General features: G+C 37.2%; 12 protein-coding genes across 22 annotated transcripts in view; 7 read left to right on the plus strand and 5 right to left on the minus strand.

The window, feature by feature from the left end:
* Positions 1–4,492: 4,492 nt before the first annotated feature.
* Positions 4,493–12,685, minus strand: gls2b (glutaminase 2b (liver, mitochondrial)). Of its 4 annotated transcripts, XM_081385479.1 has the most exons (18): positions 12,333–12,685; positions 12,113–12,212; positions 11,438–11,559; positions 11,191–11,320; positions 11,037–11,116; positions 10,803–10,966; positions 9,466–9,524; positions 9,040–9,072; positions 6,671–6,729; positions 6,523–6,589; positions 6,381–6,431; positions 6,115–6,291; positions 5,683–5,814; positions 5,491–5,583; positions 5,303–5,364; positions 5,129–5,205; positions 4,968–5,031; positions 4,493–4,888 (listed from the first exon to the last, which is right to left on the minus strand). In XM_081385479.1, exons 1-18 carry the CDS (start codon positions 12,500–12,502, stop codon positions 4,792–4,794), a joined length of 1,737 nt encoding a protein of 578 aa, XP_081241605.1. In that variant the 5' UTR covers positions 12,503–12,685; the 3' UTR covers positions 4,493–4,791. The 4 variants fall into 4 exon arrangements, with proteins under 4 accessions (XP_081241605.1, XP_081241606.1, XP_081241607.1 ...); XM_081385480.1 differs by lacking the exon at positions 12,113–12,212 and having other exon boundaries at positions 11,438–11,521; positions 12,333–12,649; XM_081385481.1 differs by lacking the exon at positions 12,333–12,685 and having other exon boundaries at positions 11,438–11,521; positions 12,113–12,226.
* Positions 12,686–13,301: 616 nt separating this feature from the next.
* Positions 13,302–15,583, minus strand: rdh5 (retinol dehydrogenase 5 (11-cis/9-cis)). Its single transcript, XM_081385635.1, has 5 exons — positions 15,520–15,583; positions 15,105–15,430; positions 14,774–15,032; positions 14,104–14,267; positions 13,302–14,024 (listed from the first exon to the last, which is right to left on the minus strand). The coding sequence occupies exons 1-5, from the start codon at positions 15,534–15,536 to the stop codon at positions 13,804–13,806; spliced, it is 987 nt and encodes a 328-aa protein (XP_081241761.1). The 5' UTR covers positions 15,537–15,583; the 3' UTR covers positions 13,302–13,803.
* A 2,533-nt stretch (positions 15,584–18,116) lies between these two features.
* Positions 18,117–22,826, minus strand: bloc1s1 (biogenesis of lysosomal organelles complex-1, subunit 1). The gene is made up of 4 exons (XM_081384325.1): positions 22,639–22,826; positions 22,043–22,115; positions 18,556–18,688; positions 18,117–18,447 (listed from the first exon to the last, which is right to left on the minus strand). The coding sequence occupies exons 1-4, from the start codon at positions 22,697–22,699 to the stop codon at positions 18,337–18,339; spliced, it is 378 nt and encodes a 125-aa protein (XP_081240451.1). The 5' UTR covers positions 22,700–22,826; the 3' UTR covers positions 18,117–18,336.
* Positions 22,827–23,216: 390 nt separating this feature from the next.
* tbc1d20 (TBC1 domain family, member 20) lies at positions 23,217–32,154 on the plus strand. 2 transcript variants are annotated; one of them, XM_081383757.1, is made up of 10 exons: positions 23,217–23,595; positions 25,119–25,304; positions 25,386–25,466; positions 25,557–25,743; positions 27,045–27,146; positions 27,322–27,463; positions 28,774–28,946; positions 29,021–29,333; positions 29,442–29,518; positions 31,606–32,154. In XM_081383757.1, exons 1-8 carry the CDS (start codon positions 23,538–23,540, stop codon positions 29,280–29,282), a joined length of 1,191 nt encoding a protein of 396 aa, XP_081239883.1. In that variant the 5' UTR covers positions 23,217–23,537; the 3' UTR covers positions 29,283–29,333; positions 29,442–29,518; positions 31,606–32,154. The 2 variants fall into 2 exon arrangements, with proteins under 2 accessions (XP_081239883.1, XP_081239882.1); XM_081383756.1 differs by having other exon boundaries at positions 29,021–29,518.
* Positions 32,155–32,521: 367 nt separating this feature from the next.
* rbck1 (RanBP-type and C3HC4-type zinc finger containing 1) lies at positions 32,522–41,360 on the minus strand. 2 transcript variants are annotated; one of them, XM_081385536.1, is made up of 13 exons: positions 41,164–41,360; positions 39,615–39,667; positions 39,382–39,526; positions 39,195–39,291; positions 38,914–39,112; positions 38,737–38,834; positions 37,418–37,594; positions 36,530–36,690; positions 36,333–36,444; positions 36,068–36,247; positions 35,887–35,985; positions 33,433–33,576; positions 32,522–33,346 (listed from the first exon to the last, which is right to left on the minus strand). In XM_081385536.1, exons 2-13 carry the CDS (start codon positions 39,649–39,651, stop codon positions 33,266–33,268), a joined length of 1,530 nt encoding a protein of 509 aa, XP_081241662.1. In that variant the 5' UTR covers positions 39,652–39,667; positions 41,164–41,360; the 3' UTR covers positions 32,522–33,265. The 2 variants fall into 2 exon arrangements, with proteins under 2 accessions (XP_081241662.1, XP_081241663.1); XM_081385537.1 differs by having other exon boundaries at positions 41,168–41,281.
* Positions 41,361–41,571: 211 nt separating this feature from the next.
* rpp14 (ribonuclease P/MRP 14 subunit) lies at positions 41,572–44,574 on the plus strand. 2 transcript variants are annotated; one of them, XM_081385541.1, is made up of 7 exons: positions 41,572–41,818; positions 42,213–42,323; positions 42,433–42,517; positions 43,038–43,114; positions 43,366–43,444; positions 43,768–43,840; positions 43,959–44,574. In XM_081385541.1, exons 2-6 carry the CDS (start codon positions 42,250–42,252, stop codon positions 43,837–43,839), a joined length of 387 nt encoding a protein of 128 aa, XP_081241667.1. In that variant the 5' UTR covers positions 41,572–41,818; positions 42,213–42,249; the 3' UTR covers position 43,840; positions 43,959–44,574. The 2 variants fall into 2 exon arrangements, with proteins under 2 accessions (XP_081241667.1, XP_081241668.1); XM_081385542.1 differs by having other exon boundaries at positions 41,722–41,818; positions 43,932–44,534.
* LOC308702151 (hydroxyacyl-thioester dehydratase type 2, mitochondrial-like) lies at positions 43,910–44,371 on the plus strand (the record flags this gene model as incomplete). The annotated part of the gene is made up of 1 exon (XM_081384818.1): positions 43,910–44,371. One exon carries the CDS (start codon positions 43,910–43,912, stop codon positions 44,369–44,371), a length of 462 nt encoding a protein of 153 aa, XP_081240944.1.
* A 523-nt stretch (positions 44,575–45,097) lies between the features above and the next one.
* On the plus strand, positions 45,098–64,345 carry pxk (PX domain containing serine/threonine kinase). Of its 2 annotated transcripts, XM_081385539.1 has the most exons (19): positions 45,288–45,610; positions 47,037–47,087; positions 47,174–47,221; positions 47,353–47,539; positions 47,626–47,703; positions 48,595–48,668; positions 48,947–49,021; positions 51,442–51,546; positions 51,651–51,752; positions 52,249–52,410; positions 52,676–52,793; positions 57,599–57,677; positions 58,017–58,065; positions 59,069–59,146; positions 59,390–59,476; positions 59,580–59,643; positions 61,384–61,440; positions 61,905–61,932; positions 62,787–64,345. In XM_081385539.1, the coding sequence occupies exons 1-18, from the start codon at positions 45,497–45,499 to the stop codon at positions 61,919–61,921; spliced, it is 1,545 nt and encodes a 514-aa protein (XP_081241665.1). In that variant the 5' UTR covers positions 45,288–45,496; the 3' UTR covers positions 61,922–61,932; positions 62,787–64,345. The 2 variants fall into 2 exon arrangements, with proteins under 2 accessions (XP_081241664.1, XP_081241665.1); XM_081385538.1 differs by lacking the exon at positions 61,905–61,932 and having other exon boundaries at positions 45,098–45,610; positions 62,787–64,343.
* A 756-nt stretch (positions 64,346–65,101) lies between these two features.
* On the plus strand, positions 65,102–70,663 carry pdhb (pyruvate dehydrogenase E1 subunit beta). The gene is made up of 10 exons (XM_081384509.1): positions 65,102–65,293; positions 65,392–65,451; positions 67,210–67,317; positions 67,844–67,906; positions 67,995–68,030; positions 68,110–68,395; positions 68,476–68,586; positions 69,473–69,564; positions 69,752–69,893; positions 70,196–70,663. The coding sequence occupies exons 1-10, from the start codon at positions 65,258–65,260 to the stop codon at positions 70,339–70,341; spliced, it is 1,080 nt and encodes a 359-aa protein (XP_081240635.1). The 5' UTR covers positions 65,102–65,257; the 3' UTR covers positions 70,342–70,663.
* Positions 70,664–70,852: 189 nt separating this feature from the next.
* kctd6a (potassium channel tetramerization domain containing 6a) lies at positions 70,853–76,420 on the plus strand. 2 transcript variants are annotated; one of them, XM_081384512.1, is made up of 3 exons: positions 70,853–71,220; positions 71,555–71,661; positions 74,742–76,420. In XM_081384512.1, the coding sequence occupies exons 2-3, from the start codon at positions 71,635–71,637 to the stop codon at positions 75,426–75,428; spliced, it is 714 nt and encodes a 237-aa protein (XP_081240638.1). In that variant the 5' UTR covers positions 70,853–71,220; positions 71,555–71,634; the 3' UTR covers positions 75,429–76,420. The 2 variants fall into 2 exon arrangements, with proteins under 2 accessions (XP_081240638.1, XP_081240639.1); XM_081384513.1 differs by having other exon boundaries at positions 70,902–71,220; positions 71,584–71,661; positions 74,742–76,226.
* Positions 76,421–87,341: 10,921 nt separating this feature from the next.
* Positions 87,342–113,271, plus strand: ccdc71 (coiled-coil domain containing 71). 3 transcript variants are annotated; one of them, XR_014031545.1, is made up of 4 exons: positions 87,350–87,422; positions 110,549–111,546; positions 112,595–112,719; positions 112,826–113,253. XR_014031545.1 is itself a non-coding variant. In XM_081384511.1 (3 exons), the coding sequence occupies exons 2-3, from the start codon at positions 110,590–110,592 to the stop codon at positions 112,862–112,864; spliced, it is 996 nt and encodes a 331-aa protein (XP_081240637.1). In that variant the 5' UTR covers positions 87,342–87,422; positions 110,549–110,589; the 3' UTR covers positions 112,865–113,271. The 3 variants fall into 3 exon arrangements, 2 of the variants coding, with proteins under 2 accessions (XP_081240637.1, XP_081240636.1); XM_081384511.1 differs by lacking the exon at positions 112,595–112,719 and having other exon boundaries at positions 87,342–87,422; positions 112,826–113,271; XM_081384510.1 differs by lacking the exons at positions 112,595–112,719; positions 112,826–113,253 and having other exon boundaries at positions 87,348–87,422; positions 110,549–112,455.
* A 5,461-nt stretch (positions 113,272–118,732) lies between these two features.
* Positions 118,733–140,849, minus strand: part of stab1 (stabilin 1) — a 36,406-nt gene continuing 14,289 nt past the window's right edge. The window contains exons 25-69 of the mRNA XM_081384670.1: positions 139,504–139,659; positions 139,067–139,162; positions 138,846–138,941; positions 138,456–138,503; positions 138,196–138,323; positions 137,992–138,100; positions 137,826–137,903; positions 136,878–136,979; positions 136,659–136,763; positions 136,451–136,585; positions 136,241–136,369; positions 136,114–136,167; positions 135,890–136,003; positions 134,795–134,990; positions 134,591–134,686; positions 134,451–134,496; positions 134,288–134,367; positions 134,049–134,174; positions 133,616–133,689; positions 133,117–133,188; positions 132,911–133,030; positions 132,761–132,808; positions 132,596–132,676; positions 132,128–132,283; positions 131,576–131,707; positions 131,419–131,478; positions 131,135–131,311; positions 130,874–130,960; positions 130,443–130,589; positions 130,148–130,204; positions 129,664–129,850; positions 129,442–129,591; positions 128,814–128,918; positions 127,574–127,681; positions 125,748–125,941; positions 125,517–125,661; positions 125,093–125,226; positions 123,673–123,838; positions 123,472–123,578; positions 122,231–122,350; positions 121,934–122,083; positions 121,733–121,846; positions 120,369–120,515; positions 119,934–120,041; positions 118,733–119,816 (exon numbers count right to left, since the gene is read on the minus strand). Of these exons, the coding sequence (XP_081240796.1) occupies positions 119,778–119,816; positions 119,934–120,041; positions 120,369–120,515; positions 121,733–121,846; positions 121,934–122,083; positions 122,231–122,350; positions 123,472–123,578; positions 123,673–123,838; positions 125,093–125,226; positions 125,517–125,661; positions 125,748–125,941; positions 127,574–127,681; positions 128,814–128,918; positions 129,442–129,591; positions 129,664–129,850; positions 130,148–130,204; positions 130,443–130,589; positions 130,874–130,960; positions 131,135–131,311; positions 131,419–131,478; positions 131,576–131,707; positions 132,128–132,283; positions 132,596–132,676; positions 132,761–132,808; positions 132,911–133,030; positions 133,117–133,188; positions 133,616–133,689; positions 134,049–134,174; positions 134,288–134,367; positions 134,451–134,496; positions 134,591–134,686; positions 134,795–134,990; positions 135,890–136,003; positions 136,114–136,167; positions 136,241–136,369; positions 136,451–136,585; positions 136,659–136,763; positions 136,878–136,979; positions 137,826–137,903; positions 137,992–138,100; positions 138,196–138,323; positions 138,456–138,503; positions 138,846–138,941; positions 139,067–139,162; positions 139,504–139,659 (5,079 nt within the window). The 3' untranslated portion in view covers positions 118,733–119,777. The remainder of the gene's footprint in view (positions 119,817–119,933; positions 120,042–120,368; positions 120,516–121,732; positions 121,847–121,933; positions 122,084–122,230; positions 122,351–123,471; positions 123,579–123,672; positions 123,839–125,092; positions 125,227–125,516; positions 125,662–125,747; positions 125,942–127,573; positions 127,682–128,813; positions 128,919–129,441; positions 129,592–129,663; positions 129,851–130,147; positions 130,205–130,442; positions 130,590–130,873; positions 130,961–131,134; positions 131,312–131,418; positions 131,479–131,575; positions 131,708–132,127; positions 132,284–132,595; positions 132,677–132,760; positions 132,809–132,910; positions 133,031–133,116; positions 133,189–133,615; positions 133,690–134,048; positions 134,175–134,287; positions 134,368–134,450; positions 134,497–134,590; positions 134,687–134,794; positions 134,991–135,889; positions 136,004–136,113; positions 136,168–136,240; positions 136,370–136,450; positions 136,586–136,658; positions 136,764–136,877; positions 136,980–137,825; positions 137,904–137,991; positions 138,101–138,195; positions 138,324–138,455; positions 138,504–138,845; positions 138,942–139,066; positions 139,163–139,503; positions 139,660–140,849) is intronic.

The following is a 140,849-nucleotide window of genomic DNA, read 5'->3' on the forward strand; positions in this document are numbered from 1 at the left end:
AACTAAGGCAAATTATACTTTGTTCTCAAATTGTTAATGTTAACAACATCAGCATTGCGTGACTACATTTAATTCCCTTCCGATATTATCCTTGTTTTTTCATGGGCCCGGTTGCAGTCTCTTTTTTTCTGTAGCCACTCCGAAGTTCAAACAAAGTCTTTTGCATTTTACAACGAGTGAATCTCCAGTTGTCACTGGTGATTTTCGTTTGAATCTTTCTGGATCCGCCATCAAATTGATAAGTTTAATTATATAAGTGCTGTGAAAAAAGGCTATAAATCACCACCTCCAACATCCTCACACGCAATAAATCCAACTAGCCGAGACTCCTTCTTTATGTGTACAGATGTGACATGCTTGAATTTCCCGCAGAAATCCACCAGTACCACTAAAATTAAAAACATTATTACAAGTTTATCGTTTTGAATCGAGCTAAGGCAAGCAGATAGATTTGATCACTGGCTGGTTATGTACTTGCTCAATTTATTTGGGATAATTTTTATCCCCAAAAAAGTTACGGACTGCAGCTTTAAAGATAGATATGGGCCTTGCTTGGAAGACGGTCAAGTGTGTGAAGTTTGTTTGTGGTCACACAAGTTCCTTCGCCCTGTTTCAGTCATCTAGAAATAGTTTTACACCTCCACAAAACAAGAAAATAATTAAACCAAGGGTGATATAAACATCTGATATGAAGCAGACACTTGTCACAGGACGGAGGAATCAAAAACGGCAGGCAGAGGTGAGGTGATTTTAATGAAAATAAACAATCATAACATAAGTCAGGAACAAAATAACACTGAGAAAAACAAAGAAAACACAGGGAACTGGAGATACCTGTATGACATCAAACAATGACCGACAGAGAACCCGAGAAAACAAGGCCTATTTAAACAGAGGGGTAAACAAGCTTAACAAGGGAAAATGACACACCTGTAACTAACAGACTAATAAAAACTACAAAACTACAACCTGGCCACAGGAAACAGGACACAAGAAAGAACACAGAAACTAGACACAAAGAAACTACAACATAAAAGTCCCACAGAGCACAAGACACAGAAGCAGATCTGACAACAGTTGAAACATAATGCAATAATCAAAAGGCAATCAAACATGATATAAATGATAATGGAAATGAAAAATTATATCACACTAAATTATATAAAAAATGGGTATTAAATGCAAAATAAAATATCAATAATTGTTTTGTATTTTCCAATTCATTTAATATCTTTTAATTTAGTACATATGTTAAAAAATCTTTAAAGCATATTTTAATCAACATAGACAGTAACATTGAATCTCTTGTATGAAGTTTCTCTGATGTTGCTGATGATAGATATAGTTTATAAAGTCCGGTGAGTTCAGTTCTGATGTTTCTGATGGTCAGAGATCCAGTGTGACTGTCCATCTGGAGTCTGTATTTGAATTTCACATTACTGTTATGAATATTAATGATCTGAGTGATGATCAGTGACTGGTGTCAGATCTGAAGACGGTAGATGATCTCTGTGTATTCTGACATGCTTTTCTGATCTAAAACACACACACATGGAGATTTTCAGTGTTTTTGACATTAATATATGATATTTCATCAGGTGACATTTCACACTGATATGTTTTCTATTCTATAATAAGCATAAGTTTCATTTTAGAACTATAAAAATTTTCAACATTCAATTTAGGCTCTAAGTTGTAAAACTAATTTGCATACAAATAGGGTTTTTTGTCTGGTCAGTTAATAATATAGTGATACTTGCCCTCTGGTTTTTCTCGGTTGCATTTCTTGCAGCAACAGTGAAACACACACACAGAAATGAACAGCAGAAGCGCACAAACTACTGTTATAATGAATATCAAATGAAATGAAGTCGGTTCTGTAATAAAGAAAGAGAAAATGGTCAATCCTTTCAGTCAGACTTCATACAGAATGAACTGCACATTTATAAAGAAAATATGTTGAAAATGTTGCTGCTGCCGTACCTTCACATGTGTGACAGAGTTAACTGATATCCAGATGTGTGGTCTGGTTTCTGATGGGATTGTTGATCACACAGCTGTAAGTGTTTTTATCCTGATATTCCACCTCCAGAGGTAGAGAGAGACTGATGCTGAGATCAGACACACTGATGCTGGACAATACACTGATTCCTGCGTACCAGGAGAGAGTCACATCACTCACATTCAACACTGAACACACCAGTGAACATCTGGACTCTGATGAACGTTCAGATGATGAACAGTTTGAAGAGTTACTGGTGATGATGGGAATGGCAAGAGGAGCTGGAAAACAAAAATAATATTAGTTAACCATAAATGTCAATAACCATTAATGTAAATGATCTGTAATTAAACTAATGAATACTAATAACTATTAGGAAGTGGACACATTTTGTTTTAAATGTCTTCAGTAAAGTTTAATGTGATCAGATGGTAAGTCTGTGTACAGATGTACATTAATAATATGAAACACTTCAATTTACTCACCATAGACAGTAACACTGAATCTCTTGTATGAAATTCCTCTGATGTTGCTGATGATCTGTAGTTTATAAAGTCCAGTGTGTTCAGTTCTGATGTTTCTGATGGTCAGAGATCCAGTTTGACTGTCCATCTGGAGTCTGTCTCTAACTGTTACATTACTGTCATACATATAGATGTTCTGTCTGTGGATTTCAGCAATACGAGTCTCTTGAGGTCCAAACATCCACAGTATCATATCATCTCTCTGTACTTGAACATCAGTGTTTAGAGTGACAGAATCTCCCTCAGTCACTGACACTGACTTCACTTCATCTGTACCCACCTGCACACCTGAAACGCATTTAATTATATATTTGGCTGAACCCACAGATCTGGAAGTTAACCATTAAAAAATTTATATTGAGCATATTTACAGTTTAACAGTTTAGCGCATTGATATGACAGGATATGGTTTCTTTCAATGTCTGTTTCTACTGTTCATTGTTGGCCCATTAACTTCGCTATAATGATCTGACAAGTTTTATTCAGTGATTTAATGTTAACCAGTATGCAATAATAAAAGGAATATATTACAAATAATTAAAGTTAATATTAAAAAAATTGACAACTTCTAAAAAGATTCATAAATCTCACAAAAAAAAAAACATTAAGAAAAAGACGAATCAAATAAATAAGTAGCAATACACATCTTACCTTCCACACAAATGAAGAGCAAGATTAAACAGCTCATGTGTGCGAGCATCTTAGAAAAGTGACTGTTCCTGTGGTTTAGCTCACAAACAGAGCATGTGCTGAAGATTCAGCTAATGGCCGCTCAAACTGTGATGAGGAAGTAGCAGAGTGACCAAAATGGACTTCAGTTCCTTTCTGAAGTCCAAAACATATTGGTTTTTAGCATCTTCTTGGTTGTTTAAATAGAGTTTAAACACATAGTACAACATGTTTACATGTCCATGTCATCAGGTTACTGATGCTCTTTTTTAAACATCTTTTTCTCATAGTCTGAGAGATTAATATATATTTTAATCATAATTATAAAAAGGTTGTTAAATAAATGCTATAGGTTATTTGACACACCAAAAATTATAAAAATGGCATCAGATGTATTTGTGTTGCTAACACAACAACATCATTAGCATTGTGGACAGAAGAAGATTCTCGAGAGGTTTGTAATATGCGCAAAGGCAGAAGAACATCTCCAGCATTCATTGTGGTTACAGCTCATATCTTCCACCCACAAGAACACTTCCCACTTCATGCAAACAATGTTAGTGACCTCTAAGCTCTGTCTATAGTACTTAAATATGATCCACTGATTTCTTTACTGTATATCTTTGTCTTTACTTTTTTTTCTTCTTCTAATTTTACTGACACAAATCTGTTTGTGTGTAAAAAAAGATTTGTTCAGTGATTTGTTTAGTGTCACTTTCTGCAGGTCATAATATCGTTACACCAGTAGATGGCAGTAAGCCAGTGCAATGGCTTTTTACCAGTTTCTTTACCAGGGTGTTGATAAGATAGTATTGGAATATAGTAAAAACGTATGCTTTTTGTTTTGACACGTCTCTGGAAGCCACAACTTCCGTCTAATCTCTGAGGCAGAAGCATGTGAATGTGCTGTAGTGCAAGTTTCAGGCACACGTAATATGTCTAGATTGAATCAGATCAGTCTTGGTGCACTAAATCCGGCAGATTAACTATATGTGGTGTTGTCGCCCTAAAGCCAGGGTGTTGCTATTCAATTACTAAGGTGTTCAAGTGGTTTTTGACATGTTTTTGTTCGGTCGCTAGAATGTTCTGGATAATTGCTGGGTTATAGAGTTGCAGCCTAACTTGTATTTTACAAAATTTGCAAGTTGTCGCGTTGCGAGTTTTATAGCGAGTGGATTCATTTCTTCTGAAATGTATACATTTAACATTTAAGGGAACATATACTTGTTGGTTAATTTATTTGAAAAAAAATTGCAAAAACCATGACAAAAAAAAAAGAAAGATGCTACAAAATGTAAAGATGTGTAAATATGATCATCTGTATGGTTGCTTTTGTTTATTCACAAACACTGTACATTGTGCATTAGTACATTACCACATTAAACATGTATACAACACAAATTATGTACAAAAAAACATATTTACAAATATAAAACAGAGTGAGGTTTTTTTTATCTCTGTAAATAGACAATTTCCATAATGTGCCCTTGTTTTGTGCAATTTCTGATGACATGATCTATTTTAGGCTATAGTCCTTAAGGTTGTAACATTCACACCCTGCAGATCTGAAGATTTGATTGATGACTTCGGTCTTCTTCAGCCTGGACTGCAGCTCTGCTCATATTCCTGCAGGATCTTCACCACATCATTGTGGCCGAACTGCATGGCGTCATCCCGAGGAATATTCCCCCACCTGAATTAGAGATATGAGGTTAATTATGACCAAAGGGATGGAGCTGAAGGTAAACGTATAAAGAAACAGGGATCTGTACCGGTCTTTCACAAAAGGGTTGACTTTACAGGCCTGCGTCAGAAATATCACAACATCCACATGACCTAAAACAGAACAGACACAAGCCACATTGATTTTACAATTAAATAAACTGTATTTGGCACTAAAAGATGCTTTAATGTTCACAGAAAATGATTCTACCTTCTGCAGCAGCGACGTGGAGAGGTGTGCGAGAGTCATAGTCCTTTAACTCCATATTCATGGATGACAGGGAAAACCTGATGGAGGAAAAGAGAGTCTAGTACTGTAAGTAATCTACATATCACTAGCACTCCTTGAGGCAAAGCAAAGACATTGTGAACTGAATAAAATGACCTTCTCAGAGCTGAGACATCTCCACTGTGTGCTGCAAACATCAGATTCACCACCGACTTGTTCTACAACACAGATTCGATGCATTCATTACTGGAACTAATAAGCTGACAAAATTTTTTTTGGTGTTTAATGTTGTAGTTTAGTTCATGTGGTTGGTGTGAAAGCTGTTTTTCAAGTGTAAGGTTTACCCTGTCGTCACCAGACTGTCTGCGAGGGTCTTGCTTCTTCAAAAAGTGCCTCAGATTGTCGTAGTTGTGGAAGTTGAACAAAGACACTAGTTCCTAAATACAGAAGGGTTACAAAATTAGTTATTTATACTAAATTTATGGTCTGGAATTAAAAACAGGGTGATAAACCAACAGGACGATGACAGAAAACACCTGACAGAAGTGGATTCCACGGACGCTGTTTCCGATTTTGTCCACTGGGGGCGACCAGCACATGATGCCCATCACGTTCGGCACCACCAGAAGAACTGCGCCCGACACACCAGACTTAGCAGGTAATCCAACCTGACACGTATCAAAAACTTTAGATATACAAAGATGGTGCACTCATATTACTTATGAATGGGAGAAAGTGCAACTGGCAATATGGCAGAATAAGTCCCGTCTTAGAAATAAAAGAGCCGTTTTTGAGATTTCAGGATTCCCCCATTCAAATACATAGGACTTGGTCTTGGACGACCGAAATAGCTGCCCGGAGGTGTTGCAAATATGGCCGCAGAGTGAACAGACTTTGCATGTATTGAGATGTAAGCAAGCAAGTGTTACTACGACTAAAAAATTCTGACTAGGTATAAATGTACTCACATGGAAAGCGAACTGTCCCGAGTAGTCGTACATCCCGCAGGAGTACATGAGGCTGAGCGTGTTTCGCACGGCTTCTGTGCTCAAAACTCTCTCTCCTGTGATTGGACAGATGCCTCCGTTAGCCAGTGTGGCGGCCATCACACTGCCGGACTCACACGTTACCTCTATGGAGCACAACTGTGAGGGACAGAGAGGAAATTCAGTCGGGACTGTCAGTGATGATATAATTTAACTGATTAAAACAGGTGAAGAATCACCTGACCAACCTGGAAATAAAAGTCCAATGCGTCAATCATATCCGCCCCATCCGGAAAACACTGTAAAGAAGGACATCACAGTTGTAATTGAAAACATCAACAACATCCTGCTAGTTTGCTTATATAAAACAGTGTTCGCTGAAGTACAAACCTTTTTTTCTTTAAGGTAGTATCCTATTGCGTAGTTTCTGTCTCCTGTCTCCTTCTCTGACTGGAATCTGTCCAAACGAAAATCAAACGTAAGTCAATAACAAATTTGCGTGCGAAACAAGTGTAAAACGCCAAAGCGAAAGACATACGTTGCGTTGCTGAAGCCCACATACTCCCTGCCTGTCATTTTCTTCACAAACTCCATCACCTGTGAAGGAAATGCAACAAAAATGATTTTCTTTGTAGAGACGCTATTAGCAAACAGCCAAATAAAGAGTCTAGAATCACATCTGCTCCATTTTTGGGATAAAGGCATTTTCTATATCCAAAAAGGAATATATTCGAGCTTTTTCATAAAAAGAAAACCTACTGTATGACTTTATAATACAGCTGAAAAGTTGTACGCACTACTTTTGGTGCTTTGGAGATTAATAGCCAAATAAACATTGTTCCATTTAAACCCTCTGGGCTTCTTCATAATTGGGTCACACTTAGCTTCCTCCCGCCCGAAAACGGGCGAAGCCTTAAAATTGTACTTAACTTTGTCCTAGGATAACCAATCAAATATTGTTTTGTTCTATAATGTTTTCTGATTATTATATAGAATTTTTAGAAATTTTTATGATACTTTGCATGAATTATGTAATTTTTATGAGCTATTTTTTCCATTAGAATTAATATATATATTTTTATTTTATTTATTTTATTTTATTTTTCAATAAATGCAACATTTCACATCAAATTAGAGTGCAGGCCTAAAAAAAAAATATTTCAAGTGAGAAGAGCGCCACCTAGTGGCTTCAAAATTTATTAATTTGTGCCATGTCCTATAACCGCCTATAGGCGGCCTATAGCTTTTTTATTTATTTATTTGATTTATTCCCATTCGGAAAGAAAACAATTTATTACTAATCAACCACTGAATGGAACAACACAAATTATATATCATTTTTAAAGCTTAGAATCTCAGCTTTTTAATGCATCTAATTAAATGTATTAATTCCTAACGAGTGCTGAGTAATCCCTCTAAAACCGAGTGTACCGCCAGCAGGCGCCACCTAGCTGCGAAAATATTTATTACCATATTTTTCAAAAATCTTGCCTTGATAAACACAAAGTTGATGTCATTTGAAAGCTTAGAGTCTGAACTTTACAGTGAATGTATCCACTTTGAAAAACTCTTAAGTATTGCTGAGTTATTTGCTGATACATAGAATTTCTCTTTTTTTCATAATCTATAAAATAATGTACTGCAATGTGTCAAAAACATCATACAGCTCATGAAACATTCTCAGATAATTGAAAATGGCACTTCATTTTTTACAGCATATTATTACAATTAAAATGAGCCCAAAATTAACATAATCTATTGCTTTTATGACAAGATATTCTTCATGGAGAAAAAATTGCCCATGAGGGGGTGTCAAAGACTGTACAAAAAGGCTATCTCTTTTCAAAATGCTGTAATTTTTGATTCCTTTATCCAAAAATTATTATTTTTTTATCCAGATGCAGCTAACATGCAGGGGGACTTCACTAAAAAAGAATTTTCCTCCTACCTTATTTCCTTCCTGAGTTATTCCATGACAAATATGAAAGATATGCAAAATCATAATAAAAATGATATATATATATTGTCTTTTATCCACCGTTTCTTGGCGGGACAATGTCCAAATGTAATGTAATTTATATTTTCAAAAAATTTAAAAAGAGTTCTTTCAAACGATACCTACCTTTTGACTCTCCTTGCTATAGTTTTGGAGTTATTATGATTATATAATTTTTATATAGTTTGGGGCAAAATTTGCTGTTTCAGTCTTACCAGTTCATTTCTCTGTGTGTGTGTGTGTGTGTGTGTGTGTGTGTGTTTGTGTATGTGGGGGGGGGGGTTGTCTTATTTGCACTCTTGATGTTCTAGAGTGTCACCCCTTCATTGCTGTACACTTTTTTTCAGCACAGTGGCTGATCTGTAGCTTGTACCACCAAAAGTTTCTCTGAGTTTTCCTATTTTTTCGTATTTCCCATTCATTTCCTATGTCGCCCGTTTTCGGGCGGGAGGAAGCTAAGTGTGACTTTTTTTTTTACGACCCTTTAACATATCAGAATCATCTCCTTGATTTTTTTGTGTGTTCATATAGGTAATAAAAGAAAAGTCACCAAGTTTCACCCCCATCCGATGAAGCAAAAAAATTAAACAATTCGAAACGTTCAAGTTTTCGCCCGTTTTCGGGCGAAGAAGCCCAGAGGGTTAAGGTAGGGTAGGCAATTTGTTTTATAAAACACATTTTGTTATACAGCTTGAAACGCTCTTCACATCCTGAAAGCAATCAATAATAGAAGTATGTCTAAATATTAAAACATGTACATACATCTTCTGTGAAAGTTTTAGGACCAAACTAATTTTCGTCCAATCATTGCATTCGGCCCGAATGCAATGATAGGATCTCCTACCTGTCTGTCAGCGTATGTATTTTCATGTTTTAAATGAAATTTGAAATGCCAGCATCCAACAACTTACATAGTCAAACTTCTCCGCTTTGTTGACGCCTGGCTGGAGAGAAGGAGAAGAGGAACAGTAAATTTTACCAACGTGAGGCTTTTGCACATTTCTAGCTTGTAATGGAGAACCTAGGAAGCACAGATCACATACATTTGGTCTAAAGGGCACTTTAAATAGCCTGGATTCAGTCCAGACCAGTAATAGTCCTGCTTCAGGCACCACAAAACAACACATGTAGCAGATGCACCGCGTCTGTCCACACAGATCTGGAATTCTGGGTCAAAGGTCTGTAAGCTCAAATGAATTATGGCCTGGCACGCATGTCAGTGTATATCAGTGTTTGTTTTGGAGTTGCAAGTGAGTTGACTATCAGACAAGTAAATAGTGCAAACACAAACCTACTTGACACTAAACTCCACAGTGAAAGTGCAGGTTGATGTTTACCTTGATAAGTGAACTGATGACAATCGCTCCAGCGTTGACCATGGGATTGTGAGGTTTATCTAAGAACAGAAAACCAGCATCAGCTCACAGATTAATTTAATTGAATATGAATTTATGGTTACACTTTAATTTTAAGGTTTCTGTATTAAAGTGTAATTATTCATAAAAGTACTAAGTAAAATGAATTAAGTACATGCACTTACTATAGGGTTAGGGTGTGTTTTAGATTAGTTACATATAATTAAGCACAATTTATAGTAATTACTATAGTAACTACATGCAACAAATACACTGTAAAATAAAGTGTTACCAAATTTATTTATTTGATTTCTCTAGAAGCACAGAAACAAAATGCTTCAATAAGAATGTTTTGCCTTATAAGTTATTCTGCTCTCCATTTACTCTCATTGCTGTCTAGCAGAAACATGATATTAAAGAAATCTCATTCGTTAGTTCTTTCTTATGGAGAGTGTTGGGTAAATTACTCTAAAAATGTAAAGTGTTGCACTTTACAATAAGGTTTCATTTGTTAACATTAGTAAATGTATTATCCAACGTGAACTAACAATGAGCAATACATTTGTTACAGTATTTATTAATCTTTTTTAATGTTGGTTAATAAAAATACAGTCATTGTTTGTTGATGTTAGTTCATAGTGCAATAACTAATGTTAACAAATACAACTTTTGATTTTAATAATGTATTAGCAAATATTGAAATTAACATTAATATTAATAAATGCCGTAGAAGTATTGTTTATTCTTAGTTCATGTTAACTACTGAAACCTTTATGTAAAGTGTTACAAAATAATGAATTACTAGCTACTAATTACATCTTTGAAAGTGTAATTAGATTACTTTACTTAGATTACTAAAAGTATTGCTTGCTTATTACTAATTACTTTCTAAATCCTACTGTATATCAGCCTCGATCAGTTGACCAATACAAGAATAGACATGAAACTGCTCTTTTAATTCTTTCAAATAAATAATCTAAAATTGCGTATATTATTCTTGAACTGATCAAAATATTTAAGGGGAGAAGGTCACATTAAAACATTTTAACATTAGACATTAAATTTTTATGTTAAATCCACTATTGTTTCATATAAAATTGTTTGTATTTAATGCAATTACATCAGAAGCAACTGTGATCAAATTAAAAACTAATTAAGAGTAACCCTTATTTTACAGTAAATTACAGTAATTGTAATGCATTACACCCAACACTCCTCTATTTTCTGTAGCCTATATGTGTATATCCATTGCATTTTGCTCGACATCAAGAACATCTGTAGGTTGTTTATATGATAATCTATGACATTTCCTCACCCACCGTCTTCGTCCAGAGAGAGTTTGTTGAATTTGAATCCGCTGGGCTCCTTCCCCACGTAGTGGTGCACTTTCTCCGTGCCGTGCTCGTGTACAGCGATGGCGTATTCCAGCGGCTTCACACACGACTGCAAGCAGAACGGCACCTTTGTGTCTCCCATTGAGTGCCTGAAATTCAAAGAGTTGATTTGTCCTAACTTCATATTACAGAAAAGTTGAGGGAGCTTTTTCTATTTACCTTTGGCCATCCACTGTGCAGAGAGAGACGCCCCAAAGATCAGGACTAAACTTGGTGAGATGGGGAATGTATTTTGTAACCTGAAAAAGATTCTAAGTGAGTCCAACTATACAAATAAATGAGGAAAAATTATTTAGAAAAATACAGTTCTTACATGTCCATCATGTTGCAGTTTTGATGTGTGGTAAATATGATTGATGATGCCAACAAATGCCTCAAATTCAGGAATGATAAACTTCCCTCTGAAAGCGAGACTCAGCAGAACGATGTTTCCACCTGCACACCTATCACAATGTTGGAAATGTTAGAAACTAGAACTTCGTCTGGATAAATATTCCTCTTTATGCAGGAAATTCGCATATATTTTTTGCCTGACTTTGCCGGACAGAAAATGTACTCACTTTCGAAACAGCTCACGGTCCATCATGACTTCACCGGCTGATTCCCGGATAGCTTCACGAATCTTTTCCATGCAGTCGCGCAATCTGGGGTCAGAGGTCAGAAGGCCGGTATTTTTCACTGCCTGTCAGATGGGGAAAATACTGTTCTATCCTTGAATTTGTCGTGCAAACTTTAATTAAACAGTAATGTTTATAAAGATGACTCTAATTATACAATAATCAAACAGGTTTCAACTTATAAAAGTATGTGATTGTGCTTGACTTAAAACATTAAGTTTAGTTAACTTAAGTTTAGTTAGATATTTAAGACTTATCTAATACAAAGTTCATCAAATGTCATTTAAACTGAAGGTACTGGGGGTGTTTACTGACCTTGTGTATAAATTATTACACAACCCATCACAGCAGTACCACAAAGTCTAGATAATCGTGTCTTCGTGTGTGAGTTTTACCTCAGCCCTCCCATGACCGAATCATATTTCAGAGGGAACATGCACTGTAAGGGTGTTGGTGGTAATTGAGCCCATAACATGCTACTGAGTCAATGTGTGGGGCAACTCCCAGCTGTTGCCCTTATACAGTGATGTTCAGTTTGCAGACTTTAACAACTGCTACTGCAAAAAAGTCTATCTGTATTGTATATGATTCAGTGTGTATGTAAATTAAAGAACTTACAGCAATGAAATTAGATACAGGAACTTTCTCCGCTCCTTCAGTTATAGTGTAGAAAAGCATGTCCTCCAGTCCAGAGAATATACTTTTATTGGTCACATTTCTGCTTTAATTAAATAAGATTAAGCCTCCACACACTTACACCAAACAATTAGCTTAGTTTTCTATTTTTTAATCAGACATTTGATAATAGTAATTTTTATTCATTATAAAAGTGACTCACGTTTTCGATTCCACGGATGCAGGTGCTGTAAATTCGCGGGCTGCGTGAAAAGTTAAATTGAACGACCTCCTCGCCACATTCTGACACGCTGAGCTGCTTTTTGCCACGTCTTTCGCCAGTAAGCCAATAACTCCAACATTAGGCAGTCGTAGGGTCCTTAAAGAGATCATTTTCCTGTATCGCGTAAGAAAGAAATCTAAAAATTGAAGCGTAAATAGGGGAAATCAAACTAGTCCTTGTCGCAAATAACGGTCTCCAGAGTCGCGTGCGGCTGGTTTGTTTTGAGTCGCGTCAACAGGTGCTCGTGGAATCCGGTGAGCGCCAGAACCAGTTTATCAACACTGGCGTCCCCTAAAAGTTCACCGTCACGGATAACATTCACTCTTAAATCATCGAGGGGCGAAGTGAGCTCATGTCATGATACTGAGACAGCACTTTTTGAGATGTTTATAAGCGTAGATTAATGTAGGCTATTAATATTTAGCTTCAAATGATCTAACGTTCGTTACTGAGGTGGAAAAAATAAGCTCCGTGACTTTAAATCGTCTACTGACAACTGTTACCCCTGTAGAAAAGATAGCAGGGCATTAAATAATATAAATGTATAAGATATGAAGTAAATGTAGCCTATTTAAAGTTTTTTTTATATAATCGCAACCTAGAAGAACGATGACGTGAACCTTATGAATGTTATCGCGCTCGACGTTTGAGAATTTTAGCCCAACAAGAAACGCTTCAGGGATAACAGTTTAATGATTTATTCGACATGTGGTGAACTGTTTAATGAATAATAAATGTTCATGGCTTTAAATTGTCTCCACTCACCTGTGAGTAGCCTATGTATAGGAGATCATTTCTAACCAAATGAAGAAAAACACCTAGCCTAACTAGAACCAGCAAACCATGCTGATTTAAGCTGTCCTTTCTGGGAAGAAAGTGGTGGACAGATGACAATACACAGAAAATATTAGTATAACATTTATTAAATTATGTTTACAGTTGTGAACTAGGCCTATTCCATTAAAATATCCACAATTTGGCAAGTTAAGCAAACCAGTAGGCTTATCTCTGACAGTTTCATCCAAATATAATGCCCAAAGTCAGAGGCACTCTAGCAACACATCTACGGTAACTTAGATGACCAACAGGCACAAATTGGTGATGCATTTTCAAGGCAAGTTCAGGCAAATGTCACTTAAGAACATGCCACTGAGAAATAAGATAAATGGCTTGGTGTGGAAATACTACTACAAGTCAAAAGTTTGGAATAATTAATATTTATTACACTTTTGATTTGAGAAAATAAAAATGTAATTATTCCAAACTTTTGACCGGCAGTGTATATGCTTTGTATAATTGTTCATAAATATACAAAATTAGACCCCAAAATAGAGCGTCTTCCAGTGTATCAGAAGGGAACCAAAGGTAAGAGTTAAAAGTATCTAGCCTAAAATTACCTCACACTCCAAATCTAGACACTTTTTGCTGGCTTTGGCATCACCAGCTTCAGCGCAATATCTACAAAGCAAGCGGGCATATAAGACAAGGGGATCCACAGGAACTTGGCATCCCAGCCTGCACTGTAGCGTGTCCTTGGGTGGGCGGCCAGCAGGGCATGTTCCATACAGCTGGTCACTTTACTGAGGTCAGTGTCGCATATGGTGTTCATGATCAGCCTCTGGATATTGATGTCTGGAGAGACAAAGAGTGTCTAAATGGACTATGTTTGAAGAAATGGAGAAAATGGTAATCGTTGGCATAGATAACATACATTTATCCAAGTATTTGTCTCCATAACTCTCTTTCACTTCAGGGGACAGTCGGTCCCAGAGGCGATGAAGTTCCCTTTCGATGGGCTCCAAGCTGGTCACCTGCGTCTTGAAGAAACCAGGTTCGATGATGCACACTTTGACCCCAAAATTCTGGATGTCCCTCCTGAAATGGCATGAAAAAAAGTTTCCTGAAGGTAGTGGTGACGTCAAAGGTCGAAACCAACACATAAACAATTTGTTGGGTTTCACTGGCTATGGTTCCATCCAAAGGTGCAAATTTAGCTTATGCACAAAAAAAATAACGCATAAAACTTTTGTGATTAAAGTACCATTTCATGTGTTCAAGAGAACAAAACCAGCGCAAAATATCTTTAAGGAAAACCCCATTGTACCCAACCATTTCGATGACAGACATAGGCTCAGGCATTTCAGAATGGCCAAACCAACATTTGAGATGCTGTGTAATAAAATGGCCCACTGTCAGGGATTTATTCAGTAAACATGTTTCCATTGTAGTTTATGTGCAGGTCTTCTTATCAGCTAAACAATGTCCCACCTCAGTTGAGCATAGAATGCACATCTCGGCTTTTCCATCTAGAATTTTTTTGGTGATATCCCAAAATTTGCACTAAAATATGTGGATAAAACATTGCTTTTAAAGTGTGATACCTGAGACAGTCAGAGAAGCTCTCCACCGCGAACTTCGAGATGCAATAACCACCGCCATTAGCTGCCACTCTACCCAACACTGACGCCACGTTCACCACTCTTCCACGGGCCTTTTTCACAAGAGGGAAGAAGTTCATGGTCATCTCGATCACGCCAGTCATGTTGACTTTGAGCGTGCTTTCAAAGTCTTCGATTTTCATCCACTCAGATGGTCCCATTGGAAGAGCACGTCCGGCGTTGTTCACCAAACCCCAAAGTCCTGGAAAGTTAAGAACAAAGATGTTAAACTTGTTTCTAAAACCTTTATTTCATAGTCTTACCTGAAACACACCTTTATCTCCAACTTCTTTTTTGGTCCAATCCACAGCGTTCTGAATGCTGGCCGTGCTGGTCACGTCCAAGATGCAGGTCTTCAGGAAAGGTCCCGTCGCCCTCTTCAGATCATCCGCGCCCTTTTCCGTGAGACACCCGGCTAGGACGCGGAAACCACGTTTGTCCAGGCGTTTACACAGTAGGTGTCCGAAACCAGAGTCACAACCGGTCACAAAGACGTGCTTCTCTGAGACCTTGGAAATCTCAAGGTTGTCCCGGTAGAACCACACCAGAACCCACAGCACCACAAACGCACTCAAGCAGCACGTCCACGAACAATCGGTACTGCAAACACACGAGTATAAAAATTCTTTCTAGTTCTGTTGGTTTATTTGCTTGTGTTTTGATGGTAGTGTAATCAGACACGTTCTTACCTCAAGAACTCAAACATCGTTTTTGCCTCCTGAGTGATTCTGTGAAGATGTTTTGTAAACAATTGCTTTTTGGGAGAATGCCAGTGACGTAAAAGACAAAAAACACAATAGTGCAGGTGTAATTAGTGCAGGAAGCGTCAGGGTGCAATTCCTTTAATCACCACAAATGGCACCATAATCCAGATAACATACAGTTTAAAAAGCTTTTGTGAACTTAACATATGGGAACTTCTCAAGTATTCTACGTTTCTACAATGTTCTGAATATTTTATTAATATCAAATATGGCTAATTTGTAGAAATCGTCATCACATCCACATCCTCTTCTATCAACTACAGTTGATTTGGTTGCTTCTATAAAGCGTAAAACCATCAATCAATCAATATAAATCTGGTAAAATGTTTGTACAAATCAGTTTGAGCTGATTAACTACTACAAAAAAATGCATTCTGTTAATTCATCCAACATAACAACTCATAAATAGTTAGACTTGTGTGCTAAAATGACGTAACTTGGTTTTGGAGGCTTATTGAACATTATTGACTCGTGACACAACATGTTTTTCAGAGCACATGAGAAATCTTGAGCTAAGGCTCTTATGAAACAAAGGAAGACTTTGGAATCAACGTAGAGGTTTAGAGAATGCTGAGATCGGTTGTGTATAAAAAATGGAAAATCCAGCAACACAGAAGCACTTTAAGCTTCTCACAATGTAAAACCTATTAGCTTCAAGGACTAATTAGCAAAGAGAAAGGCTGAGGATTCATCTATGTGCCATGACACAACCAAGAGGACAAAACCAACCATAGAGAAGACTTAAGCTTATATACACATGTACGCTATTAATTATCAAACAAACAGGGCTTTTATCAAAGGCAGTTTATAAATGTTCCTTCTGATATTTTACAATTATTGATCAGATGATAATGACATGAAATTACTAAACTACTAAAATACTAAAACTTCTAAACCAATCATACCATAGTCCAAATAAATGTGAAACTGAAGTCCCATATAGAAGTAACAGCTTTTCATAAATCATGACATTATATAATTACTCTAATTAGCCTGATTAATAATTCAAAATGAATTGTTCTTTAGTAAAAATGTTTAGTCTGTAATTTTAAGCGAATCTGAAGCCAATAACTTTGCTTTTCCTCTAAACGAATACTTAATTCACTCTGTGAAAAATTATTGTGATTATTCATCACAACTTATGATATAATGTAGAATAAGAATTAAGAAATGTTGTTTCAACTTAAAAAAATATGTGTCTGTGCTTGACTTAAAATATTAAGTTTAGTTAACTTTAGTTTAGTTAGATATGCAAGTTATCTCAAATTTTAAGTTGTTGCAGCAAAATATTTTACAGTGCACATTTAAATAAATGCTAAAACACATTTGATTGTTAAAAACATCAACTGAAGAAACAAATAAGTAACTCTGCTATCAGTTAAAGTAATCAATAATCAGACTTACCTTTTCCCTTCTTGGCTCTGGAGCTGCAGGTCCTGAACACGTATGGTGAGTGATCTGAAGTGGGTCTGCGAATGAGATTTATCCCTAAAGCTAATCCTCTAAGACAGGGCCACAATTTCTAATCTCCAATCTCAGAGTATTGCTGTTTGGCCATTTTTGTGTGCTTGTGTAAATGTGATCCCTAAATAGCTGGGAGGAACTTTTAAGGAGAATCATGCCAATTCTAACTATATTTAGGTTGATCGAATTACTTTTTGGGTGGTTGACAGGAAATTTCAAGCATTGACAGGAGCGTCCAATGATGTGACATTGAGACATTTTTGTCTGCAACAGATTTAAAATATTTCTATTTTTGGTCAAATTATTAGAGATGATGTGTTTATGACCTCATATCAGTTAAAGGGATAGTTCACCCAAAAAATGAAAACTCTGTCATCAAACCTGTATGAGTTTCTTTCTTCCGTTGAACCCAAAGAAAGATATTTTGAAGAATGTTAGTAACCAAACAGTTGCTGGTCCCCATTGACTTCCATGTTATGGGGGGAAAATACTATGGAAGTCAATGGGGCCCCATCAACTTTGCAGTTACTGACATTCTTCAAACTATCTTCCTTTGTGTTCAACAGAAGAAAGAAATTCATACAGGTTTGGAACTTTTACTTTATATGCCTAAAAAAAAAAAAATCACAGTAAAAATTTATTTTAAGCCTCGACACAATCGGAAACTCAAGTGGAATATGGCATGTTGTGGACTTAAAACAGCCACTTTGTTTTACGTTTTACTTTTCTCCTTACATAAATAAAGTTAATCCTATGAGGCTGAGAGACCTTATTGTAGAAATGTGGATTATGTAGAATCACACTGCATGCCCCACTTAAAAAGGGAAAAAACGTGAAATCCCACAAAACGTGTAAAATCTATTTTAGCTCCCTGTTACGTCTATAAAAGAACGGGCAAGTTTGTAATCCTAAATTATACGTTGGTTACTGAGGCTGAATGGAAAACACTTGCCTAATGTTTGGAGTGAAAAGCAAGGAAGCGAATCTTAACAGGTGAATCCCAGAACTTGTGAGGATAAAATGTGACCTTAAACGCAATAACATGCTCCAACGCAGTTATAGCACAACAGGTATTTGTTTTTATTACGCAAGCACATTGATAATATATAAAACGAAAATAAAAAATGAACCAAATTCTAAATAAACAGGTATTCCAGCAGTTCTTTACTAGAATAAATGAGACACAAATGTCTCAAACAACAGTGTCCAAGTTTCTCCAACAGTTGGAGGAAAAGCCTTTGAGTTTCAGTCCATTTTGGGCCACCGGAGTCCATCCGCTCATGAGGACGCGGGCTGAGCCGGGCCTTTATGCACGTACTCCAGAGCTGTCGCGATCGTCCGCATGTCCATCTCGATACTTCTCGCCCAGTTCTCCACGTCTCCGATTTCCTGTAAAAGAGTAATCGGTCATGAAACCTGCAAATTTCACTTCAGAGAAACTGACTGCAACACTAAATTGTGAAAAACAAGAATCGCTATAGAAAAAAGCTGGTGTACTTTTAAGGCCTGGTTGAAGTTCTCCACCATGCTGATCCACTGGGCCGTCTGCTTGGAGAACTGACTGGCCTGAACCTGCAGCGTCTTCACCTCATGGTCCAGCTTGCGCTGATTGACGTAGGCCTGCGCCACCCTGAGCAGAGATTCTGAGATATTACAATGTCTTAAAATTCGTGCACACATTTACCGTTGTTTGACGAAAATCTGCAGGCGAAATCCAGTCACTTGCGCGATCGGAAGTTTCAACAGAAATCGGCACGCTCATATATAAACGCTAGATGTCTTACGGCGGAGTCACTTCCGGCATCACCGTTCGGCCATCTTGTCACAGTGAAGCTGTGAATTAAGGTGAGTGATCAGCACGCACACAAATCCTCTTATCTCGCTGAAATCTTGACGGATTTACAAACGGTTTGGTTTCGTACAAACGCTATTAACGTGGCTATAATTCCGAATGCTTGAACATGTATGTTATAATTATTCATATGTATGTAGTGTATGTATGCAGTGTCATAACTACATCTCTGACGTTTATAACAAACCAAACCATTTGAAAATCAGTAGAAAATTGAGCAAGTTATGGTTATTTAAAAGTACATGCACCATTAAACGAGTGAGCGAGCTGTCTGTGGCAAGATGGCCGCCACATGCGGACGTCGACCTCCATTGACCAGCAGCGCGTACGAGACATCTAGCGTTTATATATGATATTTATGGGCGCGCTGACCAACAGAAAGCTGATTGGTTTGAAAGCCACTTCTGTGTGAGCCGTGCTTCATACATCTCTACCCTTGTTACACGAAAGATTTATTTTGTGAATTTTTTTTTTTTTTTTGGTGAAGTCTTAATTACAATAATTACGACTTGCAAAAAGTGTTCAGTCTTCATAGAACTCATAATTACAACTGAGCTCTGACTTGTACCACTCGAACGCTGCAGATTCAATTGATAATGTTGCCATAAAAATGCATAATTTTATGAGTCTGAGAATGTGAACCATAGATAAATATACATAGGAAAATACATAGTTCACTCTCCCGCCGGAACTACACTCTCGTGTGGCCGTTACCAGAAGCTAGTGAATATAGTTCATAAAGTTATAAATATGGATATTTTTATTACAAAAACGCATTGCTTCAGAAGGCCTTTATTAACCCCCTTGAGCAATATGGAATACTTTTATGATGGATGGATGCCCTTTTGGGGCTTCAAAATCTGTTACCATTCACTCCCATTATAAAGCTGAAAAGAGCCAGGATATTTTTTAACATAACTCCAATTGTGTTTGGCTTAAATAAGAAAATCACATACACCTAGGATGGCTTGAGGGTGAGTAAATTCATTTTTGGGTGAAGTAACCCTTGAAGGAGAGGCGGTATTAACATTAAGTGACATGGCATCTGACGCACAGAAGCCAATGGCACATGTCACTATGCGTATTGGCACATCCGGTGGCACATCCGGTCTTCATTGGCATGTGCCATTGGATAGTGGCATGTGTCACTGACATTATTGGCATGTGCCAGTGGTGGATAGTGGCATGTGTCACTGCACTGATATCGCAACACACTGACACTGACATGTCACCTGACTGACACCGAGTCGCGGAACATGTCACCGTGTTGCGACACCTCCAGTAGTGACTAAAAGATTAATTAAACACCTATAGCCTACTGACGTAATTGTGGCACAAAATCCTAAATAATTAGTCTAATTTTGTGATTTTTAAAATATCAATTAAACGAATTAAAGTGCATTAAGATTTTTTCAAACGTGTTATTTGTGTCACGTCTTTATTTGATTGGTATGTGCCACTGAATGTTTTGTAATACCAGAGCTACTTTATGATGTTTATCTCGCAAAGTCACAAACTGCCCATTCTAGGAAAGACACGAAAAAAAATCTATCATGGGTTACTACGAATACAGTCGCGTCCGTTACTGTAAACCTTTATTTTTGCGTGATGCTGCACAGACGCACGCCAGTAGGTGTCAGTATAAGTGAGTGTAACACTGGCCAGCGCAAGATTCTTATCTGTGTCTTTAATATTTCAAGTCCTTCCAAAAAGTGTAAAAAACTAGCTATATTCTCTATTTAGGCTATACAAGTGCAAAAAACAGCTCAGTGCATTTTGAAAATTCAACAAACAGGACCTACCTTAACATTATGGAATTATTCAATAAATAAAATAATTTGTGTTGTACAAATTAACTGTGCATATGTTACATAATCTACATTATACTCTGGCAGACAGCTGCAGGTGTCACTACTGGAGGTGCCACAAGATAAAGAGACATGTCAGTTTTAGTGACACAGGCCAACTGGCATGTAGGCTACCACCAGTGGATATTGGCATGTGTCACTAAAACGTGAGATGTGCCAATGGATTGCGTCATATGCCACTTGCATAACAATTTGCTTTATGCTGTCAAAAAATATGATTTATAATATCGCTAAGTTAATGTGTAGCCTGCATACATAATTCGATACAATTATTTTTGAAATATTAGCCTAAAGCCACAGATGCGCTGGCCAGTGTTACACTCACTTATACTGACACCTACTGGCGTGCGTCTGTGCAGCATCACGCAAAAATAAAGGTTTACAGTAACGGACGCGACTGTATTCGTAGTAACCCATGATAGATTTTTTTCGTGTCTTTCCTAGAATGGGCAGTTTGTGACTTTGCGAGATAAACATCGTAAAGTAGCTCTGGTATTACAAAACATACAGTGACACATACTGTACCAATCAAATAAAGACGTGACACAAATAACACGTTTGAAAAAATATTAATGCACTTTAATTCGTTTAATTGATATTTTAAAAATCACAAAATTAGGCTATTTATTTAGGATTTTGTGCCACAATTACGTCAGTAGGCTATAGGTGTTTAATTAATCTTTTAGTCACTACTGGAGGTGTCGCAACACGGTGACATGTTCCGCGACTCGGTGTCAGTCAGGTGACATGTCAGTGTCAGTGTGTTGCGATATCAGTGCAGTGACACATGCAACTATCCACCACTGGCACATGCCAATAATGTCAGTGACACATGCCACTATCCAATGGCACATGCCAATGAAGACCGGATGTGCCACCGGATGTGCCAATACGCATAGTGACATGTGCCATTGGCTTCTGTGCGTCAGATGCCATGTCACTTAATGTTAAAACTGCTACTGCCTTGAAGAGAAGTTACCGCCATCTTGCAAGTGATGTGAACTTGCCTGACGTCGTAAACATGAGTTCCCACCTCGTGACTTCCCACGACAACGCACCAATACATGTTTTATGAAGTCGGCTGTTGCGAGAACAATGCTCTGTTGCATCCAACCGTGCGGTTTTAAGCTGCTTTTGCACAGTTTCGTCATAACGTCATCAGCACAAAGTCTTGGATTATGACAGCAGTGATCACATGAACTGACGGTATTATCCTGTGCATTAAATAACTCCTTTACAAACATATAAAATGTATCGGACTCACCCCACATTTAGATGATCCACCAGGGCTTCCGTTAAACATGTTGCAGCTGTTATGGCCTCTCGTCTTCGTCTCTCTGTACAGTATACAAGTGGTTTTATCACTTGACCAAGTACTGCATGACACACTTAACGTATAGGTTTTTTTTTTAAACAAAGTGATAGTTTTTTATTTTATCAAAGTTTTATTATGAATTTCTTTATTTTACAACACTTGTTTCTGTAACAATTTAGCAGCTAGGCCTATTTATTTTTGTGTAATTATTTCTGGATTGTTTTGACGTATTTTAATGCAATTTAAATCAATTAAAAGTGTTTAAATCTACAGTTATTAAATAAAATTAAACTTGCATTTTTTTCCATAAATTATAATCCATTCATGATAGTATAAATAAGGATTCAAATAAAAGCACATTTTAGCGACTAGATGAATGCAAGATAGAATTTACGGATCAAGTGAACATTAACTGTCAATTAGCTCCATCTTTTCTTAAATACATTACAATAAAACAGACAAGTAACGTTATACGTTTGAGTTATACCAAAGGGCCTGTAAACTAAAGCTAACGTTAGTCGGTAGAGATCTACAGAAGCACATACCTTGCAACTCTTTCCTTTCGTTTTGTTTCGTTTGGTGTTCTTTTAATAAGCGGGAGAGCATTTTGGCTATTTAATGTGATAGAAAACGAAAAATGTTGATTGGATAAAGTTAATTTTCTCTCAATGTTTTGGCAATCACTGGACTCACATGACAGATAGCTCTGAATGAAAACATACGGAAAGCGCGGATGGTCAAAAATGCTTGAGAGTATTTTAAAACGACATTTCAAAATAAACGTTTCGCTAAACTTTTTTTCGTTTTTAATCATAGATCTAACAAACTGACCAATTAGCGTTGACTATTCTTGAATGAGTGATAAAAATGTCCATTTTTTAGATTTAAATCATGAAATGTGTACATCAATTCATTTTATTTTTTTAATGAACATGTATTTCCATGCGTGTTAGAGCCAGTTTCAGCCAGTTAGGACAAAAATAAAGAAAACCCTTTTACAGTCTACAAGAAAAACCAATCGAAAAAATGTTTGTTTTTTTATTTTATTATCTTGGACTTTAATTTTGAATGGTTGCTAGGACCCCGCCTTTTGCCAATAAAACTACAACTCCCATAATCCTTCACTCACACGTAAACATTAACCCAGATGATACTACAGCTGGAGCTTCTGAAGCGATTCACATCATGAAATGACACAAAAGAGACTCCGAGGTCCCGGTCGGTTCGGCGGAACGCACTGATTTAAAACCCTTGACATGAGTAAAAAAGACCGGAGAGACACATGCTTTTCATTTGACATGCGTTTACACAGCTAACGAGATGATGTGGCCTGTAGGTTAGCTGTCAAGCTAAAGGAAAAGCCCATCAGCTGTTCGCATTGCATTGAAATAAAATGATGTAGCTGGACTTGAACCCGAGGAAAGGGACAGACATTAGCGACAGGATGAAGAAGTCACGCAGTGTCGGAGCTTCTTCCTCGCTCAATGGACTCGGAAAACAAGGTGTGTTTTATAGAAGTGTGTTCATTTATGACATGGTGGGACTTACTTCTTTAACTGTCGATAAAAGATGAATGCTCGTTTCAATATTACAGTTTTTACTAAAATTTTAGAGGTTTGTATTTACGTTACGAGATAGAAAATATAGGAATTTGGAAATGGATTATCTATCTATCTATCTATCTATCTATCTATCTATCTATCTACTATCTATCTATCATACTGTCTATCTATCTATGTATTTATCTATCAACCATACTGTCGACCTATCATACTGTCACTCTATCTATCTATCTATCTATCTATCTATCTATCTATCTATCACACTGTCAATCTATCTATCTATCTATCTAACATACTATCTATCTATCTATCTATCTATCATACTGTCGACCTATCTATCTATCTATCTATCTATCTATCTATCTATCTATATCACACTGTCAATCTATCCATCTATCTATCTAACATACTATCTATCTTTCTATCTATCTATCTATCTATCTATCTTTCTATCTACCATACTATCTATCTATCTATCTATCTATCTATCTATCTATCTATCTATCTATCTATCTACATACTGCCTATCTATAATACTGTCGCTCTCTTATCTATCTATCTATCACACTGTCAATCTCCATCTATCCATCTATCTATCTAACATACTGTTGCTCTATCTATCTATCTATCTATCTATCTATCTATCTATCTATCTATCTATCTATCTATCTATCTATCTATCTATCATACTGTCTATCTATAGAGATGGATCAATACATAAATATGTTATGTAAATTATACATGTGTATTTGTCTGATAGATATATGAATATTTAGAGTATATATATATATATATATATATATATATATATATATATATATATATATATATATATATTCACTAGTCAACGTTTGAAGTGGATCAGAAAAGTTCACGGTATTGAACTCTGAATTTCTAAATTCATGTATAACTTTGATGAAAGGTTTTGATCCACTTCAAATGTTGACTACTGTATAAAATAAAATATCATTTACTTTGGGTGTGTTAATAATTTATTTCTGCCACATAGCCGAATCCTTTAAATTCATCTAATTGTTTTTCTGTGGGAGTGTCCTGTGACTTATCTTTTGTATTTACAGATCTTGTGCTCATTTCATATTAAGTACCCATTCATAACATTATTGAAATATTTTCAGATTATATTATTCATCATACCCAAACATGTGGCATAATAGATTATGCACTCTAAAAATCTGTTTCACAAAAGCAGACTGCTTCATATGTTTGGGACGTGAGTGTATTTTGTGAGCCAGACTAAAATAGTTCAAAAAAGCCTTTCAGTCTTACTGTCCCTCTGGGGAATGGCTGTTGTGTCAAAAAGACTTGCGCAAAAGAAGGAGAAAGGGCAAAGATCTTAGTCAACTTGTTCATTTTCAGTAAACTCTTGTGCTGAAGCACAATAAGACAGAGCTGAGGGAGGTAGCGCAGTATTCAGCCGCTGACTCCAGTCTTCATGTCTGCAGATGGCGAGTCCCGACGGAAGAGGAAGATGGCGGAGATCACGCAGGCCCTGAACATGACGCCCGTGGACGTGCCCGCCCTGAGGCGCATGGCCATCAGCGAAGGAGGTCTTCTGACCGATGAGATCCGCCGGCAGGTGTGGCCCAGGCTGCTCAACGTGTCTGTAGACAACATAGCTGAGCAACTAGGTAAGACCGATCACTTGGGACATCCGAGGGAATTCACTTTCCGAAAGTCTCGCAGATGTAAATCAAGTTTTCATTCTTCAGAGACGGTGGATCGAGACAACAACAAGGACTTCAACCAAGTGCTTCTGGACGTCCAGAGATCCCTCAGACGCTTCCCTCCAGGTGAGCTGAAGGGACCGGCGCTGCTTCTTCTGAATCTGGAGCTGGTCTCTGTTCATGTCTTAACTGCTTTAATGTGTTTAATGGACGCAGGGATGCCAGACGAGCAGCGGGAGGGACTTCAGGAGGAGCTGACTGATATTATTCTGCGGGTGCTCGTGAAAAACCCTCAGCTGCACTATTATCAGGGTTACCATGACATCGTGGTGACCTTCCTGCTGGTGCTCGGGGAACGACTCGCCACTGCCCTGGTGGAGAAACTCTCCACTCACCATCTCAGGTGGGCATATATATAAAATATATAATATATATAATATATATATACACATATATAGATAGATAGATAGATATAAATATAGATATATACAGATATATATATATATAGATAGATAGATAGATAGATAGATAGATAGATAGATATATATAGATATAGATATATACAGATATAGATAGATATATATAGATATAGATATATACAGATATAGATAGATAGATATAAATATAGATATATACAGATATAGATAGATAGATAGATAGATAGATATAGATATATTTAGATAGATAGATATAAATATAGATAGATAGATAGATAGATAGATAGATAGATAGATAGATAGATAGATAGATAGATAGATAGATAAAAAATTGCCAATTGTTTTGCATTCTGACATTGTTCAATATAATTAAGTGCAATTCCCTCTAACAAAAATGTCATTTTCTAAAATTTAATAAGAAAATATTATTATTTATTCTTAAATATTGTCTACATATTTTTGTTATATGTAATTTAAATATATGAATTATTATTTAAATGTTACATTAAATATTCTATATAACAATCTTTATTAATTAAATATTATTAAGTGCAATTTCCTCCAACAAAAAAATCTCATTCTCATCACTAATGTAAAAATATATCATCATCATTATTATTATTAAATAAGTGAATTATATTCATTATTATTTAAATTTTAAAATATTGATTTTTACTTTTTATTTCGGGTAAAGATAATCGAGCTCAATTCCCTCCTACAAAAAAAAAAAATCTCATTCTCAGTGAGAAGCATATTAATATTATTATTTAAACTTTCAAATATTAATATACATCTTTTATTTATACATTTCTTGAATGTCCCCTAATTTGTGCTGAAAATAAAGGGAACAAAATATTACCTCAGTTGCTGTATTATAGTAAGGTAAAACATCTTCTTAAAACAACTTTTTTGGGTAACACTTTACAATAAGGTTCATTAGTTAACATTAGTAAATGTATTAACTAACATGAACTAACAATAAGCAATACATTTGCTACAGTATTTATTAATCTTTGTTAATGTTAGCTAATACAAATATGATTGTTCATGTTAGTTCACAGTGCATTAACTAATGTTAACAAATACAACCTTTGATTTTAATAATGTCAAAATTAGCATTAGCAAAGATTAATAAATACTGTAGAAGTATTGTTCATTCTTAGTTCATGTTAACTGAAGTAGTTAACTAATGAAACCTGATTGTAAAGTGTTTTTTTTTTTTTTTTGTCTAAATAGATATTTTTCATGCATCTAACTTGCATTTCAGGGACTTTATGGACCCCACTATGGACAACACCAAACACATCTTGAACTACCTGATGCCCATCATCGAGAGAGTGAACCCTGAAGTGTACGACTTCATGCAGCAGTGAGTATACGCCCCTTTTTGTTTGCTTTTTATGTTTGCTTTGTATGTTTGTGCTGAAGCACAATGGTCTGATTGATCCTGTTTGGTCATCATTATGTACCATGTGAAAGAATGATGAGCGATGTTCTTTATTCACATGAGTAGTTTGAGATAAGCATCTTTATTTTCTCAACAGAGCTGAAGTGGGCACGATTTTCGCCCTCAGCTGGCTCATCACATGGTTCGGACACGTGCTGTCAGATTTCCGCCATGTGGTCCGGTTGTACGATTTCTTCCTGGCCTGCCATCCCCTTATGCCTATATACTTTGCTGCTGTGGTACGTTTGCGTTTGTTTGACTCTTTGTCATCCTCAAAACCCTCTTCTGAGTCTCTGGTTTCTGATATTCAGCAGAAATGGGTCAGCAGTTTCACTGCCACCGCATTAGCAGCTATTTTTAGGCCGTGTTGTTGAGTCTGAATAAATAATTGACACATTCTCTCATGTCGTGATGAACAATAAAGTACTGTGTTCCGAAATCTGCATGGAGTTTTGATGTATGGTGACTAAATACTAATAGACTATAGAGCAGTTTTAAAAAGAAAAAAATATATTTTGCATAAAAGAAATGAAGCCTATTCTTAGGACCATTAAGATTTTGTGCATTGTGACATTAATTTTATTATTATTATTTAGTTTTCCACCTAATTGTTAGCAGCCTACTGTAATGTAAAAAAAGTTAAATTAATTTTCTTTAATGTAAAGGGCAGGAAATTCTCATCATTACCATAACATTAACAAGATATTATTAAAAAAAAAAATGAAATCATTGTAAATAGCATAATGCAAAATAAAATCATTGTTATTTAATATTTAAAAAATCTCATTGTGATTACGTAAAATAAAATGGAATATTATTTAGTATTTAAAAAAATAAAGTATTACCATAATACACAAATATCTCATTGTCATTACCATGCCATACAGTTGGATATTAATTTATATATATTTTTTAAATCTAAGTCATTACCATAATGCAATTAGATATTATTTAATAATAAAAAAAGATTATTACCATAATGCAAAAAAAATCATTGTCATTACCGTGCCATACAATTAGATATTTAACAAAAAAAAATCCAATAGTCATTACCATAATGCAATTTTATATTATGTAATATTTTGAAAAACATAAAAAATGCAAAAATGTCATTGCCATAACGTTACATAAAATGGGATATTATTTAATATATAAAAATGTCATTATTATAATAAAAAGAAATCTAATTGTCATTATCATAATGCAGAAAAAAAAAACTATTAATGTTCTCATTAATGTAACAGATACAAAACATAAATGAACATAGTCATTACCATGATGAAAAAAATCACATATTGTATTGTATTGTATTTAATATAGTAAAAATCTTATTTTTATTATCGTAATAAAAAAAAGATTATTTTTAAACATTTTCTAGTTAATTTTTAAAATACATTTTTAGAGTATATTAATACTACCATTAAAACCCAGGCTGTAAGATTCAATAGAAATCCAAACACACAACAGCAAAGAAATTCTATCACATTCATTGGTCGTCCTTGTATCCTGTGTAAATCTACTGGTATCCAGCGTTGTTTTCTTCCTGCAGATCGTGCTGCATCGAGAGGAGGAGGTGCTGGACTGCGAGTGTGACATGGCCATGATGCACCATCTCCTGTCCCGAATCCCACAGGACCTGCCGTACGAGACTCTGATCAGCCGCGCGGGAGATCTGTTCGTTCAGTTCCCTCCGTCTGAGCTGGCCAGAGAGCGCAGTCAGCAGTGAGTCTATCAGCCTTGCTCTGAAGGGGTTTCACACAGCAACAAATTTCTCACAAACCATTCTCTCTGTCCAGAACCGCCGTCTCCACCTTCAAAGACTTTGAGCTGGCGTCGACGCAGCAGCGCCCGGACACGGTTCTCCGGCAGAGACGGATGGAGCAGCAGAAGCGCACGCTGGAGGCCCAGCGCAGCACCGTAGCGGTCGTGCAAACCACGGGACGCCGCTTCATGAGGCTAGCGGTCATGGGTTTGACTGTGGCGTTGGGGGCCGCAGCTTTAGCCGTGGTAAACTCTGCCCTGGAATGGGCTCCTAAGCTAGACTTACTCTTCCCGTGAAGAAGCCAATCGACAGCACACAATAACAGCGTCTCAATTTGAGGACTGAATGTTTGTTATTTCGCCTTTTTTTTTTTTAAGTATTTATATACGAGTCAGACTAATGAATAAAATATTGTGCGTATGGTTATTCTAATTAAACAAGTTTTTTTTCCCTAGAGTCTGAAATGAAAGGAAAATGTTTCCTGGATCCACAAGAACGTCAATCATTGTGTCGAGATAAATGTACAGTAGAGGTATGTACACTCCACGGCTCATTCATGAAACACGATCTGTGCACATTTTTGTGTAAATCATCTGTAGACGTGTTCTTTTTACATAATGCTTTTACCAATCATTTAAATTCATGCGCATAAACAAAGTACATTGTTCATAAAACAATCTTTATGTGAATTGTCAAATTAAATTCAAACAATTTTGTAATTAGTTTTTCTTTTTCAAAATTCGTATACATTGTTCGTAAAACAATTTTTATGTCAATTGTAACATTGAATTGAAAATATGCAATACGAATGCAATAATTTAGTCATAATAGTTTGTTTTTGTTTAAAAAATGTTTATACATTTGAAATTCATCTAAAACAACCAAAATGTACATTGATTGTCAAGCTATTTTTACTTAAATTCATTCAATTCAATGCGGAAATTTACACACAGTAAGAATACTTTGACAAACAATGTACATTTTTGTTTTTGTGCATGAATTTAAACTAGGGCTGTCAAAAGATTAATCGCGATTAATCGCATTAAAAAATAAAAGTTTGTTTTTACATAATACATGTGTGTACGGTGTATAATTATTTTCTATATATAAATACACACACATGCATATATATATTTAAGAAAATGTGTTATTTATATATAAAATATTTATATATGATATAAATTATATATAATATAAATATATATATACACAGTATATACATGCAAATATTTCTTAAATATATACATGCATGTGTGTGTATTTATATATAGAAAATAATTATACACCGTACACACACATGTATTATGTAAAAACAAACTTTTATTTTTGATGCGATTAATCGCGATTAATCTTTTGACAGCCCTAATTTAAACTCAATCATTATGTAGATGGTTATGTAAATTGTTGCATTCGCTTAAATGCGACAACTTTTTCAAAACTAAAACTTTTACGTGCAATATACATGTTTTACATTTACAAAACAAAAACTCACTTAAACTATCATTACATTGTTGAATTCAATTCAATGTGACAATTTATATAAAAACATTGTTTTACGAACAATGTACATGAACTTTTAGAACAAAAGTAAACCGTGATTGCTAAATTGTAGCATTCAATTCAATGTGAAAATTTACATAAGGAAGATTTAACGAGCTATGTACATGACTAACGTAATTTTATGACATTCATGTACCTTGCTTGTAATACAATTTGTATGTAAACTATGACTGAATTGAATGTAACAATTTAGTAATCATAGTTTTTGTTTTAAAATTCATGCACAAAATTATATGCATGTATACATATGTTTTTACGTAAATTTTCAGACTAAATTCACTGCAATAATTTACTTAAGAATTATGTTATGAACTATGTACATAGTAGTTTAAGGGAGTTTTTGTTTTGAAATGAATGCACAAAAAAGCATTCATGTACATTGTTCGTAAATACATTTTTACGTCAATTTTCACTAAATTTAATGCAACAGTTTATGTAAAAATGCTTTTATGAACCGTGTACATAACGATAGTTTAAGAGATTTCTTTTGTTTTGAAATTCATCAGCAAAAACATTCACATTTGTCAAACTATTTTTCTATAAAATGTCAAAGTGAACCGAATACGAGAGTCTACGCAATTATGCTTTTATGAATGTTGTATGTAAAGTCCTTTGTAAAACCATCCATTTTGCGGCAATTTACATTTTGCTTTTACAAGCAATGTATGTAAAGTTTTTGTTCTGAAATTCATGTACAGAAACAACATTCAAACAAAAACGGTTGATATACATTGTTTGTAAAGTCATTCTTATGTAAATTTACCTAAAAATGACATTACAAATTATCTATGCAGAAATTTGCTTTACTTGTGTTTCATGATTGAGCTGCTATGTGTTTTATTTAAATATATATATATATATCTATTGAGACCAAAATATTTTAGAGCCCCTGTTCATAGAATTAGAAATTTATTTGGTACAGGGCCCCTTATTGGAAAGAATCAAATTAGTTTTGAGTAAGTAAAATCTTAGTTAAGAAGCAATTATAAAACAGCAGTGAATGAAGAGTCATTTTATTATGTTCACCATGTCTATGTTCATTTTTTCACTACGTTTCAGTTTTTTCTTCTCCAAATCACCTTAATTGCAGTATTTTTTTTTTGGGGATAAGTGCTAATCTTGGTACATAACGTACATTTTTCATGAATCTCAGAGCTGGAATTGAAACCACTTGTAAGTATCTTCGGCTGATCAACAAACTTGAGATATTCTGGAGTGTGTAAATGATGAACGTGAAATACTTAAAGTAGTTTCTGTAATTTAACTCCAGGTTAGTGTTGAATCATGGCACATTTGTTATTTTTATTGTTTAAATGCTGTTCACAACTGCTCGTTTCCACTTAACAACATCTAAGCTTAGAGTAACATCCAAGTGGATATTTTCCATTATTCTTATATTGCTGAATCATGATTTATTAAAATAACATGCTGCCATCCACACAATACTACTGTTTATGACTACATAATCACTGCTTTGATTTTGCATTAATTTTGCACTAAAGAACATGCTTCTTTCTTATTCGTTTGCACTTTGAGAGATTGTTATAAGTTGTCTCTGGTTCGCTGAAGTTAATGTCTCACATTTGACCATGTTGCTTAATATGTTTCAATAAAAAGAAAAGTAAAACGATCTGTGTAGAAGAGATTTGTTCATTTGGATAAATTCAACATATTAAAGGCACACTATGCAGTTTCCGTTTTTGTCAAACAGTGACCCCTTGAGTCGCTGTGAAGTACTTGTATTTAACGTTACTGTCGTAAATTCGTTTCTCGTTTTCTTTTCCTTGACTCTTCCGACCATGCTTTCTTCGTTGACCCCCCCCCCCCCCCCACTGCTTTGCTTTGGGATGATTCACCCTACTACGAGTTCGTTTACCATCGAAATGACTTTGAAGCTGTTATATTAATGTACAAATCTTGCATAGTGTGCCTTTTAAGGAGATCAAAAAATCATTTTAATTGGCTCAATTTTTTTGTATACCAGCTTTATTGAATCTATTGTAAACAAAAGAACAGAATGATAATGCTTCGACATGTTTAAAAAAATAAAAATAGGAATACGAGGAAAAACCTGGATTCTGAAAATTATATTATAATTTTTAATTATGATATATCAATAATTATGACAATTGGGTTTTTTTCTTTTTTATAAATATATAATTTGATTACAATCCACTCCATTTTATGCATTTGTTGTGAATTTGAGTTGATCTTCAATGTGTCGTTTTTTTTTTTTCTTTAACAGTTTGATTTATTCCTTCATCATGCCATATTGCATGTTATACTACGATTTTACAACAAAACATCTTTGGATTATAAACAAAAAATCACCTCAAACAAAAATCAAGATACAACAATAATAAGTCTTTTCTCTTACAATAGCATTGCACAAAGTCCCAGAGCATCAAGTCGCCAGAAAATAGTAGTGATTAAAGACAGTTTAAAGCATTTTTAAAAATGTCACTTTTTTCATCCTATAAAAGCTCAGATACATTTAATTTTGTAAACACGTTCTGAATCTTTAGTCTTGGAACATATCGTTGAATCTGATTGATGTGTCAGTGATATGACTAGAGAGAGTGAACGTTTTAAAGGTACAACCACAACTGTGGGGCATTAACCTCACCTGGATTATTTTAAGGAGTTTCGTAAGTGTTGTGTTACTGTAGCGCAGGTTTTTGCTTGTTGAAGAAGCAGCGTTCAGATATGCCGCCAGTGTTCAGTGGCAGTTCTGGCACTGCGGATGGCAGAGGACTCCGTTGGCTCGACATCTGCAACCACCCGATGTGTCTCCGGTACCCTGAGGAGTCAGAACCAGGTCTAGGTTAACTATATCTGATGCTTGTGAATCACTGAACGAATGAATCATGTAGTTTGGTGTCAGACCTTTGGTCCCCATCGGGCTTGTTTAGTCACCCAGCAGATCTCGGTCTTACACATCAGACAACAGATCCAGTCACAGCCGTCTTTCTTCTGGACGATCACCTGACATTTAGGACAGTTCATCGCCTCGCCGTTCTTCAGGAGTTGCTGGAATGGAAACCGGTTGACAGGTAATGAACATTTTAACGTTAATTCTTTGAAACATGCAGCACAACCAATGTAATCCAATTCCAGAACAAATAAACTATAAATCGGCTCTTTTCAGTGAATCAAACACATTCAGCACAACAAATTTAATCTGATTCCTAAACAAATTCTTATGAAATGGTTTTTTTCAGTGAATCAAATGCATACAGTGCATGGGGCAGTGGTGGCCTGATGGTTAGAGAGTCAGACTGGTAACCCAAAGGTTGCAGGTTTGATTCTCAATACCAGCAGGAAATGACTGAAGTGCACTTGAGCGAGGCACCTAACCCCCAATCGCTCCCCGCCACAGTAAAATGGCTGCCCACTGCTCCAGGTTTGTGTCCACGGTTTGCTGTGTGTGTGTGTGTGTGTGTGTGTGTGTGTGTGTGTGTGTGTGTGTGTGTGTGTGTGTGTGTGTGTGTGTGTGTGTGTGTGTGTGTTCACATATCACTTTCACGCACAGTGGCCCTCATTTATCAATCTTGCGTAGAAACGGGCGTATATATTGGCGTAAGATTATGCTTACACTCCTCTCATCGCCTGATTTATGAAGCTGTGCGTACCTTTGAAATTCTGGTGTACGCAATACCTGCCCTTGATAAATGCCGCGGCTGAAAACGATCGTCATTAGAATAACACGCCCCTATATATTCAAGTCTCCGCTCCCCCCACGCCCTCATTTTACGCCATGGACACACGGAAGACGGCAAATTAAAGAGAAACTTCTTTGAGAAAGAGAAAGCGAAACCAGGGAAGTGGAAAGAAACAAAATTGATTTCTAGATTTTTATTATTAATGACGCTTATTGTTATTTAGAAGAAGAATGTCGTTATTATTATTTGTATTATTATTATTATTTAAAATAAGAAGAATGGCATTTTTATTATTTTGTCAGTCTGAATTATTTTTTTGGTCATTGAAAGCCTTTCATTTCTAAACCCAGTCCGTGCATACCTGCCGGGCCTAACCCTGGCCTAACCATCGTTTCAAAGAATAGTACAACGGCGAGCGCGTCGAGTATAAACGCCTCGTTCGTTTGGGGAGGTGCGCGCGCAGTCTGCGGAGACTCGCGCTGCGGAGCCAGGCGAAAGTATAAACAAAACGTCAGGTAAAGCGCACAGGCTCGCAACTTAAGGAATACATATGCCTACAAATCAAATGCTTTGGTAAAGTCACACAAATTAAACATTGAAGTCCATGTTGCACAAAAATAAACACTTAATTTTATAATTACTATGTTGCTGTTTTTTTACAGTGGGTCATAATATATTATATCTTTTAGTTTGTCAGTGCGTTTTGTGGTGTTAGGAATTGTTTTTCTGCGCATTCCCGCACTCAAAACGTGCGTACACCACCTCCTGAGCAGGTGTAGGATTTGAGCGTGCCGTACGCCAAAGTCCATATTGATAAATCTCAAAGTCACCGTGGTTTTGGGTGTACGCCCGGTGTACGCTGGAAATTTGGTGTACGCACTTTTGATAAATGAGGGCCAGTGTGACCAGTGTAGTCTGATTCCTAATGGCTCTTATGAATCTGCACTTTTTGTAAATCAAACACTGATTGTGCTGAATGTGTGATTCACTAAAAAGAGACGATTCATTAGAGTCATTTGTTCAGGAATCAGACTACATTGGTCACACTGTGTGTGTTTGATTCACTGAAAAGAGATTATTTATAAGAGTCACTCATTCAGGAATCAAACATTGGCTTTTTTAAGAGAATCAAACACTTGCAGCTTGACCAATGTTGAGTCCCAAACAAATTACTCTTATGAATCTGCACTTTTTAGTGAATCAAACACATATAGCGCAACCAATGCAGTCTAATTTCAATTTATTATTAATAGATAATTATTGTACATTTATTTATGTCAGAAAAAAGCCTAAATTAAATCTGTTCATCATATAAAGCGATCATGTCTCTTCAGAAAAATTTGGACTAAACCACTCTATTCATATAGATACGTTTTACGATCTCTTTATGAACTTTTTGAAGAATCAAATTGTCATTTGCGTAGCTGTCAGTGGAGGGACAGAAAGCTCTCAGATGTAATCAAAAAGATCTTCATTTGTGTTCCGAAGATGAACAAAAGTCTTACGGGTTTGGATAGACATGAGGGTGAGGAATTAATAACTGAATTTTCATTTTTGGGCAGACTATCCCTATAAGGAAATTCTTAACGATTCCCATCCCTAGTGGGCGCTGTTTCAATAACTTAAATAGCATCAAATATTAACAAAAACAGTTTGAAACAAATGAGTTTCCACCCACATCCAGCATCTGCGTGGTCTGCCGGGCTGCGTCGTCATTCTGCGCTCGTATCCGCAGGTCGTCCTGATACTGCTGGCAGTTCATTCCCTTGTGAATTGCCTTGGAAAAAACACACAGTCTTTTAGGTCACCGTAACATGCACCTAAAAACTGGACGTGAACTAAACAAACGTGATATTCACCTTGCAGAGGAGGCAGTTAGTCTCATGACAGATGTCACACGTGAATTCGTTGACGTCATCTTCGAAGATGCACCAGCCGGCGCAGTCGGGCGTTTTGCAGTGGTAACTGTTCTCACTGCGCGACTCTGCGATGTTCAGCCTCAGTTCCAGAAACTTCTGGTACTCGTCCTGAGAGAGAAGCTGGTGGGAAACAGTAGGGTTTGGTGTGTTTATCAAGTGAACTGCAATAAGTCAAGGTTCAATGATACTGCATTTATGATCTTACTGATTTGATTTCTCGATCTTGAAGTATGCAGTTACAGGAATAAGCGTCGTCTCTATATGGACACGCCACCTCGGCATCCGTGCAGTTCAGGACGGTTTCCTTCAGACACTCCCTGTAGGATAAACAGAAGCTGTATTTTAGACTATGTTTCAGTGGTACTTCCTGTTTACAGTAACAATTGAACAGTCTTAAATGACCTGCAGAAGCTATGCAGGCACTCTCTCAGCACGGCGCCCTCTCCTGGCATGATGGTGCAAAAGCAGATGGCGCAATCCAGTTGATCTGTGTTCCCCACCAGACTCTGGGAATCTGTTTCCAGGAGTGCTTGGAAATTCTTCTTTCGTTGTTCTATCAGAGACTGAATGGACACAGCCACATGTGTTATGTTTGTGTGTGTGTGTTTTTTTTGTATTATGTCAAAATGCTAAAAGATTCCTTTTAGAATTAATATCATAATGTGGATCTAATCCTATAAGACGCTATCCTAAGATAAGAATTTATCCTATGGAAAAGAATAGAATTAAATTATTATTATTTTTATGTGTGATTAATAATTAATGAATAATAATTAATACATTTAATATTTAGGATTTTATACATGTATTTAATTGATAAAAAATTATGTATTCTTTGAAATCCTGAAAGAGTTTCTTTGTCTTCTTATGATCCACATGATAAAAAAGATACAATAGAAATCCTCTTTTTTATTTTATTTTTTATTCAAGACTGTATAACATTAAATTGCTTCAATTTGCTTCATTATGCAAATGCTAATTTGTTTTATCATTTAGTCAACAACAAAATGAAAAATGCTTTTTGTGATGCAAAGTAAACAGAAAAGAATCCACTTAAACACTTTCAAACCAGTGTATTACACAAATAAATTGTTTGAAAAGTGAAGGAGTTTGAAAACTTTCTAAATGTTCGTTGTTTTCACTTTCCATTGATCCATTGATCTTTTTCTACTGTAAAGCTTTGTAGATGCAGTCATACGGTTAGGTACTTTCAGAGTTTGTCCCACAGATGTAAACCTGGTGTATTTGGAGTGGTTTTGTAGTCCAGTATGTTGTGTCCTCTCATCTAACCTGCTCGTACTGCAGGCTGGCGAGTTCCTCCTGCTGGAGTCTCTTGGTTTCTGCCTGGTCCGGCTGGTACAGATCCGGCACTGTATAGTTCTCAGGTCTCGCCGTGCTGCACATCTCGCACCCCGGACGTGTGGGTTTATTCAGGAATGTGCACTCGGGACATGACCAACCAACCTTCTAGAAAACCAAACACAATGATTATAATTACGAGATACATCGGAAGCTAGAGCGACATAATGATAGATAGAGCGACATAGCGACATAATGATAGAGCGACAGAATGATAGAGCAACAGAATGATAGATAGTGACAGAATGGTAAATAAATCAACAAAACGATAGAGTGAAAGATTGAGCGATAGATTGATAAGAGCAAAAAATAGAGATATATTGTGCGATAGATACAGTGCTATGCATAAGTTTAGACACCCATGCTAAAGTTGACTAAAAAGAGGAATAAAAAATCATCTTTTGGAAATTGAACTTAATGCCTTAATTTAAAAAATTAGGAAAAATCCAACCTTTAAGGACACCAATTTTCTTTGTGAATGAATAATGTATCGTAAATAAATAAATGTTCTTCCTTAAAATACAGGGTGCATAAGTTTGGACACCCCTATGTTAAATTCCCATAGAGGCAGGCAGATTTTTATTTTTTAAAGGCCAGTTACTTCATGGATCCAGGATACTATGCATCCTGATAAAGTTCCCTTGGCCTTTGGAATTAAAATAGCCCCACATCATCACATAGCCTTCACCATACCTAGAGATTGGCAAGGGGTACTTTCCATAAGATTATCTCTCAATGCAAATCAAACTAGCTATTAGGCTAACTGAAATAAAGCCATGTCAATCTCTATTTTTATTCTAAAAATAAAAATCTGCCTGCCTCTTTAATATAGGGGTGTCCAAACTTATGCACCCTGTATTTTAAGGAAGAACATTTATTTATTTACGATACATTATTCATTCACAAAGAAAATTGGTGTCCTTAAAGGTTGGATTTTTCCCAATTATTTTAATTAAGGCATTAAGTTCAATTTCCAAAGATGATTTTTTATTCCTCTTTTTGGTCAACTTTAGTATGGGTGTCTAAACTTATGCATAGCACTATAGATAGATAGATAGATAGATAGATAGATAGATAGATAGATAGATAGATAGATAGATAGATAGATAGATAGATAGATAGATAGATAGATAGATAGATAGATAGACAGACGCACAGATAGATAGAGCCATAGACAGACACACAGATAGACAGAGCCATAGACAGATAGATGGACAGACAGACGGATGGATGGATGGATAGATAGATACCTGAGGTTTAGGAGGTAGAGGAGGAGGAGGAAAATCGGCTCCTCTGGCGAGCAGCTCTGGTGAGCGTTGAGGTGGGGGGCCAATGTTCTCTATTATAACTGTATTAATAAAGACATGCGGTTCAGTAAACTTATGTTCCATAAGCTGCTATTTTTTTTAGAAATATAGTCTCGATACCATCAATCCGTCTGTCCTGTTTCTCTTTCCTCTCTTGTTCGCGGCTCAGTTGGGCAGTCTTTGCTGAGCGGATGAAGAGGAAGGCCGAGTCATCATGGTTTCGGACTCCATAATTATACAGGGTGTCTTTGTCCTGCGCGAGACGCTTCCCGATCACCCAGCGCTGGAGGGCCGGGTGGAAGCCGTAGTCATCATTGATCTGGAACACAAATATATACCTGTAGTATATCTATTATTTTGGGTTTCGGTTCCTTCTCACGTCCATCACTAACTCTCTTTACCTTCTCTTTGAGCTCTGAGACTGTCATGTAGACCGGAACCAGCACTGTTATTGGGATGTGGGCGTCTGATACGGCGTCCGCCACTCCTACTCTCAATCTACCGCCACACAAAGCCAAACACAACCATGGTTACGTATGCTCAGCGTTTCAGTGTTTCTCGTGTGATGGAACCGGTCTGACGGCATACCTGATGCTGTCTTTAGAGTACGCATCTGGATTTATTTTGACACACACGGGGAGTTTCAGGTCCAGAAGTCGATCCAGGTGTTTAGTGGCTTCTTCTTTGTCTCTGGAGTTGATGGCGTCACTCAGCAGTTGAGCGGCGTCCTCCGCTGCCATGGTAACATAAGGCATGTTGCTGTGTCAAAATATGACTTATGATATTTACATTTACTGCATAATATATTTACTAACACTCACCTTCTTTTATATTTGTAGAGGCATCTAGGGCAGCCATGCTTTAATCTTGAAAGCTTGTTAAAAAAAATATATGCAATATATTAAGATTAAAATAATTAAAATAAGCAATATGTTTAGGTAACAATTATTGTAAATAGTTCAAATTAAATGTAAGTATAAATATTGTTTTTTTTTATATTATATCCAAATATATATAATTGTATATGTCCCAAAAAAAACAGCAATATCATGGTTTTGAGAAAAAAATGTATTAGATTTAAAAAAACTAAATTTATTGAACAATAACACAACAGTGAATCTCACAGTGACAAGTACAACTAAAAATTAGCTTACAATCTTTAGACATATATGTGCATACTAAAAAAAGTTTTAAATAGATTAAATATTTATTTATATATATAAAAATATATTATTTTTATGTCATGTCATATCACATCATATCGTATCATATCATATCAATCATATTATTATGTCCAAAAAACAGCAATAAGTTTTAGACATTTTTTTAAATAGTTAATATATTTAAATAAATATATTTTAACATTTTTAAATTAAATAGAAATAAATATTAATACAATTATAAATACTACATTATATTATATATATATACAGCAATACGTTTTAATTTTAGATACACATTTTACAAATAGTTTATTTATATAAATATATTTTAATATTTTTAAATTAAATACAATTTTATAAATATTAATAAAAACATTTTAAATATATTATATTAACATTGCAATAAGTTTTAGTTTCAGACTATTTTTTTAAATAGTTAATATATTTAAGTAAATATATTTAAATATTTTTAAATAAAATACAATTTAAAAAAGTATTAACAAAATTAATTAAATATACTGTACATAATATTATATTAAAATATATATTACAGTATATGCCCCCAAAAAAACAAGCAATATTTGTAGATATTGGATCACAAAAAAAGTACTGTGCTTACACCATGTTATTTTTATATGCTCTGCACTGTAAAAAGTGGTAACCTGCAAATGTTACATTAAAAAACTATTTCTAACTGATTTAATAGATAACATTTAGGTTTGCTGGTATACATTTATCTTGGTTCAATGATGTTAAATCATATTTTGATAGTTAATTTAGATGTTTCTGTGTGGTACCATGTTCATATACCTATTTTATTTAATTACATTATATTATATGCCTATTGCAAAATACTTTTTCTGATACTTTTTTATTGACATTTTGCACCAGTTGAAATTCAGTCCATTAAAGTATTCTAACAATTGGCCTAAATATACCATGGTACTTTATGATTCGTACATGTTCAAAAAACATGGCAGCGCCAAGGTACTATTTCTTAGTGTAATTTATAACTAAATCATAATAGAAATGAGTAAATATGAATACAAATCGTTTTGCATACATCTAAGAAACGGCATAAAAGTGCATTATGTATTTTTACACTATTTGTAAAATTTGACGACCTTAAACAACCGCAAACATAAAACATGCGCTCGTTCAGCACAACAGCAGCGACAGTAAAACAAATATGACGATAAAAACTTACCAACCATAGGACAATTGTAATAAAACACTCTTCGTGTCGTATCTGTGTGTTTTTATCTCGACGCTGTAAATTAAAACCTCCGTGGTATTCTCAAAACAGTGGAAATTTAGAGGAATGAAAAGTGAAACGAAGTTGCTTCAGGAAGTCCCAGTCAGCGCTGTGAGAAAGTCTCGAGAGGTTGTGCAACTCCATCAAACACAGATGCGGAAAACACACTCGGTTGATATTTAGTTAACTTGTAGTATTTTGCTATATAATAAAATTAATTAAAATAATTATATACAAATTAATTAAATATTTTTTAACAAAAAATTGCGAATATAAAAATACAAAGACCTGAAATTAAAGTCCCCGTGAAGTCAAAATTAACGTTTTTTTTTTTACTTTTAGTATGCATTTGTTATCTATAAGCTAACCAAAATATGAGTAGCTGAAAAAGCTTAATTGGAATGTGGCCAAAAGTAGTCATAACAAAAAAGTTAGCAGTAAATGTGACTGCTTTCGTTGAAATAGTGTTGTAAAAATATAGTTGTCTGTGTTTTTCCCCCAACATTTGTTGACTTTTATCGAGGTGTTCTCGCGAGATTTGACAGCGCGAGGGTGTGCATGGCGCTCCGCATGCTGTGAATGAAGGACAAACACAGCCTGTAATTCTGTGAGTTTATCTGTTTTTAGACCTTTAAACAGTTGTTTGATTGCATAATTCAATGTAAATTGTTTTTTTGAGCGGTTGGATGCTCTTTAAATCTGTAGTTTACGTATTTTTTGGAGTTTGTAGCAATACAGACCTTGCACGTGACCTGGAAGAAACTGATCTTCCCAATAATGCTTATTACTTTAATAATAAGTCACCTTTATAAAGAATATTGTGTCAGTACTATGATACAATGATTGTATTAGATGGTAATACATGTTGCATTCTCATATACCTGGTTTGTTACTGAATAATTACCGTATTCATTTAGCATGGTTGAATATGCAACTATATTTATATAAACAGTACTGAAAATGCATCGATATTAATGAGTTCATCTCTTTCTTAATTCTAGCACACCATCTGAAAGGATTTCTGTCAAGCTACAAGTTATGGAGGAACCCTCAAAGTTTGAGCGATATGTTTACAAAAATGCTTCAGTTTATCATTATATGAAAATATCTCTGTAAGTGTCATGATACAGGTCAGTTTTGATCTGGTTAGTTTTATTACAGTCTTTAGATGGTGAACATTAAATGGTCGAAACATAACATTTTTCTTTTCTTTATTTTTAGGGTTTTGGCGAATGGAAACAGAAATATTTCTTCTGCAGATTTCAAACAATTGATCATTCGTGGACTCAAAGAACTTTACGGAGAGGTGAGCACATAGTATGACTCAACCATGTAGGAATATGGTTTCTATAAAGTCTACTAAATGGTGTTCACAATTTAAGTTAACACTGATGCAGATTTTTGATACTTATGTGTGAAATCTGAAATAATATATTTAGTTTGTTAAATTTTAATAGTTTGCTAAAATTCATAATTATTTTCAAACAAAAATATGCTGAAGGTACAAACCCAACTCCATGGACAAATATTTTGGATAAGCAGTGAATGTATAATACATTGGGAATTGTATATTTATTTATAAATGATTCCAAATAAATAAAACAACAAAATTCTGTTATAAATACCGTGAATTTTTATTTTCAGATGGAGACTATTTACACCCCTAATAAAATAGTTTAAAGATGTTTTATTTATAAAAAAAAAAACATACATAACTTAATTTTCTTTTTTTGTATAAATATGTGCTGTAGTCAGTAGTCTCTTTTGACTTTATCCTGCTTTCTGACTTGTTTCTGATGCATAATCATATTTCTTCTATATGGCAGATTGGAGCTTCTATTCCATTTGATCTGCTGAAGTTTGATGAGAACCAATTGACCGGCATACTACGAGTGTACAACACGTAAGTCATGCTCCTAGTACAAATCTTGACCATTTAGGCCAAAGTGTTTAAGCATGGTTTAAGTGAAGTACAGAGTTATGAACTTGGGGTATCCCTCTGGGCTTGAGTTTGGGACCGTTTAAATTACGTGTTTTGTTTTGTAGGAATAAGTATCTGAAACATAGAGCGAACTATTTTTTCTGAAATGAATAAACACTTATGGTTTATCTAATGATGTTCATTCTTAATATTCTGTTGTTTCTTAATCTCAGTGGCCTGGTGAAATTGTGGAGTGCATTAACGTTACTGGGATCATATCAAAATGAGGCATGTGCATTGAGAGTCACGCAGGTATGTTTTTCCCAGTATTACGTCTGAAGCTGATTCAACATTTAATGAGCCCTGAGTCTGCATTCTTTTAATTCGCACTGGATTTCAGTAAAGAGCTTGTGGATCAATTGTATCTCTGCCAGGAATGACTCAACATAATTTTAACGTGGCTATTGGCAGTCTGTCAGCCAAACTGTGTGTACTGTGCAATTTGCGTCAGAAAGGCGGTTACTGTGGTGGCTGTTTATCTCGTTTTAGATTCTGAAACCCATTTAACTTCTAATCTGTGTCATAGACATCTGTTTTGAATGCAACTCTTATGTTCTTTTTATTTATCATTGCAGGTGTCGCCATTTTTGTTAGCACTGTCTGGGAATAGCCGTGAGCTGCAGTTTGGAGACCAGTTGATATCGTGAGGTGGGCCTACAAAAAAAATACCTTGAAAAAATGACGTTCTTTCTTAGAAGAAGAATTTTCAACAGAAATATGTACCATATTGTCAACTCAGCACTGACAGTTCCTGCATCCCTCACAGTGGGGCACAGGTCGCTTTACATCGGTGAACGGGCCTCGCTAAGCAAAACATTCAGCGCCAGAGACGTCGCGCTTTTTGCTGAGCTGACAGGGGACACGAATCCTCTCCACCTTGACCCTGAGTACGCTAAAACGACCTCTTTTGAGACCCCCATTGTGCACGGAGTTCTGATTAACGGTCTGATCTCAGCAGTTATTGGGACAAAGTTGCCCGGTAGAGGCTGCGTGTTCCTCTACCAGGAAATACGCTTTCCGGCGCCTCTCTACATTGGAGAGGAGGTTGAGGCGGAAGCGGAGGTTAAAAAGATCAAAATGTCCTTCGCTTTTATTTCTGTTTCCTGCGCTGTCAAAGACAAAGTGGTCATGGAGGGAGAGGTCATAGTGATGATGCCGCAGAATGGAGAGCAATTGTGAGGAATGCTTCCGTTCAGTTTTTGTGTTTATGTTCCAGATATGCTGCCAGGAATTAAATGTTCTTTCTTGCTTATTTTTGTTCTTTTGAAATGTGACACTCACTCAAAGATTTAATATTCATTGCTTTTGTTCTCTGAGGTGCAGTTTAAATAAACTGTGTGAGAAAATAACTTGACTGGTGTGGTCTAGCTGTTTCCAACCTCAACAAGGGGATCGTTTTCAGATTGACCTTTCAAATAGTTATTTCTAATAGTAATTTGAAAGCAGTGTGGTTAACATAATAGTATTACAATTACATTAAATTAACCAGCAAATTATTTAAAAAAAAATTATTAAAAACTTTTCTTTCAAACTAAATCTTCTGTGATGCATCCACAGTGTAACTTCAGGTTATTCACCACAAGATCTTAAAATAACTATCTTAGTCCTCAATAAATATATATAGCGTGTTCAAGATGGGAGGAAAATCAGTATGCTTTGCCAAGAATATATAAGATAAAAATTGAGAATTCATTCATATTGAGTCACATGTTACTCCGACTGGTCACATGATATTTTTTGCCAACATTTACCCTCAAAGATGCAAAGCTTGTGTTACAAACTCCAACCAAAACTGCATAACGACAGCCATATAAATGAAGTTGAAAACAGTTTCTTTGTTACTTTGATAAGTTTCATTTTATACCGAGCCTCACAAGAAACGATATGATTGAATTTAGCCGTGAGCCTTATGTGGTTTCCTGTTTGAGTGCACTTACTAGCCTACAACATGGCGTCTCTCACTTTATTTCTTTCTTTTCAATATTATTGTCAGGAAAATATAACTAAATAATTGATTAATTTCTGTATTTTAGTAACGGGCAGGCTTAAACGATAGTTTTGGTGAATATAAAGAAAAATGCGGCGTCACTCACTTTCACTCGAGAGTGCGCACTAGAGTGGACGAGCTCCTCTCGGCTAGAACATCTACGTCACATTTTACTGGCAGTTTCTGATTCGTTTCTCCCACGTTGTCACAAGCACAGTCGCGCAGTGAACCGTCACGTCCTTTTACCGACAGAGGCGGGCTCTCGGTTAAACCGAACCCTGTCGAACCGGGGCTGTTTGGTGTTGTTTTGATCCGGGATGGCGTTCATGGAGCAGCAGCCGCAGCCGTTGTCCGGGAGGAAGCCTCCGCTGGACGATACCGTGCCGCTGAGCGCCGTGATCGAGGCCAGCCAGAGTTTACAGTCGCACACGGTAAACAGAACCACCCGGAGCGTCTCTGGGTCTTTAAAACCTTTCATATCGATCATAAATGCGCATTGAAATGCCAGCAGATCATATTTAATGGGGCTTTAACGTCGATGGTGACGTTTTTTTGACGTTTAACGTTGTTGATTCTCGATTATTTGTCTATAAGGATCAAATTAATCGCATTTAGTGACAAAGATGACTCGTAGTTTAATATTAATTTCTATTGTCAGTTCAGACTGGAACACTTAATGTACATTTAGTGAAAGGTAAAATTTTAGAAAAGGCTTTTAAAAAACACCCACACATTTACAAGTTAATTTCACAGTTCATTCAACTTTGAATGAACTGATAAAAAATAGCATAAATCCGCTATTTAAAATCAAATATGCTGAACATAATCAACTTTTAAAGAAAAGTAATATGTAAACAGTAGCTTGTTAATTTTTTCAGCAAGATTAAGAGGGTCATTTTTATTTAAAAAAAAAAAAATTAAGGTTTCGAAGTAAGTTAAACAATTTACAAGCATTTTCAAAACGGATACCATCTATGCTGCAGATCTCATGAGACATTTGAAACTGTCTGGCTCTGTACTTGTGGTTTTACGGGCGGAATTGAAAAAAATGTCATTTGCATCTGAGCCGAACATAATTTCCTTGTGCTGCGAAACCGAAGCCACAAGACATACGATTATTTCCTGTCTCATCCATTCATCTATTCACTTCTCCTGATCCATTATGAAAGTGCAATCTAGTAATCCACTTTCGATTCTGTAAACTTTACAACCTGTTAAATGTCTTGTTTAAAAAAAAAAAAACTTATTTTAATTTAGTCGAACTGAAAAAATATATAATACATTAACAGCTTCACCTAAATCATCAGTTAATATGATTGATTAAATATATTTTATTTTGTAATCTAAACATGTCACAGTGTTGATGTCATCTAAATAAAATAGTGTTGCAGTGCATTCTGGAAACTGAGTACCTTTGCTCTTGTTTTAGTCGTATGGAAACTATCAGGTGACATTTTTAAAGGAGAGTCAAACATTAATGAGCATAAGCATCTGGACCTCACCGTAAACGCCAGGGTCACCGTGAGGTTGTTGCAGGGTTTTTGGAGACTTGGTTACTTTTTGTCTTTTCACTTCCTGTTTTGACATTTCTTCACAATTCTTTCATAAAAACCACAAATCTATGACAACATGATTTCGGTCTCTTGAATTCCCAATAATGCGAAGAAATGACAAAACAAAGATGGACTTGTTTAGGTTGGTTTCCACTAGTCAGGATAAACTGGTTTGCTGATGTTAAAGATGATTTGGGGGCTGAAGACTAGCTAAGACAGTTTTTCAGCAGGGCCTTGCTGTTGTACTTTTAATGTATATTTCCTAGTTTGGATTCAGTCATCATTGGTTTTTCTCTATTAACAGGAGTATATCATTCGTGTCCAAAGGGGCGTTTCCACAGACAACAGTTGGACTGTGAGTTTGGACTATCCATCTATCCATGGCATCTATCATGTTTGTTATGGACACAATGACTGATTTAGTCTTCATTTGTTACGCAGGTCATCCGGCGATACAGCGACTTTGACATGCTGAATAATAGTTTACTGGTAAGTGGACTGTTAGAACAAGCCTGTGTTGAAATGGGATCCTTTCCTGTAAACGTGTTCCTGCTGTTTCCAAATAAATACTCTTTCATCAGTGAAAGAGTAAGTATGAGTCAATCTCTCTGTGTTCATAGATTTCTGGCCTAAACCTGCCACTTCCTCCTAAGAAGCTGATAGGAAACATGGACCGAGAGTTTATAGCCGAGCGTCAGAAGGGTCTTCAGGCCTACCTGAACCACATCACGCGTCACCATGTCCTCTCCAGCTGTGAGCTGGTCAAAAAGTTTCTTGACACTAACACTTACTCTGCAAACTACACAGGTAATACAGCCAGGGTGTATTTTAAGACTAGATAGGATTTTGTGCATCGAAATTATTCTAAAACTCACCCCTTTCTTATGTTTCAGAAATAGCCTTACAGCAGGTGTCCATGTTCTTCAGATCCGATCCAAAATGGGAGGTTATTGAGCCGTTAAAAGACATTGGTGAGTAAAGCTGTACAGTTGTTCGGTCAAATGCTGACCATTTCCGTCCAATTTTGTATTATATTATATTATATTAATGTATTATTTATTATATTATTTATTAATTAAAATTTTAGTTGCTTTTACATTGACCATGAAAGATCAACGTTGTCAGCCTTGAGGTGCATCACAACTATAAAAGTTAATGATTCAAGTTTTATTGATTTGTTTCTCATGATGACGCACTATTTATATTCGCATTCCAGCGTCAGGCCCAGCAAATCACGTTGACACATTGATAGTTCCTGACAACTTGATGGATTTCAGAGGCTCATGGGACGTTTTTTATCTTCTAAAAACAGTTGCATAGCCGAGACACATTTGTTGTTTGGTTTCTTTCAGAGGAAGATTCATAAACAAAGTTTTAACATTTACCTATTAGAACATGTTCAGGTCATTTTACTGCAAATCAAAAGGGGAAAAAATTTGTAATTTGGAAATTTCATGAAAATGAAGCTTTTTTTCTGCAAATTGTCATTACCGTAATGAAAAAAAAAAAAAAAACTCATTGTCATTACTGTAATGCACAAAATGTTAATTCATTTTTGTTTCATTCAAAAAATACGTTTGGGAAGTGTAGTTGTTAAATTGGATGTTTGTTTGTTACTGGATTAAGGTACTGAGAGTGGAATTTTTTACATGTTACGGTAATGAAAATTTAAAGCAGAAAATGTTCTTATTTGTTATGAAATGAATGTCACAATGCAAAAATTATATTATTATATTATTTTATATATAGTATATTATTTTATTGTATTATTTTTCTTTCTTTTTTTTCTTTTTAAATGAGGTGAGATTTCTATTTATTGATATTAATATTTATTCAATCACTTAATGTTTGTCTTTTTATAGGCTGGCGATTGAGAAAGAGGTACTTCTTGGTCAAAGACAAAGATCAACCCAAAGAGAAACAAGTATTAAGTTGGGTAAGTTTCATCTTGACCCATACAAACACTTTTTTTGTTATATTCTTGCTCTGTAAATCCAGTACTTTGACCCTCAACTTGTTTAATTCCCATTATTATGTAACCCTGATGCAGTACATCTTGTTTGTTGTACTCAACACCACTTTGTTTGGCCGCACAAAGAACTTAACTAACTTACTAATCCCTCTTGACTTATTTGTTTTCATTCTCTTCTATAATTAGCCACAGCATTGTGTGACCCTTGAACTCACCGTAATACGTTTCTTCACCTATTATAGGTCGATTTGGGTCCAGATAAGTTCCTTTCCGACAAAGATCTCCAGTCTGCAATGAAGCTGCTTCCAACATTTTCTGTAAGTCTTAAATTGGGTTGTGGGGTTACCGGCATATATTGTTGCACAGTTGTTGTGAGAGTTTTGTTATGGTGTTGCTATGAAGTTCTGGTGGTTTTTAGGGCCTAAAATAAATGTACGACTATTCAGATTGAAAATCAATTCAGCATTAATATAATAGCATTGATTTTTTTTATTATTATTATTATTATACATCAAAACATTGTTGCAGTGTGATGATCTTTTAGTAATCAATTGACAATAGACGTTATTTTCATGACTGTTACGCAATATTCCCCAGCAATTATCATAATGCAAAACAAATAGGAATATAATTAACTTCACTTTTGTTGTATTTAATTGCATAGCTGTTAAGGAGAGCCGACACACTGTCGGGAATGAACTAAAAGAGCCTGTCTTTGTGTACTGACCCGAATGTTTGGATGTTTTGTGTGCGAACACTGTCATGTGCTCTTGTTTTTTCTGCTTCCTCAAGTTCAGCAGCCGTACTACCAGATTAAACCGATCACTGCAAGCCCATCTTTACAAAAGACTCCATTAAAGTCATGTGTAGACACCCGAACACGGGTTAGATGCAGTGTTAGTTTAGTGTTAAGATATTTTCAGTGTTAAGATATTTAGTTTGCTTTTATTTCAAATTTTAGTGTCATTTTAATTAATTTTATGCGCTTATTTATTGGTTTTAGTTTCTTTAAAATATTAGAATTTTGCATTGATTCATTTTTATTTCAGTTTTAGGGGCCTTTTACATGACAACTGTTTTCAACTAAAAATCTTTTATGAGAACAGCGTATTGGGGGCTTGAACTTTTGAAATCAGGTTTCAAAGTGCAAGTTTTTGAAAACGATACCATTATTGTCTGCAGGTAAACTACAAAAACTGTGACGTCATGTTAGTAACTAACATTTTTTCAGTTAGTAATTTAAGCGCTTCAACTTAAGCTTATTTCAGTTAGTTTCCAAGGGAAAATTTCTACGTTTTTCAATTAATAATTATAAGACTTCCGTTCATCTTCAAAACACAATGAAGATGTTTCTGTGCCTCCATTGAAAGTCTATTCACACAAAACTCTGACGGTTCAAAACGTTTATAAAGAGGTCCTAAAATAAATCCATATGAATGGAGCAGTTTAATCCAAGTCATCTGAACAGACACAATTGCTTTAGATGATGAACAGATTTAATTTAAGCTTTTATTGACATAAACATTGATTAATGCTCATACATGTAGAGAACATCAGATATGGAAAATGGAAACTCAAACGTACTTGTGTGCCTCGCAATAACAAACCTCATTGGTTCTCATGCTTGACCTTCTGTTTACATATGAGTGCTCTATGTATGTTCGCTGACCAATGTTTGCATGTGAATAAAAGCCTAAATTAAATCTGTTTATCATATCTCTTCAGAAGACTTGGATTAAACCGCTCGATCCACAGTTTCAGTTTTGGGTGAAGGGACTTTCAATGGAGGGACCAAAATCTCTCAGTTTTTTTAAACATCTTCATTTGTTTTCCGAAGATGAACTAAACTCTTATGGGTTTGGAACGACGTGCGAGTGAATAATTGATGAACGAATTTTTCATTTTTGAGTGAACTATCCCTTTAATGGTTACTTCAAGGCAAATCGTCAGTCAGATGGGGGTGCACGTCTGATCGTGATATCTGCATTTCAGATGATCAGATTAAAGCAAGCCAACTGAGAAACACGGTAATGAGGAATGCATGACAAGGTCACTTCTGGCCATGAGGCTCATGGGAAAACATGCAAGAAATCTGAATTCTAGTGTTCAGAATATCATAGCAATTGTTGTAGAAAAAGTCTTCTCTTCTTTGCAAACAATCTCAAGAAGTTCCAGATGCCAAAGATAAGACTTTGTTGGTCCAGTCAGCAAAGCCGAGACTCCAGCTGTATTTCTAACAATCTCACTCTTACAACCTAAATTCATTGGGTTATCTTCATTTTTATGAAGCCAATCTCTTTTTTTCTGCCACAATTAATTCCTAATCTTTCTGGCTTCTCTTTAATGGTGGTGTTCCTCCAATTGGTCTTTTTTTATCATCAAGAGAATTAAAAACCGTATATCAAGAAAGTTTACATAACATGTAAATCAAAAAGAACAACTTAATATCAGTGTACCGATTAGTGTGGGTCATAGTGACCTGATGGCAAAGTGAGGCCTAATGTTTCCTGTTTCATCCAGTTTCCAGGCTTTTCTACAAACAAATTTTATGTCTAATAAAACTATACTATATATTACCTAGCAACCAACAGAACACCTTTTACAAACCGAACAGCAACACCCTGATAACTCCAACAACATCCTAAAATTGTGTCAGTGACCTTTGCATGGACAAAAACACTCAGAGAACAAGTTTACTTAGAAGTGGTTGTATGATTCTGACTTTTTTTTTTGGTAGCATTCAAACATCTCCGCCGTCAGTTTCGCCACTAGCAGTGAATCGTCTGCACTAGTCATTAGAGTTTTCAGTGAGAAAGGAACGCTTAGGGATCACATTTGCAAGGTTTGTTTTCTTCTTGACTTGTCAAAAATGTTTTTTTCAGATTGTAACCTTTAACATACTTCAATATCTTTTTAATTCTGTCTTGAATTTTGCCGGTCCTCCAGGTGAAGCCCAAAGAACCCTTTCTTAAGAAGTACTGCAATCCCAAAAAGATCCAGGGTTTGGAGCTGCAGCAAATCCGAACATACGGAAGACAGATTCTGGAGGTCTGTTTTTGAAAGAAATTAATACTTTTATTCATCAAGGACGCATTAAATTGTTCAAAGTGACAGTAAAGGCCATTTAAAATGTCACAGAAGATTTCTATTTCAGAGTGATGTTTTTCTTTTGAACTTTCTATTTATTAAAGAACATCTCTCCACAAAAATATGAAGTAGCACAACTGTTTTCAACATTGATAATAATCAGAAATGTTTTTTGAGCTGAAAATCAGCATAGAAGAAAGATTTCTGAAGGAATAATCATAGGAATAAATTACATTTTACAATATATTCCAATAGAAAACAGTTATTTTGAATTTTACTATTTCACAATATTACTGTTTTTACTGTATTAAACAATTTTACCATTAAACAATAGTATAGTATATATAGTATAGGATAGTATATATTTGAATTTAACTATTATTTTACGTCAAACTTTAACATTGTTTTTCACTGCCGTATTTTTAAATGTAAATACGTAATTTATGTTTTATTCCAGGCACTAAAATTTCTCCATGACAAGGGGTTTCCGTACGGGCATCTTCATGCATCCAATGTCCTGATCGAGGAGAACACGTGTAAATTGTTGGATATAGAGAATTCATTACTGGGACTGCCGTCATATTACCGACCCTATGTAACACAGTTCAGGAAAATTAATGTAAGAGACCTTTATCATTATTAAACTAAAAATTTTAATCCAAATGAACAAATTAAATGATAAAATAATGTATTATAAAATTGCTAAATATTTGTTATATTAAATCTTATTAATAATGTTAAATTTTAACTTTTTATTAAATAATTGCTAAATATTATTATTAAACTCATTCATTATTTTATATTTTCTTATTAATATAAAAAAATTTAAATATTAATAATTAAACTGCTTGATGCTGAAAAGCTTATGTTTTTCTTTTTATCAGACAACAGAAAGCATAGACATCTACTCATTTGGACACTTGCTTTATGAAATGACGTATGGCCGCCCGCCTGATGCCGTGCCTGTAGATCAGTATCCTCCGGCCCAGTTCCCATCTGTGGGTCAGTATGATCTTCTGTTCACCTTTATGAATGTTCTCTGGAGGATGACCAATCAGCCCACATGTAGTCAGCAGAATTTTCTATTTATTTAAAGTCCCCCTATTATGCTTTTCATTGAGTGTGTAATTTAGCTGTTTATGAATGTAAAAGGTCTGCAAAGATTCAAAGATCAAAGTGCACAATAAAAAAAAGTTATTGTCTCCCAAAAGAAAGAACCTAATCTGGCCACATTGCGTGCACTTTATAAGAATGAGGACTCTTATCTTAAATTAATACGGTAAAACCGACTCCATCGTTACTGTTCGTATCACTGTGTATTAAGTGTTGAGGAAGATCTGGAGCTGAAATTCAGATATATGGTAATGGATTTTTGGTTTCCGACTAGGGGTGTCCATGGTTAACCGATTAACCGATTAACCGTTAAAAATTGCGTAACCGAGTGAAACATTTTGCTCGGTTAAGTGGCGTCAATGGTGTGCATTGAATTTAGTTGTAATACATTTTTGCACCGCCAGAGACCGCTAGACCAGTTTTCTAATATGAAGCGGGCAAAGAAAGCGCGCGTCCGAGAATGAAGGCTGTGCGCGAGCCAGAAACAAATATAGTCAGTCAGTATCCGCGCCACTGATCGCAGCACAATAATATCTGTCTGCAGAGCCGCAGAGCCACAGCTTTACACCAGCAGTTTTACCCCGCGCATGCGCAGTTTCATCACAACAGTTTTACCCGCAGAGTCCGTTTACCGTTACATTAACCCATACAATTTGTATTATGCATTTCCTAAACATGTACTTGCTAATCAAACACTTTATATGAACAAACTACTAATCTATAAAACACAATCGGTCTTCCGACCTTTTACTGTGTTGATATGCGCGAGGGAGAGAGAGCAATACAGCGCTCGTGTTGTTTGAAGGCGGTGAGAGTGCGCGCGCGCGCGGCCGGGGCTCTCTCACTGTTTGTTCTTATGCGCCCTGTCCACTGATCTAAATAATTAGTTGTTACGACGACTTATTTGTTCCCTCGTTTTAATAAATCGTGGACACGTTGAACTATTTCCCTCCCTCATTTTGATTTAACGTGGCCAAAAACAGTTTGATACTATTAATTAGTGAATGCTAAAGACCTATATTTTGTGAATTGGTGAATATTCAGGTGAATTATTTCGTGGCCACGAATTAATAATAATTATTAAACTGTTTTTCGTCCCTGTGAAGATAGCTCTTCAGTGAAGGCCGACTACAGCTTTTTATTCCTTTTTTTTTTTGTGAATTGGTGAATATTTATCAGTATCAGGTGAATTGTTGTGGCCACGAATTAATAATACCTCAGCACGTTTTACAAGCCCCTTCTCGATCGCAGCGGCAACGAGCACTTTGATCACTTGATTTAAAAAACAAAACATTTCAGCGCTAGATCGCCTAAAAAAAAAAAAAAAACGAACGAAATGAATGCTCTGCTAGTTAACTGAAGATGTTTTGTTTATTTGTATTGGTATTCATGCCGCGAGATGTTTCAAAAGTGGTGACAATATCGACCTTAGAAAATAGTGGTGGGGACATGTCCCACCCGCAAATTTTGCCTATCTCGGGGTTGCGGCGCGCACACTATGGTTAACCGAGTATTAACCGCTAAGGGCCTCGGTTAACGGTTAATGAAAAACTTGAAAACGTGCAGCCCTATTTCCGACGCATGCTATAATCAGTAGATCTATCATAACAGACTGGGCCATCTGACCAATCAGAGCAGAGTAGACCAATCACAACAGACTGAGCCATCTGACCAATCAGAGCAGAGTACACAATCAAAACAGACTGGGACATATGACCAATCAGAGCAGAGGAGACCAATCACAACAGACTTGGCTGTCTGACCAATCAGAGCAGAGGAGACCAATCACAACAGATTGGGCCATCTGACCAATCAGAGGTGATGATGCAATTATTTATTATGTGAAAATTCAAGTGTTTTTCGGCCTTGTTTGCCTGTAAATGTATTGTAACTCCAAAACAAAATTAGGAACCTTTAACCCTCTGATGGTCTTTATTTATGTCTACACTCTGGGTTTTGGGGTCTCTAGAGACCCCAGAAAATAACATTTAATTTTGTAACAAGATAATAGTTTTTTTTTTTTACAAATATAATTTTATTCTGTTTGTTAATGTTTTTACTCAACATTTGTGCAGTTTTTGGAGAATTTGTGATATTTTTTAAATTTCTATAAATAAATTAATAAATAAATATTTAAATAGCCTTTTTACAAAAAAACAGCATTTGATGTAAAATTCACTTTATAAAAGACCCAGATTTCTAACTTTCATTCATGGGGATAACATGGATGATTTTAAATGGTTTAATGTAACATTTTTGCCCATTTTTTGGAAAATGCAGTTTTAAAATAAAAAATAATAATTTTAACCACTAGATGGCTATAGAGCTCCAGTATATGCTATTTGCTATTAGACTACCTGAAAGATATCTTTTCACAAGTTGGATTCAGTTGGATTCATATCTAAATATTATAAAATCACAATTATAACAAAAATAAAATATTTTTGTCAAAGTTTAGCATTTTATTGTACCAAAAAAACCCCCAGTTTTTCAATAATGTTACATTATGATTAGAATCAAACCTGAACAAAATGTTACAAAGAGAAATGTTGGAGTCTTAAGATTTTATCATTTATTTCAATCATTTATTTTTAATCTAATTCTAGATTCTAGACACACACAATTGCGTGTGTGTGTGTGTGTGTGTGTGTGTGTGTGTGTGTCTGAGAGATAAAGAGAGAGAGAGTGTGTGAGTACACATTGTCGATGTGCACGTGTCACCACACCACTTTATATTTGAAGTGGTTTAGCATTTTGGATGATTTTATTTGACAAATTATAGCCTTACAAATGTTCCTGTGTGTGTATGTGTGTGTGTGTGTATGTGTATGTGTATGTGTGTGTGTGTGTGTGTGTGTGTGTGTGTGTGTGTGTGTGTGTGTTTACATTTTCAATATGTCAGTGTCACCAATTTATTTTTGTGGTGGTACTGCATTTTGGATGATTTTATTTGACAAATTATAGCCTTACAAATGTTCCTGTGTGTGTGTGTGTGTGTGTGTGTGTGTGTGCGTGCGTGCGTGCGTGTGTGTGTGTGTGTGAGAGAGAGTGTGCGAGTACACATTGTCGATGTCAGTGTCAGTGTCACCACTTTATATTTGTGTTGGTTCTGCATTTTGGATGATTTTATTTGACAAATTATAGCCTTACAAATGTGTGTGTGTGTGTGTGTGTGTGTGTGTGTGTGTGTGTGTGTGTGTGTGTGTGTGTGTGTGTGTGTGTGTGTGTGTGTGTGTGTGTGTGTGTGTGTGTGTGTGTGTGTCTGTGTCTGTGTCTGTGTCTGTGTGTGTGTGTGAGTACACATTGTCGATGTCAGTGTGACCACTTTATATTTGTGTTGGTTCTGCATTTTGGATGATTTTATTTGACAAATTATAGCCTTACAAATGTGTGTGTGTGTGTGTGTGTGTGTGTGTGTGTGTGTGTGTCTGTGTCTGTGTGTGTGTGTGTGTGTGTGTGTGTGTGTGTGTGTGTGTGTGTGTGTGTGTGTGTGTGTGTGTGTGTGTGTGTGTGTGTGTGTGTGTGTGTGTGTGTGTGTGCGTGTGTACATTTTCAATGTGTCAGTGTCACCAATTTATTTTTGTGGTGGTACTGCATTTTGGATAATTTTATTTGACAAATTATAGCCTTACAAATGTTCGTGTGTGTGTGTGTGTGTGTGTGTGTGTGTGAGAGAGAGAGAGAGAGTGTGTGAGTACACATTGTCAGTGTCAGTGTCACCACTTTATATTTGTGTTGGATCTGCATTTTGGATGATTTTATTTGACATTATAGCCTTACAAATGTGTGTGTGTGTGTGTGTGTGTGCACATTTTCAATGTGTCAGTGTCACCAATTTATTTTTGTGGTGGTACTGCATTTTGGATGATTTTATTTTACAAATGATAAGAGAACAGTTTTTATAGTCTCAAAAATGTATTCCTCTATATATGTGTGTGTGTGTGTGTGTGTGTGTGTGTACACGTGTGTTGTGAGCAATATAATTTAGCATTGTGGATGTTTTTTGCATTGGTGGAAGTGTGCCACTTTATTTGTGCCATTTCTGTCGATGTGTTCTGCGTTGTTTCTGATTTTGATGATGAATTTTGTCTATTTTGATTGCGGGGTCTCCAGAGACCCCGAAGACCACGAGTGTCACAATTTTTGTCACGCTAACATAAAAACAGATATCATTCCACTTTATTTTTTTTTTTGTAGATCTAGAAAGTGTTAAGAGCCGTAGAAGGTTTCATACCATTTGGACAAAGGGAACATTTTTTTTAATTTGAGTAAAAGTCATTTGGGGTCCCAAAAGACCCCATAAACCATCAGAGGGTTAAAATAGCATAATAGGGGCACTTTTAACATGGTAAAATGTACTAGACCCTTATTGTAAACTGAAAGCACAAATTAAATTAGCCAAAGTATTTCATATATGTGCATACAAAGCAGGCACATAGTAGCACTGATCAGATTACTGTCTGAATGTGGAGAGCATGGATGTTGTATGTATAATAGGCTAAATCAATGAGTAAATTAGTTGTAGTTAATTTAATAAGTTGAACTTGCCATTTCAAGCTACAAAACATTAGCTGTTGTTCAGTTTTATGCAATAGTTAACAACCTACAGCAGGAATCCCAAAGTGTGTTCGTAAAACGTTTGTAGTTAATGGTTTTATGTAATCCGTTACCTTTTGTTTTCCATTTTCCCACAGTCTCGGTACTTCAGTCCATCCTGTCCACAGAAGCTTGCAAAACGGGAATGCCAACCGTTTCCCAACTACTACAAACACCGTGAGTTACGATATTCAGGCCTGCTTGTGCTCAGGAGTAAATCTCACAAAAGGAATTAGATATTTAGCAATTAGTTACAGTCATATATTTTGTTTTTATACATAGCATTTTTATTGTTTTTATAATATAATTTAAAATTATATTTTGAATAAAATGATTGGCATAATTGTCATGAGTTAATGTTTATTGCTTAATATTGTTTTATTTTGCGTAATATCATGAAAATGGCATTTTCTTTATACAAATTTCTGTTGTTTTTTGGCTAAAATATGACCCGGACCTGTTCTTGACAATTTTTGTGAGATTCATCCTATGTTTGTTTGACTCTCGTTCTAACAGGTTATTCAATGACGTGCTGCTGTTTAACTCGGAGAAACCCCAGTTTAAGGTAAACAAAGCAAACTGAAGTAAAAAATAAACCTATTTTTTTATTTAACCCTTGTGCATCAATTAAAAAAAGTCACACATAGGTCCATAGTGGACAAAAATGTCTGTCAAAAAACTGACATAAAAATTTGAAGCTTAGGAGCACAGACTTAAGTTTGGTCTCATTTTAAAGAAGTAAACAAATTGTAAAAAGTAAAACCAAAAAAAACTTATATAGGGTTAAGTTTAAGAAAATGATTTATGAACAATATTTTATATAAAATGTATATTTAATGAAACATGTTGAACTCTAAAACGGCTAGAAAATCAAAGCCATAAATCTAAACAAGCTATGTTCCAAATTTGAGGATGATATCTCAAAAAATTAGCTTTCAGATAGATTTTGTTTGGGCGCTGTAACAGATTTTCCCCATTGGATGCCAGCAAAGCTCCACTGGGACACAGTGGTTGGACTTGTTATTTAAAGTTGAGTTTTTCTCTCTCAAGTATTACAAACACACACACACACACATTTTTTTTATTACACACATACAAACCACACTCTAACATCCATACCAACACACCCACACAATTATCGCTGCATGATTTATCCAATTGGCTCTATAAGATGGCAAAGCAGAAAACAGGAAAAAGCGAGTATTTGCTTTATAGGTCAAACCTGAGAAAATGGAACCATCTGGTAAAAAATTGTACAAATAAAAAATGTTATGCCTTGCCAACAGAATGAAAGCCTTTTAACAAAGATTGCATTATTTTATAGTTAAATGGCCCTGGGATTAAAAATTGGGTTTCAATGCAGACATTTTTGTCCAAAAGGCGCTAAGAGGAAGTATTTTGTGTACCTAGTGCAAAAAATATTTTTTAAAGGAAATGGGGGTGAAAATTTTCACTTCCAATAAAATTTTTAATTCCAATAAAAATACACACCTGTGCCAAATTGTATACAGTTTGCATAAACGCATGCTAACAAACTTTTTTTTGTTCTCTCTCTGTCCGAACTCCAGATCAGCTCCAAATTAAAAGAGGCTCTGAAATCGTCTAAAGAATGCTTAGAGAGGCGTCTAGTGGAGGAACAGAGGACGGTTAGTGCATTGCTTTGTTCACTTTTGGTCTCTTTTGCAACAAATGTTCGGCTTGGTTAAGGAATGTTACGCCACAGTGTCGCAAACACAAATCTTGTCATTTCAATCTAGAAAAGTTGAAAAAAAATGTAATACTGTCAACATTTTCACCAACCCTGATATCTGACACAACAGGAAAATCCTTTCAACTTATCTTCGAAAATCCCGTTAAGATTATGTAACCGAAACCTCGTGTGATTTCAGATCCACCAGCACAAGAGGTTGACGCGAGCACAGTCGCACCACGGCTCAGAGGAGGAGAAGCGCAAGAGGAAGATGTTGGCCAGAAAGGTACACGAGTTCAAACGCTTTACCATAAATAGGATTCACACTAAACACCCTCAGTGTTTTATCCTGAACTTAATGGTTCTTAAAACCTATTTTGATTTTCCAGAAATCGAGACAGTCGACATATGAAAATGATGAGGATCTCTCTGTCAAATACAATAACAACTCCGGTAGGTTTCATGTATTATCAAACTTTCCTTTATAAATAAACAACTGTAATTTAATTTCAAAATGTACGTTTTCAGCATTCTGGGTTCCAGAAGTACTTTTCTCCATAGGGATCTGGGGAAAATCTTCAGGGTTGGTCCATCTCAAATGGACCAGTGGAGCTTGCTTGAGCATTTTAAATGTTCTTCTTTTTGTGGTTAAACCAATTAAAATAAAAGTGAAATATAAATAAAATTCTATAGATAGTTTCAAGTAAAAAAAAAAAAAAAAACTTTTGTATTTTTGCAAAACCAATATATAGATGTAAAAAAGAAAATGGGAAAATTAAAAATGGTCTAGCAGCCAAATTTTAAAAAAGTGGACCATTTGAGATGGATTAAAGGCCCGTACACATCGGGACGAATATCGGGGCGCGTTATTCGCCAGCGTTTTTCAGCGTGTTTTTTGTGTTCACACCCAAGCGATTTTCGCTGATGATGAGCCGAGTGAACATGCAAATTCATTCCCTGACATTAGATGGCGCTTAATACCACTCCATAACAGTTCTCTTTTATCAAGATTTTTGTAGTTGCTGTCGCGTTTGTCATAGTTCTTTATGTTCCGACACCAACGAGACCAGCAGCTCTACATTCATCTTGCCTTGCATCTTCCTCGTCGTATTTCTTCCCGGCAGTGTTTAGACGCTACTCGGCATATATCTTCTTCGCCGTTACGTATGTGTGCTCGGCAAGACCGTTTTGTGTTTGAGCGCCCCCAAGTTGTGTTTTACTGTAACTTCAGAAGCTCCAGACACGTGAACAAAAGCGCCAATCTCATTGGTCGGATAGTTTTTGACGCGGCCCGTCAAACCAAAGAAACGAACCCGAGGCGTTTTTTAAAAAATGACGCTTTTACGCGTGGCGTTTTTCGCGTCGGTGTGCACACTCACATTGGCGCCCTTTGTTTAGTCACGAGCCGTTAAACGTCGGCGAATATCGCGCGCGAAATTCATCCCGGTGTGAACAGGCCTTTACTCAGTAAGAAGTAATAAACCATGAACCAAACCAACCTGCTCCAAGATAAATCACAATATTATAAACTTTTGTCTTCTTCAAATAATTTTTTGTTTTGAATAAAAAGACTGTATACTTAATGTCTAACTCGCCCAGTAATTAAACAGTTTTTTAAATAATTAAGTGCACATAACACTCAATCACAAGAAAAAAAGTAAGAATTACAAGATATAAACTCAAACTTTTCTTGTGATTCTGACTTTTGAATTGCAATTGTGAGTTTATATCTCGCAATTCTGACTTTTTTTCTCGCAATTGCGAATTTATATATATATTTTCTCGCAATTCAGAGTTTATATCTTGTAATTCTGACCTTTTTTCTCATAATTGCAAGTTTATATCTTACAATTCTGACTTTTTCCTTGAAATTGCGAGTTTATATCACGCTTAATATATTTATATCACACTTTTTTCTCAGCATTGCGAGATATTACAAATACACAATTACCTTTTTTTATTTGTTATTCAGCGGCGGAAACGAGCTTCCATAGACTTGTGACTTTTATTAAAGCAAATACTGTTGCTAACTAAAAATAAACGTAAATATTCAGAGGTTTATCAATATTACATCTGATTTTGAATTACTTTTTTTAACTACCAGTACCCTTCTGTTGAACTTCATTACTACGTGATCCAAGATACAGCTGTCAATGTATAAATACAGTAAAAATCATTTTAATGGTCTTCTAGCAGGTTCTGGGGCGAGTTCACCTCCAACCTGCCCGTCCTCACCCACTCCTCTACCAGGTACGTCCCGTTTATAACTCTGTTCATCCTCCATCATTATGTAAACTTTTACAGAAGAGTTTGTTTTTCCTGGTTTGTGCATTTATCCAAACATTCCCCTACAGTATGTCCAATCAAAACAATCAAAGTTTTCCCAATAAATCCAAAATAATTCTGATTTTATAAGTTTGTTGCATGATGTGGTAAAATGTTTTCGATTGTAACTCGCAGGCGCATTAACATCTCCTGTTTTTTCATCAAATTGAGATCAATCATGACCTAATCTCTCTCATTTCCATGATCAATCGCCAAATTCCTCATGAAATCGGTGCAATCTCCATTCATCTTACCAGATCATAATCATCCGATGTGTCATCTCATTCTGATATGATCAGTAACTTGTGTGTGCCTCTCTCTGTCTCTCTCTCTCTCTCTCTCTCTCTCTCTCTCTCTCTCTCTCTCTTACATGCTGTCTTCAAAACTAGAGCATGCACCATTTTGAACGTGTGTGGGGTAAAGTAATTCAATAATAATAATAATCTATTTCCACTATAAAGTTGCAGCTCACTCTCCCTCAGTAGCACATTCCGATTCCCCACAGCAAAACTGCTACTCATTAATATCCAATGAGGTCTGTTCAGCAAGTGTCCAGCCTACTGAGAAGGGTTAATGCAACTTTAAAAGTTCACAATCTGCAATTGTCTATTTAGGCACAAAATTGGGCTTTTCTGAGGGTAAATTCTTTCTAACAAAAAGCACTTTTTGTGGATTGTGAGGTTTTTTTTTTCTTATATAATGCAATGTTTATATTAGTAACTAATAATACTTGTTTTTAAGATACAATTTTTTTAGATGATCTTTTGAATAAAGAATTTAAAAAAAAAAATTGTTGTCTTAAAGCAACTGCAACTGAGCACAACCTTGCATCTTGCTTATTGGTTCAGAAGGCATGAGTCATGCTGTCAGTCACTTATTTCCAAGAAGGTGATTGGTCATTAAATGATCACAGTATTGACAAATCAGCATTAAGTTATTTAAAGTCAACATGAAATGGAAATATATTTTTAATGAAATGACACTCTAAGTAGGAAACTAGAAGTGCCAGTAGGTGGCGGTAAATGTCTAAATGAGTAAGTCATTGGCTGAGTCCGAAAACTGATAAATGCGGAGGACGCACTCCAAGTCAACTGATAATTTTTTTTATATTACTTTCATGTTGACTTTAAATGTTGCCTTTTGTGGTAAGTGTCTCATTCTGAATGGCTGTTGTACTTTATTCGCTCCCGTTTTACATACCGCAGAGGATTCTGAGTATGTATCTTACTGAAACGCGACCGATCTTGACGGACTGTTTTCTGATTCCGCAGGAGCACCTCCAGCGCCTCCTCTTCCTCCCACCGCTGCTCCTCCTCCTCCTCCTCCTCCTCCTTCTGGGAGTGAACCCGTCCCTCCGTCCCTCTCACCTCCCGGTGCCAACGGCGTGGGCCGGGGTGCCCTCCTCAGCTCCATCCAATCCTTCAACAAAGGCAAACTGAAAAAAGCAGATACTGTCAACCACAGCGGCCCACGTTTGTGAAAAAAAAAAAAAAAAAAACGTGCATCTTTGTTTTAGTGCAATTCATCCACTCAAAGTTTTTTAGCAACTTGCGTCTAACAGTGAAGAGTGACTGTTTGTATCTGAACTTCTTCAATGTTTGTTTTATTCACATTAAATTCCAATGGAGCCCTGCATTTTTTTAAGCTGCTCAGTGTAACCTAAACAAATCTGCTTGGCCCAGCTGTCATATTTAAAAAAATGGACATGCGCACTCATTCGGGTGAAAAAATGGACCACCTACATAGTACTGACTGCTGAAGACACAAGTTGGTGGAGAATGCGGGCAGCACATTTACTTTGAATGGAAATGTAATAGGATTTTACTATTGGTTCATAAGATGAGTGATGTTTGATTCTGATATTTTAATTCCACTTTGATTATGGTTCATTTTGGAGGGTTTGGAATGATGTTTTTTAAGCATTTGCCACATTTACCATTGTGCCTACAAAAGCTGAGAGCGTTCTTTGTTCTCTTTTGGGTTTTTTTCCTGCGGAAATATTGAGCTACATTGTTCTAATTTTCTTTCAGAAGAAAGTAATATTCGTATTCCTGTTCTGCAAGATCACAATCAATATGTTGCACAAATAGCAGCATTTAAACGATACGTTTATCATTTATGCCCCTTAACGACACAGTCGCTGTACCAGAAAAACAATGGCTTTGATTTACCACTGACATGATTATATAATGGCCATTGTTATGTCACTTACGCCATCTACTCCTATTGGTTGTTGCAGTCTGGTGGTAAATGGAAGAGATTTCTTGTCTTGCACACAATGAGGGAGAAAGCAACTTCTATAATTCATGTTCATCGCAGGGTCCTCTTGAGAACCAGATTCATATGTAATCTAGAACGATGTACAATACGATGCGCAACAGTTCATCTCTTGCTCTTGTAACAGTAAACTCATTTGTACATAGATTCATACAGACACTGAAACCATTATAGCTAAATATCGTAATACATATTCCTAGCTTTGTTATTACCGTGGGGGACGAATTTAATGTTTTCATTTTTGCTACAGCACTTTACCACTGAATATTTAGCAGTGGTCTTGAGAAGAAGAAATGTTCTAAAGTTTACAAAGAGATTTATGTGCAAGAACAGAAGAGGAATCAATGTGTTTTGTTATGGAGAAATTTGCCACTGATATTTGCCTCTGTACAGTTGCCACAAACGTTGTTAAAAGCACTGGAGGTGAACGTCCTCAAATTGCTGAAAAAAATAGTTTTCCCTGTTATATAAAAAAACTTGTATTGGCAATATTTTGAAAGAATGGTCTTGTGCTTTTTGTTGTGAACATTGAAGTAAAGACAATGGAACAGATCTTGTGTGGTTTAATTCCTTCTAACTAATATAAACTAGTAAATAACTTATGTACAGATAGATATAGTGAATAATATATTAGAAATTGTTAAATTATTGAAAAAAAAACAACTTTTTTCCTTGTTTATTATTGATATATTGTGTGTTAATTTAGAATTTTAAATATTGTAAATGTAAACATTTCAGATATTTTTCTCAATATGTACACATTTCATGTGGTGTAAAATTATACTGTAAATGTAGTTGATATAAATGATATTTAATATTATTACTAAGAGTTATAAATAAGTAGTTTTTTATATATATATTTTAACCCCCAAATGTTTATTAATTAACTGTTTATTGTAACACTATCATGGAAAATGTCCAGATCTCATGTGATTTATAATTATATTGTAAATATATATTTTTTTAAAATTAGTTAATATTTTCGCTGAATGTTAGAAATAATAGTTACTAGTTTGTGATGATCATATTAACAATCATTTTTAAAATATTACATTATATTTTAAACATTGTTTTTAATGTAATTTAATGCATGTGTATTATCCTAAAACAAAAAAAACTTAATTATTATTGTGGACATCTGGCAACTATTTAAACGTTAGTCTTTTTTCAGCATGACTTTGTCCCATCTTTCAACATACATGGCTACTGCGTGACTTTTATCCTTTAAAAAAAAGTAGTGAAGCAATTGATTTAGACATTATCGATTTTTGTTTTCTATAAAAAGATTTTCTCTTGCCCTTGGACGCCCAATGACAGCCTGAATGAAGCTTCCGTTGATGTCATGAGTCAGCTACACTGATTGGTCGCTGTCACTGTGTTTCCTGTTCGGATTTTACAACGCGCTCTCTGATTGGCCGAAGCCGCTGGCATGACAGCCCCGCCTCCACACAGAGGACAGTGAAACATGGCGTCTCTGAGATGTTTTCTGCGCTCGGGGAAGGTATTTATGTGGAAATATGGGGTTTTAGCAACATATTACGCTTGTACTTATAAGAGGACAGTTTTACGACAGATATTGGCTGTGTGTTTGTCTCTCAGAATGCCGTTTCTGCCGCTTTGCGGAGGGAGTTTCACAGGACTCAGCCGGCTGCGGTACAGGTCAGTGATGCTGCTGCTCCTCTCACCTTCACAGATGCTGTGTCACAGTAAACACTAAACTGCCTTTAAAATGTGTTGATTATTAGTACGTTTGGTCAACCGATTAATGGTCACTGCTAAGAATACTAAGCATTAAGAATACTGTTAAGAACATGTCAAGAATACTAACAAAAACACCATGGCAGTAGCATGTTTTGGGTGTGTACTACGCAATACCATGTATTTTAAACATTTAGCATGTTTTAATTTAAATTCTTTGCTAATGTATCATGGTAATGTCAGTTTTTTCCTTGTGTACCATGGTAAAGCCGTGTTTTGTTTTATATATGTACCATCACTACGATGGTAATACCTTGGTGTTTTGGACATTTGCCATGTTTTGATTGACACTCCTTGCAAATATACCATGGTAATACCATAGTTTTTCCATATGTACCATGGTAAAGCCATGCTTTCTTGTTTATATATATACATACATATATGTACCATTGCAATACCTTTGGTGTTTTGATAATTTACCATGTTTTATTGGACATTTTTAGTACTATACCATGGTAATGCTATAGTTTTTCCATATTTATCAAGCTAAATTAATCCATATTAATCATGCATTTATCATTTCTTTTTATTTGTATCATGAATACTACAGTGTTTTGTATATTTACTTTTTTTTACATGTGCATCGGGGTATTATTTATAGGAATTGTATAATAACATGATCTCTTTTTGTTACATTTTACCATTTTTATGGAGGTCTACCACACTTTTTGCCATGTTGTTACTCTCTTTTTTATATGTATTATGGCATTACTATGCTTTTCTTTGCAGTGCTTTTGAGTACCATGTAAATCTCATAGTACAATATTTAATCAGTCACGTTTTATATCAAAATTCTATGCTAGTATCATCTAATAAATGTTTAATATTGCATGAAAACATTCTGTTTTGCCTTTTGTAAGTAAAACACTCTTGATTATTTTGTAAATTATTTCAAAACTATCATGTAAATATTTAACATACTTCTCATAATTTAGTATTTTATATACAAGTACAGATTTTGTGGTTATACTGTAAATATTGTTAATAAGAAATTATAGTTAATGTTTTTTACTAAGTTAATGTTCATTTATAATAATTATATATTGCCAATTATTTTACAAAATTAATGATTATAATTAATAACTGATATTTCAGATCATGTTGTCAGCATATTTAAATGGATGTGCATTTATCTGATATTTATTTTGACCTTATTGACCCTATTTGATGGCACAACATGAAAAGTTAAACCTAGTAAAACTGGTCAGGTCACATTATTCACCATTAATGAAACCGCGTCATTCTTATATCTTATTTTTTAACAGTGAAGCAACTGATGTAGAAATCATTCATTTTGGTTTGTGTAAATAGATTCTTCTCTTGCCCTTGGACACCGTTGTTTTTCTGTATGTACCATGGGAAAGCATTTAATTATAATATTTACACAATTTTTTTGCTTGTATCATAGGAAAACCCATTGTGTTTTCGTTTATTCATTATGTTTTTTTTGACATGTACACCGGTATGTTATGTTTTATGGGAATTTTATTATGTTTTTTTTTTGTTTTTTTATATGGCACGGTGGTACAATGTAAAACTCATAGTAAATGAATACGATTTTTATTCAGAACCATGTTTTACCATTTGATAAATGTACAATTACTGCATTTTTTGTTGGAAAACGTTCTATATGCATTAACACGTTCTTGATTTTCGCAGGTAACGGTCCGAGATGCTCTCAACCAGGCGTTGGATGAGGAGCTGGAGAGGGATGAGCGGGTTTTCCTCCTCGGAGAGGAAGTCGCACAGTATGACGGTGCATATAAGGTGAAATAAGATGAAAATATGTTTGCGCTATTTTGGCTATCAATAGCTCCAAAGCATCGGATCACCGATTGGATCACAAGTGGATGACGCAACATACAGGTGTAAATGAACTCGGAATCGTTTTGAGCTTGACCACTTTCGACCACTTCTAGAGGTAGTAAAAAAAAAGTGTTTGAACGGATTGATTTCGTAGTGTCATGTGGTCAAATGTGTTCGAACAGCCACAAAAGACTGTCTACTCTCCACCTACTGACCTAATGTGTAAACATCATGGGAAGTGTGCTAGCCAAAAAGGATTTAAACTTTGTCAGTTGAAGACCCAAGTTTGGTTTGACGCTGAAAAATGTACCAAGCACAATGTTCTCTCACCATTCCTGATTTCTCGACTGAAGTGGTTAAAAGTGGACAAAAGAGACAGATTAAAACACCATGTGTAAACGGGAATGTGTCTGCCTCGTCTATTTGTGATCCGATCGACCAAAACACATCTTAATACCAGGTGTAAACAGGGCCTTTTGGGTTGCAGGTTAGCAGAGGCCTTTGGAAGAAGTACGGAGACAAACGCATCATTGACACTCCCATTACAGAGGTGAGAATGATGACATACTTGTGCGAAAATTGTTTCCGTGTGTTCTTAATTCTTGGGTTTACTGAATCTTCCTCCTTTATCCATGCAGATGGGTTTTGCTGGCATCGCCGTTGGTGCTGCCATGGTGAGTTTTTCCCGAAACGACGATTATAAATGAATCTAAAAGCCACGTTCCCAAATTAACCAAACACATCCTCTTTCAGGCGGGTTTGAGGCCAATTTGCGAGTTCATGACTTTCAACTTCTCCATGCAAGCCATCGACCAGGTCATCAACTCGGCTGCTAAGACGTACTACATGTCTGCTGGCTTTCAGTCCGTCCCGATCGTGTTCCGCGGACCCAACGGCGCTTCGGCCGGCGTGGCGGCTCAGCATTCCCAGTGCTTTGCTGCCTGGTACGGACACTGTCCCGGTCTGAAGGTGGTCAGTCCCTGGAGCGCCGAAGACGCCAAGGGCCTTCTGAAATCAGCCATCCGAGACGACAACCCTGGTGAGTTCCTCAGCGGATGAGACTGATGTTTAGGATGTACAGTAGATGTCGCCCTGACTGTCATGTCGTGTCTCTTTCAGTGGTGTTTCTGGAGAATGAGCTGATGTATGGCGTGGCGTTTGACATGTCCGAAGAATCTCAGTCGAAAGACTTCCTCATCCCTATTGGAAAAGCAAAGATTGAAAGACCAGGTGGGTTTGATATATTTGAGAAAAAAAAAAACACACACATACAAACAAACAAACAAGATGAGTAATTATATAACATATGCTCTTTCACAACTAAAGTGGACCAAAAGAGAAACATGTAATACATTTGTCAGCATTTTAATATTTACTGTGCTTAATATCATAAAATAAAATATTATTGAATAAAATTAATATAGACTTATTGTTATTAGTATTAAAAATAGAGATAGTAACTACCCTGTCACAACTAAAGTGGACCAAAAGAGAAAATAATTCATAAATGTGTCAATATTTTAATATTTACTCAAACAATTAATGACGCATTTATGAATTATTTCTCTTTTGGTCCACTTTAGTTGTGACAGGGTAGTTACTATCTCTATTTTTAATACTAATAACAATAAGTCTATATTAATTTTATTCAATAATATTTAATTTTATGATATTGTTTCAGTAAATATTTAAATATTATTAAAAAAGAAAATATTATTAAATAATAATAGCAACACATTTATATTAATGTTATTCAATAATATTTAATTTTTATAATATTAAACATTTTCTGTGAATATTAAAATATTGAGATTAAAATATTTTTTTGGTTCACTTCAGTTGTGACAGGATAATTTACAACACATTTATATTATTATTAAATATAAAGTAATTACTCTGTCACAACTAAAGAGAAATATTTAAAATGATTGAATATTAATATATAATTTATATTAAAATTTTCTTACTCTAATATTTCAAATAATATTTATCTTTTTCTATCCCTTGAAAAATCTATAAGTGCCACTGTTAATCGCTCTTATTTGAACAATCAATCACAACTTTAGAGTCATTGGTCTGAGTGGATGTGCATATTAATATTGGTGGTGTGCTGTAGGAAATCACATCACTGTGGTGTCCCATTCCCGGATGGTCACCCTGTGTCTCGACGCTGCCGCTGTCTTGGCCAAAGAGGGTATCGAATGTGAGGTATGACATCATCCTTTCAGCCCGGAATGGTTTTAAACACCATTTCCTCACATTTGATTGATTCAATATACAGTTTTTAAGGAAAAGTGATTCAAAACACATTTGATACATAGTATTTGCTCACATTTCACATTCATTTCTATAAGCTTATTGAATAGTAGTTTGAAGTGTCTGTTCTCGTCTGTAGGTGATCAACATGCGCACAATCCGGCCTCTTGACACAGAAACCATTGAAACGAGTATAATGAAAACCAATCATCTCATCACCGTGGAGGGCGGCTGGCCTCAGTTTGGAGTCGGGGCGGAGGTTCTTGCCCGGATCATGGAGGGTAAATATTACAATAATGCTCATTTGAAGTCAGATGCTATGTTCGAAATGAAATACTAGCACACTACTTGCTGTATTTTGCTCAGAACGTACTGTATACTGTTTTATTTTATATTTTAGAATGCAATAAAATGTTGTGCTATATTGTTGTCACATGACCTCACGATGTTGCATGATTAATTACATTAACTACATATTATGTTCTTTCAAAAATAGTGAGCAGTATGTCATTCCAAAGTCCAAACACACCCAGAGTGGTGTGTTCTTCAGCACGTAGATTTATTGTTTTATCTTTAATTCAAGGTCCTGCCTTCAATTTCCTCGACGCCCCTGCGGTCCGAGTCACAGGTGTAGATATTCCAATGCCGTACGCCAAGATTTTGGAGGACAACAGCGTACCGCAAATCAAGGACATCATCTTCTCCATCAAAAAGACTTTGAACGTTTAACTTATCTCCATTTCAGGACACATTACATATTAAATACATGTTCTCTCCCGTTTCTGCATCAATGTTTGAGGAATAGGACGTTCTTTCATCTTTCTGTTACATGGCTCTTCCCTCATTGGCGCTATATTCAAAAAAAATTCTCATTTCGACTCTATAATGAGGTTGTGTCATGATAGTGAGGTTTATTATGGCTATAAACAACCAACCATGTGTATTATGCTGTAAATTCCACTGTAAACTAAATTAAACCTTTATCACTTTGGGTTGTAAGAATGATTGTGAAGTCCTCATAAACAAATAAATGGTTAGAATTTTAGATGAAGTTTTGGGTTTATTTGTGTTGAATGTTTAAGTAACATAAAGATGTAGGGCTTGCCATATAAAATAAAAATAAACAACTGCGAAAAAAGAAAGGCATAAATATTGAGTACTGGTACATTACGCTTTTTAGGACCATGTTAGACTTGCATCCAAAACACTGCTGACTGAAGTGTTTTGGATGATGGTCTGAGAGAGAAAGAAAGGGCGTGTGTGTGTGTGTGTGTGTGTGTGTGTTGGGCGGGGCTTCTGTCGTGGGTGTGTCATATCCGCTAATCCCACATTGATGTCCCTGTCCTGTTCTCTGACTCCACAACATAAACATTACAGTGATTTTACATCTTTTACTTGAGCAGAACGAGTCGTTTTTGAACATAAAGGGTTTCAAAATGCTCGTGTATTTTGGAAAAGTCACGAAAAACCACACAGGGAAGTAAAGTAACGTTATCCTTGTTTAAACCCCTTGTCCTCCATATTCCTGATGCTTGGGACGAAAGGAAACAACTGAAGTACATCGGACGAGGAGACTTAAATCCTAAAATTTAACGTATTTTCAACGAGGTAATAACTGAGCATTTGTATTCATATAATGCGATCGATTGTGATTTGTCTTGTATCATTTAATACGGTTTTATTGCAGCCGCTATAAATTAAATGCGTGCTGCATCATCTCGTAATTTCGTTAATATTGATAGGTCGCTCTTTTTCGTACATGATTTATATGATATCGTGTTTATATCTGAGACTTTGCTACAATATGTGGTGGGATGCGGGGAAACCCTCGGTGTCCTTCATATGCTGCGTCATTCATTTGACGATACGTTTCCATGGTAATCTAATCGATATTGCACTTGAATATGCTGTCTAAACTGAAATATATAAACTATGTCTTTAGTTTTAGTGAAGTGTTTATACCAAATAAAGACTGCAGAGAGCGTCATTCGTCACCATCATTGAAGAGGACCAGCTGGCCACATGGAGAATGGAGACTGGGCACACATGGTAAATATAAACGTATAAAATAACGCAACGGTTCTCAAACCAAAACAGCGACAACATTGTTTACTCTACTGTATAAATGTAAAAAATCAAAATCATTTTATGATGCGCTTTGCAGCAAAATTATTTTCTTTCTGCAGTTGCAAGAATGTTTTGGGTGGTTGCTATTCATAAATATGCTTACTGCTCCCATGTAAAAAGAGCCCACTCCTATATTATTGTCCTGTAAGCATTTTCAGTTAATATTTTCATGTTCCCTGTTTTAGCGTTAATATATGGTTAGGATGCTTTGCTATGCAAGTTCTAGAGTGATTTGCATTGTTGCTAGGGTGTCTGAACAAATGTAAACAATATGCAAAACAAGAAATTATTATTTATTTTTTTATGACAAAAATATTTTCTGATGCGCTGTGCTGTGTAGTTGCAAGACTGTTTTCGGTGGTTGCTAGGGCGTTGATAGGGTAGTTATTAGGGCATTGCTATGGTGTTCCAGCTGGTTGCTAAGCTGTTATGGTTAGTGACGGGCACTTTCGAAACGCTTTGTGAAGCTTCGAAACATCTCTGAATCATTTGTTTCGAACCAGTGATTCGGAGTGCGTATCAAACAGCCAAAGCCGCGTGATTTCAGTAAGTAAAAAAAAGGAAGAGTTGTTTTTTAAAAGTCTCTTATTGGTCTGATTAACCAAATTATGTTTTTAAAGTCCCCATGAAATCAAAATTGACCCTATTTACTTTGTTAGCGCATATTACTAGTCTTGTGTTGAACAATTAATCCGTGCAAGAAAATATTTAAAAAAAAAAATTTTTACCATGGTAATCTTTAATCAAAATCTGAAAATGCCCCTCCCCTCTGCATTGGAGGACCTTCTCTGATGACGTAGGTTTGAGGAATTGGTTTGGGCAACGCGTAACCACTCCCCTCAAACCGTTAGTCTGCTATGAGCAGAGATGGAGAGGAGGAGCGCTAGAGTAAAACCCTGCCCTCTGTTCAATATTCCGTTTCACTGGGAAATACGTCATAACACTGGAGAAAAGTCGTTTGCAACTTCCGGTTCACGGGGACTTTAAAAGTTGTTTTTATGCTGTATTTACACTGTTCTGACCAGCAGGGGTCACCAGCGTGTGGCATTTCGAGCACTTTGAAACTGAATCATTTTACAAAGCAATTGGTTCAATTGATTAAAAGTTTTGAAAAGCTTTGTTTCTCCCATCACTTGCTAGGGTGTTCTGGGTAGTTGCTAGGCAGTTGACTGAGCATTACTAAACGGATGCTTGCCGCCCTAAGAACATGATCTCAAGTGGCTTTGAGGGTCGGCCATTTTGTCTTATCCCAGTGGTCCATTTTGTCTGAGACCAAGGTTTTATGAAGAACAGGGTTGAATCCGAAAACATCTCATGTGGTTTTTACGATTCTACTTGTGTGAAGCTTAGTTTACCATACTATAGTTACCATAGAAACCATTGTTCCTAAGGGTTTTGTCAATGCAGCTCAATACAGCAAATGTTGTTTTCAAGCCTTATAGGTAAACCTGCTTTACAAGAAAAGCTGGGTGAAGTTTTGCTGGGGACCAGCATGGATTTGATGGTCCACCAATAGGCCTTTATCACAACACAATAGAACGCCGGAAGTAGCCGCGAAGCAGTGTACAGCGTCTTCCGGTTATTGCAATCACCATGGCTGCATGTTAATTATCACTGGACTACTTCGCTCTCGAGTCTCCCAAAAGTTTCATTTTTTTTGTTGAATGGTTTAATTAAATTGTTATAACCAATTGTTTAAAATGTAATGATTTAAGCAAAAATTTCTTCAAAGGTTAAACCAAACTTTTATTTTGACGGGTTGCCGTGTAGACCTTTGAGTCTCTCTGTGTTTTATGATATGATAGTTTCTCTCAAATAAGGCTAAAATGCTGCTGAAGTGACTCTCAGAGCGGCTGTATTGATGAAGTGCATTAATGTTAATACGTAAGGCTGAAAAAAATCGCGAGCGTCATGCGTGCCTCAGTGTGTGTGTGTGTGGTAAATGAAACGCGTCGGTGCCATTCATTCACAGAGACACGCAGAACATGCACGATTCCTATTTAAATAGTCTTTATGCGGTTTAATATTGACAGACACTGGTCTATATCGCGATTTTATTTAAGTTTACTGACCTACTTTTCATCTAAATGTGTAACTAAGTAACACCGGAAGTGCGAGTACACTGCTTGGCGATTTCGAACGTTCCGAAACCAGGAAATGAGATAAAGGCCTATTAGAACAGAACCTAATCAATGGATCTGCATGGCTGTTTGTGTTGATTTAAGTTGGTCTTTTCATATCAGTTCAAAAACCAAATGACATTCTCAGCAGGTACAACATACATCTTTTAATACTTTGAACAACTACAATTTATGTTCTTCTTTGTTGTAGATAATGGACACATTTACCCTAAACGCTGTTTAGGCTGGTTGCTAAGCGGTTGGTCAGTGGTTACTAGGGTCTTCTGGGTAGTTGCTAAACAGTTGCAAGGGCATAACTAAACAAGTGCTGACCACCTTAAGAACAGGATCTCCAATGGCTCAAAAAAGAAAAGAAACCAAGCTTTAAGGGTCAGCCATTTTGTCTTATCCCAGTGCTCCATTTTGTCTGAGATCAAGGTTTTATGAGGAACAGGCTTGAATTCAAACACACCTCATGTGGTGTTTTAAACTACAATCCATTCTTCCTGAAGCTCAATTTACCAAACAATAATTTCTGTAGTAACTGATGTTCCTAAGGGTTTTGTCAGTGCAGATAAAACCAGCAAATATTGTTTTCGAGGCTGGGCCCCAACCAAGTCTTTCTTGGTCAACCAGCTTTGCAATGGAAAACCAAGCCGGTTTAAGTTTTGCTGGAGCATGAGTTTGATGGTCCACCAACAAGAGCAGTACCAAATAAATGGCTATGCATGGCAATTCATCTTGGACTAAACTTGTGTGTTCAGCAGGGAATGGTTGAGTGTTTGTTGTATCAGTACAAGTACCATCTTAACATTCTCAGAAGGTACAAAATGCACCTTTAATGCTTTGAACATCTACAATTTATGTTCTTCTTTGTTGTAGATGATGGATACGGTTACCCTAAATGTTGGTGGACATTTGTACACCACATCGCTGTCCACCCTCCAGCGTTATCCAGACTCTATGTTGGGTGCCATGTTCCGAGGCGATTTTCCCACCACACGAGATGCCCAGGGCAACTATTTCATAGATCGAGACGGTCCACTATTCCGTTACGTCTTGAACTTTTTACGCACCTCAAAATTGACTCTACCATGTGACTTCAAAGAAACAGAGCTCCTCCGGAAGGAAGCGGACTTCTACCAGATAGAGCCCTTGATCCAGTGTTTAGGTGACACTAAACCTCTCTACCCGATGGACACCTTTGAGCAAGTGGTAGAACTGTCAAGTACTCGTAAGCTCTCCAAGTACTCGAACCCGGTGGCAGTCATCATCACCCAACTCACCATCACCACCAAAGTTCACGCACTACTTGAAGGCATCTCCAACAGCTTCACCAGATGGAATAAACATATGATGGACACCAGAGACTTTCAAGTGTCCTTTACCTTTGGACCATGTGACTACCACCAAGAGGTATCCCTTCGCGTGCATCTGGTGGAGTACATCTCCAAGCAAGGCTTCACTATTCGCAACACGCGAGTTCATCACATGAGTGAACGCGCCAATGAGAACACGGTAGAACATCATTGGACTTTCTGTAGAGTTGCGCAGAAGGTTGAGGACTGATTGATGATGCATTCATGTCTAGTCAAACATTACTGTAATTGCAATAACTTTGAGATTGCCAATTGAGTAATTATAAGTATAATGAAGATGTGAAAAGAAATTTATACTTGCTGCGACTCAAAATTAAGGCAGTTTCGAAATTACTTGAACACACCACATCTCCACTGCAGTTCCTGGTTTGTTTTCTGTAGTACATAATTCGTGCGAACTAGTCCAATTGTGTTTTATGCGTCTTTCCACCCACTTCAGAAGTTTATGGACAAAAGGAACCTGAACAATTTTTTCCGTTTCTACAAGTTCAGTATACCTCGTTTAGGCAAAAGTGTCCCAAATTTCTTCCTAAATTCCTAAAAAACAACTCTTAAATGTAAAATTTTAACATATATTGCATCAGTGTTAAATATACAGTATTCAATTTCTATTTACAATATTTCCACAGATATTTTGTCCTGTGATTGAGTCTATAAACTAAATGGTTTGCATGATTCTGTAGTATCTACACTATTAGTGTTTAGACATATTTCCTCCCTTGAGATACAGAAAAGTGATTTATACTTGCATGTCCCCCCTCTTAATACCTCTTATGGCCAGCTTCTGGACCAGGCCAAATTTTGGAGTCCCAACATCGCATTTAAAATTAATTTTAGTCTCAAAATGCATGCAAGACTCAGGCTACCATCGCTGAAGTTGAGAGCATCTTTTAAATGGTTTGAAAACCCATATTAAATTGAAAGAGTTCATTCATGATCATGTGTGTAATGAATTGGAACTGCACATTAAAAACAGTAGTTTCATCATACATTGTGTGTTTTTGTTTGGTGGTAGATGTCTTCGTATAACATTTCATTGAAAGAACATTTTGTTTTTATTAATGAAATTTAGTTTATTATTTTAATGTAATATATGTAAGTAAATTTTGATGTCACTCTTTCAAATGCAATAACTTTAATAACTGGATTATGTCTGATTTTGAAATATTAGATTTTGCTGTTTTTGTAGGGTTGATGGGAGTGGCTTTTACCTTCTTTTATGTTAAGATTGACAAAAGTATTTTACAAGGTGTTGATCTTATATGTGTATCATTCATTTTTAGTAAATAGGTTATTTATTTTTACATTGAAGTATATTAGTCATAACCCTGAATTTCTGAATGTTTCTTTGTGAATTTGGCATTTAAATCTGTAGTGTGTATTTCTGTGCCACTAGTGGCGCCAAATGTAATTGCAGTCTGTTTGAGCGGTTACATAGCAACACTGACTCAACCAATGATGCGTGTTCAAGGCGGGGGCTACATGTTTGTCCAACCAATGATAGGCAAACTTGTTTAAAAACAGGTGTGTTCGACTTGAAGAGGCGATGCCATCGGTGTATGACATAAAAGTACAGCAAGAGCAATTTGAAAGCACACGGAGCCATCTGCTCTCTAATTGCTCTTGAGCATACTGCAGTTTTAGCATTGAAACTTATTAACAGTTTCAGAAGTTAAAGGGATAGTTCACCCAAAAATTAAAACTGTCATCATTTACTCACCCTCATGTATTTTTTTCCAATGTTAGCCAATGGCTACTGTCAACTGTCTGGTAAACAACATTCTTCAAAATATCTTATTTTTTTCTTATGAACAGCACATTCCAGGACCTAGTTTATGTCCGTAACGGTGGACATTTCTTCTACATTTTTGATTGGATCCTGGTGGAATAACACAAACAAACTGTCCAACACTATCAGATAATGATGCTAGGACAACTGACAGACACCTTAAGCACAGGAGGGACAGGACTTCTCATTGGTCCACTGGCAGTTTCTGCCCTACATCCATCATGAGACTAATCCCCAAGGTCTGAGCCAACCACCATAAAAATTCTTGAGGACTTTTTGGATGCAAGAGCCATGGCTGAAATGCAGGGAGGCCACAATGATCCATCCAAATCCATTCATAACTAAGCTGTAAACTACAAACTTCCATTTCATACTTATTCAGAGAAACAAGTATTCTCAGTGACAGCTATTTATAGAGTAACATCTTGCACAAATTTAGCAAATGAACAAATGAATGAATGTATGTATGACAGGTCATACTTTTTACATCTTGTTTAGACTCTTATTTGTTTAGAATATTGCCAAAGGTATTCAGGTGTCGGTTTGGAAAGTGAGAAATGCATCAGTAAAACGTTAAAGACTTCCAACTGTGTGCTTAATGCAAATGAGTACCACAGGGGATAGAAGGGTGGGCCACACTGTGTGTGTCCCCTCTGATGCCAGCAGCCAATCCCAGCACTGGAATGGAGAAGCACCAAATTACAATCTCCTCATCGGAAAGGGATAAAGGTACCCTTGAAACAGATTGTCAGGGTAAGAAAACACAGGATCCAGTAAATAAAAAAAATGTAAATAAGCAGGAGAAATAAGCAAGGCAGGGTGGTCAGGAATAGCAGCAGGGAGGCTGCAATGGGCTGAATGATGTCTGCCGATCAATGAAGTCAGTGAATATCCAGAAACAGCAAGGCAGCCAATAATCCAGACTCAAGCAGGAAGCAAACACACAGGAACAGAAGATTTGAGAGAATACTGATGGAACTGAACTGCAAGACATGAGAACGAGAAATTATCTGACAAGGAATACAGCCAACACTGACAATAACGAGCTGCAGGTGCGGCTGGTCTGATTAGCTCTTCAGTGCAGTTGGTAGCTAGGCAACGCTGACGAGCAATCAGACCAGTGACTGGAACACAACAAAGACATGTCAGAATGATCACACAGACACGTGAACTGTGACAAAGACACTCCTTATTCCTAGAGTCTCAGGCCTGCGAAGGTGAGACAGAAAGAGATCAACCAAGTTCAGAATGAGACATTGCAGATACACAGCACGCACTTCTGTTCTGACCCTCCGGTTCATCCAGAGAGACAACAAAAGATTCCATGATCTGGGTCTACAGCGTATGAGGCAGCAGCAGATACGACCACATTCTGAGCCTCTAGTCTGTGAGGAAAGAGACATTAACAAACACTACGTTCAGAGTCTTCGTCCAGCGAGACAGTAATGACTACAGCATGTCCCAAGTCTCCATGCCAGAGAGACAAAAGCGGATTGACCAAGTTCTAAGTGTCTCAACCAGAGAGGCAGAAGACAAACAGACATTTGCAACAAAGTTAAGCTCAGAAGAGCGAACCTTCACTTCAAGGTTACTTCGTCTGTGTGTTCCAGATTGTTAAGGAACCCTGCACAAACTTCAAGGCCTCATCTGCGTGTTCCAGATTTTAAGAACCTTTGGTGCTCCAGGAGATCAGGCTGTTCAAGGCTGTGGCTCCTTTTCCCACTGCATTGTTACCCAGCACATCCAGTGGAAGACGTCGCCGCCATCGGACTGCTCACTCGACCATGTGGAACGTAAATATCACTTAAACAAACCACTTTCTAGAGACCTTGACATTGTTGTATATTATCAGTATATGATTTATTTTATTTATTTATTTTTTACATTAGAGGTAGCATACAGTAGCTGATGGTAGTTAAAGGAACACGCCGACTTTTTGGGACTTTAGCTTATTCACCGTATCCCCCAGAGTTAGATAAGTCCATTTTCATCTCTGTGCGTGCCGTAACTCTGTCTGATGCACCCACCGCTAGCCTAGCTTAGCACTGGAGGTAAATGGCTCCAGCTAGCATGCTCCCAATAAGTGACAAAATAACGCCAACATTTTCATATTTACATGTGATTTGTATAGTCACAGTGTGTACAAATAACAAGGTCACATGAGACACAGCAGAAGTAGCAGTGCTTCGCCTTCTGAGAATATAGTTCCCAGTATGTATACGGTTAGAAGATGGCTGTTACTCATGTGACCTTGTTCAAATCACAAATCACAACATGTAAATAAGAAAATGTTGGCGTTATTTTGTCACTTATTGGGAACAGTATGCTAGCTGGAGCCGTTTACCTCCAGTCTTTGTGCTAAGCTAGGCTAGCGGTGTGTGTGTCAGACAGGGTGTGTATGGACTATGGACTTATCTAACTCTGGGGGATACGGTGAATAAGCTCCCAAAAAGTCTGTGTGTTCCTTCAATAACAAATAATCCTTCATTTGCATAAGGTTCTTCACCTATTAGTTTCAGAGAAACAAAAGGTTATCTTTCCATAAGATAACGTAAAACCTCCAAAGCCACAATCTACTTAATCACTTGTATTTCATGCGTCTTATGCACTTTATTCCTTATCATTTACGGTATTCATTTAGTAGTTGTTAGTCATTATTGTTTATCTTTTTGTTAATAAAATATATTTTATTACACCTGTGTCTTCCTTGGGCTGATAATACAGAAGAGGCTGTACAAGTTTATAATCTCACCAATCTTTCAGATAAATCAGCTGACCAACTCCCTCCACTTTACATTTATTCTAAATGATTGAATGGCCTCCTGTTGGGAGTTTAAAAGACCTTGATTGGTGCCCGAACTAAGAGAGTGGGGGAAGTGGTCATCTAATGTACTCATAACCACATCTTAAGTGACATGCAATCTAAAAATCACCACGTCAGCGGTGACGTGAGTTCCAATCACTAAAGTGGCGTCTCTGGGTGGGCAAAATTAAATCACTACAAACAGAAGAAAGAAACTCGTACAGATTTGGGACAACTTGAGGGTGAGTAATTGCTGACGAATTTTTGAGTGAATTATCCCTTTAAATCAGGGTTCCTCAAACTCGGTCCTGGAGGGCCGCTGTCCTGCAGAGTTTAGCTCCAACACTGATCAAACACATCTGAGCAAGCTAATCAATGTCTTCAGGATCACTAGAAACTCACAGCTAGGTGTGTTTGATCAGGGTTGGAGCTAAACTGTGCAGAACAGTGGCCCTCCAGGACCGAGTTTGAGGAACCCTGCTTTAAATGATGTTGACTTTAACCACTAAACAACAAGCTGGTAAATGGCTCATAAGATCTAGCCTATATAGCCTCTTGCATCATGGTTCAGCATTACTGCAATAGCTGGCGTGGCCTATTAGCACTGGCACTTTTGTTAGCTAGCTTTTGTTAGCTAGCATTTGTCATTGTGGTTTTATTTACAAGTCTGAAAAAGCGATTTCTACCAAGAGTGTGTGTGTGTGTGTGTGTGTGTGTGTGTGTACAAGTTTGGCTATACTTTTGAGGGCCAAGTGTCCTCACTTATATAGTGAAGTATTATGACTGACTAGTGAGGACATTTTATTAGTCTTCACTAGTTAAGGCTTAAATATTGGCCAAACTATGTTTTTATTTAAATGTAGTGTTTTACATATGTTTCTGTGATGGGTAGGGATAGGGGTTGGGTTTAGGGGATAGAATTTACCATTTGTACAGAATAAAAATCGTTGGAATGTCCTTATAAACCGTGTGTGTGTGTGTGTGTGTGTGTGTGTGTGTGTGTGTGTGTGTGTGTGTGTGAATGTGCAGGTGTAGGTATGAGGGCATTTTGCTAGTTCTATTTTGGTGTTGTCTAATATCGTGTGTCTATATGCTGTAGTAATTTGTTTTTCTGAAGAAAAGGTAAGTGGTGTTTGCTTGTGTAAAAATCACTGGTATTATGTTAGGGTGGTTGCCATGGTGTTCCAATATAGTTTTATTATATTACTTTATAATAACTAGCAGTTGCTAAGGTGCTCTGTCTGGATGGTAGCTGGTGGTTGCTCACTAGCCTCAGTCAAAATAGCCAATAACCATGTCTCTAAGGCCCCGTCCACACTACTGCGTTTTCGTTTAAAAACGGAGACCTTTTGCTACGTTTGCACCTCCCGTCCACACTAAAACGGCAAAAACGGAGACCCAAACGGAGAAGTTTAGAAACGCTGCCGACCCGTTTTTCGTTTTGAATCTCCGGAGGGCGGTGTGGACGGGTCAAAAACGCAGAAGCTCACGCTCGGCTCTAAGAGTGTCATCAGTCATGGAGTACACAGGTAATATTCAGTAAACTTCACCCGCTGGAACAGTTTCTTACAGTAAGAAACTGCTGCGGCTCGCGCGGTAAACGCGTGCATGCAAGAAATAGAACCGACGCCGATTTTTCATGCGACATGTGTTGGAAGCGTTTCCAGGCAAAATAGAATATAGGAAAAGATGTTTATATGTCATTTGGACACAAATACATATTAATAAGTGACATTTTTATGTTTGAAAGCATTTTTTTACAGTCTATGTCTGAAAGTCTCTAGGTTTACACCGGCACACGCATGCCCAGTGTTGTCACGTGATCCGCGTTTTCAGTCGTTTTAATGTGGACGGAGATACGCAGCTAAAACGCTGGTGTGGACGGAGATCGTATTCGTTTTAATTCTCCGTTTCTAAACTAAAACGCAGTAGTGTGGACGGGGCCTAAAAGACATTCCAGTCTCTTGATATAGTTCTTCCTTCAATAAAGTCTACATGATTTTTTTTTTGGTCCATTTTATCGCCTGCTTCCCTCAACAAACCACATGATTTGATTAATTCAAATGTGCACGCTTTTGAAACACCGCTTTGTGAAGCTTCGAAACCTTTGCGACTCATTTGTTTCAAAACAGTGATTCGGAGCACGTATCAAACTGCCAAAGTCACTTTATTTCATTGAATAAGGCTTCGGTTTGAATGTTTTGAACTCGACCAGTCTGCACAGCGGTCTCAAGTTCGAACACACCTTAAATCAAAGACTGCAGAGCTGTGTCCCATTTCAGAGGTTGCATCCTTCAAACGTAGGCCATGCCTTCGAAGGCTACAAAGGTCAAAATGAGCATTGTTAAATGGGACAGTCTAGTTTACGGAGGATTGTTCTTGTCGCCTCGCAACTGTGACAGCTGCTGTTGACGAACAGCAGTAACGTTTGTAATGGACTTATATTCTGTAAACAAAACCAAATTATGTCCACCATGGTCCATTTCTGTAGATAATAAAGAGTATAACCTATATAAAACTGCATCTTGTTAAGATGTAAGTCAACATTTGAACAGCTTTAAAGGTTTTGTTTTTTGTTTTGTTTTTTTACATTTGTATTATATCATATTTTTATAGTTAAAACCCAATACTTACATTTAAAAGTGTATTGTGGCAATAGGGTATATGTCGAACGTCGCATGACGAAACCGGAAACATGGTCTCATCGCATCCGCTTGTCATAGAAAGTGTTAACAGCCGTATGAACTGATGCCGATATCTATGGAATTTTAAGGTAATCAGCTAACCTACCTATCTCACTTTGTTATTAGCTTTTTATTCTATTTAAATATCTAAACGTTAGTGTGAAGATTTTTTTTTTTTTTTTACTTTTAAATATCGATCTTCACATGCGAGGGACATTGGTTATGATCATCTTTGCTCGCTCCTTTTAAGTTATCTTGAGTAAAACAGTAAAAAAATGCATGAAGCACATACAAAAGACCTGAACCGGAAGCGATGCGTTCTGTTTTCCGGTTTCGTAATGCGGCGTTCGACATATACCCTATTTCTCTCAAAAAAATCCTGCACAATGATTTCTGGGTAGGGTAGGCCGCAAAGGATCCATCTAATTCACCACATTTAAAGGAGCCTTCGAATTGGGACAGCCTTCGAACGGCCTTTAAAGGAGCCTCTGAATTGAGACGCAGGCAAAATATACAAAGACAGTGCACTCATATTACTATGAATGGGAGAAAGTGCAAGGCGCAAAATGGCGGAATAAGTCCTGCCTTCTTAGTAAAAGAGCCAGTATCAAATCGGTAAAGTCACTGCAGCTGCCATTAGAATCTCCGGTTGCTATAGAAACAGTCCGAGACATCCTAATACTGCGCATCTGTGCTTGGTGAACAGTTTTGGAGAATTTGATGTTTCCCCATTCAAAGCGATAGGAGCTGCACTTGCATGACTGAAATAGCTGCCTGAGAGATGTTTCAAAGATGGCCTTTGCTTAAATCTGCAGTGGTCAGGTGGTATAACGGCCACGTGGTACAAGTCGTAGCTCTTCGAGTTTACACGTTGTAATTTCAAGCCAGCTATAATTCACCTGTGCTTCCAGTATGCCCTCCCAACCTCCCTCGTCAGACCTCTGCCAGTTTCTCTTTCCAGTCACCACTGTCTCCCGTCAGCCCTTCGGTTCCTCCTCTACCATTCCTCTGTTGTGTGGATCCACCTCGGGCCAGCCACTTAACAGCACCATCTGGATGTTTGGATCCCTCTGGCCTCGCCTCCAGCCACTGTTCCAATCACTCCACCTCTGCCAGTCATCCAGACTCCACCGCCTTGTCTCCTCTCTCCCTTGGCCTTCCCTGGGACCATTGGCCGTACGGCTCCACTGGTCTCCCTCGACTCTCCTGCTCCACCTTGGCCGGACATCGCCTTGCCTGGGTCACGGACTTGCGCGCCGTCCTCTGCACGCCGTTCAGCTCTGTCTGGCTCTGCCCTCCCTTCGGCTCCACCCCGGCCCTCGGTCACTCCGGCTCCACCTCAGCCCTCCGGTACCCTGGTTCGACCTCTGGGGGTTGTCGCCACGGCCCTGTTGCGGCCTCCGAAGCCTGCGGTCTTGTGCCTGTCCATCGCCTCTCTGTCTGCGCTCTGGGCTCTTTCTCCACCGGCTCCATCTCCATACGTCATCCCCATGGCTTCATCGAAGAGATTTACACTATGGCTCCTCCCTCCCTTGACTCCACCGTGGGGCATCATCCTGTCAGGAGTCTGGATTTCCACCGGACTCCTCCTGCTCCTGGCTTCCCCTGGCTCCTCCCACCCTCCACTCCCCCATGGAAAGTTGTCATTGCCCTGGACTGTTTTTTTCCTTCCTCCCTCCCTCCCTCCTCCCTCCCTCCTCCCTCCCTCCTCCCTCCCTTACTCTACTCAGATGGACTCTTTACTGCACAAGGATGCGCCTTCCATGCGCCTTTCATCATGTTTTGGTTCTGTAACTGGATTAAATATTTTGAATGTTCCATCCCAATCTGACTTCTGAACTGTAATGCTGCCTGAATCATATTCATACACTGTTCGTTTGTAGGCCAGATGAGAACTGGCCCCCCAACTGAGCCTGGTTTCTCCCAAGGTTTTTTTTCTCCATTCTGTCACCTGATGAAGTTTGGGTTCCTTACCAATGTCACCTCTGGCTTGCTTAGTTGGGGACACTTATCATTCTTAATATTTTTGATTTGCCTGCTTTGACAACATGAGTACTGAACTGAGATGGACAATGACATCACTGGTTTCTCCAGAGTTGCTGTATCGATAAATGAACTAAGTGTACGTTTATACAACAACGAATTACTAAAGATGGAAAAAGATGACAACATTATCAAAATAATTTCCATTCACACAGATCCGTGAACACGACTAAAAGCTCTGTATTATACATGCAGAAGTAATAGGCGATGTCACTTTGTAAAGAAAGACGCGCCTGCACACATACGCATTCAAAGGTGCATGTCTATAGACTTAACTCGTTATACGCATGTGTATGCCATCAACGTTTTCACAGATTTACGTTTTTAAGTTGGTACACAAAGATGGTAACGGTATCGCTTTCAAAACTAATTTTTAAAAACTTGCACTTTGAAACCTATTTCAAAGTTTGCTTTCTCAGGCCACCAAAATGCCATTGTTGTATAAATGAATGGCCAGAACGCATAAAAAGTTTTCTGGTTTCAGTTGAAAAAGGTGTCGTGTAAATGGCCCCTTAATTAATAACTAATGAGTTTTACAGTGGAAATTAATCAACACTGAATTTACTTAAACTGGACAATGACTTCTAGATCTGCTACACAGCCAAAACAATCTTTGTTGCATTCATTTCCTGTTATCACTGTAAAGCTGCTTTGAAATAATCTGTATTGTAAAAAGCGCTATATAAATAAAGGTGACTTGAATTGACTTGTCTTCCTCAATTGCCTGTGACCTAGTTTCTCTGTGTGTTTTATTAGTCATTATGTTCACCTGTCATCTCATTAATTATCTCATTGTTCGCTTTGTTTGTTCCATGCATTTAAACTTTGAGTTCTCCTTTATTCTCTGTCCATTTTTGTCAGTGTTATGTTGTGTATGTTGGTTCTATCTCTCTGAGCTTTTGTTATTAAATACTATTATACTGATTATCCTTCATCTTTTTGCTGTTTATATAACCAGCACATTACATTTTACAATTAAGAATTGTTACAGAAATTACGACATGGCGTGGACGCACCTTGATTTCTTTGAACCCATGAACCAGTGTCTATATTTCATCTACCTGATCTTGGATACATTTTATGCAATTATAGTAGAAAGGAATATCTGTAGTTAATAGTCTCTTATCAGCCTGATTAATTTAGCTTTCCATAAAACAAACAAAACAATTTAATAAAACAACATTATTATACAGACAATTCATATTTAATGGTGTTATATGATTTATTTACACTTTAAAACATTTGCAATTGAAAAGTGTTTTAATGCATTTTGAGTTTCCACTGCATTAAATCCTTCTGACCTGCAGGCGTCACAACAGTGAATCATTTTGTGAAGCAATTGGTTTAATTGATTCAAAGTTTCAAAAAGCTTTGTTTCTCCCATCACTAGCGCACCCTCCCAAAGAGGTCTTGTCATTACTGGCCAACTCTTGCCTGCAACAGAGCCAACACCATCAAAGTTTATTCTTCCGAAATATAAAGGTCATTCAAAATTAAACAAATGTGTAGCAGCCAATATATTTTTTAAATGTTTTTGTGAATTTATGTATTTGTTCATTTGTGTACATTATGTACTGATCTTCACTGCAGAACATGTTGTCCTAATTTCTGTGTTGACTGTCATTGGCCAGTCCACCAAATCATAAAATGGCCGCCATCAGGATGCTTGGGTAAATGTCCCTCCACACCAAAGTGGAAATATTTAGGAGAAAGTGGCTATACATGGCTGTTAGGATACACACATCCAGGTCATTGTAGTGAAATCATCTAATAAAGCCACTTGGATGAGCAACATAATTGCTTAAGCGATAAAAACATATCCATTTCAGAAACATGCTATATGCTAAATGTGACCAGTATGAAACAAATATTGGTGGTTGTGTAATTTTGCAGTATAGACCTGATATTTTCACTTTCTAAACCCAAATTTATGCATAAGGATACAATATGGTAATCCTGCCATTAGCATTGCTGTTCATTATCAATGAAAAACATCCCCTAGCGGCCAAATTTCTGAGGATAAACAATGATGCGCAATACTAGCAATTTTTTGTGCAGGTCTACAAATACCATCAGAGAAGATAATTTGTCATGTTTTACACATAAGTCTCTAAAAATGTTTGCGAAAAGGTTTCATTGTGTATTCTAGGAAGTTTGAGAGCCACCATGCTAACACGACGTCATACAGCCACATCTCTGTGAAATCGGAGTAGATTAATAAAAAGTTCTTTGTTCTTTTCAAAGTACGAAGCTGTAAATTCTAACATTCCCATCATTATTGCATGTTGTTCAGGCCCATTTTTGGGGGAAGGTTCCTGCTCACCCATCCCCCACTGCTAAACTAAAATCCCAAAGGACTGTTTGTGATTTAAAAAAAAATCAATAAATCAGTGGTCCGTAGACAGTTTTCCTTATGTATTATTTACATATACCTTCACCATTGTCTACAACAACAGGAATTTATTCTTTTTCACTTAAAATAAACTAATTTGTAACATTAGCTAGCAATTTTCCATTTTGGGGGGATGGGCTCCTGCTCACCCATCCCCCACAGCTAAACTAAAAACCTCTAGGACTTTATTATTATGTTTAATGTTAAATAAATCAGAGGTCCGTAGACAGTTTTTCCTCATATATTTTATACATATTCCTAACCACTGTCCACAACAACATTTTTTTTTCTTTTGCACTTAATATAAACAATTTTTAAACCTTAGCTAGCTATTTTCGCGATTGGCTCCGCCCCTTCTTCCAGTCAGCCACTCCGAAACTCTCAGCCTCAGAAGCTCTGAGAGCCATTTTTGTTTCATGGCAGAGAGCACGGCAGCTCTCATTTCAATGCTCTCAGAAGGGACTCAGTAAAAGGTAAGACTCCTTATTTAAAAATTATCTATTTATTTGGAGAAGAAAGCGTGGTGTTACAACAGTATGTATGGCATTTACTTCAAGCAGCTAGGTTTGCCATAAAGACTCCGTATATAGCATATGCTCAACTACATTTTAGCCAGGATTTTTTCGTATTAGTTTTTCACAAGTAGACACCCAAAGTGGGGCTGAAAAACGTCTGTTGTTTATGAGACGTTTTTATTCAGCATAATTGCAAGGTAATATTAAACCGGTAAGTATTAGACCAGTGTTTATCTCCCTTTTTCGCCAGATGAAGGTTCCTCTATTGTGTGTTGCATCGCCATTTGAAATGTTATTGAATGTAATTCTGAATTATTGACGTTTACTGATACAAACCCCGGGTTTCGCTGTATCATTTCGCCTCTTAAATATCATTCGATCTGTTTTAACGCTTTGGCTGCTAAGGAAGATAAATATAGCGAGTAAAGACCGGATCTGTGTATTTTCGAATGCGCTTGGTTACGTCAAACCTAGTGAAGTATCGCAGTTAAGGGGCGCTGTGCAATCTAGCTACTAGACAGATGTGTCTGTATTCATGCATGTGTTGTGAATTTAAATACAGACATAAATGTAGAATATAGATCCAATTACAAAGTCATAAAAGAAAAGGAATATGCTAATCTACTTTCCAGTTAAACTGTGTAAATTGTTATAATTTGTGGGACCTGTTGCGATTTAGGCAAATTAATTTTCTAGTAAATAAAATAAATTTAGTAAAACTACAGATTTACAGTTTCTTTTCCATGTTTTGGCACAATTAGAGACCAGTCATAACAGCATAACATGTTGCGAAGACGTTTGTTAAAGAGCGCAGTATAGCATTGTTGTAATTATTCTGAATAAACATCGAGCATTTTAAAAGAGTATTCGCTCTCCGTAAAATTGTACATTTTTACGGAAGTAAAAAAGACGGAATTTTACGGAAACCTTTTTAAGGTATTTTAAAAGACTGTTCATGCAGTGTGCATTCTTTAATGTTAGGCTATCTCTTTGTGAAATTGTCACACTGTAAGCAGTCGCTAGTGGGACATTTTTGACTTGTTACGAAGCATCTCGGACCATGAGCAATGTTAAGCCCGGTATACTTAAACTTATATATATATATAAGCAGGCTTGGGAGGGTTACTTTAAAAATGTATTCTGTTACAGTTACAAATTACTTCCTAAAAAAATTATTCAGTAACGTAATCCAAGTACTATAATATGAAAGTAATGTAACTGATTACTTTTGGATTACTTCAAGGTCACGTGTATAAAGTCAAGCAAGAAGAAATATTATAAAAATAAAAAAAACTTTTATTAAGAATTTGGTCCAGTGTACAATATTTTCAAAATATATACACAGGCCTGAATATAGCATATAAATGTGAAGGGCTATACAGACATCTAGTGGCTAATGTATGGTATTACAGATTATTTTGTTTTATTTTTAACTAATTTTTAACAAAAAAATAAAAACAACATTTAGTTGTGTAAAATAGTGTTGACTAAAGCCGTGATCTTTCTTAATTTGCCAGACTGAACTTGGGGCGTTGGCAGTGGGAGTTCCCCTACGTTACCTAGACAGCGAACATCCCGTTACGTGAGAAAAGATTAAAGGTATAGCGGAGGATCTTTCCGAATTGTAGATAAGAACTGCCCCCTCTCCACTTTTTGAAAAAATGCACATGCGCAACACTCTACCTGCTCCCGAGAGGGAACGCCTATTAAACGTGTGCGAGGTTCTCCTCGTGCACGCTCTGTTTACAAGTTGCTGTCGGCATCGCTCATACAAGATTACTTTCCAAAAGAAGATTTGCACTTTTTCTCCAAATAGCATGCCAAACTTTACCTGTCGAGTAGAAACTTCGCGACTGAGGCATCAGTGGGAAGCCCAACCTGTGTTTTCAGCACACGCCATCGTGTGAAACAATCTCCCAAAAACACTCTGATCTTGTTTCTCTCTTCTGAGGCCTTTCTCTTCTTCTCATACAGTTCGTACAAACTTTTTCTCTTGCGACCCTCAGACATTTTCAAAGGACCCGGTGAAACGGCGAGCTTCAATGAATGGCTTAAACCATAGCTCTAGCTCACCACCACACATAAACACCTGAAAGTGCGCATGCGCAGAAAGCGAAAACTAAGGGACGAGCACGTACGACGGCCTTACGTAAACATATCACCAGAATGATTGACACTTAGGTGGACCAATAGTATAGACTACCCACCCGGAAAAAGAAAATCCTCCGCTATACCTTTAAGAAAGGACATTTTGGGTACTAAAAAAAGCTACTCTCCTAATTTCAACAAAATAGCAGCGGAATTTCCATGAATTAAAAGCGATTTTACCCACAGGCAGTATCGTTTCTACTAGCAGCAGTGATTCAGTCTGCATCTGAGGAGATTGTAGAAGGCTGTTATTTGCGCATGCACCAGCGCGTGGCACACGTGAGTCATTACTGTAAACAGAACCAGGAACTACTGTATAATCAAGCAGCGCTTAATATAGTGTTATTATGCCAAAATACTTATTTAGTTTCAAATGAAACCATTGTAATCCTGAAAGTATTCCCCCTTTTTTCAAAATGTAACTATAATCTGATTACAACGTTTTTTGACGTAACTGTAACGGATTACAGTTACTGGATTTTTGTATCCTGATTACATAACGCCGTTACATGTATTCCGTTACTCCCCAACCCTGTATATAAGTATACGGTATACATCTTTCAAAGTATACTCCTTGGTCATGAGCGTAGAAAGATGCGTACACACTATATATTTTATATCGTTTTTAAGCACTCAAATCACTCGCAAATGTGCCATTGTATGCGTATCATCTGTGTGGACACAAAAATTGGGTTGCGCGTAGACTGCCACAGAAATCGGACGGCTGAAGTATACTTTGGGCTTTAAGCAGCATGGTGAACCAATGTCAGTTTAAAACAAAGGACTGATCCCATGAAATTGGAGGTTGGGTAAGCATATATTAGGGATGTGTTCGATGACTAATTTCATTAACGTTTAACAGAAATTTTGCAACCGACTAGTCTAACCCCGCCTCCCGGAGACAGTCTGTATGCAATCCATTTGAAATGGAATACTTAATCTATGAGCAGTCAAGTCCCACACTGAATGCCGATTAAAAAACCTTCAAGCCATCCTAGTGTATGACTTTCTATTTTTATCCGAACACAATCGGAGTTATATTTAAAAATATCCTGGCTCAGGTTAGAGGTCACTCTTCCACCTGAACTAGACTCGCGTACGGCCTTTACCGGAAGCCAGTGATTATAGCGCTTTCAGGGAACAATATATCCCAGTGTGCATCGCATTGACATTGGCTAAAGAGTGTGTAGCATAGTGTTGTCAAAAATATCGCTATTTCAATATGTATCGATATCTGAAACTGTTCCAATACTCCTTTTCTGCACTATCGATACACAGATACCAGCTGCATGTTCTCACTCTCTTTTCTCTCCGACGGCGATGCACACCCTCTCCTCTCCCTCACTCGTCTCATTCACTCTGGTTGAATAGTGCTTGTTGCGCATAATTTTAGTCATTCCTGCAGGTTTGGCGCACACACCAAAAGCGCGTGCACCACTGATCTAAGTAGCGCTCTCAAACAGCACACGAGTACCAAACTGACTTCTTCTTTTTCATGGCTTATTACGATTAAACAATCAAAATTGTCAAAATGCCCATCTTGCTGAGTATTCAGGTAAATACAGTTTGTTTTGGAATGTAAATAGTTGAGAAAACGCATGTTGTGTAACAGTATATTGGATCCATGCCTAAGCTCTTAAAGTGACAGCAGCCTAACAATCCTGCTGTCGTCTGTCATGTTAATCAAAGAACAAAAGACAAAGAGAAAATCACTCGCTGCTCTTGTTTGAATAACTCTAATTGTAAGCATTAATCTGTATTTAAAGGTGCTCTAAGCCAGCGGTCCCCAACCTTTTTTGCGCCACGGACCGGTTTAATATCAGACAATATTTTCACGGACTGGCCTTAAGGTGTGGCGGATAAATACAACAACATAAAATGATACAACCAGCATAAAAACTGGGGTATTTTTTAAATACAATAATAAACGTGAATCCAATGTGTAGGCCTACTTGCAACTTTATTAGCAGCGTCCTCGTAACATCGCGCCTAAAGACAACTGAGAAAGCCTGAACACAAACAAAATGCCCCCCAAAAGAAAAAAATCTCCATGTTTTCGGTGCTGATGCATTCATGTAACATGTAACGGTGGCGCTGCCAATAAAGCACCTAAAAGCTGTCACAACGAACCGGCAAAATTAATGATTATGAATATGTAAAATATAGCAGGAGACATTTTAATTGTTTACTAATAAACCAGTTTTTTTATGTCAGTGTCGGCTAGAAAGATGAAGTTGACGATGCTGACTCGCGATCTTCGCAGTAGTGAAATGCACATTTCATACGGATTACTCAAGCAGCAGCCTGTTTTCTTTCGTTTTGAATTGTTCTGTTTAAAAGTAGACATTTCAAGCTTTCTATATATGTCTCAGATCTGTGAGGCAAGTAGGCTACCTTATACGCTGAGTTTCGGTTCATTAATGAGACGAGCTCCAGGTTCACGTGTCGTTGCCTCCGTGTCGTGATTATCTATTTTCTAATATATTTACTTCTTATTTATTAAATCCAGACAATTGGTTGATGAAACATTGATTAAAATTAAGATACAATTAATACAAAACGAAATAAAATTTAAAGACAGGCTTTGTGCTTTCTGCTTGAGGTCTCGGTGAAAGTTTTAAAGCAGTATTTTAGTGCCGCTTTCAGAGCGTTCATGTCCGTAACGGAGATTTGTCCTGTCTGTAACTTTGTAACTTTTTTTTGACTGCTGAGACTTATAGTCCGGAAAATACGGTAAGTTATTTATTCTTTCTGTGCGGCCCAGTACCAAATGTCCCACGGACCAGTACCAGTCCGCGGCCCGGGGGTTGGGGACCCCTGCTCTAAGCGATTTGAAGTATTGTCAAACAAAATGGAGGCTAGCTCGACCCTCCTTCCTCCTCATCCCGTCCCCTCCCCTTCCCTTCCGTGCTTCCTTAAACAGGCTTTTCCGATGTTAATTTGGGACTTCGCGTTCCTTCTCCTTTTCCCTATTCTTTGCTATTTGTTCATCGGAACGTCATCTCTGGTCGTGTGTCGGCCATATCAAAATTCAAGAGAATATAATTCTAACGTTAGTCGTTGTCGTTGACTAGGGATGTCAAAATTAATCGTTTCTACGATGCATCGCGATGCAGACAAGGACGATTTGGTATGGGTTCAGTAATAGACCATAACCGATTATAATGTACTGATGCTTTTCTGACGTCATTTGTCGCGTACATGCTTTGTCACAGTAGCATACAATGGCAGAGGGGAGGTGAGACGTGAGTGCGAGAAAATTAAAAATGCTCCAACTACTTTAACAGCCTAGGCTACATCTGGGCACATTTCGGCTTTTATGAACAGCCTGGTAAGCATGTCCTGCAGAAGACACGCACTGTGTGCACTCATGTCACACACAAATAGAATATGCAGAAGGTAATACCACTAACTTGATAAACCACTTTAGCCGTTTTCACCCCGAGCTGTTAACGCTTGGCAGAGTCTGACTGCTGCTAGAGATGCGCGGATGAGCTCCAACGTCACCCAAATCCGCAGCCAAAAACAAATCATCCACCCGTCCCAATAATTTTCTCTGATTTAAGTATCCGCACCCGATGGTCAAATTACAATTATTCTGTGTTGTTACGTGTAATTATAAATGGATGATCGTCACCTTCAACAGCGGACTCTGCGACAGTTGATGCGCGCATCTTTAATGGTAACATAATACACTGATTAATAGCGCTGCTTTTAAATGAACATTTCTTTAAAACAAAAATTATTTGACAGATTTTCCTTTTCTTAATAGCATAAACAAGCTTTACTCCCTTGAAACTTAAACTGGAATGTCACTGTTTCTATGACTGAACAGGCGAGCACACATCACTTTTGAAGTAAAATTGAAAATTGAGGATGCAGTGCATAGTGATATCGAATTCAACTGAATCGATGACATAGGCCTAATCATAATCGAACCGAACCGTGAGACCAGTGGAGGTTCACACCCCTATCTTTGACTAGGACATCTCTCCTCTAGCTAACTTCCCTGTTCATGCTTCTCTCTCCTCCACTCTCCACACCCCCCTTCATGTGCACACACTAACCCCCCAACCCCCACCCCCAAATCATTCTTGTCGGTTATTGGCTAGAACACTGTTTGTTATGTTTCGTGGTCCAGGCTAGGCCAGTTTGTTTTTGTTGCCATTTGTGGAGCCTGGGCTGTCTACACAGGCTGAGTTTTTTTACAGTGTGTTCAGGGACAGGCAGCTAGTGGATAGTGAGGAGATGTTTGCTGTGTGTAACAAAAAAAATTCAGGCCAAACAAACGCGTGACATCGCTTAGAGCACCTTTAATTTTTACAGTGAAAACTATCCAGTTATTTTACACTTGATAACTTTCATTTCTGTAGTAGTTCTTCTTATTTTTATCTTCCATCGCATTTATTTGTGCTATTATTGGCAATTTGTTCTTATTTTAAGAATAAAAATTATTTTTTTTGTAAACGTAAGCTAGTTCAACGATTCAAATAAAGCCTCCCTGTGCTGTGTGCAAGCTAAACAAAATTACCCAAATTATCAAAAAAATCTAAATAACAAATGATCTGTATGGTGGTATATGGCAGTTTACCCCGTGGTATCAAATGTTATTGAGTATAGATATTTTTCAAGGTATCGTATCAAAGTTGGAAATTCCTGTATCGTGACAACAGTAGTGTAGCATTCTGTTCCACATATTGTGAATGAACATTAGTTCAACATCTTTAAATGTGTAAATTTATGAACGTGCTCAATAAATTTGTTTATTAAATGTTATGAAAATATCTGCTGAACAGCATTCTGTTTGTTTTTGAGGTATTTTGCAGGTTAGCAATTCTTTTATAAATTACTTCTGGGTGAAATTGTAAACATCGAATACCATGTAGCCTACTTTTATGATATGGGTTCTAGGGGTGGAACGGTACACAGATGTCACGGTTCGGTTCATACCTCGGTTCAGACATCATGGTTCGGTACGAGTTCGGTACAATGGAGGGAAAAGCAAAACAAAAATGCAGAAGGCAATTTTTTTTTATTGTGCATGTCTCAGGCTGTACCACCTAGTTGTCATACAGTCTCTCCCCTGAGCTAGCTGCAACCATAGATATCATATAAAGGCTAGATGTCTCGTCCGCGCTGCTGGCCAATGGAGCTCGACATCCGCACACGGCGGCCATCTTACCACAGGGTGCTCGCTCTCTCATAACATGGTGCATGTACTTTTAAATAACCATAACTTGCTCAATTTTCTACTGATTTTCAAACGGTTTGGTTTGTTATAAACGTCAGAGATGTAGCTATTATACTGCATACATATGAATAATTATGTTCAAAATGTTTAAGCATTCAGAATTATAGCCACGTTAATAACGTTTGTAAGAAACCAAACCGTTTGTAAATCCGTCCAGATTTCAGCGAGATAAGAGGATTTGTGTGCGTGCTGCTCACTCACCTTAATTCACAGAGCCCTGTGGTAAGATGGCCGCTGGTGATGCCGGAAGTGACTCCGCCTTAAGACATCTAGCCTTTATATGATATCTATGGCTGCAACAGCCTGCCCTGAAGTGTGTAAAGTAAGATGTAAACAAAATAAGACAATCAGCTATAAAACTGAAAATAAAGCATCTCTTATTTATGTGCGGACTCACGTGCGCGAGGGTGCACGCGGCAAAAATGTCATCATTGCGGTGTGGGCGGTCGTGCGCGTTGGGTGCGCAAGGCCACATTTCGTGTGGCGGTGTGCAGTGCACAGCTTTTTAACGCGCGCGGCTCCGCATCCGAAGACACACGACTTCGAGACGAATCTGGCCGAGCATGTACATCTCACAGCACCGGCACCCAGTTCTTGCGTCTAAATTAGTTGCTTACATTAACAAAATGAGCCTACAATAGCAGACATAAGCCCTTTAAATAAAAATGAATGGCCATGTTTTATAAAAAGGTTCACAAAACTAAATAGCCTAAAAATGTTTAGAAATTATATAAGATAACGTTAATTTAGTTGTAGGTTACGTTCTCATATCCATTTTTTTTCTAATGTCACAAGGAATAATCTGGTTTACTGCTTTACACGATTATTTTGTAGTGTGGTTTTGGTGTACTAAAGTGTTGTTGTACTAAAATAAACATTCACGAATGTACCTTCTCACCGCTGATTCCTGATGGTTTAGATGACAAGTTACACTGAGTCGCACCCTGTCGTTTCAAAGAATAGTACATCGGCGAGCGCTAAGTAGAAATGCCTTGTCCATTTGGAGAGGCGCGCGTGCGGTCAGCGGAGGCACTGCGGAGGCAGGCGAAAGTATAAAAAAAACTATCTTAGGGCGGGGCTACAGATTAGGTGTCCTTAAAGAACCTGCGTATCTAACAGTAGTTCCGCATTACATTAATTAATTTGCACGCGAGTTTTATTTATTTTTGTACCGTGTATTCTCCGTGTAAAGTCATGCACCGAACCGTGACGCCCGTACCGATTCGGTTCAATACGAATACATGTACCGTTCCACCCCTAATGGGTTCTAGTGTTATTTTTCAATGCACAATGGATTAAGTTAGCCTAGATCGTATGCAGTGCAAATGTCGTGTAATCTCTTCAATGCACAACAAAGTTTGTTCTTGAATGCAATGCAAAAGCTCATATGTTATGTCTCATCTTTTCAACGCACTATGGAATAAGTTAGATATTGCATGCAATGCAATGAAACAGAGCATGTTTGTGTAGGCCTACAACATTTTTAAAGAGACCAGAAATATACTTTACGTTGACACGATTGTTTGGCTAAACATATTGCAAGTGTGTGGTCCGGTTTAAAACCTAAAAAGCACTGTTGTTGATGTGGTGGTATGAAATCCTATACATAAGGGCCGATAGATTAACCTTACCAAATTTTATTTTTCAGATAACTAGTTGCATGCTAGTTGATAGTTGATGCTAGTTGATAACTAGCATGCTTCTTTTCATACAGTTGTTCCACCCTGACAATAATAAACCCGAAAGAGAACATTGACTGAAGAAAACACCCCTTGTGGTATTGCTGGAATAGGGCATTCTTGTGCTACTGACATATTTCAGAATCTAAAAATGTGCTCAAAGTAACAACTAACATGCGTAGATAGAAAGTGTTTGCATACTTTCTAGTTTCCTGAAGCGTTTAGTTCTGACACTAATAAAATACAGCTGCCTCTAATGTGCAGCAAATCTTGAAGACTTTAATTACGGTAGTGTTTTCAGGTGTGTTTGATTAGGGTTGGAGCAAAACCCAATAGGACAATGGCCTTCTGGACCGCATTTCTATAGCCATGATTCATCAGGCAATTCACAAACTTATTCACCACAAAATATTTTTTGCTTAGAAACAATGCATTCCTATGAAGCTATTCACACCCACGATGAAGCTTTGGTTGATGAAAGACTACAGTATGATCATTTTACAGATTAACAAAAACCTCACTGATTAGTAAATTCTAGCTATTTATTCGTTCTCATAACCTGATAATTCAGTTGTGCCAATAAGACATCTATTTGATTTGTGCATTTGCATTTGTAAAATGTCATTTTAGAGTGTTGGTTATCTACAATAGTGATTTCACCAAATATCAGTTGTAAGCTTCATTTACATTTGAAAATCGAATGGAGTAGTTGAAAACGACTGTCTCTGAGCGACTACATTGGCTATTTACACCTAAAATTAACATCGGACTCTGGTGGACGAGGCGACATACAAGTGTAAACGAGATCCAAAACATTTTGTGATCTGATCTAGGGCTGGGACGGTATGGATTTTTTCTTACCGCGGTTGAAAAGCAAGAAATTCCCGCGGTATTGCGGTAAACCGCTTTAAACCTCAACCCCCCCCCCCCCCCCACCTACAGTGACCTATTGACTAGAGTGGGCGCGATCAGCTCCGGTAGCCGCGTCGCAGCCGTAACGCGCCGCAGATGTGTGCAGTGTAAATGAGGGGTTATAGTCAATAGCCTACGAATGGAATGTTATTATGTGTCATGGAACAACTTGCGAACGGTCAGATTTGCTCCATCTTTTGATGATGTTTTGTTTAGAAAATCTTGAATCCATGTAAGACACAATTAATGTTATTAGACACAATCCATGTCATTAGAATCAATGAATCTATCTATGTCATTAGACACAACGTGAACACATGTGAAGGCCAGTGTTTTTTTTTTTGTGTTTTTTTGCGGTGATGACGGTGACAAGCTCAGACCCGCGGTAGGTGTCACGTGACAGCGGTATTGCGGTAATGCAGTAACCGTCCCAGCCCTAATCTGATCAACCATGGCAGAAACATCTTTAACTTCATTTACATAAACTTTTGAGAATGAGAGGGGTCCAGAGAGGCCATTGAATGGTCCCATTCACACCAGGTGCAAACAAATCTAACGTTTTTGTTGTTTTACTGAACTGCAAAGAAAGCAGACCAACCAATGGGATATGAACTAGCGAAGAACTGATGGATCTGCCACCAATATTTATTGGCCAATTTTTGATCCATTTAAAATGGTTTGATTTATTAATTAACTCAACTGTGAAGGCACTGAGTTGTATAATGTCTGTTGCATAATCCAACGTTTTTCTCCGGATAAAATAACTAATGGCTCATTTCCACTGTATGGTACATTCGGGTCGGTAAACTATAAATCGGCTAGCGTTTCCACTGCCAACAGTACCCTTACTTGACAGGCGTGGTGTAGCCTATGCCGGAAAGAAGCGATCGGCGTCATTTTCGCGCGAAGAAATAAGCAACATAAGCAAGCAAGCAAGCAAGCAACATAAGCAACAACAACGGATGACATACAGCAGATCTTGTTCTTGCTTCTCGGCACGTTTATCACAAGAAGCCAAGCACTGACATTAGGCATTTCTCAATACCAAGTACGCAAAGTTCGGACTTGCGAAGTCCGACTCGGGAGAAAGGCTCCCGAGGACGTGAGTCCGGTAATTCTGCAAATGGAACAGTGCGTTCTTGAAAGCGTCACTCAGCTCTCTGCTACTCCGGTTATCTCTGTATGTATAATTTAGGCAACAATAAAACTAAATATGTTATAAAACACCACAATGCGTCTTTTCGTTTTCATTTAAAGAAATCTTAAACATTATAGCCACACAAATGTGGTTCAGGCAACGCGTATTGATTATATTCACTGCATGTAACGTTAGCCTATTTATAACAAAACGAAATATAAAACACAACCCTGCCTTTTTGTTGAAATATATAGAAATATTAAACATTTTAATATGGTCCAGGCAATGTGCATTGTATTAAACAACAGATGTTGCAGTAAACATTACAGTGATCATCTTCACTGTAATAAAATAAAAAATTACAAAACTCAACCCAGACTCTTTTTGTTCAATTTCAGTTTTATCAATATTAGCCATTATAAAAGTATAAGTAAAAGGTACAAGAAGCTATACAATAAGAAATAAAGCAAACAATTCAGTCAAACATGCAAAGTCAGCGCTCTAACCTTACAACAGTAAAGTTAAATAGCTTAAATATAAAAAGTTATGAAACTTCACTTAGCCCTCAGCCAAAACGATTGGCAAGGGAACAAATTATAGATTCACGAGACCAAATATCCCCCGCTAGATATACAAGATTAATTATTTCTCATGTTTAACCAATACAGAGACGTCAGAGTCAGCGGCAAACGTCAGAACAACTTGGGGCCCGGAAAGCCGTGTTTTAGTGCGCAAATACTGAATTGAGTTCTTTCACTTCTAATTCACATAAAATTGTATTCATAGGCTATACCGGTCTTGGCAAGTATCCTTGTCCTAAATGAACGTAAATAGTTGTGAAAAAAATGCTTGTGTACCAGCATATTGGATTCATGCAGCGTAGTATTCCTGCTGTGTTAAATGTTAAACAACAAAAGAAAAAAAAATTCATTCACTATTCTTGACTAAATGACTAAACGTTAGTCGTCAAGAAGCTTAGCCGACCCAAATTTTATTAGTCACAGAAAATAAACAGCAAAGTCACGCTGTCCATGAGGGTCAGATCATTAATGGTGGTTCTTTGTGGTAATTACAGTATGCCGGGCAGGAAATCCAAACATTCGCCTATCATCCATCAACCTCAAATATGGCTTATCATTTGAAACATGTAAGTAGTAACTTTACATGTCTGCTTGTGCATTTTGAAAGGTGCATTTCTCTCTAAAGGCGCGTTCAGTAGGCTACTGCGGAGAAGGCTATAAATGACATACCCAAAATAAAAAGGTTGCTGCTCATAAGTCATTCTGAATAGACACATAACCAACATATATTTAGAAAGCCAACACTTGAGTTTACAGTTCAAGACTCAGAATTACTCCGATTGTTATTAATATGGAGATATATAAGCTAACATATTAAGAATATAATTTTTGAATGTGTAAAAATATTTGGTGGATGTGGTATAACAACTTATAACCACAATTATATGCTCATGTTTCATTTAAAATCTGAGGATTATATCTCTAAAACTATACATTTTATGAAGCATTTTATAAGACCATGTCATGTGAGATTTTAGAGAAGGCTGATGAGATGCTAATCAAATATTTTATTGCCCTGTAAATAGAGGTCGACCAATTCATCGGTTTTGCCGATATATCGGTACTGATAGTTGATTGGTGGAACTAGGCTATCGCTTATCGGCTGTTGCTAGAGCGGCTGAGAAGGGTGCGCTGTCATTACACAGAGAGAGCTGAGAAGAGACCGCTGCCATTATACAGAGCGAGAGCGGCCTGTAGAGGCAAAATAACAAACTATCACTGGCTGAGTTGTTTATTGTAACACGTGAGGCTGCACAGAGAGCGCGGACACTACAGATGCGCGTTTAAAACACAGACAGCGAAACGGTATGAATACAGAACACTACAGTCCATGTTGCCATATCATTATAAAGTAATTAATGTGTTGACTAGATGCTGCATATGCAGAGAAAGAACAGCAGTATATTTGCTGTCGAGGCTGAGAGGACTAACGTTAGTAGCAGTTACCTCAAGCAGTAAAAACAATGTGACAAAAACGCACGCAAACCTAACCCAAATGTTTAAAGGTGCTCTAAGTGATGTTGGGTGACGTCACTTCTTGTTGACGTTTAAAGTATTGTCAAACAAAATGGAGGCTAGCTAGACCCTCCCTCCTCATCTGCGCACTAACCCCCCAAACCCCACCCCAAATCCTTCTTGTCGGTTATTGGCTGGAACAATTTGTTATGTTTCGTGTTGCGGGTGAGCCCAGTTTGTTTTTCTTGCCGTTTGTGGAGCCTGGGCTGTCTACAGAGACCGTGTTTTTTTACAGTGTGGTCAGGGGACAGGCAGCTAGCGGATGGTGAGGAGATGTTTGCTGTATGTGATAAAAAATGTTTTGACCTAAAAAACACATGACATCGCTTAGAGCAGGGGTTTTCAAACTGTGGGTCGTGACCCATTTGTGGGTCGCATATTGGGAAGAGGTGGGTCGCGCAGCCACTATTGGCTGCAGCTAAATTTACGTTTCATGAATGACACACACACACAAACATTTTGCACTATGTACCAACGTTAAATAGAAATCGCTATGAGATCGCATTACACAGGAGAATTCAAATGTCACGGAAAGGCGCTGCGTTTCCCAAAAGCATCATATGCCTAAGTAGATCATAAAACCGTTGCCACTTATGGTCTCTACGATCAGCTTAGCTCCCGATGCTTTTGGGAAACGCAGCAGAGACCTGAATCAGCCTTTCATGACATTTGAATTATCCGGTGTAATGCGATCTCATGCAGAATGCAGAGCAGTGATTGGAGAAAACGAGTTTCTTCTTGTTAATAATGCGCACAGAACCGCTTAATGAACTGCACCGCTCTGAGGCGCTGAAATTGTTAACACAACATGTCGCAAGCGCGCGCTTCATGAAACAAATCGCATTGATTTCTCTGTCGTCTGTTCAACACAGCACTGTTGTCTTTCAGAGATATGGTCGTCGTAAGAGTGCGTTGTTTGCGTTCCCTTGCATGCATTTTGCTACAACGCAAAAAAATAGCCTATATATAAAAAGTATTTCACATGTACTAGGGTTGTGCCGATAGACGATAGTATCGTGTATCGACGATAGACAGAGATATCGCCGATGGCAGATGCCTTTGACGATATCAATACGATAATTGTCTCGTTTTCCTATTAATGTATTAAATCATTATTATTAAAGAAAATATTTTTTAAAACAGACTTAAAAAAACTACATAAAAAAACTACATCCCACAACGAAATTTAATTGCAAGGTGATCCATTCACAAATTGCCAAGAGTGCTTGTTTTAACAGACGCATCATTCTTATACAGAGCCAAGATGAAGACGCGGCATCGTTGTTCGTCAGTATTTTGTTTCCATAGCACATTAACAAAATATTTAATGACAGTAAAAACACTAAAAACAGCACAATTTCAAAATATTAATTATAATAATATCAATAAAACTTTATAGGCCGCCTAGGCCTAATAAAGTCTTTAGTAGGCTACACGAAGCATCTGTGAAACTCTGCCTGTGAAAATCACAAGCAACTTCAAACTTGTTTAACAAGAAATATTATTCTATTTTTTTCCACTGTCAATAATGTAAGTCCACAAGAGAAATATTAAGCCAGTAAATTAAGATGCTGTAGCCTACCGTTATATCCACCGTCGTCTCTGAGGGAACGCGCAGTTAATGCAGTTAAAGCGCAGTCCGTTTCTGCTTTCGTTTTCAGGGAATGATCGCGTTTACATGCACGTTATTAACTCGATTATGCTGAATAAACTGACAATGCATGTGGTCATGTAAACGGATTAACCCATTTTCCTTTATCAGAGTCAAGTCATAAATAAGTACCGATCGACTTTTAGATTTTTGCCTCTGATTTCTCCCGGCATTTAAAACCCGCGTTATTTGGGCTTATTGAAGTGCGGTGCGCATAAGTGAAGTGCATCCAGACAGAGAGAGCACTGGTAGGAGGACATATCGCAGACTCCGACTCTTTCTTGGCCCAATAAATTAAAACGTTCTCATGATCTCGTGCAGAAGCAGCCTACAGTCAAAATGCTGCATCTGTAACGGCATGAGGGGATCATGTGTGTCCGTAAATTTCCCGCTGACATGTTGAAATATACAAGAATGGTCAGATACAAGAATGATTAGGATCTTTTTTTTTTTTTACCTCACTATACCAGGAAATAACCTGATTTAGCCTATTAATAAACACTCCACCTTTGCTAGCAAAATAGAAAAAGATTCTCATTTAAAACGAAGTAATAAAACAAGCAAATTGATGAGTAAATAAGCAAGTTAATAATCAAATAAGTAAGCCCCGCCCCCCTCACGATAATATCGTGTATCGCCGATCTCACAGGCTGACGATAGGACGATATGAAAATGGAGCATATCGCGCAACCCTAACATGTACACACATGTCTCCCACTCTTCACACACTGATAGCAACACCGCAGCAGAAATGCCAGCACAGGCATCCAGTATCCGTAGTTTCAGGTGCTGCACATCTCGTATCTTCACACCATAGACAATTGCCTTCAGATGACCCCAAAGATAAAAGTCTAAGGGGGTCAGATCGGGAGACCTTGGGGTCCATTCAGTGTGTGAAGAGTGGGAGAACAGGGTTGCATTGACAATCCAACACAATGGGCAGCACATTGAACACATTTTATAAGTGGTCAGAAACTTGTAAATAACTCATGAACGAATAAAGTTATTAAGCACACCATTGTTTTTCTTGTGACATTACCAATAAGTTTGATGTGTCACATGGCCCTCTTCCTATTGAAAAAACAAAAGTTGTATCCAAGATGGCCGACTTCTAAATGGCCACCATGGTCACCACCCATCTTGAGGAGTTTGCCCCCTCACATATACTAATGTGCCACAAACAGGACTTTAATATCACCAACCATTCCCATGTTATTACGGTGTATCCATATAAATGGCCCACCCTGTAGTTCATGAAAGCTAGCTAATACATCCTTGTAAACAAATGGGACTTGCAAAGTGTTACCTATGAAATTTACATATGATTGTAGGTTATAGCTAAAGAAACACACATTTGACCTGTAATATTTTAATGTTTAAATTTTCTGTAGAATTCGTTCTGTACAACTTATCATTTTAATATATTCATTTAGCACATTTCAGTTCAGCACTGTTTTACTTGGAGTGTTATGTTTGTTTTTAATCCAGTATCCATTTTTAAAAAAATATCGGTTGATTAATCGGTTATTGGCATGTACGGTCAAACCTAAATATCGGTATCGGCAAAATCCACTATCGGTCGACGTCTACCTGTAAACACCTACTTGCAGTCTAATGTCTGCCGAGTTGAACTGCTCCATTCATGTTCTATTGTTCTTACTTGACGAACCTTTCACACCTCTGCCGGTGTGAGACTTAATCTTCATTACTCTTTTGTTTACGTATTCAGCCATTATTAGCCTTTATTCTGCCATTACATGGCTTGCCCATCTTCACCACTTTCATCCCACTATACATTAATCCACCTATTATCTGAAGTCTTTCTAGAAAATAAAACAAAAATCATATTCTTGGGACCTTATGTGAATTATTTTAACAAATTAATTATGAAATGGAATAGCTCCTAGTGCAACAGGTGCATTAGATCTACAATTAGTATCAAGCTACATAAGACAATTTAAAAGATTAATATTACACTTTTAATCAACTCACTTTAAACCACGATTGAGTGTTCGTATTAACTTCAGATCGCGATCTAAGTATACCCAGTTTGTCCAGATCAAGTGAGAGTGTGATGTTTTAAAGTGCAGTTAGTGACAAAAGTTCAAATAAGAGAGCAAGTGACTCATATCAGTGTCAGAATTAGTCAATAGTTCTTTGTTTAAAACGGTATCGGGCCAACAAAAAAAAAAAATCCTATTGGTGCATCCCTAGTATGAACCTTTTTCCTGAGTCACTGCTACTGCGCAATCCAGCATCTTGGTGGCAGCCATTTTGTAATTGGGCTGCTGTTGTCTTTGTACCCTTTTCCCACCCAAATATTACTTGCTTTTCTCTTTGGAAATTGCTTAATGTATATTTGTATAACAATACCTTTTGTTATATTATTCTGGCATAAAAAAGTGCAATTTGTTTGTACAGTAAAATATTACGTTTGTGCTTGTAGATATTTGTAACATTGTTCTACTCTCAATCCTAAATTATATTTTCTTTTAGAATGCATCAAAACATCTGGCTTTATCTGCTTCCTATCACTGTTTCTATTGTAGAGCTATTTGACTGTTGATTCTCCATCTCGGTCAGCAGACCAGCTAAAGATGTTCAGGAGTGAATCCGGTCATTATTTTAGATGTGGATTTTATTTTAACCTTTGTAAATGGCTCCTTATTGTTTGTAACTCATTAAATGTGGTCTTGTCCAAGCACTTTACCCTGCAATTTTCAGTATGGAGCGGGTCATTCGGTTTGGTGCGCACACTGGGCTCAACGCTAAGGATTTTTTTCTACTGGCCCGGTCAGGCCTATAAAATAAATCTAGTATTGTTCTTGTTATTTTTTATACATGTAGCCACAATAAATAAGGTGATGACACCAAAAGCAACTAGATTAACTCAGCAAGTAATAAAATGGGAACAAATGATCAAAAAATTACGAGCAATAGCACAAATACAACAGAACATACTTTTCAGGTTTTTCATGTAGGTTTAAAAACAGGAGATTTTCAGGTGGAGAAATTGTAATCTAATTGTACTATATAACTATAGATCAACCTTTATTAAAGTTAATCTGAAGAGCAGTTAAAGATGCATAAATAATGTTTTAAAATGTTGAAAATCTAAAACTTAAATACTGTTATTTGAAATTATTTAAATGATACTTTAAATGTGAAATTAAAACCGCCAGGAGGTGGCAGTGAGTCATTGAGATTCAACCGATTCATTCAAACGGCTGATTCATTCGTTAAGGCAGCATTTTACTGTCTTAATGAGCGAGTCATTGAATCATTGATTCAGCTGATTTGTTCGAAAAGCTGATTCATTCAGTAAAGATACATCGTTGTGTGTTGCTCAGAGAAGCAAAACAGTGCTGTGGACTTTGTTTGAAACTATTTTCTTTGTCGGAATAGAGCGAAACCGGCAATTTGATGACTAAAATGTATGTTACTTAATATTAACTTGTTTATTAAACTGTACGTTGTGTAAAATCAATATCGCAGTTAGGACTGAAATGGTAGTCGACAATAAAAAATTGTCGACAAATATGTTTGTTGTCGAGTAGTCGTTTGATCTCATGTGACCTAATGTAAGGGCCTGCAATATCGCGATTTGACCGCTACGCCGCTAGAGTGTAATGCAGCCCTTACAAATGCTATTACGGTAGAAGAAAAAACTTTACTTTTACACAAGTGCAAACGTATCCAAACTAGCAAGGTGTGGGAAAGTTTCACCAAACTTCAAACCAAGAATGCTGTCGTGTGCAATACGATGCAAGGCGGAACTTGCTTTTGGAGCACTTAAAGAGGAAACACCCCGGCACAAGAGGAGCCGGTGAGAGGTGAATGTTCTCCAGCTGGAGCTAAACAACTATCAGTAGCCTAAATCTCTTTATTAGAGAATGCAATACTACTACTAAGAGTAATAACATTAACAAAAATAATATAATTAATATCATGATTTATTTTGCATAGAATAAAGCTTGATCGAGCTTATAAAAATTGTTTGCAGATTAAGTCTGTACTGCAGCTTATTAATTTTTGTTTATTTTTTTCTATTGAAAGAGAACAGAATAATTTAAACAATGCTTAGAGGGCATTTGTGTGTTATTTGAGTTGGACAGAAATCTGAAAACTTAAAGGGAATGACCTGTTTAGTTGGCTCAAAGTTCATTAAAACAACCATTTCAAAAGCTTAGTTTTTTTATATTGTAGTTAGAATATGTATAACTCAGTGTTTTAACTAATTGAAAAAGCTGAATAATCCTTCCAAACGTACTGATTAGTCGGCTAAATAATCGGCGATTAGTCGATTAATCGTTCTAATAATCATAAGATTAATCGATTATCAAAATAATCGTTTGTTGTAGCCCTAGTCACAGTTGTAATCATGAAAAACGGCGCTCTAACTACACTAAATGATATATATATGACATACAGGGGTATTTTTGCCCCTTATCTTGAATCTGGGGGCATTCTAGAAGCATTTTAATTGACTAAATCATGCCGTAAAAGCATACACTCTGTGCACACGTGCTAGTCTAATCTACCAGACTAGCTACATCACGTAGTATAGCCTATGCGTGCACAGTACACTCAATAGGTCTGTTTTTGCATGGTTTTTGTAATAAGAGGGACATACTCGATAATGTCAGACCGTCTTAATTTTGAGTTCTATATTACTCTTGTAATTCTTGTAAGACTCAATCAAGAGAAGAATCGACAAATAGCACCGACAGATGCCAACAAACACAGACAATCACCAGATTACAGTATGTTACTTTAATCCACGTGACATTCCACGACCTGACAAGGGCCGATTCTGCATGTTCAGTCGATGAAAACAAGCTCTGACAGACGCTTGTTTCTGTCACCGTCTATCTGTTCAGTGTGAATTGGCCTTATGACTCTGTCTGTAAAAACATGTAAATTAAGATATTTTTCTGATGTTAACCAAGTTTGGTAGAGTTGATGACTGTTGGTTGTTTTTTTTTCCTATGATAAAGTACTTTTGGTGATTGTAGGTATTGCGAATTCATTCCTTAACATTTATCAAGTATTTTCTATCCCAAATGCATTCCTTATCCTTTATGATCATCAATCATCATGGACTTCATAATTGTACTTGGGAAGCAATGTCACTTGGGATATTAAGACTTGGTTTCATAGATTGCATCTGGATTTCTTTTTTTTTTTTTTTGTCTTACTGCACTGATTTTTTTTTACTTGTTTACACTTGAAACAAATGTAAAACATTGACCAGTTTTAACAGAAAACTCTTAAGTTCTTTCTGCGCAAACTTCAAAAACGTGAACTCTTGAGAACGCTGATGGCATGCACATGCGTATTACGAGTTCAGTCTATAGGTATGCGCGTTTGAATATATGTGCGCAGGCGTGTAGTCCTTCCCTACAAACCAACCCTCAACAAACTACTTGTCTGATTACTTGATCACCCTACGTGGAGTCCTAAGCAGATCGTGCCAAAATCAGGCTGATATTGTGTAGTCTGAACCCGGCATTAGTGTTTTTTTTTATTGTTCTTATTTTTCAGCGTGCCCTGAAGTTACGTAAAAAGTTTCAGGACAGTGCTCCTTTAGCTTCTTTATTTATTTATAGGAATGCACTGTAGGGTTTGCATAGACTAGTTGACTGTAATGCTTTGCCATGACACTTTAAGCTTGACGTTGACTAGTCACTGGTCATGGCCTATAAGAGGGGGCAACAGGATAAGAAATCTTTAGTCAACCAGTTAAAATGACAAATGCATACTCTGAGAGCACTCCACAAGACGTGCTCTAAACTAACGTGTGCTGCATTGTAACTAGGCTGAACGATTTTGGAAAATAATCTAATTGGGTGTGTTTTTTTTTTTTTTGAAATATAAGATGTAGTTTTTCCCGTCTTTTAAATCCCTTAAGATATAACTGACTGTGTTAACATTAATTTTGCGTTAAAGCATTTTGAGATGAAAGTACCTACATTGAACACACACGCGCTCTTTACAAAGCATAACTTTGCTTTTCATTTATTACTTAAATCTCACTTGAAATACCACAGCAAAAACTATTAGCCTACTGATAGTTCAAACATTATTAAAGACAAGTGAACAGTCATTAATAAAATAACAAATACACAAATTACAAGCAGAGATTAATACTAAATTACAAAGTCTAACAGTAGTAGGCTATTCAGGTACAGAAACTAGGCTAATAATTAGGCCTAAATGTAAAAAAACACTATTTGTTCACTGTAGAAATCAAATTAAATCATATTAAATCATATTAAATTTGAAATGTAATCTGCAAAATGAAAATGCAATATGTAAAATGGCAATGCATTTCTGTATTTAAATGTACAATTTCTATTACATTTGTGCAACGTTTGGTGCAAAATGAAAATTAAATTATATAATTTACATTTGCCATTTCATGTATTTTTTTAAATATGTTAAAGGCCGTGTTGCAGGGTTTTTTTTTTTCATCGAATTTGTGCTATTTACTTGTTGGTAATAAACATTTAAACTGTTATCCATTGTATTTTATGTCGTTGGGTATCACAAAGCGGAATATAATACGAAAAAGTAGAGCGGTTTGCAACGACTCTCCTTTCCCCCACAATGTCATTACGTCACGTTGGGGAGAGAATTTACCAAAGCCCGCGGCCCGCATTGAGAGTGACTAGAGAGACGAGTAGCAGACGAGAGTATTCAGATAACGTTAGCGCAGATTATAGATAAATAAATAGATATAGATAGACAGACAGATAAATAGATAGATAGATAGGCTAGTATAGAGAGATAGGCAGACAGCCAGATAGCATAACGTTAGCAATAGCATAGATAGCTAGCAGCTAGATAGATAAATATATAGAAATATATAACGTTAGGTAGATTGACAATGGTGAACTACTGTTTGTGCTGGGTTTAAAAACTCTTGATGCTGAGTGAGGCACGTCACATCTGGTGTGGGGTGAGCTCCTCGACCAGCGACCAAAACACACTCACTTCCCTACAGCACAAGCTTTCCAACGCAGTTTCCATGGGACGGCACCACTCACACAAGCACCTGCTAAACACAGCGACAGACACGCGGCGGCTACGTTTGCAACAACATTTTCACCGGAGGAAGAGATAAACGCTTAGAAACACCCATATAGCTAGCATGATGCCTATTTGATTCTATTTGTAGATGAAAAGAAAAAAAAAGGGTCGTTATTGTGCACTGCTGCTCGTAGACTATAACGTTACCTCCAGTGCTCATTGCTGCGTTGTTAAATGATAGCAACTCACCAGAACACTTCACCAACTCTCCACTCATTCTCCTCGGACCATGCATTTAATTATTAAGTATTTACGACATTGTGGTGGCGTTTAATTGCGTTCAACTCGTAAATACGATCTATACGAGATGACTTTGAACGCACCATAATACTAGGCTGAGGCTAGCTTTCCTCCACTTCTCCCCAACGTGACGTCATCACCGAGTTGCGTAAAAAAACCGTTAATACCAAAAACGTAAAAAACTGGTCTTTAAGGCCATTTTTGGGACATTTTAAAAATGATATACATATCTTGAGTGATTTATGTACCCATTAATCGACAGTGGTTGTTAACCTGCAACATGGCCTTTAAAATACGGTTTTACCTTCTAGTTGATCTAGTTGAGTCATGGTACTGTTTAGACCCAAAACAGCCAATGAAAAAACAGTGTTTTACCAAACTACATCAGTCTGATGTTGGATGTTTTAGAAGGAGTAGTTTAAATCTAGGTCTACATCTTTAAAGATACAATCCTAACTAGTAACTACTTGTCTGTTTGAAATGTCTGCTGATTTATGTTATGGCCAACCCAGTTGAACTTCTAGTGTTTTAATAAAACACACTTAATCTTTTATGTGCAGAAACTGTTAAACATTGTGTTGCTGCTTTACAGAAGAATGTCAACTGTTCTTTGTTTGAGTAGCCCAACATATCAACATTGGCTTTACCAAAGCTGTGTGTTTGGGTCATGGAACTGCAGTTGGAATCAAGTGAAAAAATTCCTTTTGAAAGCAGTCATGTATTTTTGCTATCCATTTGGTGCTATTTTTTGCAGAATTTATACTTCACCTTTAAAATTTCCACTACCTTTAAAAGTTCTTCATACTAGCTAGCTACTATAAACTGTAATTTATATGTGCATTCATAAATCATCACCATATCCTTTTCGTATTCACAGACACCTGAAGTCCTTATGCATACCAGCTGTGAAGGTGCACCATGAATTTTGAAGAGCAGGGCATGGGGAGGGTAGTCCATTCCTGGGCCAGATTTGCCCCAGCTGGACACACTGCCCTCGAAGAGGCCCTAAGGGTCTTTAACCCCATGTCCAAGGATCTGTCAAACACTGAGAGACAAATGATGTCCTTTCTTCAAGAGCTAAGGAAAGAAGGAGCCAAGCCTGTGATTTTGAGGAGCAAAGATGTGTACGGATACACGTCTTGCACCACGGAGCCAATCTCTTCCAAGATTGGCAGCAAGGTTCAGAAGGTGCAGAAACCTTGCAAGAAGCGAGGACGGAAAGGTTCGAGCAAGACCAAGGATGTGAATTACTCAATGCTCAGTAGAGCAGCAAAGGACATTCTCCAAAACCAACCCAAGATCCTGCTTACCAATCTCTCGGTGGACCGTCTTAAGCAGAATGTTGCAGCGGCAATGCTAGATAAACATTCTGTTCAAGCGCAGCAGTGCCTCAAGCTAACAAACATAAAGGGGTTGAGCGGAGGCCACACCGCAAGGTTGCAAATTCACTTTGGTGCTGATTCAAAAAGCGCACCCAGTTTTGCTGTGGGACGGCCGCCCGATCGCTCTGGAATTCCATACTCTCCCACAGAAAATGGCAGTCAGACATCAAACGTAGTTGCCTTGGACAACAAACGCGTTTTGTCATGTCCGTTCAAAGTAGATGATGCCCTTATTGGAGACTCTGCCCCAGTAGTCTGTCAAAATGGGTTTGGTCTTAAAGATGGTAGCATTTATAAGAACATTGAAATGGTATCAGGTAAACCTGATGTGATGACCAGTGGTCTAGACAATGGTTCAGTGAGGAGACTCCATTTTCAAAGCTTCAACTGGTCCCAGTCGACACTCACCAATGGACAAGACGTTTCTAGACTGAATGGCAATGGTCTCGAGTGGAAGGTTATAAAAGTCGACGATTCTGTCACAGATGAGGAGGTGAGGAGGAAGGCACAGAAAATCTTGCAAGTTAACTTGTCACCTGTGATACAGATCCATCCCCTTCTTGACTCTGTATAGACTTTTGCTGGGGATTTGTTTTCGTTTCCTCTTTTGTTAAGTTTCCTTGTTTTGCAGAGTTGCGTTTTTTTGGAAACAAACCCTAGGTTAACTCTGGATGGGAGCATTACAGTTACCTCCAAATTTTGCAATTATCGTCAAGTAGTTACTGACATCATAATCCAAAGATGGGATGCTTTTTTTCCTGCGCTCAGTATTTTGTTTCCCTGACACATCCCAACCTACTTTTTGTTTTTTGTATTTTTTATCTAACTTCTGAAGGATTGGACTGATGAACAAACCCTTATTTATGACTATGCAGTTCCCAGAATGCTCCTTTTGTTGGAATATTGTGGGCATGGACTGCTGTCTTACTGGATCATGGGAACAGACTGAATTTGTAGACTGATTTATTACATGCTACTGCTTGAAAAGACAATGATAGCCCAAACTAAGTTAGTCTTCATGGTTTTCTACATCCTTCGATCCTGTTGATGTCAATGTTGCCCAGTTTTTTTTTTGACATCACCAGTTTTGTAATGCGTTAGTCTGCCGGCATAGACTGCATATATTTTTGTTTAGATTCTAACATGTTCAATTTGGGGACACTTTTTTGAAGATTAATTTAATTTCAGGGCAAAATAAATGGCCTTATTCTTTGAGAAGAGTGAAAAATAACTGAATCTTTGTACTCTTTCCTTCTCAATGTACTTGTTTCATTCTGCAATCCACTACTCATAAATTCCTAATTTTTTTCTTTAAATGTGCCAACCCTGGTATTTCATTTCTTTTAAAGTTTTCTTGGTGCCATGAACACAAGGAATTGAAAAAATAGAACAAATTTGCTTCATTTTCTGAGTTCTCAGCATCCTGTCAAGCAGTGGACTTGCCTGTCCATTGATTGAACGTACCTCAAACACTTGAATAGGATTATGTTGTTGCCCTTAATCCTGTAGTTGATTCTATATCTTTCATTCCATACATCCAGGAGTTGGTTGGTCCATGTTTCTGTTCGTTAAATTGTCATCTTGATTGCCTTCTACACGTTTAACCAGATTCTGAAAATGATAAACTGAACTTCAATACGGTGGTCTTGATCCAGCACTAATTAAGGTGACTTCGAATGGTAGTATCTTATTGGAGAAGGCAAAATGCATTCAGGTTGTCCATTAAGTCTTGCTCAAGATATTTTATTAATGTCAATTTTCTGTCTCACCAGGTTTCATTTGTTGAGGATGTTCATGATTTATGTGCATAGAGCAAGGCACAACAGGATGGAAATTTGCTTCTTATGCACAAGAGGAGGAAGAGATACGTGAGATTGAAGTTAGCATTCAGCAACGCCTAAGGCCTTTGGTTTTTAAAGTTTTTTTTTTCCCAAGCTAAAGTAGATTATGGCAATGCAGCAGTGTATTGGTGCCACAAGGCAATCGTTTAGAATTTATTCGAGATTTAAGTTGTGAGTTAACCAACATATTGGTCCTGTTAAAAATCTTTCATCCACGGTGCAAAATACAAGCAGAATTTATTTTCCTGGTTTTCAGTTTTTATTTCCATCCAGTTGAATCTGTGACACTCAAAAGCTGTAAATGTCAGTGTTGTATCTTTAGTTACTGTTATCGAGTTGTGAATTAAAATATGTTTGAGAAATGTTTGGTGTGGATTACTGGGGTCTCAGTGTGTCCTTTTTTAAAAATGAACAGGCAACATCAATCAAAAATATAGTAATTTTGATATCGCCATTAGCTGCTATATCAGGCTTGGTCATGGTTACATAATGTTATGGGCAATGAAAAATGAAATTAGTTCTTCCTGCTCTAAAAGCTGCTATGTTCAAAGCCGTTTTAAAATATCTAATATACACATCAGAAAACTGCACATATTGAATTTTATATTATTATGCAAAGTTGCTTGGCAACCATAAATACTTAATGTTTGGCTAATGAACTTGGCAGATGTAAGATGGCTGATGAATTGCTTATTCTGATTATTACTATTTTTTTACGTTGTTGTGTTTTGCCGTATTGATGTTACTGCTACAATAAAGGGGGTTTAGCCAAAAAGCACTGCAATTTAGTGAATCCATTAAAAGTTGTTTTCTTTTACAATAAATCTCAAACACCAAGTTGGAATTTAATTGTGTTAGAAGATGAACCATCTTATCCTTCCCAGTGCTTTTGTAAAAGGCAGCAGATTTTCCACCAGGATGTTCTTGTCCTTTGGTCCAACCATTTTCCAGCCTTGTAAAAGAGAAGCAGCCCTAAAACATGATGCTCCTACCACCATTCTTCTCACAAAATCAGCCAACGTAGTGCTTGCTATCAAAGCATGAATGTTTTGAAAAAAAAGTCTGGTCTCCTCACACCATTAAGTCTTTGTTTAACATTTCAGTATCTCAAATTTTTCAGCTTGAATGACGTTGAATGTTTCACGTGCCATTGTCCAAATTCCACCCATGATGCGACATCTTTCTACAAAGGCTTTATTCTACATTTGTGAAATGCATAAGGCATGTGTTGCCTTGTGTATTATTTCAACCATCTGTCATGGAGGACCACAGTTTCTTTTAAGTTGCCATAGGCCACTTGGTGGCCTCTATTCACTGGCTTTTCTGGTCTTGGCATGTGAATTTGGAGAAATGCCAGTCTTGCCAGATTAAAATAAAGCTGCAAGAAGCAATAATTGGAATTCACTGTAGGATATTTAAAGACATTTTTTTGAGATGTAACAAATGAAGGTTTGTAAAAGGGAAGATGCAAATATTTCCATGTTTATCATTGTTGTACATTGTGGCAAATAATATAAGATGCAAAAGGAATGATTTGATTAACACCAATAATTCTTGAGGCCAAGTAGTTTGGAATGATAATAATATGAATTGCTGTCACATAGAATATACAGCTCCGGAAAAGCATAAGAGCCCCAGACAGCAACATATAGTGTCGGCCCAGATCTGTGGAATCCACTTGTAGCAGATGTGGGCCAGATCTGGGCTGACACTATGTAGTTTCTCTCTATTTACTATTTATATGTGTTCTTAGTAAAATGAACAAAATATCAAGCAGCTTGGCTTGTTTGATGGCTTGTGGCCTTCCATCTTCCTCTTGATCACATTCCTGAGGTTTTCAGTAGGGTTCAAGGGCCTCATTTATAACTGTTGCGTTGCGGCACAAAGCATGCCCTGAAAAAAAATTCCAAAGTTGTGATTTATAAAAACAAACTTGACAGGAAAATTTGCGCACCACTTTTGGTCAGTAAAAATATTAGAGAGTTCTTGTGTTTTTCTTTCCTTCAGTGAGTCTGCTTGTTACCAGCAGGTGTTCATCACTAATGCTCAATCATCACTTAATTAATCACTGAATTATCTCATTAACTTGAACTCTGATTCAGAGTTACTTTAAAGGGGGGTGAAATGCTATTTCATGCATACTGAGTTTTTTACACTGTTAAATAGTTGGATTCCCATGCTAAACATGGACAAAGTTAAAATAATTAAATTGTACGTTTGAAGGAGTATTTCTGTTCCAAAAATGCTCCTTCCGGTTTGTCACAAGTTTCGGAAAGTTTTTTTCGAGTATGGGCCTGTGTGACGTCAGATGGGGCGTAATTTCCTTATATGGGTCCTAAAGGCACTTCTCCCGGAAGGACGCGGGCGCGCGCGCACGCACTCGTAGACCAGAGCAAGAGAGCGAAAGCAGTACGCCCATCAAAGCGCTATGCTCGCCTTTAGGGAAGTCAATGTCACCAAAGAAGTGGGTTTTTGGTTGCCAGGGCAAGACAACCCTGCACAGATTCCCAAAGAACCCAACGTTAAGGGACCAGTGGATGGAGTTTGTTTTTCCAGAGCATCAACGGAGTTGTGCAAGTTGTGTTTGTTCCCTGCATTTCGACGATGATTGTTTTATAAACAACGCCCAGTTCGACGCCGGATTCGCAACGATCGTCTAATGCTTAAGGATTATCCCAACGATAAAGGTTCACTGTCGTGCGTTGGAATCGCAGGCGGTGAGTAAAACTGCTTTTCTGCTTCAAATGTCTGAGTGTTAGTTATCCGCGCATAAGCACAGCTTTAGCTCCGCTCACACGGCACGCCTCCAGCCGCTCGTTTTTTTCCGGAAAGACTCGGTACAGCCTATCTTTCTTTTATAAATATAATAAAACTAAAGACTTTTTGGAGATTTGAAGGATGCAGTACTACTCTATAGGTACTCAAGATTAACATGAGATTGACTGAAAATTAGTGTTTCACCCCCCCCCCCCCCCCCCCCCAGAAATATTTGTAGTGGATGCAATGCTTTCGAACATTTTTCCTGTGGCATGCTGTGTTTTAATGTTTAACTACTGAGAGGATTGCTTATCATCATAATGGCAGATTGTCTGAGAAAATATCTTTGTGCAAATATGCACAATAAGGCCTTGTAAGCTCCATATAGTGGTGGCTCCATATATATATGGTTATTTCGGGGAGGAGACAGGGTGGAGGGTGGGTACGCATGTGCTCACAATCTTTCGCTGACTGGGATTTATAAAGGGAATTTTTCTGGCATACGCACGGTTTTAGAAGTCTGAATATTTTTTACCATGTGCCATTTTTGGCTTTCGGGCGCACGTACGGTTTTAGTAAGGATCCTACACACAGTTTTATAAATGAGACCCCTGGTCTGGAGTTTGGGCTGGCAATGACAAGGGCTTGATCTGGTGGTCCTCCATCCACATCTTGATTGGCTGTGTGGATTAGAGTGTTGTCCTGTGGGAAAAACAAAGCGTAAACAAAAACAAAAAACTATGTTGGGGAACATTGTCACAGCAGAAGGAAGCAATTTTTCTTTAAGGATAACCTTTTATGTGGCTTGAGTCATACATCCTTCACAAAGACGAATCTGCCCGATTCCAGCCTTACTTAAAACCCCCAGATCATCACCAATTCTTTACCAAGTTTCACTATGCTCCTTTCCACATAGTCCGATCAAAGTGTGGATGGAAAACCACCAGATCAAGACCCTGTCATGGCCAGTGAACCCCACTAAAAACCTTTGGAATGTGATTGAGGTCGCAAGCTATCAAACAAAGCCGAGCTGCTTGGATTTTTGTGCCAGGAGTGGCATTAAGTCGCCCAACAGCAATGTGACCGACTGATAGAGAGCATGCCAAGATGCATGAAAGCTGTGATTGGAAATCAAGGTTATTCCACCAAATACTGATTTCTAAACTATTCCTGAGTGAAAATGTTAGTATTGTGTTGTTTTCTTTGCATTATTCGAGGTCTGAAAACATGGCATGTTTTTGTTAATTTGACCAGTTATCAATTTCTGCAAAAAAGGCACTCTAAATGACAAAAAAATTATTTCAACTTTGGAAGAAATGTTGTCAGTAGTTTCTATACTGAAACAAAAATGTTCATTTTACTCAAACATATAAATAGTAAATCCAGAGAAACTTTTGCAGTGGTGTAAATTTTTTCCAGAGCTGTATATCTACTTACAGACTGTGCATGAAACGCATGATGGCGCCTCACTTTGATAGAATGCTTTTAGCACATTTTATCCAGGCCTCTGGAACCTTCTTGGGTGTACCAAAGCTTATGAAAATAACTCATTCCGTTTAAGTTTCAGCCATAATAGTAGCCATACCCTCTACTTAAATGTAGTCCGGTTCAATCTTCCTGCTCTGGTGTCATTCCAATCAGGAAACTAGCGTTAGACGACTATTTTCCCAAACCAGTTAAGCGTAAACCACAGCGAATTTCATTGGTAAACTCAATCAAGCTATCGTCCGTCAATAAAAGTTCAGTCTTAATGGATGGATCAGCACAGTAATGCGATAGCTGATAGATATATCAGGAGGTGTACCAATGCCTTATCAGAGTTAACATTTGGGTTTAGGTTAGAGGTTTCTGGAAATCCTTTTTTGAATTGGAATTTGAATCTTTTGAATTTGCTGTGGGTTTGTGCTTAACTGGTTTGGGAAAAATAATTGCGATTATTTCGCAGAAGTAGGTTTTGCTAAAAAAAAAAATGGATCTAATTTACATAAGCACTTGCATTCCCACTTGGGGTGCGACAAGTTTTCTGTCTCAAGGACTTATTGTTTGGACTCAAAGATGTGTTTTGGGCTAGACAGATAATAAAAAAAAAATCCTGGGTTCAAACACCTCATTCTTGAAGCTCTAAAAATAACAGTTCAACATGGTCACACAATAAATATTTAGGGACTGAACCAAATCCACCAAACCAACACAAGGCCAATCCTAAACTTCTGGTCTCATCGCCACATAATTTCTTTGGCATTTGAGGAACTCTGTTTGGCATGACATAACTACAGATTGCTGAATTATTGAAAGGATTGCAACTTCTTTGCAGCTGATGTACGCCTCTTGGTGGCTTCCGAAGGCCTCAGGGATGTCTGTTCTGGGCATGTGGTTTTGGTGGACAGCCCATCCTGGCCACATTCATAGAAACTGATGGCTAAACGTAAGAACGGTTAGACAATGTAACAGCAAATGAAGTTTAGCTATTTACAGAAAATTATTTTATGTTGTTTTGAAAACAATACTGATCATCATTTGCATGATTTTGTAGATGCGAGGTGGATTTTTAAAACGTCTTTGCTCAGTGTGGTGCTGACCTCTATATAACTCTTCTTTTGCCATTTTGTTTTGCTGTCCAAACTTGATATTTGCTCGCTGAACAACAGGTTTATTATGATTTATCTCACTCAAAGTCATTTCTTCTCCAATACCTGGTCTCCATGTTGACTTAAAAATTTGTTAGCTTTCACAGACAAACACCACATGCCACCTTGACTACGTTATAGTCTCCTCCTTTCATACATTTCAAAGCAAACACAATGAAAGGTGTGACACGACCGATTTGTGTGTGACCCAGTAGCCTCTCTGTCTAGAGTGGGGATGGGTGTCGCTGCTTTGTTGCGGAAGAGCGCGATGAAAATGGGGGGATGGGAAATGAGTGGAACTGGAAGAATGGTGGAGGAAAAGCCCAGCTATGAATACACTGCAGTCCTCATTAGCCCCTGGGTCCTAAAGCCCTCGGGATATTTGCCAAATCACAGACATTAGCAAAGAAAATGTACCTCAGAATAGTCAATGCACTGTTGTATGATTTTTTTGAAGCTGTTTATCACCACAGTCCATTCAAAACTGTATATAGCTGTTAGGTCCGTTTATGCTTGCCAAAAATAGCTTCCTGTATGAGGCCTAACACACTCACTGCCAATGATTGATGTACCAAATTATTACTTCAGTATTTGCAAGGCAGAGCTGCATTGATATTAATCAAACATATCATCCTTACAATTAATCAAACACTATCTTTAAAAAAAACCCATTTAGGATTAATTCAGCTAGAACTGTTTAACATGCACACTCGTTTTAAACTATATTTTGTACGTAATTTTTAAGTGCATTATTTATTTGTGGTTTTTGAGACTTTTTAAATACTTTTTTCTTAAATTCAAATACACACTCGGTTGTGATTCGTCTTTGCTTTCTAGCATCTGCCAAACTGCAACATAAAATCTGAATTCAACTAAAGTCTAAAATGTATACTTATCTCAGTTCAAAACGCAGAACATTTTAACTTGTTTTTCATTAAAAAAAACTGAAATCCCACACTAAAATCAAAACATTTACTTTTTTTAATCTGACCAATTTTCCAATCTATTGCAGGCATAAATAAAGGATGTTGTCTTCCCATCAAGTAGTATGAACAGGTGGTAGTTTTCCTCTGGGGAATTTTCACTCTTCTCCCTCCTGCGTTATGCTTCAGTTGTCTGCAATATTACTAAACAAGACAAAAATACCCTTCTGTTTTGTCAACAAGACCTTTGGGATTATGTATTGCAGTTGGAGACATTAATGAAACCCCAGGTTTTAGTCCCTGGACAGTTGATTTTCTTTACGATTGACCAATTAGAGAACCCTCTCAAAAACAACAGGTAAACTAACAAATGTACCCAGTGTTTTTAGCAGATGCCTTTATTGAACTGAAATCTCCACGGTAGGCTGATGTTGTCTAGGACATAATTAGGGTCTTTTATTTTTAGGTTCAACCATATAGAAAAGTGTTGTGGAAACTTCCTCCAGCCAGGTAGTCTGTAGTAGTTGACTGATAGCAGGTAAACAAAGGGAGAGGAGGTCGACGCTGCTGTATGTGCTAGTCGAGGAGGTTGGGTGTGTCTGTAGCGGGTGAATCCTGAAACAAACAAATTTAGATAAGGATAACTCGTCTACAAATGTGTTTGACCAGTAGAAATAGTCAAATAATTGCAAGTTGTTAAAATTACAAGCACATCGTTTTTTTTATATTTACCCCAAATGGTTCTGCAAATGCCCTGTAGCCGCTGTATAAAGGGTTTGGGATGGATACTAAAGCAGAGTTTCCACCACCTTTTGTGGAAGCACCATCTTCATCATCATTCTGTTGAACGATAAATAAGGCATTAAACATTGGCTTGGCTTTTTGGAGATGGCGAGAATTGAGGGATTTGAAATGTTGTGATTTGAAATTGCCATATGTAGCTCTCTAACAGATTTCGTTGTAAAGCATTATCTGTTATGAATGGTCAAATTCATCCGCACAGTCATAGATAGATAGATAGATCGATACAACACAGACAGACAGACCGTTTTATGTAGCTAGAAAACTAGTAGAATTAGAGTCAGACATTTATGTCAAGTTTGTACAACGTTAAAGTGTCTTTGTCAAGTCAAGATATATATCTGAAGCTCCATTACACCAACTTACTTTGAAGTACTGGAAGCGAAAGGCATCATTCTTGTGCTTGAGGAAATAGTATGCGAGCCCAGCGACAATCCCAACAATGGCGATGACAATCAGCACAGTGGTCACTGCGACACCGCTGGACTGAGAGATCGGAAGGACTGCTGGCACCTGAAAATTAGATTGTAAATTTCACTGTATGTAACACCATTAATGACTTTTATGATTAAAAAATATTATTTGAGAATTTATTTGTGAGGTCTAGTTTTTGACAAAGCTATCTTGGCTGTCTATTACTATGTCTACTAGACAGTACAGTACCCATTGCAGAACCATCTTTCTTGTAGCTCAAACAGTAGAGCGTTGGTGCTTGCAACGCTAAGGCCATGGGTTCGATTCCCAGGGAAAACAAGAACTGATAAGAATGTAAAAATGTGTACCTTAAAAATGCAATGTAAGTTGCTTTGGATAAAAGCGTCTGCCAAATGCATAAATGTAAATGTCTACTACTAATACTATGGCAAACAGGATGTTGACTTGCTTTAGCTAGTCTGGTGAAATTTGAGATATTTTGATATTACATTTAGGAATGGACGGATGGAGGGATGGACGGATCAGTGGATGGGTGGGTGGATGGGTGGGTGGATGGATGGGTGGATGGATGGGTGGATGGATGGATGGATGGGTGGATGGATGGGTGGATGGATGGATGGATGGATGGGTGGATGGATGGGTGGATGGATGGGTGGATGGGTGGGTGGATGTATGGGTGGATGGGTGGGTGGATGTATGGGTGTATGGGTGGATGGGTGGATGGGTGGGTGGGTGGGTGGATGTATGGGTGGATGGGTGGGTGGGTGGATGGATGGATGGATGTGTGGATGGATGAGTGGATGAGTGGATGGGTGGATGGGTTGATGGATGGATGGATGGGTGGGTGGATGGATGGATGGATGGATGGATGGGTGGGTGGGTGGATGGGTGGATGGATGGATGGATGGGTGGGTGGGTGGGTGGATGGATGGGTGGATGGATGGGTGGATGGGTTGATGGATGGGTGGATGGGTTGATGGATGGGTGGATGGGTTGATGGATGGGTGGATGGGTTGATGGATGGGTGGATCGGTGGATGGGTGGGGGGATGGGGTTTTGGGGGGTGATGGGGGATGGGAGGATGGGAGGATGGATGATGAATAGAGGAACGGACAGATGGACGGATGGATGGGCGGGTGGATTGATGAAAAGTGCAAAATATAACTGCTGCAATCTAAACCATTGGTGTAAATGCTGTTATCCATGATCCTCTAAATGAATTCTGCCTGTACATCCATAAAGCAAAGCAGCTTTCCAATATGCTCCATTGTACTCATACAAAAGTGGCCACTTACTGGAACAGATGGAGCTCTCAAAGGCCCATCAATGACATGGATCAGACCATTGATGGCTGGAATGTTCCAGTCCAATATAACCTTCTTATTCACCAGTTTTTGGGGTTGAGAGTTCTGTGGAAACCAATAAATCATACAGATTGCTTGACATTGTCTAGAAAGTGATCCCTAAACGGTGTAAAGCTGCGTGGGTTTGTTTACCTCAGCCTGACTGGTGGAATTGGAGGGAATTGTTACAATGAGGTCGGAGCCCAGGCGAGACCGGATTACAGTGTTGTGCTTCATGTCCTCGTAGTAGTGAAGACTATTGACGCTAGATATATGATACTGCAAATCCCTCAATGATAAAGTCTGAAAAAGGACACAAACTGAATCAAGGCCAGCAGAGAAAGAGCGTGTCCAAATGGTTCTCCTTTCTTTGTTAGTTTTCTTCCTCTTAGTTTTCACACTTAAAAAATGTTCATATGAGAATTATTTTTGGCTTATATTGATAATCACCTTGTTTGCAGAGAAACCGGCGTTATGAGGTACAAAAACTGTAATGTTTAATGATTTGTCGGACAAGGACTTCAGCAGGTTCTTGCCCTCCTCTCCATCCTCGGCGTACTTCAGTAAAGCCTGTAGAAGGAAACCGACAGGAAACATGACTCCATTGTTATGAAATTAGAGGAATGTTACTCGTTGAATATATTACTTAATTTCTGTTGGCAGCAATTGAGTGACAAAAAAATATATTCACTTCAGTTGTTGTTTTTCAATAAGATTTGTTTTTCATTGCTTAATTTTTCCTTTCTTTAACCAAAATTATTAAAAACAAAAAAAAAATTTGGAATGTTTTCCATCCGCATTCCATCCTGTTAGTCTTTTGCTTTTAATTAGAAAAACCAGTTCCTTGATGACATCATCCTCCAGGAAGTGGCATTATTTTGGAAGGGAAACAACAGCACAAACATCTCTAAGTTTTTGCAATGGATTCAATGAATTCTGTGATGTTTTGTTAGCTGGATTCCAAAAACATTCATCCTATCATCCTAACTTTAGCGCTTTATTTGCCTCCTTTTAATTTTCTTGACATTGGGTAAATTAATCAAAAGATATAAGTTGTAATTTATAATTAAAAGGATATGTTATAATTCATGTTTAAGAGACTGACCTTGAACATATTTCTGAATTTTGGGGTCAGAAATATTTTAATGTTTTTAAAAGACGTCTGTTATGCTCATGGTTGCATTTATTTGATACAAATTACAGTAATCTATTGTGAAATATTATTACAATTTAAAATAACTGTTTTCTATTTTAATCTATTTTAACAATCATAATAATTAATTCCTGTGATGAAAGCTGTATTTTCAGCATCATTACTCCAGTCTTCAGTGTCACATGATCCTTCAGAAATCATTCTAACATGCTGATTTGATGCTCAAAAACATTTCTTATTATTATCAATGTTAAAAACAGGTGTGCTGCATCATATTTTTGTGAAAACCGTGATACTTTTTTTTTTTCAAAATTCCAAATAACAGAATTTTGAAATATAAAAACTTTTATAACATGCTTAATGTCTTTACTCTCTCTTTTGATCAATTTAACGCATCCTTGCTGAATAAATGTACAAATTTCAGTCAGAAAAACCCAAACTTTTGAACAGTACTATACATTTTTGAGTTTACAGCAATGCACAGCACAAGTTTACTGTAAACATTGTAAACTCGACATTGTTTTCTGTAGTTACTTACTGTGTAAAACACTGAAAAATTGGAAGTGGAGGCAACAACCGAGGCCAAGTCTCCATTACAGAATTCCCCGTTTCCAACGTATCCAGGTCCACATTCACAAGACACCTCTGTATAAGAGAAAAATGGCTGTCATTTCTCATCAAGAATGTTTAGATTCTGTAAAATGTTAAATTACATTTTAAATTAGAAGCATTTCCTGACCATTCATCCTGTAGCAGTACGCATCGTACGGCCAACTGGCGTTGACTGGCTCTTTGTACAACACAATACCGACATGATTGTCTCCACATTTAGCAGAGGGAAACCGGATCGGATAGCCCACTTTCTTCCCATCAATCCATCCTGCCACACATAGATGCATTCCCAACTGGAACAATAAGAAAAGCTTTATTTTATAATGGAAATTATCCAGCCACTACTCCAGTTTTCACTGCCACATGATCCTTCAGAAATCATACTAATATGATTTGGTGCTTAAGACACATTTGTCATTATCAATCATTATCAATGTCTGAAAACAGTATTAATATTTTTGTGGGAAATGTGATGCATTTTCCATTGATCCTTGATGAATGAAAAATGTATGATTTAATAAAGATTTAGATTTTTTGTTTGCAGAACCGCTGTCTAAAGCTGCATCACATTTACCGTAGCATGGCGAAATTACATGAGCGATATTCTATTTCAATAGGAGTTTCGCAGGAGGGGGAAATGGTTCCCCATCCAGTTTCTGCTTATATTCAAGTTGGTCATGTGAATTCACTGCACCAACCGACAGAAAGCTGCTCGGTTTGAAAGTGACTTTGACTTTGTGTGAGCCTTGATTCATACATTGACAATAGGCCTTTTTTGGCAGCGATATTTTTTGGCACCTTAAAGGAGAACTCCGGTCAATTTTAACATTGAGCTCATTTTTTTGTACATTTGGAGTGCTGTCAATACAGAGAACAACGACAAAAATCGGTGTTGCCTACACCGAGTTATTCTATTTTTAAAATTTGCACCCTGTTGACTTCAATGGGGCAAGTACTAAACCTGCTTTTAGGCTCTTAACATCCTTGATGTGTCATTACAAGTGCACAGAAAATGTGAGTGATTCCTTCTGAGTGAACACGAGTGGATCTGACTGCAGTAGATGTGAAAGAAATGTATAAAAATTATGTTATTTCAGCCAGCGCAAATACCTGTGTTTACATCCTGTTTTCGGTTGAAGTCCAAAGTAGTCGATTGCCGAGTTCACGCGCATAGGTTTAGTTACCTATGATCACGCGCGTGAACTCGGCAATCGATTACTTTGGACTTCAACCGAAAACAGGATGTAAACACAGGTATTTGCGCTGGCTTAAATAACATCATTTATCAAGGATGTTAAGAGGCTAAAAGCAGGTTTAAAACTTGCCCCATTGAAGTCAACAGGGTGCAAATTTTAAAAATAGAATAACTCGGTGTAGGCAACACCGATTTTTGTCGTTGTTCTCTGTATTGACAGCACTCCAAATGTACAAAAAAATTAGCTCAATGTTAAAATTGACCGGAGTTCTCCTTTAAGCTCAAAAGCTGTTGCTGTTACGACACCGTAAATGCAGGATGTGTGCAGTCTTAAGTCGGGGTCAAATGTCACCTGTTGCGCATCAGACAGCTGCGAGAACGTAGCAAGAGTGGCTCCCTCAGCCTTACAAGCTTCCTGTGCTCGGATGAAATCCAGTTTATACTTCCCCTCAGAAGACCGCAGGTGGAAAACACCTGCAGTTTTTGCTGAAACGCAAGAATGAAAGAATTTGTTTCTAAGGTAAGACACTACAGGAAAAAACACTGTTTCATGTATTGGTCAAATCTGAGATTTTGGGCTATTTGGACAATTTTCAGATCAGTGGAATTGAAACATTTATTACACTTTATCTACTTGTGTCTGTAGATTTCAATTACAATACACATCTTTAAAAGCCGTGAGTCAGAAATCTCCACTTCAGCAGCACTTACATACACCAAACTTTGTGTCTTGCCTTAAAAAAAAATTGTTAACTTTTTGAATTGTAAAATCATACTGTGGAAATGAAGGTCTTTGCAAATCGCTTTGGGGTCGCAGCCACCGTTGTCCTCCAGACAGCGGTCAACAGGGGGCACCAATTTCTCCAAGCACTGGATTCCGTTTCCCACGAACCCCTTGCGACATTCGCAGTGCCTCATATTCTGCCACAAGGTAAATGTTACACATTTCGTTTAACTTTAACAGCTCTCGGCAAATAACAACAATGAAAAGCAAAAGTTCCACGTACAGGTCCTCTGTAAATGCATTCTGCGAAATCGCTGCAGCCACCGTTCGCCTCCTCAACACATCGGTTGATGGGCATGCAGATGCGTCCGTCTCCAGAGTATCCGGTCTGACAGGAACAGTTAACGTTGACACCGGTCTGCAAACAGTCTGCGTCTTCATGGCAGCCTCCGTTATATTCACTGCAAAGATCTGGAGCTAAAAAAAAAGTCAAAATGTAGGATGAAATTCTATTTTATCCATTGGGAAGCATCCACGATAAGACTACGAAGACTATGTACACTTCTTGTTTTCCATTACAAATACCTGAAAATTCTTAAATCAATATACATTTACTTGAGAAGGAAAATGATGGAAAGGAAATAAAGGAACATTTTTATTATTATTTTTTCATGTGAACATGTGAATTCAGAATAGACATCTTACAGTCAGTTAGTCTAAAGACCCGTTCACACCAAGGACGATAACTATAAAAATTAAAGCTGCAAGCAGCATTTATCGGGGTTCAAGCTATTAAGGCCTTTAAGGGCCACTGACATAATAGATGGAAAACACCATTTACAGTCAATAGAGGCAATTTACCATAGGAAATATATGGTTTTAAAGCTTTTTTACAGTTATAGCGCCACCTATGACTCCATAAATCCCGATGCGTTTTACGAAGCCAGGGATCACAGTGGTGTAAGACACTTGAGTCTATGACAAACGGCCTAAGAGTTATAAGCGATTTTGTACTTTTGGTTGCTGTAGCGCCACCTATGGGCCAATCGGGGTCATACTCTGATAGGTTGTCCCCAAATTGAGGCCTACCATCTGGCCAGGTTTCAAGTCTCTAGGCCTTACGGTTTGGCCTGCACGATGCGTTTTACAAATCCTTACAATTACAATAGGGTTTCAGCATTTCATGCTTGAACCCCAAATAAGAATGGAAGCTTTTTGCCATTTATAGCGCCACCTTTGGTCCGATCTGCATGAAACTCGGCATGCTTCTTCACCATGTTATGACACATATGCTCATCAATTTGGTGAAGTTCTGAGTTTTCATTTGGGATTTATAGGCTTTTTAGTGTATTTTGCCACGCCCCTTTTCTAAATGACCCTGTTACAGCCACCCAAATGCAAAAGTTCAACTTTTTTTTGATAATTATTGATCTAGAGAGTCCAGAAATGTCCTAGACTGGTCTGGTTTCGATCGGGCAAAAAACCAGGGACTAGTTCGCAAAAGTAGGTTTTGGACAAAATGCGACATAGCAGAAAATTGTTCCTGCCTAAATCGAATTTGGAGATAGCCATTTTGTCCGTCTTGAGCCAGGGATCACAGTGATGTAAGACACTGTGACAAACGGCCTAAGAGTTATGAGCGATTTTGTACTTTTGGTTGCTGTAGCGCCACCTATGGGCCAATCAGGGTCATACTCTGATAGGTTGTCCCCAAATTGAGGCCTACCATCTGGCTGGGTTTCAAGTCTCTAGGCCTTATGGTTTGGCCTGCACGATGCGTTTTACGAATCCTTACAATTACAATAGGGTTTCAGCATTTCAAGATATAGTTCTAAAAATAGTTCTAAATATAAAATAATAGCAGAGTCCACACCACAACTATAACATCAACACCACAGAGAAAATACATACGTTTTTAGAACAATGTTTTCCAGCTAATGAAGGATAAAAGCATTGACAGCCAATCAGAATCCATAATACTTTGAAGAGCTTTAGCATTCAAAGCGGAAGACAACATAACTGGAGCACGCGCTTAGAATAAACAGAATGATATTGTTTTTATAGATATCGTTCTTGTTCTTAATACAATAGATGTGATTCAAAACCCACCCGTGCAGTTGATGCCATCTCCTCCGTAGGGCGGTACACATTCGCACTGATTATTAGGGAGGCATACTGCGTTGAGATCACATGCGGGAGAGCAGACCGGTTTGACTACTGTTAAATAACAGGCAAAAGAGAGTGTTGGTTAAAAAATGATTTAAACAAACAACAAAATGCACTTGATAGAAAACCAGAAAATTAACATTTAAATTTATGAACTGCTGCAAAAAATCACTGCCCAAAAAAAAGAAGAAAAAAAAATCAGGATTTTGTCTTGTTTTCCAGTATAAAGATAACTGAACTTGTTTCAAGGTAATATATTTATTAATCATTATAAAATAAATACAGTAAATGTATAAGAAATGTGTTTATTTTTCATACACCAATATAATTTTTTCTTGTTTTTTAGTATAAACATCAGAAAATCTGGTTTCATTTAATATCGTCAAAATGGAATAAAATTTTATAAAAGTAAATTTGTCTTGTTCTAAATACTTTTTTAAGTACCTAAAATATTGAAGATTTTTTGTTTGCAGAATAGACTTCCATTGTAAGTATGTAATTGTATGGAGCCCATAAAGTGACATGGTGAAAAAATATGAGATCGGGAAAGCAAACATTTTGCGAATGAACACAAAGTTTGTTGGGGGAACTCAAGCGAACACAACATTTCTTGGTGGAACACATTTTGCGAGCAAATGTAAGGTTTCCTGGGGGAACGCAGACATTTTGCTAGCGAACGCAATTTTTCTGGGAGGAACTCAAATATTTTGAAAGCAAACACAAATTTCTTTGGGGAATGCAAATTTTTTGTGAGTGAACGCAAAGTTTTTCGGGGGAACACAAAGTTTCCCCGGGGGGGACGCAAACATTTTGCTAGCGAACGCAATTTTTCTGGGAGGAACTCAAATATTTTGAAAGCAAACACAAATTTCTTTGGGGAACGCAAATTTTTTGTGAGTGAACGCAAAGTTTTTCGGGTGAACACAAACATTTTGCTTGCAAATGCATAGTCTCTTGAGGGAATGCAAATATTTTGCTACAGAAAACAAAGTTTCTCAAGGGAATGCACAATATTTGCAAGAAAAAGCAAAACATTGACATAATGTTTCGACCCATCTCATTTTTTTTCCTCCACCAAGTCAAAAACATTTTCTGCGGTAATCTACGCAGATTTCGTCTCGTATTTAACCCCAAACATATCTTGATAATTCAATACAGTTTTCCCTGTGAAGCCTGCTCTTACCGATTTTTGTTTCACAGTATTTACCAGTCCACCCCTCTTGACAGAAACAGCTCCCATCACCATCCAGACCGTCATTACAATTGCCATTGCTGGTACAGTTGCATGCTGTGAGAAAAAAATGATAAATTGTGAATTATAGCTATTAACACAAAGTAGAGTAGTACAACTACCATAAAAATAAATTTCAATATAAAAAAGTCATCAGTCTCCAGTGAATTTAGAAAATTGAAGTTTATTTTTCTTACCCTTTTGGAAAATTCTCTAATTTTCTTCTTTAAAGCATAAACCTTGCTATATTTTTGTGAGATTAATGCAAAAGATTTAACAAAGACCAAAAACTATTCGAAAAGTTCGAAAACTGACAATGATTTCAATTAAAATGGTACCAGCCAACTTGTCAGTAGCTCTATTTTATCTCCTTCCAAAAGCCAATTTCTACCTACAGTTCTGTTAATTTTGGACTCGGTTCCTACATATTATGTAATACCCTGCATAATTATTCTTACAGTTGGGTAGTCTGATTTGCCTGTTCACTTAGTCTTCACCAATGATTGTGCATATTGCATAAGGAATTGGACTGTTTATGAATAGTTCACGGTTTTAAAACAGGGCTGACTGAATGGGTTACCTGTGCAGTTCGGCCCAAAGTGATTCCTTTCACACAGCTCACAGCCTGTGCCAACAAAACCACTGTGACATTTACAAGCTCCTGTGCCGGTGCGCCCATCATCGCAGTCTCCATGCTCTCCACACGGCGCCTCGAGACCACCAGGACACACTAAACCACAAACCAACACAGTTTTACACCTACTGGCTGCATCATTTCATGCAACATTTGTTCAATTCTCACCTTGACAGTCTCTTCCGAAGTGGTTTTTACAGCACTTTGCATCCCACGTCATTTTCGTACATATCCGACTACAGCCAAGCCAATCTCTGTAGGAGTTGTATCCGTAACCGTACGAGTACATACCGTAATAACTGGGCCGTCTGTACATGTAAGGGGAATAGGGTCGTCTACATATGCTAGTTCTGTTCTGTAAGAAAAGATCCGTCTGGATCAATGCATGCTACTTTGTATAAGCATGAGTCAATATAGTGCTGACTGCAAAAGCTTTGTTAATGCAACAGAACCAAAAATTATTTTAAAAAAAGTCAATAAAACATCATTAAACTAAAAAATAACAAAAAGTAAGTCAATAAGGGCTGACTGTTTAAGGTTCGTTAAAGCAACAGAACCAAAAAACAACAAAAAGTCAATAAAGTGCTGACTGCTGAAGGTATGTTAACGCAGCAGAACCACAAATCAACAAGATATGATGAGATGCACTCACTGTGTCTTCTGATCCGAGGGGACAACGGGATTGCGAACCGCAAGAACCGCAAAGTCCCTGAAAACAAACAACGTTAGGATGGCCCATGTGTTTTAATGTTTGAAATCACTTTGAAGCAAGTTTGTTGTACCAGTAGTGGAACTAAGTTGAACAAAAAAATGCTTTTCTGCACACATGTTTTTTTCCAATTGTGCTTTACTATTTATTTTGTGCCATTTTTGGTGATATAAATAATCTCACTTAAATTTCTAAGAGCATGAACATTAACTTAGTCTCAAATCAACAAGTTTTGTACCTTTATCTCTATGCTTGCGAAGTCATCGCAGCGAGCGCCAATGCTCGGCGGCTCCAGAAGCTGATCAATCCCATGAGCGATACCTGAATCGAACTGCATGTTTCGCGCTACGATTCTGGCATTGTTTCCATTGATTAAGATGTCACCCTGAAAATCAGTCAATGAGACGTGAGCAAATTTACATTCAAATGTCTAACAATAAAACGCCAAAGAATGAAACACTTCAAATGAATGGTGCAGGGTTTTGTTCCCAATCTCATATTTCAGACTTTTTTTTTTATCAGGATGTGTTAGCTAAATTGGCTTATGTCAAGTTTAAAATGTTCCACAAAGAAAAATTAAACATGTATTCATATTTCTAATAATAAATATTTTGTTCCAATTCTAATATTTTGAATTCTTTGCTCATTATTCCTCATCCAAATACTTACAGTTAAATCTTTGTTGCAGCTGAATCTGAGCTCTGATCCAATCAATGTTTCCAAGCTTCTCTCAGCAGTAAGAGCAATAGCAACTACCTGTAAACATACAACCAAAACAGTTTTGTGACCCTTAAAAGAAAGTACTATGGCAGTACCATGGTTCAGTGACGCTATCAAATGGTAACACCATGGTACTTTGATATATAAGGTGATTTCATTAAATGTTTTAAATCATTTCACAGAATTCATTTAGGTTTGAGTTTCATTTACTCTCTGGTCGCGGACTATGTGAGCTTTGAGGTAGGCTTGTAGTTTATCACGATGGTCTTCGCTGTACAGCCATGCCTTTCTATCCTCAGGGAGTCTGTTAAAAACGTCATCCGTTGGCCAGAACATGGTGAATGGGTAAAAGGGTTGATGTTGCACCACATGCATCAATTCCGCATCCTGTTAAGATGAAGACATGACAGACATGATGTTTTTGGAAGATGTTTGTAAGAATAATGCATCTGGGTTGATAACCAAAAAATCGGAATCTACAGCAAAAATATTACCTGCAGGAGCTTGCTGAAGATTTTGAAGCCATATTGTTCAGCAGCTGCTGTAATGTTCAACTGCAACATAAATTGAGTTTCACTTTGTGGAATGATATTTTGATTAAATATTTTATTTTTTTACACAAAAATGGGAGCCATTGGTTGAGTTACATACAGTAGCGTTGATATCTGCCTTGCCCGTTAGTTCGTACGGAAAGAGGACCTTGTCTATAAAATGTATGACTCCGTTGGAGCACTCAAAGTCACTGGTGATGATCTTTGTATTGTCATTGATGTACACAACACCCTGAGAGACAAAGGCATATGGTTCAGATCAACTTTTCCACCAAGGGGAAATGATTTGCAGAGATATTTTTTCACTTTTGTAGGGGAAATTGTAATAATCACCTAATTAAATGAATCTGTGTTGTCTTTTATATGTAAAATTATTAGATGTATTCAATTTAATTAATCAATGAGAATAATATAGGTTATTGCCAGTAAAATTTTATCAACCTCCACAAAAGTAATTTTTACACTACAAACATGGCATTTATCGTTTTCTTAATAATGCTTAATTATTTTCAAAGGTGGAATAATTGTGTTTTCGCCTCAGCATCTTGAATTTGGCATTTTTTTCCCCAAGCCACTGTTAATTTCCGACCTTAATTCAGAGAAAAATTCAATATCGAAAATACAAAATGTGTTTGACACTTCAAGTACTCACATCTCTAACGCTGAAGCGTAATTTATATCCGCTACTGGTGACAACTTCTTTAACAGATTTGAGGTCTGATTCACGCAATTCTTCACAACTGACAATGTGGTAACGCAGCAGATCTGGCATGTGACTTGAATTTATCCATGGTTCAATCTGTGGAGTCTGTCATGACAAGAAATTATATGAAATAACAATAGAAAAGATTTGAAAACTTTTTGATTTGTGCAAATGTTCAATGGTGTACACTATTTCAAAAGAAAAAAAAGTGCCTTCGCACTCGAAAAACAACATTTATTATGTAACGCCTACTTTTTTACTATCCAATCAATACTGATATATTAAAAAGTTTATTCTTAACTTCTTGAATATCAGGTGACATCAGATTAGGTAAGCAAAATTCTTAGCAAAGGGGATAAACTGACTTATAATGTTATAATATTTTTGTGTGATGCAGTTTGTCGGAGCGCAGCATACCGAAAAATTAGCGACATAATCTGCATGAGGAGCAAACAGAGTGAAAGGTCCTTGACTGTACAAATCTCGGACTCTCGATGCCTATAACATACACATATTTCACATTATTATTGTAAATATATTTCAAATATATAAAGAAATTAGCTAGTTTAAACATGCACTTACACCGAAACTTCTTCGCAACCATGCTGCCTCAGGAATACGAAGAAGCTCCTGCAATAAATTCAGAGATTCATTTTAAAAGCAGAAGCTGTTGTTTATCACGTTTGGTCAATCATTATATTTAACCTAAAATTCATCTTAAATGATACTGACTCTACTGACAGTTCCTGCACACTTAAAACCATCTCCTTTGTAGCCAATATAGCATGTGCAATTACGTTCCCCATCACCGAGGTATCTGCAAACAGCATTGATACTGCAGTCGCCATTATTCTGTAATAAAAACAAAATAAAGATTATTGCATACAAAAATACCTTATAGATTTAAAATAATTTTTGAAGTCTTTGAAATCTGTTACCTTCCGACAAGGATTAACTGCAAAACATCTATGTCCAATGGAAGTAAAACCAGGCTTGCATGCACATGCAACCTGTAACAAATGTAATGCACAACATTTTAATGTTCACCTCTTAACATTAAAGGAGAAGTTCACTTATAAAATGAAAATTCTGTCATCATATACTCACCCTCATGTTGTTTCAAACCTGTATGAATTTTTTTCTTCTGCTGAACAGAAAGGAAGATATTTAGAAGAATGTCAGTAACCAGGCAGTTTTTGGGTCCCATTGACTTCCATAGTATATTTTTTTCCTACTATGGAAGTCAATGGGACCCAAAAACTGCCTGGTTACTGATATTCTTCTAAATATCTTCCTTTCTGTTCAGCAGAAGAAAAAAATTCATACAGGTTTGAAACAACATGAGGGTGAGTATATGATGACAGAATTTTCATTTTAAAAGTGAACTTCTCCTTTAACACTTGTTGTTAGGCGTTAACTATAATTGGTGACACAAACCCTGTTTGGTCCGGTTTTCATGCATAAAGCATTTTTGTCACATCCTCCATTGTCCACTAAGCAGGCGTCTATTTCTGTAGTGAAAACACAATTACACAAGTTTAAAAAAGTAAATGCTTGCAGACAATGCAAAACTGATAATTGAGCCCAATACAGAGCCCTGAGGCACACCCATCACATGTACATGAAACGGTAAATAAAACATAATCAATGCTAATTATAATACTAAATTAACATCAAAGAAACCATAGGCAGCAGACCAAGACCCTCTGCACAACAACAACAACACTATAGGAATCAGAAAAGTTTTAAATGCTAAACAAAAAAAAAATGTCGCACAGATCCATTTATGCACACGTCAAATCTAAAACACAAATTTCATTGGATCCATGTTACCCATTTGGATATTACAGGAAGTGAATCACTCTTTTACCGAGACACACAACCCCATCACCAACGAAGCCGGCTTTACATGCGCAGCTCCTTTCACCGGGCGATGTTTTTGTGCAGTTTGCATTTGTGGAACACCCTCCATTGTCTGTGGCACATGGGTCAATTTCTGTGGAAGGCGTATGCAAAGCATTTACAATGTGTATTAAGAAAGTAAACAGGGTGAATATTGATTTCACTGTCACTGAGAAAACGACAAACTTAGCAATGAAACAGACAAACCTTTGCAAAAAGTCCCGTTACCCTTATAACCAGCGGTACAGGAACAAGTTGGAGGAGTCCCTGAACCTCCTGAGATACAGCTGGCAGAATAATATTTAACTATAAACACTGATGAATGTGTTAAAAATATAAAGTGCCTTGTATGTATATTTTACATACTTACTTGGCATTGACATCACAAACTCCACCACAGGCATCATCAACTACCGCTGCAAAATACACATTTTTATGACGTCAAAAGTGCATTAAGGTAAGAAACATGCGATCTGACACAAAATGTTGCCATTTGACCTTAATACTGACCAACAGAGCAACTCACTCCCTTCCAACCTTTGAAACAAATGCATTGCCCATTTCCCTCCATACCGTCCAAACATTTGCCATGTTCACAGTGACATTCTGCCGAATAAAAAAAATTGCTTTACAAGGGTTTGTTCAAAAAAAATTTGAACAACGCTAACAGAATGCCAAGATCGTAGAATAAAAAAAAATGCTCATAGATGTTACCTGACTTGCAGTCTTTTCCGTATCTCCCAGGTTCACACATCTCACAGGCCGTCCCATGGAAGCCCTCTTTACAGAGACACTCCCCGCTGCCGAACAGCCCGTCCTGGCATTGACCGTTGTTGGAGCACCAGTTATCCACAGTTCCAGGACATTTGGAGCAATCATGCCCAAAGTATCCTGGACAGCAGGAATGGTCCTGGAAGGAAAGTTATTATGAGGTCTGAATCTGAATCATCTTGGAATCTGAATTTTAAAGGTGTAAACCCAACCAGTCCAGCACACAATACTCCGGTCCAAAAAGCATTTCTAGTTCCGCGATCTTGATTTAACACCGAAATGTGTCCAAACAGAAGTATAGCTTGCATATTCAGTGTTGCCACAAGTGGGCGCTGTAGAAGAGACTTTTATAAACTCTTCTTCTATGGTTAGTTTTTTCTTTCAGGGTCAATGAATGTCAAGACGAAGCAACAGTTTGAAGTTTGTTAAACTGTTAACATGTTTATAGTTCAGTTTGAAATAAAGTATGAATATAGCACAGAGCCTTACATCCTTCCTCGACATCCTTAAAGGGATAGTTTACTGAAAAAAATAATATTGCCATCATTCGCCCTGATGTCATTCCAAACTTATAAGACTAAACTTCGAAAAACACATGATGACATTTTTAATGAAATCTACAATGTTTCTGTCCCTCCATTGAAAGTCCAGGTAACCAAAACTTAGAAGATCTAAAAATGTCAAAAAGTCGTCATAAAACAAATCCATATGAATCAAACACTTTCATCTAAGTCTTATGAGGAGATACTTTATATGAACAGATTTAATTTAGACTTTTATTTACAGAAACCTCTCAGATTTCATTAAAAATATCTTAATTTGTGTTTCGGAGATGAACCAAAGTCTTATGGGTTTGGGGGGTAAATGATGACAGAATTGTAATTTTTGGGTGAACTAACCCTTGCACCGTCCTCATTGAAATTGATGGATCTGTAGCGTAAACTCAAGTATAAGTGCCCTCAAGTACATACAACTGGACTGTGCACCACAACTAGTGACGTCTGTTCAGTAAGCTTCAGAACTTAGAAAATTAAGTACCTTTGTTGTTCTCAAACAGTCAATGTGACAGCCCGGCACCATTATTCTCTTTTTTCCAACTTTAGCCCTGTATTTACAGTTTGACTTCATATTTGGAGGGTACTTTGGCTGTATCTGAAGAAACGATGAGAAGAACGAATCATAAACTTCCTTTTTCTTACTTTTACCATTATGAATAACATGAAAGTTAAGAACAAACTAAAACAACAATGAACCCATCTTACAGGTTTGGCATCATAGAGGCATTTTGGTGCAGCTGTACAATCTCCACAGCGGCCCTGCAAAGAAAGCAAACGTTCCTTAGCTTTGTTCGTAACGCCACTTCGAGAAAGTAACCTCAGAAGTACTTACAGAAATTTTTAAAAACACTTCTTTACTGCAGTGGTTCTTGTGAAGGTCTAAGACACGTGGGATCCCGAACACTGTGCCATGCCTCGTCTCAGTGAAGCTTCCGTTTATGGGAACGTCATTGGCCATCGTCTGGAGTTTAGGAATAGTTAATCACAACTATTTTCGTCTAAGCACTGTATAGAACATGAGTTGTTGCCAGTTGTGCAATACCTGATTTTCAGTGTCCACATAAAACATGATCTGAGTGCCATTTCCCAAAAACGTGTTTTTGAAGAGTCCATGGCCCAAGTGTTCAGGAAAGAGTTGCTCGCTTATAATTACATGATATTTTACAATGTCTTTGCTCTGTTGAATAGAGACAATTTCGTCAACTTCATGACTGATAAGATCAAACATTGTTTCAAAAAGTTTCACTCACCAGTTGTGTAGAGTTTGTTTTATTTAGGTACTCTTTAATGGCACTGTCATACGGGACAAAAATGGTGTAATCTCTAGTTGGGATACTGTTTTCCAAGTCGTAAAGCTAAAAAAGTAGAGACAACTATGCTTGTGTAACAAAATCAATACTCAGTTATTATGTTACTCTTTTTGGAAATATTGAGTAAGTTATATCTCTGGGTAAATGGCAGAAACTCACCAGTGCCGCCTGCCTGAAAAGGCTGAATTCTGGCGTGTTGTTTAGGAGCTTCATCAAAGTGGGAGGTGGTGGAGGAATATCAGATAGAGCGGGTCGAAGAACCTGTGAGAAAAACAGATTTGTTATGTATAAAAATGTTCATATTTCACAGAATGAGGTGAATAATATGGCCTATTTCAGAAGAAAATCTGAGTGATCCTGGTAAAAAATTTGCCACCACAAAGCTAGTTTGCCAAGGTGCTGTTAAAGGAGAACTCCAGTCAATTTTAACATTGAGCTCATTTTTTTGTACATTTGGAGTGCTGTCAATACAGAGAACAACGACAAAAATCGTGTGTTGCCTACACTGAGTTATTCTATTTTTAAAATTTGCACCCTGTTGACTTCAATGGGGCAAGTTTTAAACCTGCTTTTAGGCTCTTAACATGCAAATTTTAAAAATAGAATAACTCAGTGTAGGCAACACCGATTTTTGTCGTTGTTCTCTGTATTGACAGCACTCCAAATGTACAAAAAAATGAGCTCAATGTTAAAATTGACCGGAGTTCTCCTTTAAGATGTTCTAAATGTTTTTAGGTTGTTGCTAGGGTGTTACTATGCAGTTGATAAGGTGTTCTAAATGTTTTCAAGGCAATTCTATGCAGTTGCTAAGAGGTTTTGTGTGTGTTTAAGGGATTGCTATGTTGTTGCTATGGTGTTTTAGGTAGTTGCTAGGGCATTGCTATGCAGTAGCTAATGTGTTCTACATGTTTTTAGGCCATTGTTGCTATGCAGTTATTCTGGTCTCTAGATATGTCTTGGGTCCCTCCTTTTATGTAAGTCCATGGGAAATCCCATTTTCTTGTTTGTTGTAAATTCATTGCACAAAAAGTGTGGAATGCACTGAAGTTTAATACTTTTGGTTTGGTATTTTAAAAACCAGACACCATCTTTGCAAAGTTGAATTACCGTGTCAATAATGTGAATGCACCCATTTATTGCCTTGAGGTCTGGGACAAGAATGGTAGCATTGCCGATCATGAGCTCCTAGGGACACAAGGGTGAACAGGTCAGTGAAAGATGACCAATTTAAGGCTGTAATTAATCCGAGGGGTGGGGTTTGTGTGACCGTTACCCTGCCGTTGCTTTGCACCTCCCATTTAGACTTTCCTATAGTCTGGATTGTTTTACCAACTTGCTGCAGTAAGTCTTCAGAGGTGTAGATCCCCTCTAAAAAATGAACTCTAGACAGAAATTGCACACGGGAAATTATCTCATGGTATTTATTCTCTTCTGCAAACCTCATAAATCAGTTCTCAATGTCAATCCAAACACATACTGCAGAAGGTGAGGCAGCCTGTAATAATCAAACCAAAAAGCCTCGTCTGAAACGCTGAGGTTCTTGAAAGCAACTTTAGATGGAACCAAAGCCGTGACTCTGCTGTCACTCTCAATCACTTTGTGCCTCTGAAGACAAACACAAAAATGTTGTAGAATAATATTTGTTTAATAAATAATCCTTTTTCTCTTTCAATCAGGTCACTATAATTTTTTGTAAACAGACTCATTGACAATTTACTCGAGTAAAGATGTACTTACTTTAAGGTAGCGATTGAAATTATAAAACACAGAATTTCCATCTAGCTCCTGAAAATAAAAACATTAATAAAAAAATGGGTTACACTTTATTTTAAGGTGTATTTGTAACAGTGTAATTATATATTTAAGTACTGTGTAATATTACTTAACATGTACTGTATAGGGGTTAGGGTAGGATTAGGGTTTGGTTGAGGTTTAGTTTAATTAGTTTAATTTACTGTTATTACTATGGTAAGTACATGTAACATATGTAACAAATGAATTTGATCCAAATCAGTTTTTTGGAACAAATCTATTGTGAAAATGTCCATTGTGTATATGTATTTGTGTGTGTCCATGATGTTGACAGCCGATTTAAATCCTTATGATTAAAAGAATGCGTCATCTTACCATAAGCATGTTTCCATAACACGTGAGTCCATCACCTTCGTATTCTCTTGGGCATGTGCATTCACGTGTTCCAGGACTCTTCAATTTACATAAGGCCTGGAAACATTATCGGGCAGTCGTACAACATTACATACTAGCATAAAGGAGTTTTAGCCTTAAATTTAGCCTCATTTTGCACGGTTATTATGTTATACATATCTCTGCAAGGATGAAATACAGACCAGAGAATGGCAGCCTCCGTTATCTGACAAACAGGGGTTGACGATTTTACAGTTGATGCCATCTCCCATGTAGCCTTTCTTGCAGCTACATTCATTCTGAACAGAAAAATAAGTTGAGCAAAACTCAGGTCTGGGTGTGCAATGGTCATTTTTCTGGTATTAATTCAGTCTCTTTCCTAAAGTTCCTTTGGAGAATTGCAAACTTGCATAAGTCAGACAATAGTTGTCAAACAATGAGTATTTCTAACAACTCGAAAATGTGTCCTGGGCAAGTTGACCCGGACTAGAGAAGACACGTAGATGCAAAACACTTTCAATTAGAGCTCCATTTAATCCCAATACTGTCTAGGAGAGACAATTGATATATTAATATTTGTCTGTCCTACAGGTTAACTGTATCCTAACTGTATACCAGGTTATGGTATCAGGATCATTACCTGTCCTGGCGCAGTCGGGGAGCAGTCTGCATTTTCATGACATCCACCACGACTCTCCAGCAGGCAGTTATTGATCTCCACACACAAACTCCCATCACCGGTCCATCCTTCCCTACAAACACAGTTCACCTTTCCAGCATCGTACGTACACATGGCCTATTAAACACACACACACAAAAAAAGAGTTAAACCGACTTAAATACATGAACATTGTCATATTGCGCATGATTTAGCAGGGTGTAGTATAATAACGAATACAAAAGTTGGCTTTCATACTATTTCTGCTGGTTTTCATAGCATTTCCTAACCTTCTGCTGATGTAACTAAGGCTGGTGGGAGAAATTACATATACAGACTACTTTCTAAGTAGCAACACATTTCACACTGTAGGAGTAGCTATGAAAGCCCATTTCCACCACATAAGAAAAAAAAACATTCTTTGGTAAAATGTGAATATGACATAAAAAGTCGAAATTAGGACATCCTCATTTTTTTCCCTTTTTTTTTGGCTCATCCCCAGTCTCTCTCTACAATTATTTATTGACCTTCTTGGCTTCATTTTAATGGTGGCACACTCCCAATTAGTTTATTATTATTATTTCAATATTATCTTCACTCTTATGGCAATTTTCACAAAGGGCCAGAGGTTTCTTAGCTCATATTGCCCTCAGACTATTCTACAGGGTCGGCCATTTATATGGATACACCGTAATAACATGGGAATGGTTGGTGATATTAAAGTCCTGTTTGTGGCACATTAGTATATGTGAGGGGGGCAAACTCCTCAAGATGGGTGGTGACCATGGTGGCCATTTAGAAGTCGGCCATCTTGGATACAACTTTCGTTTTTTCAATAGTAAGAGGGCCATGTGACACATCAAACTTATTGGTAATGTCACAAGAAAAACAATGGTGTGCTTGGTTTCAACGTAACTTTATTCGTTCATGAGTTATTTACAAGTTTCTGACCACTTCTAAAATGTGTTCAATGTGCTGCCCATTGTGTTGGATTGTCAATGCAACCCTGTTCTCCCACTCTTCACACACTGATAGCAACACCGCAGGAGAAATGCCAGCACAGGCATCCAGTATCCGTAGTTTCAGGTGCTGCACATCTCGTATCTTCACACCATAGACAATTGCCTTCAGATGACCCCAAAGATAAAAGTCTAAGGGGGTCAGATCGGGAGACCTTGGGGGCCATTCAGTGTGTGAAGAGTGGGAGAACAGGGTTGCATTGACAATCCAACACAATGGGCAGCACATTGAACACATTTTATAAGTGGTCAGAAACTTGTAAATCACCCATCTTGAGGAGTTTGCCCCCTCACATATACTAATGTGCC

This window comes from Scardinius erythrophthalmus (genome assembly GCF_964197995.2).
Source record: "Scardinius erythrophthalmus genome assembly, chromosome: 14".
NCBI lineage: Eukaryota > Metazoa > Chordata > Actinopteri > Cypriniformes > Leuciscidae > Scardinius > Scardinius erythrophthalmus.

What these genes read in the sequence shown, in the direction of transcription:
- rpp14 (XM_081385541.1), top strand. Translation starts at nt 42,250, where the DNA reads ATGGAGGAACCCTCAAAGTTTGAGCGATATGTTTACAAAAATGCTTCA. An exon ending in TCAAAGAACTTTACGGAGAG is followed by an intron (nt 42,518 to 43,037) that starts GTGAGCACATAG and finishes TCTATATGGCAG; the next exon opens with ATTGGAGCTTCTATTCCATT. An exon ending in ATACTACGAGTGTACAACAC is followed by an intron (nt 43,115 to 43,365) that starts GTAAGTCATGCT and finishes TCTTAATCTCAG; the next exon opens with TGGCCTGGTGAAATTGTGGA.
- rbck1 (XM_081385536.1), bottom strand. Translation starts at nt 39,651, where the DNA reads ATGGCTGCCCTAGATGCCTCTACAAATATAAAAGAAG. An exon ending in AAGATCGAGAAATCAAATCA is followed by an intron (nt 36,248 to 36,332) that starts GTAAGATCATAA and finishes GTTTCCCACCAG; the next exon opens with CTTCTCTCTCAGGACGAGTA. An exon ending in AGACCACGCAGATGCTGGAT is followed by an intron (nt 33,577 to 35,886) that starts GTGGGTGGAAAC and finishes TTTCCATTCCAG; the next exon opens with CAACTCCTGAAGAACGGCGA.
- tbc1d20 (XM_081383756.1), top strand. Translation starts at nt 23,538, where the DNA reads ATGAAGAAGTCACGCAGTGTCGGAGCTTCTTCCTCGCTCAATGGACTC. An exon ending in GTGTACGACTTCATGCAGCA is followed by an intron (nt 27,147 to 27,321) that starts GTGAGTATACGC and finishes TTTTCTCAACAG; the next exon opens with AGCTGAAGTGGGCACGATTT. An exon ending in CTATATACTTTGCTGCTGTG is followed by an intron (nt 27,464 to 28,773) that starts GTACGTTTGCGT and finishes TTCTTCCTGCAG; the next exon opens with ATCGTGCTGCATCGAGAGGA.
- pxk (XM_081385538.1), top strand. Translation starts at nt 45,497, where the DNA reads ATGGCGTTCATGGAGCAGCAGCCGCAGCCGTTGTCCGGGAGGAAGCCT. An exon ending in AGCTGCTTCCAACATTTTCT is followed by an intron (nt 49,022 to 51,441) that starts GTAAGTCTTAAA and finishes TTTTTTTGGTAG; the next exon opens with CATTCAAACATCTCCGCCGT. An exon ending in CGGAGAAACCCCAGTTTAAG is followed by an intron (nt 58,066 to 59,068) that starts GTAAACAAAGCA and finishes TCCGAACTCCAG; the next exon opens with ATCAGCTCCAAATTAAAAGA.
- rdh5 (XM_081385635.1), bottom strand. An exon ending in AGCTTCTCTGACTGTCTCAG is followed by an intron (nt 14,268 to 14,773) that starts GTATCACACTTT and finishes ATGCCATTTCAG; the next exon opens with GAGGGACATCCAGAATTTTG. An exon ending in AGACAAATACTTGGATAAAT is followed by an intron (nt 14,025 to 14,103) that starts GTATGTTATCTA and finishes TTGTCTCTCCAG; the next exon opens with ACATCAATATCCAGAGGCTG.
- kctd6a (XM_081384512.1), top strand. Translation starts at nt 71,635, where the DNA reads ATGGAGAATGGAGACTGGGCACACATG. An exon ending in ATGGAGACTGGGCACACATG is followed by an intron (nt 71,662 to 74,741) that starts GTAAATATAAAC and finishes TCTTTGTTGTAG; the next exon opens with ATGATGGATACGGTTACCCT.
- gls2b (XM_081385479.1), bottom strand. Translation starts at nt 12,502, where the DNA reads ATGATCTCTTTAAGGACCCTACGACTGCCTAATGTTGGAGTTATTGGC. An exon ending in TGCACAGTGGATGGCCAAAG is followed by an intron (nt 10,967 to 11,036) that starts GTAAATAGAAAA and finishes TTTGAATTTCAG; the next exon opens with GCACTCAATGGGAGACACAA. An exon ending in GACAGTCTGGTGACGACAGG is followed by an intron (nt 5,365 to 5,490) that starts GTAAACCTTACA and finishes TCTGTGTTGTAG; the next exon opens with AACAAGTCGGTGGTGAATCT.
- ccdc71 (XM_081384510.1), top strand. Translation starts at nt 110,590, where the DNA reads ATGAATTTTGAAGAGCAGGGCATGGGGAGGGTAGTCCATTCCTGGGCC.
- bloc1s1 (XM_081384325.1), bottom strand. Translation starts at nt 22,699, where the DNA reads ATGCTCTCCCGCTTATTAAAAGAACACCAAACGAAACAAAACGAAAGG. An exon ending in GTGGATCATCTAAATGTGGG is followed by an intron (nt 18,689 to 22,042) that starts GTGAGTCCGATA and finishes ATCTCTGCTCAG; the next exon opens with GGTGGCGCAGGCCTACGTCA. An exon ending in ACTTCAACCAGGCCTTAAAA is followed by an intron (nt 18,448 to 18,555) that starts GTACACCAGCTT and finishes ACTCTTTTACAG; the next exon opens with GAAATCGGAGACGTGGAGAA.
- pdhb (XM_081384509.1), top strand. Translation starts at nt 65,258, where the DNA reads ATGGCGTCTCTGAGATGTTTTCTGCGCTCGGGGAAG. An exon ending in AGCAAAGATTGAAAGACCAG is followed by an intron (nt 68,587 to 69,472) that starts GTGGGTTTGATA and finishes GGTGTGCTGTAG; the next exon opens with GAAATCACATCACTGTGGTG. An exon ending in TCTTGCCCGGATCATGGAGG is followed by an intron (nt 69,894 to 70,195) that starts GTAAATATTACA and finishes CTTTAATTCAAG; the next exon opens with GTCCTGCCTTCAATTTCCTC.